The sequence below is a fragment of the Chlorocebus sabaeus genome, chromosome 24 (assembly GCF_047675955.1).
Source record: "Chlorocebus sabaeus isolate Y175 chromosome 24, mChlSab1.0.hap1, whole genome shotgun sequence".
Lineage (NCBI taxonomy): Eukaryota > Metazoa > Chordata > Mammalia > Primates > Cercopithecidae > Chlorocebus > Chlorocebus sabaeus.
This window is the reverse complement of record NC_132927.1, coordinates 66,528,321-66,650,216: the sequence shown is the minus strand read 5'-3', so window position 1 is coordinate 66,650,216 and position 121,896 is coordinate 66,528,321. Positions and strand designations below refer to the sequence as shown.

At 43.9% G+C, this 121,896-nt stretch overlaps 2 protein-coding genes across 3 annotated transcripts; one reads left to right on the top strand and one right to left on the bottom strand.

Annotated features, from left to right (window-relative positions):
- Positions 1-19,489: 19,489 nt before the first annotated feature.
- Positions 19,490-72,329, top strand: NRDE2 (NRDE-2, necessary for RNA interference, domain containing). The gene is made up of 14 exons (XM_037984382.2): positions 19,490-19,649; positions 33,051-33,159; positions 34,364-34,597; positions 38,619-38,768; positions 47,113-47,560; positions 48,379-48,784; positions 50,110-50,243; positions 53,244-53,364; positions 58,750-58,925; positions 60,980-61,366; positions 62,487-63,415; positions 65,132-65,270; positions 71,280-71,351; positions 71,951-72,329. Exons 1-14 carry the CDS (start codon positions 19,586-19,588, stop codon positions 72,074-72,076), a joined length of 3,495 nt encoding a protein of 1,164 aa, XP_037840310.2. The 5' UTR covers positions 19,490-19,585; the 3' UTR covers positions 72,077-72,329.
- A 3,616-nt stretch (positions 72,330-75,945) lies between these two features.
- Positions 75,946-91,836, bottom strand: PSMC1 (proteasome 26S subunit, ATPase 1). Of its 2 annotated transcripts, XM_073011259.1 has the most exons (12): positions 90,445-90,583; positions 90,201-90,343; positions 89,162-89,215; positions 88,178-88,274; positions 85,300-85,424; positions 84,885-85,070; positions 84,561-84,689; positions 83,572-83,668; positions 80,408-80,597; positions 79,271-79,422; positions 78,478-78,632; positions 75,946-76,555 (listed from the first exon to the last, which is right to left on the bottom strand). In XM_073011259.1, exons 5-12 carry the CDS (start codon positions 85,357-85,359, stop codon positions 76,421-76,423), a joined length of 1,104 nt encoding a protein of 367 aa, XP_072867360.1. In that variant the 5' UTR covers positions 85,360-85,424; positions 88,178-88,274; positions 89,162-89,215; positions 90,201-90,343; positions 90,445-90,583; the 3' UTR covers positions 75,946-76,420. The 2 variants fall into 2 exon arrangements, with proteins under 2 accessions (XP_072867360.1, XP_007985761.1); XM_007987570.3 differs by lacking the exons at positions 90,201-90,343; positions 90,445-90,583 and adding an exon at positions 91,777-91,836.
- Between the last annotated feature and the right edge of the window lie 30,060 nt (positions 91,837-121,896).

The following is a 121,896-nucleotide window of genomic DNA, read 5'->3' as shown; positions in this document are numbered from 1 at the left end:
TGACCGAGAATGGGATAAGGGCGGATATATAACAATCTACCTGGTTCATTAAACTCATGCAAGTAGGCCGGGCACAGTGGCTCACGCCTGTAATCCCAGCACTTTGGAAGGCCAAGGTGGGTGGATCACCTGAGGTCAGGAGTTCAAGACCAGCCTGGGCAACATGGCAAAACCCCGTCTCTACTAAAAATACAAAAATTAGCCGGGCTTGGTGGCAGGTGCCTGTAATCCTAGCTACTTGGGAGGGTGAGGCAGGAGAATCGCTTGAACCTGGGAGGCAGAGGTTGCAGTGAGCCGAGATCGTGCCATTGCACTCCAGCCTGGGCAACAAGAGCGTGACTCCCTCTCAAAAAAATAAAATAAAATAAAATAAAATAAACTCACACAAGTTGGAGATTTATCCTGGTTTCTAGGAATACTACTACTCTCATTGTGTCTACCCATTGGCTATCAGAACCTTAGGCTGGACCTCAGTAGATTGATTTCTTTTCTAACCACCCAATTCTGCACATAATCATAATTCTACCCTAAGTCATCTTTGATTTCTGGACCTAATAAAATGTTTCCCCTTCAAAAAAAAAAAAAAATTGCCAGGTGTGGTGGCTCACACCTGTAATCCCAGCACTTTGGGAGGCTGAGGTGGGTGGATCACCTGGCTGAGGTCAGGAGTTCAAGATCAGTTTGGCCAACATGGTGAAACCCCATCTCTACTAAAAATACAAAAATTAGCTGGGTGTGGTGGTGGGCACCTGTAATCCCAGCTACTCGGGAGGCTGAGGCAGGAGAATTGCTTGAACCTGAGAGGCAAAGGTTGCAGTGAGCTGAGATCACGCCACTGCACTCCAGCCTGGGCAACAAGAGTGAAGCTCCGTCTCAAAAAATAAAAAAGAAAAGAAAAAGAAAAAAGACAAGTGGGTTTCACTATGTTGCCCAGGCTGATCTTGAACCCCTGGGCTCAAGCTATTTTCCCACCTTTGCCTCCCTAAATGCTGGGATTATAGGCATGAGGCAACGCACCTGTCCTGAAACACTTCCCTTTCAAATGGCACATTTTTTTCCTTTTGTTTTTCATCGGCACATTTTAAATAACTGTAGATCTAGGACCACCAGGCAGAGTGGGCTGAACATACTGGAAGAAACCTTCACTCCAGGGACTACTTGGAATCCCTGTGGCTGTGTGTTTACCATAGTCAGGCCAGCCGGGCTTGCAGGTGCTGAATTTGGACTCCCACTGAGCCCATTTGCGGCTTCTGTCGCCTTGCCAACGGCTCCTCCTCGCTCCCCACTGCTCTAGAAGTGCTTCTGGAAGCAGCCCAGTGAGGCCTCCTCTAACCTGTCTTTGCCTCAGCCTCACCTCCCTGTGAGTTTTACAGCAGGGACCATGTTCCAGTGGCATGCCCCTCCTGGCAATGACACAGGGTTTCCAGGAGATTAAAACCTCCCCCGGGAGCATGTCATCTTACTGTTATATGCTCTCAATCCCTAGAGCACAGGACAGTGCTAGGAATCTTGTCAGGGCTTTATCAAATATTGGAAAAGAAATCAAATGCGTGGACACATTGAAGGCTTGGTGCATAGCATAGCAATCACTGATGGCACTTCTAAAGGTTTGTAGGATGATATGACACAATGTCAGTCCTTTCAACATCTCAGCTTCCTCTTGCTAATACGCTGGATGCTGGAGATTCCTGCTTTTGAGCTCTGTGGATAAGGATGGCTTGCTATGACTTGTACAGTGACTCAAAGGCAGAAGACCAGGATTTCCCATGCATTCTGGTTGGGAAAGGTTCACTTCTGGAAGGTGAGTCACAAGCTCACAAGCATGGAAACCAATGTCTCTGGCTGGCACATTAGATTCTAATGTAGTCTTTTGTCTTTATTACTTGATCCCATTTAAAAGAAAATCTCCCCAGCACTGTTTATCTGATTTCTCAGAGTATCATGCTGTGATGCATCAAGTTTTACAGTAATTGAAAAAGTAATGACTAACACCCAAGGCGGTAAATAAATCACCAAGTGCATTAATTCAAAACACTGAACGTCCACTACAGCACGATGTAAAATAACATGACCCGACAGCATAAAAACAGGAAAGTGGGAATTAATTTTAATGTTTAATACACTTTGGCTGATAAAAAAAGATATTAAATGTTAACGAAATTTAACATATACGCTGGCATTTATTAAACCACTGATCTGTGAGCAAAATAAGTGACATGTATTTTTTTATTTTTTTTTTTTGAGACAGGGTCTCTCTGTGTCGCCCAGGCTGGAGAGCAGTGGTGGACTTGGCTCACTGCAAGCTCCGCCTCCCGGGTTCACACCATCCTCCTGCCTCAGCCTCCTGAGTAGCTGGGACTATCAGTGCCCACCACCACACCCGGCTAATTTTTGTATTTTTAGTAGAGATGAGGGTTCACTACGTTGGTCAGGCTGGTCTCGAACTCCTGACCTCTTGATCCACCCGCCTTGGCCTCCCAAATTGCTGGGATTACAGGCGTGAACCACCACGCCCGGCCAAGTGACATGTACTTTTAAAGGATTAAAGATTCCCTGGTGATAATTAGCTTGAAGGTCAAGGAGGAAACCATTATCAGCATATTCTGCAGAATCCCCTGTAGATTATACAGCCCATATGCTGAAGGAATGTGAAAAGTTGCAGTCAGCTGCTTGATACTCTTGAGAGATGTTGAAAGACTTTATGCTCTTACTAGTTCTGATGAATCTGTTAGCGAAACATTTGAGGATAGTGAAAAGTAAGGGGGCGAATTTCCATCCTCGATGCCACCTTTCAGTCTAACACGGAAAGATCTGTCTTCTGCTTAAGCCAATCAAGCTGCATTGTGGAGGTTCTGTCCATGACATAAGCATCTCTAATGAGGCAGGATGGAGAACTGCACTAGGAATGTTGCTTCATCTAAATGACTGTCACCACCATGCAACATTTCATTGCTGAGGTCTTTGAATTTAAGGGCCCTGACTTGAATTTTGATGCTTTAAATACAAAAACGCCTTCAAAATAAGAAGCAAATAGGGATGATTTTTCACTAAGGGAAAGCGATGTCATGCCTGGGACGGAATTAGTCGGTAAACCAATCAGGTACAATACCAATATGTGCTGATGTGATTTTTTGTCCCTAGTTATAAAACTGGATTTATCTGCAGAATTCCATTTGGCTGGAATACACAAAACCCCTCTGTCCTTAGACCTAACTCATGATAGTGGTTGTTTTGGGGGAGACAGTGGATGCAAGTACATTCGGGTTTGGGGAGGGGTACCAAGGGACTTCGATTTTATCTGTAATATTTTATGTATTTTATTTAAATTGGAGTTTTTCAGTCTCAGCACTACTGACATTTGAGGCCAGGTAATTCATTGTGGTAGGGGCAGTCCTGGGCATTATAGGATGTTCAGCAGCATCCCTGGCCTCTCCCCTCTAGATGCCAATAGCACCCCAAATTGTGACAACCCAAAGTATCTCCAGCCTTTGCCAAAAGTCCCCTGGGAAATAAAATTGCTTCCCCCACACCGCCCCCACGCCCCATACCATCATGTTGAGAGCCATTGATTTAAATAAAAAGCAAATAAGCACAAATAGAACAAGTGAAGAAAATCTCAGCATATGCTAAATTGGGGGTGGGAGAGAGCACTCAATCATTTGTTTTATTATTATTATTATCATTATTTATTAATTCATTTTTCGAAAGAGAGTCTTACTCTGTCACCCAGTCTGGAGTGCAGTGGTGTGATCTTGGCTCACTGCAACCTCAAACCTCCCAGGCTCAATCCTCCCGAGTAGCTGAGACCACAGGGTTGCACCACCACGCGTGGGTAATTTTTGTATTTTTTATGGAGACAGAGTTTCACCACATTGCCCAAATTGGTCTCGAACTCCTGGGCTCAAGTGATCTGCCCACCTTGGCCTCCCAAAGTGCTGGGATTATAGGCATGATCCACTGCATCTGGCCTGTTTTTTTATTTTGTATTTTTAAATTCTTCCCAAAAACTCAAAAGGAAAATGTATCTTTAAAAGACCCAAATCTGGGCTTGGCACGGTGGCTCATGCCTGTAATCCCTGCATTTTGGGAGGCCCAAGGAGGGCAGATCACGGGGTCAGAAGATCAAGACCATCTTGGCCAATATGATGAAACCCTGTCTCTACTAAAATACAAAAAAAAAAAAAAAAAAATTATGCAGGCACGGTGGCACGTGCCTGTAGTCCCAGCTACTTGGGAGGCTGAGGCAGGGGAATTGCTTGAACCCGGGAGGCAGCGGTTGCAGTGAGCTGAGATGCGCCACTGCACTCCAGCCCAGTGACAGAACGAGACTCTGTCTCAAAAACAAAACAAAACACAAAAACAAACAAACACAAAACAAATCCTTTAGCCTACCAGTAATCTAAAGTGGTAAGTTGCCAACTGTTCCACGTCTGGCTGGTCACATGCAGAACTAAACCCTGGGGGTGCTGCTCTTTCATCTGCCTCTTCGCACACATATTTCACAGAGATGTTCATAATTCATTCTTTTAAACACACTGTTGTCCTAAAAGTTAACTCAAAAAGAACAGTCTCACTCCTGATCACTGTATGCTGGCCTGGTTTATTGATCATCCCGATTCCTAGCCATCTGCAACACACCCTCCTTCATATTCTACCCTGTCTAATCCATTCCTTATACTGTTGCAGACTGGTTTTTCTGACACAAGTATTTGATATTTCCTTACTTAAAACTTTTCAAAATAAGGTGTATGCATTATGAAATATTGCAACACAATTCCTTTTTTTTTTTTTTTTGAGACGGAGTCTCGATCTGTTGCCCAGGCTGATCTTGGCTCACTACCACCTCCACCTCCTGGGCTCAAGTGATTCTCCTGCTTCAGCCTCACTAGTAGCTGGGATTACAGATGTGCCACCATGCCTGGCTAATTTTTGTATTTTTAGTAGAGACAGGGTTTCACCATGTTGGCCAGGCTGGTCCAAACTCCTGATCTCAAGGGATCCACCCACCTCAGCTTCCCAAAGTGATGGGATTACAGGCATGAGCCACTGAGCCCAGTCGACAGTGCCATTCTTATGTGAGGCACCCAGAGTAAGCACAGACTTCACAGATTCAAGGGCATAGTTCCCAACTAGACCACCCTGACTTCAGATGCCAGCTACAAGTTCCACAGGTCCCCAGGCCACCCACTCTTTCTTTTTTTCTTCTGTCTTTCTTTCTTTTCTTTTTTATTTTTTGAGACAGAGTTTCACTCTTGTTACCCAGGCTGGAGTGTAATGGCACAATCTTGGCTCACTGCAACCTCTGCCTCCCGAGTTCAAGCGATTCTCCTGCCTCAGCCTCCCGAGTAGCTGGGATTACAGGCATGTGCCACCACACCTGACTAATTTTGTATTTTTAGTAGAGACCGGGTTTCTCCATGTTGGTCAGGCTGGTCTCGAACTCCTGACCTCAGGTGGTCCTTCCACCTTGGCCTCCCAAAGTGCTGGGATTGCAGGCATGAGCCACCGCGCCCAGTCTCTCCTTTCTTCCTTCCTTCCTTCTTTCTTTCTTTTTCTTTCTTTCTTTCTTTCTTTCTTTCTTTCTTTCTTTCTTTCTTTCTTTCTTTCCTTCTTTCTTTCTTTCTTTCTCTTTTCTTTCTCTTTCTTTTCCTTTCTTCCTTCTTTTTTTTCTTTCTTTCTTTCTCTCTCTCTCTCTCTTCTTTTTTTTTTTTTTTTTTTTTTTTTTTGAGACGGAGTCTCGATCTGTCACCCAGGCTGGAGTGCAGTGGCCAGATCTCAGCTCACTGCAAGCTCCGCCTCCCGGGTTTACGCCATTCTCCTGCCTCAGCCTCCTGAGTAGCTGGGACTACAGGCGCCCGCCACCTCACCCGGCTAGTTTTTTGTATCTTTTTAGTAGAGACAGGGTTTCACCGTGTTAGCCAGGATGGTCTCGATCTCCTGACCTCGTGATCCGCCCGTCTCGGCCTCCCAAAGTGCTGGGATTACAGGCTTGAGCCACCGCGCCCGGCCTCTCTCTCTCTTTTCTTTTCTTTCTTTCTTTTTTTTTTTTTTGGTGGGGTCTTGCTCTGTCACCGAGGCTGGTGTGCACTGGCACAATCTCAGCTCACTGCAGCCTTGACCTCCTGGGCTCTTCCTGATCCTCACCTCACCCTCCCAAGTAGCTGGGACTACAGGCATGTGCCATGACACGTGGCTAATTTTTGGTATTTTTTGTAGAGATGGGGTTTCACCATGTTTCTCAGGCTGGTCTTAAACTCTCCTGAGCTCAAGAGATCCTCCCGCCTCAGCCTCCCAAAGTGCTGAGATTACAAGTGTGAGCCAGTGGCACCCAGTGGCTCAAGTGGCAAAAAATTTGGAAGTTTCCATGGCACTCTCGGGTTCAATAATTCTCTAGAATGACTTGTAGAACTCAGGAGAGTGCTATATTTACTATTACAGTTTTATTATAAAGGATACAGGGCCAGGCACAGTGGCTCATGCCTGTAATCCTATCACTTTGGGAGGCCAAGGCCGGTGGATCACTTGGGGCCAGGAGTCGGAGACCAACACGGCGAAACCCCATCTCTACTAAAAATACAGACAATAGCTGGGCATAGTTGTGCATACTTGTAATCCCAGCTACCTGAGGCTGAGGCACAAGAATCCCTTGAGCCTGGGAGGCAGAGGTTGCAGTGAGCAGAGATTGTGCCACTGCACTCCATCCTGGGCAATAGAGCGAGACTGCCTAAAAAAAAAAAAAAAAAAAAAAAAGGATACCAATCAGGACCAGCCAAATGACAGTTCTGAGAGGGTCCTGAATATGGAATTTCTGTGCCCTCTGAGAATCAGGATGCATGCTGTTGTGTTTACCGACCAGGAAGCTTGCTCAGCCTGTGTCTAGAGTTTTATTGGGGTTTCATGACATAGGAATGACTGAATTACTGGCGCGCTATTCAATATGATCAAATTCAGTCTCTAGCTACCTTTACTCCCTAGAGGTCGGGCTGGCTAGAAACCCCTCCTCTCTAATCACAGAGTTGGTCTTTCTAGGCATCCTCCATCTGAGTTATCTTGTTAGCATAAACTCAGGTGTAGTCCGGGGCCACCATGAATAACAAAGACACTCCTATCCTATCACCGGGGAAACTCCAAAGATTTAGATTTTAACACCTGGGAAGAACCATTATTATTATTATTATTATTATTATTTTGAGACAGAATCTTGCTCTGTCACCTAGGCTGGAGTGCAGTGGCATGATCTCAGCTCACTGTAACCTCCGCCTCCCAGGTTCAAGCCATTCTCTTCCCTCAGCCTCCTGAGTGGCTGGGACTACAGGCGTGCACTACCACGCCCGGCTAATTTTTTGTATTTTTAGCAGAGGCGGGGTTTCACCATGTTAGCCAGGATGGTCTTGATCTCCTGACCTCGTGATTCCCCCGCCTCGGCCTCCCAAAGTGCTGGGATTACAGGCGTGAGCCACCGTGCCCAGCCGAACTAGGGACAAATTATTAAACCACCTATGACGTCAGAGTTCTTCATGTCCGGATCCCAGACAGTCTTCGCAGGCCCCCAGCCTCTCCCATCACGTTGTGGCCAGAGAACCCTTGAGGATCTTTGAACACACCTTGCTGTTTTATAACCTGGGACTTCTGCGCATGCTGCTTTCTCGGCCTATGTTTGTTTTCTCCTTCATCTGTCCCAGGGACTACTTCTCATTTGTAAGACCCAGGTAAGTAGCTCCACTTCCTTGGATTCATCCAAAGGGGCAGAGTTAATCTCCACCTCCGCGGTGCCGGTAGTAATCCTTTGTTCATTTATAGATCATCTTTGCACTTAACTCTTCAGGCAGACTTGTTTGTTGAGATATCCGTATGTACCTTTGGCACATAGCGTATGGCCTTTGCTGAATATGCTTTGAGTAGAACCTTGCCTTTATTATCTGAAGTTGTATTTGTCTGTTTGTTGTTTTTTTTTTTTAGATGGAGTTTCACTCTTCTTTCCCAGGGTGGAGTGCAATGGCGCAATCTCAGCTCGCTGCAACTTCTGCCTTCCAGGTTCAAGCAATTCTCCTGCCTCAGCCTCCTGAGTAGCTGGGATTACAAGCGCCCACCACCACACCTGGCTAATTTTTGTATTTTCAGTAGAGATGGGATTTCACCAGGTCGGTCAGGCTGGTCTCGAACTCCTGACCTCAGGTGATCCTCCCACCTCGGCCTCCCAAAGTGCTGGGATTATAGGCGTGAGCCACCGCACCCAGCCATATTTGTCTTTTTAGAAAGTGTCATTGTGCCCCTCTTGATTGCTTTTTTCACACCTCATTCCTCATGCTCCAGTGAAATGGCTGTCATCACCAATGTCTGTCTTGGCTGCTGGTGGACAAGCTACAACTTAAAATCCTATGGTTGGCAGGGCACAGTAGCTCACACCTGTAATGCCAGCACTTTGAGAGGCAGAGGTGGGTGGATTGCTTGAGGTCAGGAGTTTGAGACCAGCCTGGCCAACATGGTGAAACCTCCTCTCTACTAAAAATACAGAAATTAGCTGGGCATGGTGGTGGGTTTCTGTAATCCCAGCTATTTGGGAGACTGAGGGAGGAGTATCACTTAAACCCGGAAAGCGGAGGTGGCAGTGAGCTGAGATCATGCCACTGCACTCCAGCCTGGGTGACAGAGCAAGACTCCATCTCAAAAAATAAAATAAAATAAAATCCTATGGTTGACAATCCTGACCAGCCAGTTCACAGTTTGGAGAACTCATAGATAACATTGATGAGATGACATAAGAGGTGAGGTTTGCTAAATACCTAGCTACAGGGAGTCATTAAGTATATTGTAATTCCATCCATTGAATGAAATATTATGCATCCTTTCAATGTCATTCCTCATTGAAAGGAATGGCAAAAACCACACGAAGGAACGGCAAAAACCGCACTTACTTTTGCACCAATCTAATAATATATGTTTATGAGGTTTGTAATAAAACAGAAATGCTTTTGTATAACATTAAAAGAAAGAGCAATCACAACTATGATGAAAAAAAATATCCATAATCTAAGATACAGGAAAAACGTAAAAGAAAGAAAGACCTGTAATCCCAGCTACTCAGGAGGCTGAAGCAGGAGGATTGCTTGAACCCATGGATTTGAGGCTGCGATGCACTATGATCGTACCATGGCACTCCAGCTTGGGCAACAGAGCAAGACTCCATCTCTAAGAAAACAAAACAAAGCCTGGGCAAGAAAATGAGACCCCATCTCTACAAAAAATTTAAAAATTACCTGATATGATGATGTGCGCCTGTGGTCCCAGCTACACAGGAGGCTGAGGCAGGAAGATTCCTTGAGCCTAGGAGGCTGAGGCTGCAGTGAGCTGTGATCTCACCATTGCTTTCCAGCCTGGGAGACAGAGGGAGACCTGTCTGAATAATTAAAAAAGTAAAATGAAATAAAATATAAAACAAAACAAACTCCAAAATAATATTTGTCTTTGGGTAATGGAAACATGGGTGATCATTCCCATCTTTTTTATACTTTTCTGTATTGAAAACTTTTCTTGCATCATGCTTAAAATGGTAGGAGAGAATAGTTCCTCTCTGTATTCCTAAATAAATAGGCAAAAGGTGAAAACAAATTTAATATGGATACTTTCCCTTGTAACTGGAAATTTACAGGTGAAAAAATTCACACTTTCACTCTTTTTGGCAATGAGAGGAGGCAATGAAAAGAGGTGCAGATGTTAATACAAGGGGGAAGATAGGAACCAGCCAACACCTCTGACCACACTTTAAAAATGGGCACCCACAAGCCAGGAGAATTGCCAGAGAGACAAACATCACAAAGATTAAGGAAATTTTAAATGGAGACTGGGACCAAACCAGTTCTTAAAATGTCATTTTTCTAGTCAAAGAAAGGCAGTCTGAACAGTGGGGATTTAACTATTTGCCTATTTGTAAATTAGTTTTTAAAAAAGAGGTTTGTGTTGTTTCATTGATCTCTTTCACTATCAACATAACATAAAACCTATCACTTTCTGGAAGAGCTATAATCACAACGAAAGCTGAAAATTGTTTCAGAGCATCTTGGGAAGAAGTGCTAGTTTAAGAGTGAGCTACCCAAGAAGATTGATTTAATCTTTTAAAACTCTGGTTAGGGCCAGGCGCGGTGGCTCATGCCTATAATCCCAGCACTTTGGGAGGCCGAGGTGGGCAGATCACCTGAGGTCGGGAGTTTGAGACCAGCCTACCTACATGGAGAAACCCCATCTCTACTAAAAATACAAAATTAGCCAGGATTGGTGGTGCATGCCTGTAATCCCAGCTACTTGGGAAGGCTGAGGCAGGAGAATCGCTTGAACCTGGGAGGTGGAGGTTGCGGTGAGCTGAGGTTGTGCCATTGCACTCCAGCCTAGGCAAAAAGAGCAAAACTGTGTCTCAAAAAAATAAAATAAAATAAAATAAAAATAAATAAATAAAACTCTGGTTAAGGTCATTCTTATCCAAGGCTCTTAAAAATGTACCCCAGCCTCCATTTAGGACAGTAAACCCAAGCAGGGTTCTCTTAATGATTATTCTAGACTACAGTATAGTTATTAAGTGTTATTGGTGTCCCTCTTCTCTATTTTCTGCATAACTTTACATATTTTAGCAGGTTCTGGAGTGCGTGAATTGTGAGTTAGGCATAAATAGGCTGGTTAACTATGACTGAAGATCTGTTACTTGGGATTGTGTCCACATATTGAGACATTTCCAACCTGAGACCCCCATCACCCCAAAACAAAACAAAATAAAATAAAACAGAAAAAAGATCACACCAGTGAAGCGGCTCAGGCTGTTTGATTTCCTTGCTGATATTTCTGATTTCCAAAGGGCACATTTTCTTTCGTTTGACTTTATAGGAACTACCAGAAAATTCCTTAAGATTGATGGAGTTGATAGATCCGTTTCTCTGGTTTTCTTGATCGGTGAGTGAGCATTCTCTCCCTCTTCAGATGAATGGAGTTTGTTTATACATGTTCTGAGTAGACCATTTTAAAAGTGTCATTTGTCATTCAAACTATTAACAATTGGAGTATCCTCAGGTTCTGAGATTGTGACTTTGAGTGTGGAAATGGTATCATTTATTCATTCACTCGTTCATTCTGTATCATTTAGGACTCTTGGTAGCAAGTGACAGAATTTGTTTACTGAAATGTGAAATGTATTATAAGGATATTGGGCTGTTTCCTAGAACCCAAGCCTAGGAGGCTGAGCTCCAGGGAGAATTAGAATTTGAGTTCCAAAACCCCGGGCCCGTCCTGTCCAGCTCACTCCTGGTTTTATCTTCTCTCCACAGGCAGTTTACTCTGCGTCTCTACTCCTGGACTATTATATCTTGCAGTCTACACACAAAGAGAGATAACTTTTTCCTTTTCAGTTCTGGTTTCAAAATTCATGGAAAAGAACTTTGCTTGGCCTGGCTTGGGTCAGAGCTGGGTTGAGCACCTATCAACTAAGGACATGACTGAGCTAGGTCACGCACTTATCCTAACCCGTCAGATGGGGCTGGGACAGCCAGACCACATTGTACTGACAAGACTTCTTGTGGATTCAGAAAGGAGCCTGCCAACTAAACTAAACTAAACAAAACATGTTCACTACCTATTCCTTTTTCTTTTTTTAGTTTTATTTAAAAAATGATAGAGAGGGGTTTCACTATATTGCCCAGGCTGGTCTCGAACTTCTTGGCTCAAGCAATCCAACTGCCTCAGCCTCCCAAAGTGCTAGGATTATAGGCATGAGACACCATGGCTGGCCCCCTATTCCTTTTCTATAATATCCTTTTCCAAAAGTGAGTGGGAATTATATAAGCAGTATTTTGCCAACAAACAAGTACTGACTACCTACCTATTTTGTATCTAGCTGCCTCTTGCCAATCCTTTTGCTCATATCATGTCTTCTGGAATGACCTAAAGGCTGTGTTCTATAGTTTTTAGCTCTCACTCATACCCACCTCTTTTCCGTTCCTTTTTTTTTTTACCTTTTCTTTTTTTTTGAGACAGGGTCTCGCTTTGTTGTCCAGGCTGGAGTGCAGTGGTGCGATCATGGCTCACTGCAGCCTTGATCTCCTGGGCTCAAGCAATCCTCCTGCCTCAGCCTCCCGAGTAGCTGGGACCACAGGTATACACCACCATGCCTGGTTAATTTTTAAATTTTTCTGTAGAAACGGTATCTCACTTTGTTGCCCAGGCTGGTCTCAAACACCTTATCCTCCCACCTTGGCCTCCCAAAGTGTTGGCATTACAGGCATGAGCCACTGCACCCAGCCTCTTGTTTGTTTTTTTTTTCTGGACAGACTAGCTGCCTGCTTTACTTAGATCAAAACTCTTATCCAACTCCTCTGCAACTAAAACAAAGCCTCTTTTCACATTTCTCTCCTGCACAGTTTTTGTTTGTTTGTTTGTTTTTTCCTTTTCCTTTCTGCCAACTTCAGGGAAAAGATTCACTCACATCAAGGTCCAGAGGCGATCAAGATCCGTGACAAATACAAGTTAATGAGAATACTCCAGAGAATGAGACAGACGCAAAACAGCTACTTGACAGTCGAGAGTGGGTTATCTCTGCCACAAAGAAGAGAGATACTTAAAAGTGGTTGAGCAGTTCAGTCCCTTCCTTTAGTCAAGCTACGTACAAAGCAAAATCATTATCTGAAAACATCTTTGTTTATTCTGAGAAATCCCTGCCAAATGCACTGGAAATACCCAAAGCCTGTAGATTGAAATAGTAATGATAATAATAATAAAGTGTGTTGTTTTTATTCTTTCTGGGATTGTTTTTCAATGCAGAGAAGACTACTCAAAAGTTTACTTTTAGTTGACTCTAATAATAAAAAGTTTGCATAGGTCTAGAAAATTATGGCAGTGGATCAGCTCAGCCCACTGCCAATTGATATGACCTATGTGTTAAGAATGATTTTTACATATGTAGGTGTTGAAAAGATAGGCAAATAACATTTTACGACATGTAAAAATTGTATAAAATTCAAATTTCAGTGTGGTTGCGACCATATGTCTTTTTTTTTTTTTTTTTTTAGGTGGAGTCATGCTCTGTTGCCCAGGCTGGAGTGCAGTGGCACAATCTTGGCTCACTGCAACCTCTGCCTCCCAAGTTCAAGCAATTCTCCTGCCTCAGCCTCCTGAGTAGCTGGGACTACAGGCCTCCACCACCACTCCAGGCTAATTTTTGTATTTTTAGTAGCGATGGGGTTTCACCATGTTGGCCAGGCTGGTCTCAAACTCCTGACCTCAAGTGATCCCCCCGCCTCAGCCTCCTAAAGTGCTGGGATTACAGGTGTGAGCCACTGTGCCCAGCCAATACCATATGTTTTATGTGACTCTTTACAGAAAAAATTTGCAGACACAGTGTTTAAAAGATTGGCATCCAACGTATTAAAAAACAAATTCAAAACCCTTGTTTGTTCTTAAGCTTTTAAGAACTCAGGGCCGGGCGCGGTGGCTCAAGCCTGTAATCCCAGCACTTTGGGAGGCCGAGATGGGTGGATTACGAGGTCAGGAGATCGAGACCATCCTGGCTAATACGGCGAAACCCCGTCTCTACTAAAAATACAAAAAACTAGCCCGGTGAGTTGGCGGGTGCCTGTAATCCCAGCTACTCGGGAGGCTGAGGCAGGAGAATGGCGTAAACCCGGGAGGCGGAGCTTGCAGTGAGCTGAGATCCGGCCACTGCACTCCAGCCTGGGCGACAGATCGAGACTCTGTCTCAAAAAAAAAAAAAAAAAAAAAAAAGAACTCAGTCAGTTACACACTTGTGATACCCCCACCATAAACAAGATTCAGAATATTTCCATCAAGCCCGAAACATTCTCCACACCCCTCTGTGGAATATCCCTCTCTTCGTTCCCAGAGCGAGGCAAACACTGATCCACTCTCTCGTCACTATATATTAATTTGTATTTTCTAGGATTTTGTATAAATAGAATCATACAGTAAACACTCTTTGGGTCCGGCTTTTTATACCCAGCATACCAATTTTGAGATTCATTCATGTTATATGTATCAGCAGTTTGTTCCTATTATTATTTTTTTATAGGCAGGGTCTCACTTTGTAACCTAGGCTGGATTGCAGTGGTACCACTGTGGCTTACTGCAGCCTCGGTCTCCTGGCTTAAGCATGTCTTGAGCCTCTTCCACCTCAGCCACTCAAGTAGCTGGGTCTACAGGCGAGTAGCTGGGACTATAGACATGCACCATCATGTTCAGCTATTTTTTTTTCTTTTTTTTCTTTTTTTGGTAGAGAAGGAGTCTCCCAATGTTGCCCAGGCTGGTCTTGAACTCCTGGGCTCAAGGGATCCTCCTGCCTTGGCCTCCCAAAGTGCTGGGATTACAGGCGTGAGCCATGGCACCTGACCCTGTTATACTTTTTTTAAAAACAAACTTTTAAAATATTAGTTTAAAAAGTCTATATTAGGGAACATTTAAATATACTTAATAAAAAACAGACAAAATAGTGTATGAATTCTCATGTACACATTAATTCAGCTTCAATAATTATCAACCCACGCCAATCTTGTTTCCTACATACTGCCACCCATGAACTCCCTCCTAGTATTAATTTGAAGTTTACGTGTTATAACCATTTCACTTGTAAGTATGTCAGTATGTACTTCTAAAAGACAGACACCCTTTAAAAAATATATATGCACCACAATGCCATTATCATGCCTTTAGGATTTTAACAATAATTCCTTAATGTTATCAAATATCGAGACAGTGTCCAAATTTTCAACTATTTCATAAATGTCACCATTTTACTTATGTGGTTTGTTTGAATCAGAATCTAGATTAGATCTGTACAATACTATGCAGGGTCAGTGTGTCTCTCAAGTCTCTGAACGTATAAGGCCCCTTAGTCTGTTTGTTCTGGTATAACAAAATACCTGAGACCAGGAAATTTATAAATTACAGAGATTTATTTCTCACAGTTCTGGAAGCTGGGAAGTCCAAGATGAAGGTGCAGGCAGGTTTGGCGTCTGGTGATGGGTGCTCTGAGCTTTTAAGATGTCACCTTGTTGCCATGTCCTCACATAGAAGAAGGTGGAAGGGCAAAAAAGGAACAACACTAGCTACCTCCAGCTCTTTTATAAGGTTGCTAATCTCATTTATAAGAGTTCTGTCCTCATGACTTAATCACTTCCTAAGGGTTCCAGTTTTATTTATTTATTTATTTATTTAGAACCGAGTCTCACTCTGTTGCCCAGGATGGAGTGCAGTGGCAAGATCTTGGTTCACTGCAACCTCCACCTCCCTGGTTCAAAGGATTCTCCTGCCTCCGCCCCCTGGGTCCCACTTCTTAATACCATCACATTGGTGATTAGGTTTCACCATGAATTTTGGAGGGGACAAATCTTCAAACCATAGCATCCCCCTTTGGCTCCCTTGCATTATTTTTTTCCCTTGTATTTTATTTGTTGAAGAAACCTGGAAGATTGATCAACACAGTTTCCCACTATCAGTGTTTTGTTGATTGTATCCCCTGGTGGTGTTCAACCTGTTCCTCTGTCCTGTTCATCTCCTGAAAAGTTGTTCGATATAAATGAATAAATGTTTTAATTGAAGAGTAATATTCTTGAATATTCAAGTTTAGCTTACAAATGTCATTTCATTTATAAGTCTAATAAGTTTTAGCAATAATTTTTAAGGGATCTTGAGTAATGTATGTTTCAATTTATAAAGGTAGTTAATTAAACACTGTCCAATATATTATATGACTCTTTGGGGTTGGCCTGTGGACCCACTACCTTTTTCTATAGATAAAGTTAATTGGAACACAGCCATGCCCATTCACTTACATAGTTTTTGTCTATGACTGCTTTCCAATACAATGGCAGAATTGAGTAGTTGTGACAGGTAACTTCAGGTTCATAAACCCTAAAATATTTACCACTTGGCCCTTTAAGAGAAAGTTTGCTGACCTCTGCTCAGCATTTATACATTTCATATAAATTTACAAATTTAATACAACTTATTTCCTTTTCAGGTACTTCAGTTATCCAGCAATATGTTAATCTTCTTCAAGTATTAATTATTTTTTGACTATTATAAAAGTTTAACAAAAAGTTAAACATGAAAATGCATGACCGGCTGGGTGCAGTGGCTTATGACTGTAATCCCAGCACTTTGGGATGCCAAGGCAGGCAGATCCCTGAGGTCAGGAGTTCAAGTCCAGCCTGGCCAACATGGTGAAACCCAGTCTCTACAAAAATACAAAAATTAGCCGGGCGTGGTGGCGGGCGCCTGTAATCCCAGCTACTGGGAGGCTGAGGCACAAGAATCGCTTGAACCCGGGAGGCAGAGGTTGCAGTGAACCGAGGTTGCACCACTGCACTCCGGCCTGGACAACAGAGTGAAACTCTGTCTCAAAAAAAAAAAAAAAAAAAAGAAGAAGAAAAAAAAAGAAAGAAAGTACGTGACCTGATTCTTACATCACAGTAAAAACAGGCCCTCTAGAGAGGGGACATGGATTTCTCTGTTGAACAGTCAATATTTATACTCATTCTAAGGCTTCTAACTTCTTGTCCGTAAGCTTTTTTCAGCTAGGGAGGGTGAGCTTTGCTCATGGTGTCTATTCCATGAGCTCAGCGCTGCCTCGAAATGGAATCTGCAGCCTCCTTCATGCTCCTGCAATAGGTCCCCATCATTCTTATAAAGCTAATCAATTACATTTACAAATATGGCGAACTTTAGATTCTCTTGGATATCCTGAAACGGCTTAAACCTCATGAAGATTTCAATTTACCGCCGGCCATCGTGGCTCACACCTGTAATCCCAGCACTTTGGGATGCAGAGGCAGATGGTTGAGACTGGAGTGAGCCATGATCGCACCGCTGCATGTCAGCCTGGGTGAGAGAGGAGACCTTGTCTCAAAAGCAAAACGCACACAAAAAGATTTTAACTTAAAATCAGGAGTCTGTATCAGTTACTTGCTTACACTTTCAGTTGTTCTTTTTTTTTTTTTTTTTTTTTTGAGATGGAGTCTTGCTCTGTCACCCAAGCTGGAGTGCAGTGGCTGGATCTCAGCTCACTAAAAGCTCCATCTCCCGGGTTCACGCCATACTCCTGCCTCAGCCTCCCGAGTAGCTGGGACTACAGGCGCCCGCCACCTCGCCCAGCTAGTTTTTTGTATTTCTTAGTAGAGACGGGGTTTCACCGTGTTAGCCAGGATGGTCTCGATCTTCTGACCTAGTGATCCGCCCGTCTCGGCCTCCCAAAGTACTGGGATTACAGGCTTGAGCCACCGCGCCCGGCCTAAGTTGTTCTTGTGAGAAGGGGCCTCCTGAGCAACATTCTCTTATACATTTGTAAGTACACAATTTTTTTTTTTTTTTTGAGACAGAGTCTCACACTGTAGCCCAGGCTGGAGTGCAGTGGCTGGATCTCAGCTCACTGCAAGCTCCGCCTCCCGGGTTCACGCCATTCTCCTGCCTCAGCCTCCCGAGTAGCTGGGACTACAGGCGCCCGCCACCTCGCCCGGCTAGTTTTTTGTATTTCTTAGTAGAGATGGGGTTTCACCGTGTTAGCCAGGATGGTCTCGATCTCCTGACCTCGTGATCCACCCGTCTCGGCCTCCCAAAGTGCTGGGATTACAGGCTTGAGCCACCGCGCCCGGCCTGTAAGTACACAATATACCTAAATACCCAGATTCCTTCGTATTACAGAAACATTATTATGGTTTTAATTTCTTAGAACTTCCATATTAATTCTTACTTTTCTGGGGTGGAAAGATAGGAGGCATCGGGATAGACTATTTCCATCCCAGTTACCTGAAGTGATCTGCTGAGAAAGACAAAAGCTGCCCCAATTAATTGAGGTAACTTACAGTCAAAGATTTTGGCAGAACCTGAGATTTAAAGTTGAAGACATGCAGGAATTACTGCCCCTATTGTCATACTAAGCTCCTTTTTGTAAGTACTCTGCCAGGGACTTCAAAGCTTTAAGGGTGTCTATTTTGGACTCATAGAACCTAATTCTTATGCAGGTCTGCAGCCTTCGTTAGAGTCCATCCATTCCTTGATTAGATGATTACATTTGCATCTCCGGTTTCTAATGTATTTCCTATCTAATACAGATCTTTAACTCCCTGGGATCCTAATAAATATATCTTCATTTACCTACCTATTTTCTCTTGCAAATACTTCAGTATATATCTCTAATATATAAGAACTTTAAAAAGTCATCTCAGGCTGGGTGCGGTGGCTCAGGCACAGGCACCCAACACTTTGGGAGGCTGAGGGGGGCAGATCGCTTGAGCCCAGGAGTTCGAGACCAGCCTGGGCAACATGGTGAAACCCTGCCTCTACCTGAAAAAAAAAAAAAAAAAAAAAAAAAAATTTGCCAGACATGGTGGTGTAGCCTGTGGTCCCAGCCACTTGGGAGGCTGAGGTGAGGGGATTGCTTGAATCAAGGAGTTTGAGGCTGTAATGAACAGAGATCGCACCACTGCACTCCAGCCTGGGCGACAGAGGGAGACCTTGTCTCAAAATAAATACATAAAGGTCACCTCAGTGATATCAGTACCTTAGTAATTCTAACAGAATTCACAAGAATTACTTACGAATTGCTTGTACTCTGCGTACCTTCTTATTTCTCCATCTATCTTAAAAAGGTCTTTTTACAGTTTGTCCAATCAGAATCATAATGAGGTGAGGCCAAAAATACATTGCATTTGCTTGATGTGTCTGTAAGATCTTCGTATCTATTACAATCTCCTGCGCTCTTAAAGCCATTGATATGTGAAGGAAGCACGGTTGTTTTCTATAATTTCCCACATTCTAAATTTGGCTAATTGTTTCTTGGTGGTACAAAGTCTTCTAAGTTGTTCCTTTATTCTCTATATTTCTGGTAGCAGGTGTGATTAGATTTTCGGTGGGGGGAACCAGGGTCAAGAATGCTTCATAGACAAGTATTTTCTAATTATCAAAGACCCTTGAACTTGATGGGACTTTCCATTTTTCCTTGTTGTGGGGTATTTAATATGATAACCTGATTGAAGTTTGGATATCTCACATGACTTTGAGCCGAACTTGCAATCATAATTCACATAATAGCTAACACATATTAAGTGCTTTTCATGGGCCGGACTCAATGCTAGGCCCTTTATAAATATGTTCATTTAATCTTCTCAACATTTTGCAGATAAGGAAACTAATGCTTAGAGCGTTTAAGTTGACCCAGTTAGCAAGGATAGCGTGAATTTAGGGGTCGAATTGGAATCCCGATTTCCTTAGTCCCTTTCAGCCGTGAACAATTCCCTCCCCCGGTTTTCGCAGTTCCGGTTCTCACAGGGTCTCAACCACTAGGAACCCGCAACTTCTCGCCCCGCCCCCTTGGCCCCGCCCTGCCCTGATTTGCCCTGCCTCGCCCTGCCCCGCCGCGCCCCCGTCCCTTGGCCACCCTCCCCTCTGGGCCCCGCCCCTCCCGCTTCAGGGTCAAGCCCCAGCGAGCGCTGCGAAAACCACATTTCCCAGAGTGTACCGCGACGGCCGGGGTCCTCAGACCGACGCTCGCTCGCCGACGCCATCTCTATAGAGAGGAACTGCGGTACGGCCTGTGGTCATGGCGCTGTTCCCGGCCTTTGCGGGGATTAGTGAGGCTCCCGATAGCGGGAGCTCCAGGAAAGGTAAGCACACAAACGAGCCGAAGAAGGCACTTGGGGGGCGTAAGAGGCCGTTTTTCGGGCCCAGGTCTAGCCTTTTGGCTTGGATTTTTGTATCCCAGAGTTCTCCGCGGCGCTGCAAAGCCTTCTGGGAAAGGCTCAAGACCTCTTCCGAGGTCTGGGGCCCAAAGGCCTGTTCTGGGCCGAGGTTGTAGAGTTATGGAGGGGTGGAGAGAGACCAGCAGATGCCCTGGAGCTGGGACTTCTCTACGATGTTGTTAGGTCCTGTTCTTTTTTCGAGCCTCAGTTACTTCGTCTTTAAATTGGGAATAGTGATACTCGACATCTCAAGCAAACCCTTGATGCAAATGCAGAATGTTTTTATTACGTATTCCTTCCTTTCCTGTTATACTTATTTGTGAAGTGCTTATTAGGTTGGTTTTACTTAGCAGCCTAGAGCTAGGGGATTAGTATCCAAAATCTAATCATTTTCTCCCTGGACGGGCACAGCACCCAGTGAAAAGAACTAACTTTTATTCTTGAGGGCCTACTGTATATCAGGTTATGGCTTTACACATTTTACTTAAGTCCCAGACATTTCCAGCAGAGCTGCATTGTTCAAAATTGGGGTACATGGTTCATTTAAGAAGTAATTAATCCTGACCAGGAGCGGTGGCCCACACCTGTAGGTGGAAGGATAGTTTGAGCCCGGGAGTTCATAACCATCATGGTCAACATAGCGAGACTCCTGTCTCTTAAAAAAAAGCCGGGCATGGTGGTACACACCTGTAGTACCAGCTGCTCAAGAGGCCGAGGTGAGAGGATTGCTTGAGCCCAGAAGTTTGAGGCTGCAGTGAGCCATGATCTTGCCGCTGCATCCCGCCCTGGGGGGCGGACCTTGTCTCTTAGAAAAAAAGAAAAAAAAAGTAATTCTAAATTATGTGCCATTTGCGACAGAGCCCAATTGAGTCTTACACGTCTGTTACATCCTCTCATATGGTTCCTACACTTTTTGTAACGTTTCTCCTAATTTTTTTTTTTTCTTTTGAGACAGGGTCTCACTCTGTTGCCCAGGCTGGAGTGCAGTGGTGCTGTCATAACTCACTGCTGCCTCAGACACCTGGGCTCAACTTCCTGCCTCAGCCTCATGAATAGCTGGAACTACAGGTGTGCACCACCAGGCCTGGCTAATTTTTTTTAATATTTAGTAGAGACGAGGTCTCACTGTGTTGTCCAGGCTAGTCTCAAACTCCTGAGCTCAAGCTATCCTCTGCCTTGGTGCTCCCAAAGTGCTAGGATTACAGGCATGAGCCGCTGCGCTCGTCCTGTTTCTTATAATTGTGAGTAATTTCTTGTGTAAAGTTGTAGTCTTCCCTTACTAGACTGTAATCTCTATCAGGTTGTGCAGTGTTTGTCTGTTCATTGGAGCATAGTTAGCCCCAGCACAGGTCCAAAATATAATAGGTGTTAAATAAATATTTTCTAGATGTACAGATAGATAGTAGTTACTTAATAATTATGTGTTGCACGAATGCATGAGTGCACCTAAAAAGTGTATAGTACAAGATAGGATGTTATACATATCGTAGGTTAACTACAGGATTAATTACTTCTTCTTTTTATTTATTTATTTATTTATTTTTTGAGACCAAGTCTTGCTCTGTCGCCCAAGCTGGAGTGTAGTTGTACGATCTTGCCTCACTGCAGCCTCCTCCTCCCGGGTTCAAGTGTTTCTCCTGCCTCAACCTCCCAAGTAGCTGGGACTACAGGCACTCGCCACCATGCCCGGCTAATTTTTGTGTTTTTAGGAGAGACGGGGTTTCACCGTTTTGGCCAGGCTGGTCTCGAACTCCTAACTTTAAAGTGATTTGCCTGCCGCAGCCTCCCAAAGTGCTGGGATTACACTTGTGAGCCCCTGCACCCAGCCCAGGAATAATTACTTCTAATAGAAGGTTCAAAGAAGGCTTTATGTAGGAACTAATTTTTTTTTCTTTTACTTTTTTTTTTTTTTGACGCAGTCTCACTCTGTCACCCAGGGTGGAGTGCAGTGGTACAATCTCAGCTCACTGCAACCTCTGCCTCCCGGCTTCAAGTGATTCTTGTGCCTCAGTCTCCCGAGTAGCTTGGATTACAGGCGTGCGCCACCACACCCGGCTAATTTTTTGTATTTTTAGTAGAAATGGGGTTTCACCATGTTGTCTAGCCTGGTCTGGAACTCCTGAGCTTAGATGATCTGCCCACCTTGGCCTCCCAAAGTGCTGGGATTACAGGTATGAGCCAATGTGCCCGGCCTGCTTCTTTTTTTTTTTTCTTAAGTAGAGACAGGGTCTTGCTATGTTGCCAGGCTGATCTCAGACTGCTGGGCTCAAGTAATCCTCCTGCCTCAGCCTGCCAAAGTTCTGGGATTACAGGCATGAGCCACTGTGCCTAGCCAGGAGCTAAGTTTTGGATGGATCTTCAGGAGAGTAGGATTTGGACAAATAAAGATGGTGGAAGGGTATACCAGGGCCTTCAAGTCCTGCAGAAGAAAAACATGAGAACTGCAAATCATCTAGTTTGTCTGGAGATATAGTGGCATAAAGAGGAGCCTTGGGAAATATGGTTGGGCTGGTGGTGATGAAGTGTAGTGATCTTTAATAACAAAGCTTTATCCTTTTATTTTGAGAGGAGGAAATCGAAGTTTTGCAGAGGAGTCTTACTCTTAGATAATATTTATTTGACATCCTCTGGATATCTACGATCAGGAAAATGTGTGTAAAAGTATGTTTTATAAAGTATTGTCTTTTGAAAAAATGTAAACACAACATTATCTCCTGTAGTGAAAACAAACCATAATTCTTTTCTGGTCATTTTCACTTACCAGTGTTCACATTTCACAAGATGTTTCAAAAATGGGATTTTACAGTTGGATTGTTCAAGTCAATTTCCAAAATAAAGCCAACGTTGCATTTTGTGGATGTATGCCTTAGGTCTCTTTCAATATAGGTCAGTTTTTCCCTCTCCTTCATTCCATGTGGTCGATTTTTTGAGGAAACCGTGTTATTTGTCCTGTAAACGTTTCCCACCAAATCCTCATAGTGTCACTTAACATGCTTCTGTATCGCAGTATTTCATATAAACTGGTATTTAGCTCTAGTCAATTAGTTATTCAGATTTAATCTTTTTGTTGAAAGTACCTCATTGGGGGAGCAGTGCACTTGCTATGGAATCATATCAGGAGGATGCCCTGTCTGACGTTTTCTGTTTTAGTGATGTTAAGATTGACCAGTGGATTCATGTGTTTGCAACCTGTTTCATCCCCTGTGAAGCAGCCCGTGAACCTTACAGCCAATGATTTTTGCAGCCATTTATGATTATTGTTTAGATTCATTATTATTTCATTGAGGTTGCAAAATGGTTATTTTCTAATCGTATCATTCATCCTGTATTTATTAACTTCAGTTATTCTATGAAGAACTCTTGGGATACCCTGAATACAGTTTAGTTAGGAAGGAAATATAGGATAAATACTTTTTTCTTTTTTTCTTTTTCTGAGACAGAGTCTAGCTGTCGCCCAGGCTGGAGTGCAGTGGCGAGATCTGGCTCACTGCAGCCTCCACCTGTGGTTCAAGTGATTCTCCTGCTTCATCTTCCCAAGTGACTGGGACTACAGGCATGTGCCACCACTCCTGGCTAATTTTTGTATTTTTAGTAGAGACAGAGTTTCACCATGTTGGCCAGGCTGGTCTCAAACTCCTGACCTCAAACGATCCACCTGCCTTGGCCTCCCGAAGTGCGTGAGCCACCTCGCCTGGCCTAGGATAATTACTTGATTACTTGATTCATTCCTTTCGTTAGTTTCAGAATAATGAGTTGGGGTCCCAGTAACTTCTAGAGTTGACCAGTGAGGTATGAAGTCTTTTGTTTTCATTATGAAGTCATGAATTTTTAACGTTTATATTTCAATCCATTGCAGGTAGGCCTTTTTTTTTTTTTTTTTTTTTTTTTTTTTTTTTTTTTTTTAAAAAGAGATGAGGTTTCACCCTGTCGCCCAGGTTGGAGTATAGTGGCGCAATCATAGCTCACTGCAATCTCCAATTCCTGGGCTCAAGCAGTCCTCCTGTCTCAACCTCCTGAGTAGCTAGGACTACTAGTGTGCACCACCACACTCAGCTGATTTATTTATGTTTTTAGAGATAGGGTCTTGCTACATTGGTCAGGCTGATCTTGAACTCCTGGCGTCAAGCAGTGCTCCCGCCACAGCCTCCCAGAATGCTGGGATTACAGGCATGAGCCATCATGCCGGGCCTGACCCAATCATCTTTATTTAATAGCTTTCTTGCTTTCTGTCCAAAGAGATGTCCAGGAATCATCACTTCTATTTTCTGTTGTGGCCTGGAGTTGGCCATTTCTCCAGGGAATCCTGGTTTCTTTTAGTGGAAAATGGTATGGATATATGAAAACCACACACTGGGTTGTTAGGGGTATCATCACCACTGTGTTGTCATTACTTCTAGACTTTTTCAGTGGATGGAACCAGGAAGCGAAAAATACATCAGGAATTCATATTAGTATTTCCACTCCAAATGTAAGATTATGAAACTTTTACTTCTTTGATTTAATTTTAAAATTTCTGTATATGTTCAAAATAACAGTGTTAATGTGACTAATACTAAGAGTTTCAGATTTTTTTATGGTTCTATTTGTTTTAAGGACGTAGCCCACAGTGGATATGCGGTCAATTTACTGAGTTTGAAAATCACTTGAAACAATTCCCTGTGTGATTTTACCACCAGTTTGATATATGGTGATATAAATATAAATGTTTTCCATTTTTAGGCATTGTTTTTCTTTTTAATTTGATTTTACTTTATAATGTTATAAAACACTTAGTCTAATGTTAAAATTGTAAACCAAGTATATTCAGAGAAGAAAAGCCTTCCATCTCTGTTTATCCAACCTGTCACTTTCCTTCCCCTGCAGACTAACATTTTCATTATCCCATGGTATCTTCCCATTTTTTTTTCTTCCTTTCTATATCTATAAGCAACTACATTTCCCCTCTCTTTCTTAAATGTGTACCATTCTGCATTTTACCTTGGATCCTGGAGATCGCTCTACACTCTATAGAGATCTTCCTCATTTCTTTTTACTAGTGCACAGAACTCCATCGTGTGGCTGTCACATGCTTTATTCAACTAGTCCCCTATTAAGGACATTTGGACTCTTTCCAGTCTTTTACTGTTATAAATAGAAGCAGTGTACTTTTTGCCTTACACTATAAAAATGTTATAAAAATGTAAAATAGTGTTAGCAAGAAGTGGGTGCAGAGTTTCAATTAAAAAAAATACGTTAAACTCCTGGACAGGAAAGACAGCCAATACCAAAATGAGTGAGAGGGGCGCTGTTCTTCTCTTTCTGGCTGCCATTAAAAGTTAGGCCAAGGGCCGGGCACAGTGGCTTACACCTGAAATCCCAGCACTTTGGGAGGCCAAGGCGGGCAGATCACTTGAGCTTAGGAGTTTGAGACCAGCCTGGGCTCTAATAACAACAACAAAAACTAGCAGGGTGTGGTGGTGTGTTCCTGTGGTCCCAGCTACTCGGGAGGTTGAGGTGGGAGGATTGCTTGAGCCTGAGAGTTGGAGGTTACAGTGAGCTGAGAGCTCACCACTGCACTCCAGCCTGGGTGACATAGTGAGAGACTCCATCTTAGGAAAAAAACAAAGAGGCCAGGATTTAAGTAGGTATCACATTCAGTAATGTGGGGCTATGTTTAGTAAAATTCATTCTTTCAACCAACAGGAATAGGAGCATCCATTGTGTCAAGAGCAGCAGAGAGGGCCCAGTATCTGACCCCTTCCGTTCTGGAGCTTTTCTTCCTACCCTCAGATTGTTGACTAGGATTGTGTACCCTAAAACATTGTTGCTTGGGAATCAAATATTTGACAGATTTGGAATGGAAGATGGTGTATTAGTTTATTTAATCTTCATATTATATGAAGCATATTATCCGTATTTGGGGAAGAAACTAAACACATTATCTTTTTCCTCCAAACCTTTTTCTTCTTGTGTCCACACATCAGAAAATGGCAGTACCATTCACCCAAACCGAAACTTAGACACACACCCATTCGGTTCTTTAGTCCTTCCAAACAACTCTGAAAGTCCTTAGTTTCTCCGTAGTCTCACTACCACTACCTAACTTTTGTCCCCTGGATTACTACAACAGCCTCCTAAAATAGCGTCCCCACCGCTAGTCCTACCATTGCTCCCTGAGCCACTCGCCACACTGTAGCAAGAATTTAAAAATGTCTTTATTTAAAAACAACACTATGTGACACTGGCTGGTTTAAATGCCGTACAACTGCTAACCTACTGAATTCTCATAACAACTCTATGAAATTAATACTCTTCATTTACGCACAGAGGGAGCCGGTAAGTAACTTCTGAAGGTCCCATGGTTGGTAAGTCACAGAGTCAGGATTTGAACTCAGGCAATTTAGCTTCAAAGTGTTTGCTCTTTTTTTTTTTTTTTTTTTTTTTTTGAGATGGAGTCTCGCTCTGTCGCCCAGGCTGGAGTGCAGTGGCATCTCCGCCCACAGCAACCTCTGCCTCCAGGGCTCAAACGATTCTCCTCCCTCAGCCTCCTGAGTAACTGGGATTACAGGTGTGCGCCACCACACCTGGCTAATTTTTGTATTTCTAGTAGAGACAAGGTTTTACCATGTTGGCCAGGCTAGTCTCGAACTCCTGACCTCAAGTAATCCGCCCACCTCAGCCTCCCAAAATGCTGGGATTGCAGGCACGAGCCACCACGCCTGGCCTAAAATGTGTGCTCTTAAATGCTGTTCTTTGCTGCTGATCTTTCAAACAGTATATCTGATTTTGTCACTCTCATTCAAAACATGACCATCTACCCATTGCTCTTAGGGTAATGCTAAGCTCTCAAATATGTTTTTTAAGGCCCTACCTCTCCTGCTTCATTTTGCCCCCATTTCCCCTCAGTCCCAATGTCCAAGCCACAATCACTTCTCCTATTTCTCAGTGTCTATTTCCCAGACACTTTCTAGGAGCATATTTCCTTCACTCCTCCTCCTTTAGATCTTAGCTGAGATATTTTCTAAGGCAGTTTTCTCTGAATCAGACCTTGTTTGAATTAGGGAGTGTGCTCTCATTATTCCCTGTCTATTTTTTCTCTCTCTGCATTTGTCACATTGCAAAGAAGTGACTGCTAGTAGGGTAGCTCCATGAAGGCAGTGCTGGGTTTGTCTTACTCATCGTGCGTTCCTAGCACCTAGACCAATACCTGGCTGTTGGTAAAAAAATTGCCAAATGAAAAAAAAGAGACTCAGAGAAGTTACTTTGTTCAGAGTTGCACAACCAAGAAACAACCAGTTTGAACATAGGTCCTTCTAACTACAGAACTTGTGTTATAAACCATGCTATGATATTAGAACATTGGGGTTTTGGTCCTTTATATAATACCTTTGGAATTCCTGGGCCTCTTCAAATTGTAGGTTAACTGCTGTGGAAGGGCTGACTTTGCTCAGGTTCTCTGTAATAATCATCTTAAATTCAGTTCTCAGCCATGTTTGCTGGTGCTTTTTGTATAAATAAGTTTGTGCTCCCAGATCCTTTGTTAGGCTTATTTATTTTAAAGGAACAAATCTCTTCCGTAATATATACACTACTTTATTTATACAATTGGCCCTAGAAATGTTTTTTGAATTACCATCTCAGGAGGAGCACTTACCTCTGAGTTCATTCAAAGGAACTAGTAATCAGTGCTATTTCGTTATAATAGAAGGGGAATGGATGTAGAACTTGGATAGTTTATCCAATTATAGTTAAAAATCTATTTTAAAGTTCAGATCTTTTCATGGCAATTCCTTCCTCCCTCTATGTGTTATAGAATTAAAGCATTTTTACTAGTGATGGAGAAATAGGGTTACATAATAAATGTTCATAAAAGTATTTCAGCTGAAATTATTCAGTGGTGATTCATTATATTATTTTCTGTTAAATTACGCTGAAAATTTATACATGCTACATTTCTACCAGATACCTGCCTATTTTTGTTAGGCAGTAGTTCTAACGTGGTTTTTCTGCCTGATGTTTCCACATTGCTTGGTGTGTATGCATAATAAAATGTATGGCAGAGTGTTAATTTCCAGGCACATTCCAACTCGTAATTTACTAACCTGCAAGGACAAAAGCCTTGTCAGCCAGTGGGATTCTCTTTCTTAAACTGTAGGCATTTGATGTGCTGCTGGTCTTCTCTATAAATGTTACATCTTGCTTAGTATTGGCACAATTATCTATGTACACATTTTATATCCATCAAGTATGTAAATTACGTGAGGATGTAACTGTTGAAAAGAACTTTGCAATCCGATTAATAAAGCGTCTTTTCATCTCAGATCACTTTCTCCAGAATTCTGTTGAATTAAAATTGAATTTAACAATGCAAGTTTTTATTTGACAGTGAAGATTATAATTATAAGCCCCATGTGAGCAGAACCTTTCTTATTCCCCACTGTACCCCCAATACCTCGACCTGGGCATTGAGTTGGTGTTCAGTAACTTATGTCATGATTAAATATACATTTACAGTGAAGAAAGGAAGAATTATACTAGTTGTACTTTATACCTAGATAATGGATTTTTTTTGAAGATTTCAAATTTCTTCAGTTTGTTCATTTGATTAGGTGTTGGGGTATAAACATGCAAAGATGTGGTGCATATCCCCATTCATTTTATTTATTCAATAGATATTTATCGAGTCCAGTTGCTTTGTACCCAGGCACTGTGCTAGGAGTTGGGAATACAGTATAGTCATGGCCCTGCCCTCATGGGGCCTATAGTTTGGGAAGTGACAGGTGGGAGGAGGGGAGGGAGCTGGAAACTTGGGTATAAGAGTTGTAAGCCAGTGGTGTGTCTTTTTTCTTTTGCCACTTGTGTAGTATCACAGTAGTCATTACTAATCTGGTCCCTATAAGGATTTGAGTTGTTGACCCTTGGCTTAGAGTATAGTGGGAAGATAATGAGATTGCAATGTGAAGATTGCCATGAGAGCCCCGTGTACTAACTGCAGGGACACTTTAGGAGAACAAGCCCCCTCAGCTGAGGAAGTGAAGAGAAGCTCCCATGGTGTGGGATGGAGAGAACTGGATGAAGAGTCCCAGATTCAGGTTCAGATGCTTGCCCTTGGCCACAGCTGGGACTCCAGCTGTTGGTCTATAAGGGAGGGGGTGGTGTCCAGGCTGTGCCCTGAAGAGCCATCTCAGACCCAGCCCCTCCCTCTGAACTCCCAACTAGAGAGCATCCCTGCCTTTTCTGTTCTTCATGTTGGACTTCTCTGGAAGATTCTCTTTGAAAAGTGAGTTCCTTGGCTAAGAAAAGTTTGAAAATTCATGCACTAGAGGACTTCCAAAATCTTTCCAAGCCTGCCATACAGGGAGTATTACTTCTGATATTCCCTGCATGTCTACTGCTAATATGCTATCAAAAAATAAAATAAAATACAACTTCTTGTCAGGTGAAAATACCTTTTGCTCCACAGAAGGTCATTTGATTGTCATGAGGGTCACAGAGGATCCATCATGATTCAGGTTCAAAACTCAAGAGCTTTCTTTTTTAATTTTCTTTCTTTCTTTCTTTCTTTCTTTTTTTTTTTAAATAGAGTTGGAGTCTTCCTTATGTTGCCCAGGCTGGTCTTGAACTCCTGGGCTCAAGTGGTCCTCCCTCCTCAGCTTCCCAAAGTGCTAGTATAATAGATGCACTGGCCAAATTTTCTTTCTTTCTGAATTTTTTTCCCCCACAGTAGTGCCATACAGCAAAGCCTCAATTGCATCCTCAAAAGCCTGGCACAGTGGTGGCACGCCTGTAGTCCCATCTTCTTGGGAGGCTGAAGCAGGAGGATCGCTTGAGCGTAGGAGTTTGAGACCAACTTGGGCAACACAGCAAGACCCCGTCTCTCAAATTTAAAAAGCCTTTCTTGTGTCTTCTGAAGGACTTTCTTTGAAGAGTCTCGCACTGTACGTTGTGATGTCTGTATTTCTTTACATTTTCTTCCAGCTGTCATCACTCTCTAGAATATTTATGTAGAAATATACTGGAATTGTTTGAGAGCATCTTTTCCTGAATTCTGTTTGTTCCATCTTTTTCCACTTTTCCTTTTTCATGATAGAATCTGATTATTGTGGAAATAATTTTGATCTCAGTGAGCAACAGGAACTAGTTTCACATATCTTTTGCCAGGAATTAGGCCCAAGTGAAGGGAACCAACCTCAGAAGGAAAAAAACAGAAGAAGGTTGCATGAGCATTTGTTTAGCATTTACTAGGTATGACCTTACTAATTACTTAACCCCTTTGAGTCTTAGTTTTGTCTTCTATAAAATGGTGATCATAATACCTGCCATAGAGCCTTGTTGTGAGGATTAAAAGATGAAAAGGATTTAAGTGATTAGCCTGGTGTTTGGCCTGCTGTAGGCACTTAAGTTGGAATCTGTCACTTCTTTCCTTTTTTTCTGTGCTGTTTAATATTCCTTTCTTTCTTTGGGATTTTTCTTCCTTCCTCTTTTCCTTCTCTCTCACAAGTGTTTGTTGAACACCTACTATAAGCCAGTGATTAAAACAGTACCTGTTGTCAGGAAGTATACATTCTGGTGTCTCCTCCATACTAAGATGCAAATACTGATACGGTTTGGCTCTGTGTGCCCCTCCAGATCTCATCTTGAATTGTAATCCCTATAATCCCCAAGTGTCAAGGGAGGAACCGGTGGGAGGGGATTGGATCCTGGAGGCAGTTCGCCCTGTGCTGTTCTCGTGATAGTGAGTGAGTTCTCATGAGATCTGATGGTTTTATAAGGGGTTCTTTCCCCTTGGTTCTTTACTCTTTTCTCTGCTGCCACCACATCAAGAAGGTCCTTGCAGGCCGGGCGCAGTGGCTCACGCCTGTAATCCCAGCACTTTGGGAGGCCGAGGCGGGTGGATCACCTGAGGTCAGGAGTTCGAGACCAGCCTGACCAACATGGAGAAACCTCGTCTCTACTAAAAATACAGAATTAGCTGGGCGTGGTGGCGCATGCCTATAATTCCAGCTACTAGGGAGGCTGAGGCAGGAGAATTGCTTGAGCCTGGGAGGTGGAGGTTGTGGTGAGCCAAGATGGTGCCATTGCACTCCAGCCTGGGCAACAAGAGTGAAACTCCGCCTCAAAAAAAAAAAAAAAAAAAAAAAAAAAGAAGGTCCTTGCTTCCTCTTTGCTTTCCACCATGATTGTGAGTTTCCTGAGGCCTCCTCAGCTATGTGGAACTGCAAGTCAATTAGACTTCTTTCCTTTATGAATTACCCAGTCTTGGGTATTTCTTTATAGCAGTGTGAGAACAGACTAATACAGTTACTGTAAGGAGCTATTATCCAGAATAAAGAACTTCTTCAGAGAATATCTGTGATTGGCTAATAAAAACATGAAAAGATGTTCAGCATCATTAGTCATTAGGGAAATGGAAATCAAAACTACAGCAAGATAACACATCACACCCACTAGGATGACTGTAATAAAAAAGATAATATAACAAAAAAGGATATGGAGAAATTGGAATTCTTGTACATTGTTAATGAGAATCTAAAATGGTACAGCTACTCTGGAAAACAATCTGGCAGTTGCTCAAAATGTTAAACATGAGTTACCGTATCACCCAGCAGTTCTGCTCCTAGGTGTCCACTCAGGAGAAATGAAAATATGTCCATATGAAAACTTGTACAGAAATATTCCGAGTAATAGTATTCATAATAGCTAAAAAGAAGAAATAATCCAAGTGTTCATCAACTAACGGACAGGTAAAATGTGGTAAATCCATGAAATGGGATATTATCTGACAATAAAAAGGAATGCGGTTAGTGATAGACACTACAGCATGGATGAACCTTGAAAACTTTGTGGAAAGTTACGGAAGACCACATATATTATATGAGCTCATTTATATTAAATGTCCAAAATAGGCAAATCTAGAGCGATAGAAAGCAGATTAGTGTTTGGCTAGGGGTGAGGTGGGCGGGGCAGGGAAGCAGGAGGTGGGTGATAGGGATGGACTGCTAATAGGTCTGGGGCTTTGTTTTGGGATGATGAAAATGTTTTAAAGTTCTGGAGATGGCTGCGCAACTCTGTAAATATACTAGAAATCTGTCAAATTGTACATGAATAATGGCTGAAACTTATGGTATGTAAATTATATCTCAATAAAACTGTTCAAAAATGCAGTTTCCCTCTTCTTTTGTATCTTCAACCATTTAACAGGTTCTTCCTCTTCAGGATATGAATATTCTCTGGCCTCCCATCCTAAAACAAAACAGGACAAAATACAAACCCCACTGTGGGCTCCCTTGCTGCTGCCATCCCATGTTTTTTTCTTCCCTTCACAGCTAAGACTCCTAAAAGTTAGAAAATAAGTAATTTAGAAGTAGTTCACTGTAGAAAAGTAAGAAATTATGGATAAGCAGAAAGAAGAAAATCTTTAGACATTTAATATAATCACCTAGAGATAATCACGACAGTATTAACATTTATATAATTTTACATTAAAAGTTGACATCTTGGGTTTTTATTTCCAAAGAAGAGTACTATTATAAGGAAAGGTTTGTTAAGTTAGTGTACTAAGGTAGAACATGGAATATTTTTAAAAATATCTTAATCTTCTGTAATAGTATTAAGCATGGTGGGCTTTTATGCATGATTTGATTTTGTTTTGTTTTGTTTTGTTTGAGGTGGAGTCTGACTCTGTCATCCGTGCTGGAGTGCAGTAGCACGATACTGGCTCACTGCAACCTCTGCCTCCTGGGTTCAAGCGATCTCCTGCCTGAGCCTCCCCAGTCGCTGGGTTTACAAGCGTGTGCTACCACCCCTGGCTAATTTTTGTATTTTTACTAGAGATGGTTTTTCGCCATGTTGGCCAGGCTGGTGTCGAACTGCCAGCCTCAGGTGATCTGCCCTCCTCAGCTTCCCAAAGTGCTGGGATTACAGGTGTGAGCCACCACGCCCAGCCAGTTTGATTTTTTAACTTTTAGGAATTGTCTGAATCAAATTTGAGGTCATAAAAACCTAATGTGTTGGAAGCATTCACACTCATTAGACAGTGTGGGTGGATGGAATGCATAATGCCTTGTTGCCTTTTAGCCCGTACTTATTACATGGCTTTTGCTTAAGCTGCAGCTTGATATCATGGAAGGATTTTGGTCTTGAATATTTTCGAGTGTTTTAAAGCCACGCCCTGTGAAATAAAAATTTCATGGATTCTGTTCAGCTTCTGTGGACTTTGGACTGACTGTTCAAAATTGGCTGACATTGGCTGTGAATTAGGATGTCAGCTGATAAGATGGATAGATCTCCTGTTTTAGAATCATATTGAACTAATTTCATTGATCTTTTCTCCTTTTGCGTGTGCAGAGTTAGACTGGCTGAGCAACCCAAGCTTTTGTGTTGGATCCATAACGTCCCTGAGCCGACAGACTGAAGCAGCCCCAGCCCATGTTTCTGAAGGGTTACCGCTGACAAGGTAGTTTTTGTTTGACAGATGTGTTTTCGTTTTTGTCAGTTTACTATCTATAGCTTAGCTGAAATGATGCTCCTTAGAAAACTCTAATAAAAGAGCTATGTAAAACTCTTACTTAAAGTAATGAGGTGATCTTTGACTATTTTCCCTTACCTCTTGTATTAATTTTTTTTTTCTTTGCTTTGCAGTGGCAAGTACGTGACACAGTTAGTGCCTGTAATTAGGCCAAGAGGGAATATGGCATCATTGTGATTCTCAAGTAACTTTACTAGCCTCATTAGTAACCTTTAGAATATCATAATTCAGATTTTTTTTTAGTTGCATTTTCAACCCTTTTGTAAAAATAGAGGGAGCTTGTATAATATAAGATTTAAAATAGCATGAAAACATCAGGGAAAGCAAGATGGCACACATCTCTACTGTGAAAGAATTTTGTTTTAGATCATTGAACTGAGAAATAAGTTCTCTTACAAATATAGACTAGATGATTTCATTAATAGGGTTAATAGGCTATGGAACCCCATACTCTTAAATGTGTAAGAAGCCTCTAGAAATTGAGAATAGTTGATGTGTGAGAGGAAGCTGGTAGATATTAGATATTTCAGTAATGAGGAAGAAGAGCTCATTGTCATCTCCAAAAACACGGAGCACAATTAAATGTTTTGTTTTGTTTTTTTCTGTTAACGACATGCTGACATAATATGTGGCACTGGAATTAAACCTTTTATAATGATTTTTTTTTGAAATTTGTTTTTATTTTTTTTTAAATAAAGATGAGGTCTTGCTACGTTGCCCAGGCTTGTCTCAAACTCCCAAGCACCTTCAGCGGTCCTCTTGCCTTGGCATCCCAAAGTGCTAGGATTATAGGAGTGAGTCTCCACACCCAGCCAACCTTTAATAATGTCTTAAAAAATACTATATTTGATAAGTGGTAGGTTACTTTCATTTAAAGATGTGTAAGTATGAAAGTATAGGTTTAGAAACTATTAAAATTAGAATTTCTTCACCTGTTTTTATTTTAGGTCCAGTTCCTGAGTCTTGCAGGTAAGGTGTAATCCAGGAAGTTACTGTATAGTACATGGGCAAATAGTAAATCTGTGTGAACGTGTATAGAGTTCCCTCTTAAATATTTGTTGACTTATTTACATAGTATTATTTTTCCTACATCTTTTTAGAAAGTAATTCTAATGTTGATTTTCCCAAACAGGAGTCCTCTGAAATCAGAGCCTTCAGATGAAAGTGACACTAACAAAAAGCTCAAACAAATAAGCAGAAAAAAGAAGAAAGAGAAAAAGAAAAAAAGGAAGCATCAGCATCATAAGAAAACAAAGAGGAAGCATGGGCAGTCGAGTAGCAGCAGGTCTGAGACAGACACCGATTCTGAAAAGGACAAACCTTCCAGAGACGTCGTAGGCAGTAAAAGGGAATCTGAGAAACCGAAGTAGGTTGCTGTTCTCAAGCACCTGTGATATTTTAAGTCCTGAGTTTTTCTCCCTTAATTGTTGTTGCAAATTAGATACTCGAATAATCATTTAGTCACTCAATCAGAAGAGAGCTCTACCATTATATCAGCTTAAAAAAGAGAAGGAAAAACATTAAGGACACGATTTTATTTGAGAAATGTTATTTAGACATAGTGATGATTGTGTGAGTCTGGTTCAGACAACAAGTCTTTGGGATTTTCAGAAGATGGCAGATGTGCCGCGGCAGGTCTGTGAGCCAGTGCACCTCACAGATAAGGGATCCCCCTCTGAGGGCCGTGGGTCTCCACGCTCAGGGTAAGGGAAGCATCTTTCTCTGCCTTCATCTATCTTTCATTCAGTCACTGCTATCAACTCCTGTATATGTGTATACAGGATCATGTATACGTGTATACAGGATCACACACCCTTTTAAGATTAACATAGCACTTAAATAATTGTTACATTTGTCCTTTTCCTTTTCTCTTTCATATTTGTTTAAGACCACTATGTCGAAGGTGGTGGAAAACAGCTCATGACTACAGTATTTCCATTCCTTGGGGGCTTTATTTCTCCCATATTTTACTCTGCTTTCTTTCTTTCTTTCTTTCTTTCTTTTTTTTTGTTGGCAGGGGGACAGGGTTTCACTTCTGTTTCCCAGGCTGGAGTGCAGTGACGTGATCTCGGCTCACTGCAACCTCTACCTCCCGGGTTCAAGTGATTCTCTTGCCTCAGCCTCCTGAGTAGCTGGGATTACAGGCGTCCGCCACCACGCCTGGCTAATTTTTTGTATTTTTAGTAGAGACAGGATTTCACCATGTTGGCCAGGTGTGTCTTGAACTCCTCACCTCAGGTGATCCACCCACCTCGGCCTCCCAAAGTGCTGGGATTACAGACATGAGCCACTGCGGCCTACTCTGCTTTCTACCTTGAGCATATTGTTCAATTCATTCTACAGGATGGACACAGCATAGGTGCTCAATACACCTTTTTCTCTGTGCCTAGTTGAATGTCTTCCTAAGTAGAGGGGTATTTGCCTGTAGGTAGGACAGGTGGTATATGGTGAAACTACCGAATTATTGCTCATTTAACTTTCTCCTTTTTTTGTTCATATGGTCTAGAAGAGAGAAAACCTAGGTACCTGTCTAGAACATCTCTAAAAAAGAAATAGTGCTGTTGAGATTTTTGCAACTCTTCAGGATTTTTTTTTTCCTTTTTTTAGACAGAGTCTCATTCTGTCACCCAGGCTGGAATGCAGTGGTATGATCTTGCCTTACTGCAACCTCTGCCTCCCGGGTTCAAGCGATTCTCTTGCCTCACCCTCCCAAGTAGCTGGGACTATGGGCACGCACCACCCCACCCAGCTAATTTTTGTATTTTTAGTAGAGATGGGGTTTTGCCATGTTGGCCAGGCTGGTCTCGAATTCCTGGCCTCAAGCAGTCCACCTGCCTCAGCTTCCCAAAGTGCTGGGATTACAGGCATGAGCCACTGCACCTGGCCTTCAGGAGTTAGTTACTTCCATTGTGTGCTTAGAAGTCCTATTGATGTCAGCAAGGGCTCTGTGTTGGAGCAAGTCTGGAAACTGGCCCTTAATGTTTCCATTCCAGGAGGCAGTCACTGCAGGCTTATGGGATCCCTCTGATAACAGATCAGTGTTGAAGAGCTCTACCTGTAATCCAAGCTTGTTTTCTTTTTTTTTTGAGACAGAGTCTTGCTCTGTCGGCCAGGCTGGAGTGCAGTGGCACGATCTCAACTGACTGCAATCTCCGCCTCCCGGGCTCAAGCAAGTCTCCTGCCTCAGCCTCCCAAGTAGCTAGGATTACAGGCGTGTGCCACCATGCCTGGCTAGTTTTTGTATTTTTAGTAGAGATGGGGTTTCTCCATGTTGACCCAGCTGGTCCTGAACTCCTGACCTCAGGTAATCTGCCTGCCTCTGCCTCCCAAAGTGCTGGGATTACAGCCATGAGCCACCGCGCCCAGCCCCCAAGCTTGCTCTTTAGAGGAAAAAATAAAGCAGTTGAGCAAAAAGGTTCTGAATTTGACTGAATTTTTGAGGGCAGGAATCAGGCCTGTCTTGCTTACCACTATATTCCCACAGCACTTGGTGCACAGGGCCCAATAGAGAGTAAGCACTGAATTCGTTTTTGTTACATGAATGGATTAATATATTGTTGGTATCCTTACTTTTTACTGTGTCTTTAAAGCAAGCTACTTTGTTATGTCTTCCCAAAACTCACCTTTTAGCTACTTGTCCTTTTTTATAGCTGGGGACAATGAGTTTTAAAGGATTTCCCGAAACCACACAGGAACTGTCTTTAGAACTTGAAGGATAGTTAATTTCAGCCTATGCTTAATCATGTCAGGGAATCTTTATAGCCTCTTGATAGTTTTATGATCCAGATAGCATTTTTAAGTTTATTGATATTTTATAGACTGTTCTTACTAAGATTGTTCTTGTCCTTCTGTTTTACTGTCTTGTTATTAACTTATGTATTCTCTTCCTAAGAAGGTGACCTGGAAGAATTATTTATTTCCACATAGACAAGGACTGCAATATTAGTGAGTTGTGAGAGTCTTTCTGTGATGTCAGGAAAATGGGTTCATGAGGGTAGCAGACCCTATGAGACTTTGTTTCAGGGCAATGACAAATGACTTCCCCAGAGGCCACAGCTACTAACTGACCTCGAGTTTCTGGGATGAGCTTTCCCTCACCTTTAGGTGGAGGCAGCTCCTTCCTTGCACACAGCCCAGACTACCACATCCTGCTTCCTTAGCTCAGTACCACCAAGGGGAGAGGAAAGGACCTGTTGACTCCTCGGGGTGGTCTGCAGCTGGCCTCTCCTTTTTTTCTCCCAGTTGGCTTTCCATTTCTTTCTTGAATGCATCAATCAGTTTGCAGTAGGCTCTCCATCTTTTCATTGCCCCTTATGGCTTTTGTTGACAGAGAGCCCTCTGCAGTTGTTCTGAAGGGAAATGTATTGAAATCTCCATACATTAACCTGAAGCTCATCATTCAACAACTATTTATTGAGTAGCTAGTGTTCCTGAAATGCCATTCCCTTGTATTCCCTGCCAAGAATAACTAAGAAGCCTCCAGAATCTTTATTTGTACCTGGGCAGAGCTGAAAAGCAGAGATGGAGCAACAGTTAATGGCTGTTTTGACTACTTTGGCACCTTCTTGTGTCAGCAGCATTATGAACTGATTTTCTTTAGAGGAAGAAGATGTTAGATGCCAGAAAAACCTTCCCTCCCTCTCACTTAATGCCCCAGGAGTGGTTCCTTTTGTATCTGAGCTGGAAGTCTGCCAGCCTACACATTGGTTCAGAGAGATAGATTAGGGTCTTGTCTTCAGGGGAGCCTCGTGATTCTGCCCTTTATGTACAAGGTCCAGACCGTATAAGCAAAACGGCAAACACAGAGTCCAGACCATAAAAATGAGGCTGAGACCAAGCCTAAGTAATGTTGGAGGCTGAACAGTTCAGAGCAATGGCTTTTTTAAGAGGTTTTGAGTTGGAATAAACTATCTAGGCACTTTCAAGTAAGTTAGGTGAAGTTAGGGCAGTGCACTTGAATGTCGGTGGTTGTCACCTTGGGAGGTGTGGGAGTTCCCTCTGCCTAGCCCTCTAAGGTGCCTCAGAGCAGGAATACTTTAAAGACTTTGTTTATAAATATATTTGAAATTCAGGTTACAGTAATCTAAATGAAACATTTTAAAAGAACTCCTGTATACCTATATTCTTCAGGTTAATTTTTGAGATAGGAAGACTTTTGTTGGTAGAGTGTCATTTAGTGGTGACAGGTTTTGCTTTATTTTTTAAAACTCTTTGCCCAGAGTGAGAGTCCTCTTCCATCTCTGTGGCACATGTACATTTTATGTACTTAGGCGTGTTTGATGCTATGTGGAGTTTGAAGTGTTTAACTCTCATATTGCTGAAAATGCCAACTGTGTCACTGGAAGATTTTTAAAGTGCTTCTCCCTTCTTCTTCCTTTGTCTCACAGTCAAGGAAATAATGCTGCAGCTGATACTGGACATCGCTTTGTTTGGCTTGAGGACATTCAGGCTGTGACGGGAGAAACCTTCAGAACAGATAAGAAACCAGATCCTGCGAACTGGGAGTACAAGTCTCTCTACCGAGGGGATATAGCAAGGTAGCCAGCTTGTTTTGCCCCAATTTTCGCTGTAGGAAAGTAACTTTTTTCTCCTTGGAACTCTCTTGGCACTGTCTGTCTGCCTGTTTCTGTCTTTCATCAGTTCTGTTGGATTTTATTTATTGCATTGTTCAGGCACGTGTCTTATCTCATATTCTAAAATGAAAGCTTAATGCTTGAATTCAAGTCAGATTAATCTTATTTATCCCTGGTGCTTGCCATGGTGCCTGGCACAGTAGGCGTTCAATAAGTATTTGTTGAATAAGTGAATCCAAAAGTACCTTGTAATAATTAATTGTGACAGATATCTGGTAACCATTTGGTCTAACCTATATGCCATTTTTTAAGTGGCAAAGCCTTTATTTATCCACCTCCAACTTCTGTCATTTAAAAAATGACATTTAGTGGTAAGGACTTTCTCAAAATGTTTCTAGCATATACCATCAGATAATCATAAAAATCATAAGAAAAAATCATAAAAAATAGGTGATACTTGCTTCAGTAATAGAGTTTGAACTTTTCCCCTCTAATCTGGCAATCAAAAATATTTGAGTACTTACTAAACCCTTTAGACCAAACTTGTCCAACCCAGATTTGTAAACTTTCTTAAAACATTATGACCTTTTTTTTGTGATTTTTTTTTTTTTTTAAACTCATCAGCTATTATTAGTGTTAGTGTATTTTATGTGTGGCCCAAGACAATTCTTCATCCAGTGGGGCCCAGGGAAACCAAAAGATTGGATATGGTATTAGTCCATTTTCGTACTGTTGTGAAGAGATACCTGAGACTGGGTAAATTATAAAGAAAAAGAGTTTTAATGGACTCACAGTTCTACATGGCTGGGGAGACTTCACAATCATGGCAGAAGGTGAAAAAGGAGCAAAGGCACGTCTTACATGGTGGCTGCTCTTTATAAAACCAGGGGAATTGCCCTTTATAAAACCATCAGATCTTGTGACACTCACTATCACGAGAATGGTACAGGAAAGACCTGCCCCATGATTCAATTACCTCCCACCAGGCCCCTCCCACGATGTGGGGATTATGGGAGCTACAGTTCAAGATGAGATTTGGGTGGGGACACAGCCAAACCGTATCTGATACCCCTGCTTTAGACATTTAGTACTTCGTAAGAAATCGTGAGGAACATAAAGAACAGTAACACACAATCTGTTCCCAAACAGTTTACAGATAATGAGAATTGAAGACAGAGAATCATCAGTTTTAGAATACAAAGACAAGAGGAGATCTTGAAGATCATTATTCTTTATAGACTAATGACTTTGTGAAATAAATTGCCATTTCCATTATTCTGCTGTGTCTCCAACTTTTAATCCTGTTGTCACTTATCCTGACATTATAGCTCACCATATGAGCAATTCCAACTAAAATTTCCTTCCTGATGAGTTGTTTTATTCAGTACATATTTAATCTACCTACTGTCAGTGGAAACTTTATGGTTGAGCATAAATGACTATTATATTTTCAATGTATTCATGTATTTTTGAGTTATCTTAATGCTCCTTGAGGTATTACTTGGTTTTCTGTGCCACCAAAGGCACACCCAGATGTGGTAGATTCCCAAGAAAAGTTGGGCAGTTGGGCCAGGCATGGTAGCTCATGCCTGTCATCCCAGCACTTTGGGAGGCTGAGGTGGGTGGATCACTTGAGGTCAGGAGTTTGAGACCAGCCTGGCCAACATGGTGAAACCCCATCTTCACTAAAAATACAAAAATTAGCTGGGTATGTTGTCACATGCCTGTAATCCCAGCTACTGGGGGAGCTGAGGCAGGACAATGGCTTGAACCTGGGAGATGGAGGTTGCAGTGAGCCGAGATTGTGCTACTGCACTCCAGCCTGGGTGACAGAGTGAGATTCCATCTCAAAAAAAAAAAAAAGATGGGCAGTCAACAAACAGAGATTGGACATGAGGTAGTGGCCATGGTGCTGTGTGTGTTGTTTCACTTAAGTCAGCCTGTCTGATCCTCACAGCTGCATGTGAGGAGGAGGAGGAGAACCCTGTTCATTTTACAAATGAGGAAAAGGAATTGCGGAGAGGTTAAGTAACTTCACAAGGTCATGCAGCCAGGCAGCCACAGGGTTGGGATTTGAACCCTCATGTCTCTGACTTCACATTTCAAATGTTCTTTCACTGCCCATGCAGAAAGATGAGACAGGGTGTGTGGTTTTCTAGATTTGGAAACAGAGGACTCTGGTTCTCATTCTGACTTTGCCATTTACTAGCAATATAGTTCCAGGCAAGTCATCCGACCTGTCTGAGCCTCTGTTGCTTCATTTGTAAATTGGAAATTGCAACTTCTGCCATGGCTTGTGCTCAAATATCAGAATATTTGATGTGGAATTGGAAATTGGTGTGCAAACATAAAGGGTTAGTATTTATTAATAGATGAAAAGAGGAGAACGTACTAACAAAGAGTGGCTCTTGAGCTTCTGCTAATGAATAGCACAGACTTAGGAAGAAAGTAATTGGAAACAGCCTTATTAATCTAAACCTCAAGGATGCCACTGCTAAAGGGCTTAGGGCATTGTGATTTCCTAGCCATTTGGTAAAGTTTACACAAGACACATCTTGCCTGGATTAGTAGCTGGATTAGTAACTGTTAGTGTCCAGCTCTGAGAAGATATTGATACCATGGCCGTCTGAGCTGGTCAGAAGACAGTGGGAATACTGTCACTGAGCAGTGGGCTTAATGCCTCAAGTACATAGAAGTCAATAGTATGGCACCAGCTTTAGAGAGAAGCAGCAGCTTTATTGCAAGGTCAACAGGAGGCAGCACTTGAATCTGTCTCCCCCACATGGGGTCTGTGTTTTAGAGGAAGAGAGTAACTGTGAGGGAGATAGGAAACTGCATCGAGTCGTGATTTGATTGGGTTATGGAGACAGACAGTGTAGGGTTCTTGGCTCTTTTTTTTTTTTCTATTGAGACGGAGTCTCGCTCTGTCGTCCAGACTGGAGTGCAGTGACGCGATCTCGACTCACTGCAACCTCTGCCTCCTGGGTTCAAACGATTCTCTGCCTCAGTCTCCTAAGTAACTGGGACTACAGGCGTGTGCTACCATGCCCGACTAATTTTTTTTTTTTTTTCCGTATGCCACTAAAATTTGCCCGAGTTTATTCAACCTGCATTCATTTTGATTGCCTGGAGCTTTGGATTTAATTCTTCCATCCCACTTTGTATCTTTCATTTGCTTCACTCTCTCTAGCTTTTATTCTTTCTTTCTCTTTTCCATTGGGCCAGTGCACCTGACCCAACTCACATGCGTGGACTCTGGGAAGGTAAATGCCCGGCTAATTTTTTTGTATTTGTGTATTTTTAGTAGAGATGGGCTTTCACCATGTTAGCCAGGATGGTCTCAATCTCCTGACCTCGTGATCCACCCACCTCGGCCTCACAAAGTGCTGAGATTATAGGCGTGAGCCACTGTGCCCGGCCTGTGGGTTCTTGGCTCTTAAGTTCATGTGGCAGCAACTCCCCTCACTTCTTAATTTGGTCCGTGCTCCTTGGTTCAGGTACCTTGGTTCCCTATGTGGTTGACATTTTTGTTCCCTGGCTTTGGGGTCACCAATTGGGCACACTTGATTCACCTGCACGAGCTTGTGACTGGCGAGCTGTGGGTCCACTGCAACTGAAAAACAACTCATCGTTCTGTTATTGACAAAGTTGAAGTAGTTTGAACTGGTTCTGCAGTTAACAATTTTGTGTCGGGTACTGAATTTTCACACCTTAGGGGGAACACTGACACACTGAGAGCATTGAAATGAAGGTGAACACTTAAAATTTGACTAGCACTGTCATGTAAGGACTAGATGGGCATTTGGCCTAGGCAGGGATATGATCATTGTTTTTTTTTTTCTTTTTTTGCCCCATCCCACTGCTGATCATTGTCTTTTAATCTTGGTTGGACTGTCCTTTGGAGGCTGGATTGACAATGTTTTGTGTGGCTTGTGAAGTTAGAACCAGTACTAATGAGTGGAAGTTTCAGGAGGTCAGATTTCACTCCGTATAGAGTAGCACATCCTCTACTCCTATGAGCATCCCGCTGTGACACTGTGTACAGGAGTATTGTAGTGAGCAGGGGTTAGGTTCTAAAGTTAGTGTATAACTTGAAAATTAGAGTCAAACTATATTTGGAAAATTCCTTAAGACTAATATACTGTCTGATAGTGAAGTTCAGCTCAGTCAGTTTTTTCTCCGTTTTTGGAATAGACTGTTATTTCTTTGGCTATACACCAGATAAAATAGTTGGCTTATGTTTAGGAGCCAACTTTGATAAAATAATAGTTTAAACTTATCTAACCCTTACTGTATGGCAGACACTTTTCTAAGGACTTTACATATATAAAGATTTTTGGCCAAGTGCAGTGACCTACACTTGTAGTGCCAGCACTTTGGGAGGTCAAGACAGGAGGATTGCTTCAGGCCAGGGGTTCAAGACAAGGCTTAACAACATAGTGAGGCTGTGTCTCTACAAAAAATTAAAAAATTAGCTGAGTGTGGTGGCATGTGCCTGTAGTCCAGCTATTCAGGAGGCTGAAGCGGGAGGACTGCTGAAGGCGTTTGAGGCTGCAGTGAGCTGAGCTATATTGCATCATTGCACTCCAGCCTAGGCAACAGAGGGAAACCCTACAAATTTTTTTGTAGACCGGTGCAGTGGCTCACACCTGTAATCCCTGTATTTTTAGTAGAGATGGGATTTCACCATGTTAGCCAGGATGGTCTCAATCTCCTGACCTCGTGATCCACCTACCTTGGCCTCCCAAAGTGCTGAGGTGGGCAGATCGCTTGAGGTCAGGAGTTCAAGACAGCCCGGCTAAATTTTGTATTTTTAGTAGAGATGGGGTTTTACCATGTTGGCCTTCATTGATCCACCCACCTCGGCCTCCCAAAGTTCTGGGATTACAGGTGTGAGCTACCACGCCCGGCCATTAGTTGATTATTTGATAAGGATTTTATAGGAAAAGTGCCTTCATTTGGGGGAACTTTGTGTTAAATTACAGCCTAGGTCCTGTATAATTATTAAGATCTTGTGCTAAGTGATAAATTGGATACAACCTAAATGTCTAACATTTGGGAAATGGTTAAATAAATTATGGCACATTCATACAATGGAACAGTTTGAAGTCAATAAAAATTATATTTTCTAAGATTAATGGTATGGGGAGATGCTTAAAAGTAGGAAAGAAGGCCTGAAACTATGTGATATCAACTATTTTTAAAAAGGATGTATGTGCACACATATAAATACATACCAAAACACATATAGTGTCTGAAAGTAGATAGTAATATAGGCCAGTAACATTTTTCCCCTTCCCTTATCATTTCCATCTAATTTGTTATAAAAATGCAGCTGTTAGTTTAAAGTCAGGAAACAGTAAACATTTTTCAAGAATACTGTATATTTTTTGTGAGACTAATGAGGAATCAATACTATTAAAAGAGGATTAAGGAGAACAAAACTAGCTTTTTGACTTTGTTCCTTAGGGAATAGTAGCCTTGTTTAGAACTACATTAGTGCTATATATGAGGCCGGGCGCGGTGGCTCAAGCCTGTAATCCCAGCGCTTTGGGAGGCCGAGACGGGCGGATCACAAGGTCAGGAGATCGAGACCATCCTGGCTAACATGGTGGAACCCCGTCTCTACTAAAAAATACAAAAAACTAGCCGGGCGAGGTGGCAGGCGCCTATAGTCCCGGCTACTCGGGAGGCTGAGGCAGGAGAATGGCGTGAACCCGGGAGGCGGAGCTTGCAGTGAGCTGAGATCCGGCCACTGCACTCCAGCCCGGGCGACAGAGCGAGACTCCGTCTCAAAAAAAAAAAAAAAAAAAAAAAAGAACTACATTAGTGCTATATATATATATATATTTTTTTTTTTTTTGGGACTGAGTATCACTCTGTTGCCCAGGCTGCTGGAGTGCAGTGGCTTGATCCTGCCTCGCTGCAACTTCCACCTCCTGGGTTCAAGCGATTCTCCTGCCTCAGCCTCCCAAGTAGCTGGGATTATAGTCGTGTGCCACCACGCCCAGCTAATATTGTATGTTTAGTAGAGATGGGGTTTCATCATGTTAGCCAGACTGATCTCGAACTCCGACCTCTGGTGATCCGCCCACCTCGGCCTTCCAAAGTACCGGGATTAGACGTGAGCCACCATGCCCGGCCTATATTAGTGCTATTTTATCTCATCACACCTTTGTTAAGGTTGTTTTTGACTCATAAATGAATGGCAAGAGATTATCATGAGATAGTCTAGAAAGAATTGGGAGGGAGGCTAGATAAAAGGTTTGAGAGAGAATGTTTATGTCTGTGTGAGAAAATAGTCCCCTGCCATGAAATTTGCTGTGTTTGGTCAGTGAGGAGGGCAAAGGCGCTTAGAGAGGGGACCTGTTGACGGTGGAAAAGCCACAGAGGTGAGGGAGAGAGCCTGGCCCTGAACCAAGGTGAAGTGGAGCGGAGCTTCCTGGGAGCTGATAGAAGATAAAGGCAGTTCTCCCCTGCATTTTTCTCCCCACAGCATTTCCAATTTTATTAGGAAAAAATTTTAATATACAGCAAAAGTTGAAAGATTTTTACAGTGAATGTTCATATAACTGCCACCTACATCTACCATTAACTTTGTATTGTACTTGCTTTGCCATATCTGTCCATCCATCAGCCCATCCTATTTCTTTGATGCATTTCAAAGTAAACTGCAGATAATAAACAACCCCCTATATACTTGAGCTTGTGTATTATTAACTAGAGGTCAAGAGTCAATATTTATTTAGTTTTATTACTTTAATCAAAAATTTACATGCAATGTAATACACAAAGCTTCATTCTCTTGAGTTTCGGGAAATGTATACACGCCTGTATAACCCGAACCTTTATTAAAATGTGAAATATTACTATGACCCCCAAAAGTTTCCTCGTGTTCTTTTCTGGTCAGTTTGTACCCCATTCTCCCAGAGGCAATCACTGTTCTCATTTGTTTCCACCATCAATTCATTTTACCTGTTCTAGAATGTCATGTAGGTGGAATTATGCAGTGTGTACTCTTTTGTATCTGGCTGCTTTCACTCAGCGTAATGTTTTTGAGATCATCCGTCCATAAGGCACTTACCAGTAGCTCCTTTTTACTGCTTGTAGTATTCCATTGTATGGCTGTACCTTCGTTTACTTATCCATCTTCTATTGATGGACACGTGGACTCTTTTCAGTGTTTGGCTGTTAGGAATAAAGCTGTCGAGAACATTTGTGCTCACGTCTTTGTGTAGACATATGCTTTCCTTTTTCTTGGGTAAATATGTAGGAATAGAATTGCTGGGTCATAGGTTAGGTCTGTGTTGAGTTTTTTAAGAAATAGCCAGATCTTTTCCCAAAGTGATTATACCAGGTTACTTTCCCGCTGACAGCGGATGAGAGTCCTGGTTTCTCCACAGGTTACTCACCAACATTTGGTGTTGTCAGCCTTTTAAATATTAATTTAAAACTGTTCTAGATGGTGTGTGGGGTACCTTATTGTTTTAATTTGCGTGTCCTTGTTGACTAATGGTGTTGAGTATTTTTTTTTTATGTGCTTATTGGTTATTTATGTCTTCTTTTGTGGAATTTCAGTTCAGATCTTTTGCCCATTTTTAAAATTGAATTGTTTGCTAACATACATACAGAAGAATGTACAATTTTCCTTAGCTTTTGCCTGTGCAAATATTCAGTAGTCATGTGTTTGTTAACTCTGGGGACGCCTACACGTTCCATAAAAGCGTTTTAGAACCCAACCTCTTTTCCTCTAGAGTAGAAAATAACTAAATGTAATTTCATTTGACATACTTTGTTTCAGGATTAAAAAAAGAATCTTAGGCCTATATGTTACCTTCTTAAGTAGGGACACAGGAAAATATTGAGAAAACAGGACTGGTCTAGGAGACAGATGATCCAGGTTCCCAGGCCTCAGTGTCCTTATTTAGGAACAGTTAAGAGAGGGGATGATAATTTTTGCCTTGCCTGTCACATATGGCTGTGATGATCAAATGACATAATGTGTGTGACAGTTCTTTACAAGGCTCCAGGAAAATAGAAATTACTAAGATCTAGAAGACAGGCATGATCTGAAATTCATGAGATGTTAACAAAGAGTTGAAGTGTTATAGGAGGAAGTCAAGCCAGGCAGAAAAAAAGTTAATTGCTAGTCCTTGTGTATCTCCAGATAGAAACAATCTGAAGGTAAGGTGAATTTGGATATATGCAGTGAACCTGCGTAACAAGAGTTTAGGTCTAATGCGCCTTCAGTCATTCAGAGGTAGTACACATATTCCCTCGGTAACTTTTTTTCTTTTTCTAATATCAGATACAAGAGGAAAGGAGACTCCTGCCTTGGCATTAACCCTAAGAAGCAGTGCATATCTTGGGAAGGGACTTCCACAGAGAAGAAGCATTCACGCAAGCAGGTTGAACGCTATTTTACTAAGAAGAGTGTGGGATTAATGAACATTGATGGAGCTGCCATCAGCAGTAAAACTGAACCTCCCTTATCTGAGCCCATCTCCTTTATACCAGTGAAGGACTTGGAAGATGCGGCTCCTGTTACAACCTGGTTGAATCCTCTGGGGATTTATGATCAGTCAACCACACAGTGGCTACAAGGACAGGGTCCTCCAGAGCAGGAATCAAAGCAGCCAGACACACAGCCAGACAGCGAGAGTGCGGCTCTCAAGGCCAAGGTGGAGGAGTTTAACAGGAGGGTGCGGGAGAATCCTCGGGATACGCAGCTGTGGATGGCCTTCGTTGCTTTTCAGGTATGTATTGCCATCCCAGTTCTTTTACCTTAGAAGGACATTTCTGATTTTGGGCAAACTGATGGACTCTGCAGCAATTTTTGAGCCAATGAGGAAATTTGACACGGAGCATCCAAAGATTATTAGAGGCTTTGCCCTGAGCTCGCTCAGAGTCCAGTGAGGAGAATGGACATGTTAAGAACACGTGCAACCCTGGGGTAGTAAACGCTGTAATGTGTAACTTGGGAGTGGAGTGAGGGGATGATTTGCATTGAGGGAGGAGAAAGAGCTACCAACAAGGAGAAGGTAAAGTTCAACAACACAATCTGGAAAGAAGAAGGGATGTTCACCGGATAGGGAAAGGCATTCCTGAAGTACAAGCAGAAGAGGCGGAGCTCAGAGTTGTGAGAGAGGGAGGGAGGGCTGCTCAGTGTAGTACCCAGGTAGAGCCGTGCATTCCCTTTCGAAAACTTGTGGGTTTGTCTGAGTCCCTCGTTTTGAACCACTCATACAATTACCATATTTTGTGCCACATTTGGCCCTTTTATGGGTAAGGTCTGTTCTTCAGAAAAGACTTTCAAGGCATTGTATGCCAGTCATTGATACAGAAATCAAAGCCTAAAATGGCAGAGAATGGATAGTTAAGTGAGAAACACAAGATCAGACATACCAGGTGACACGAGCACCTTAGGATCCAAGTGTTCTTTAAAAGAAATTGTGGCGAACCGGTGGTTTAAGAAAGTCCCTAGGGGGTGGTAAGAAAATCACTAAGCTTTATTGAAACTCTGAGGATCCCCCAGGTCCATTTGCATTTGTCAATTGGTGTTTTTGTTGTTGAGGACGAGGTCATGAAAAGTCCTGGCCTGTATGCCATCGAGGAAGGAGAGCAGGAAAAGCGAAAGAGGTCCCTGAAGCTCATTCTGGAGAAGAAGCTGGCCATTCTGGAGCGGGCCATTGAGAGCAACCAGAGCAGTGTGGATCTGAAACTGGCCAAGCTGAAGCTCTGCACAGAGTTCTGGGAGCCCTCCACTCTGGTCAAAGAGTGGCAGAAACTGATATTTTTGCATCCCAATAATACAACCCTTTGGCAGAAATACCTTTTATTTTGCCAGAGCCAGTTTAGTACCTTTTCGATATCAAAAATTCACAGTCTTTATGGAAAATGCTTGAGCACTTTGTCTGCTGTTAAGGACGGCAGCATCTTATCTCACCCTGCGTTGCCTGGCACGGAAGAGGCCATGTTTGGTAAGGAGATAACCAGATCCAGTTACGTGGGAGGAGTTAGACTTTCTTTTGGCTTTACTTGAAAATGAAGATCTATTTTTGATTTATTCTAGAAAAAGTCTGAATTGTTTGATAGGACTGATTTTTAAAAAAAAGTGTTATGACTCTTTTTGATAACAAATTTGCCCCCAGCTCCCAGGGCAGGTGGGGGCAATAGAGCCAGTAGAGTTAAGATATCACTGGACAAGGTTCTGCTGATTAGCCAAAAACAGGCAAATCTCTTAACTGCTTTGGCAGTCGATGGCCTTATCTGTTGAGATGCGTGTACCTGTCTCACCCAATTATAGGGTCCCAGGCAGTGATGTCTGTGAGATGCTCTGGGAACCACTGCATAAATAGAAGTTTTGGGCATTATTATGCTGCTAACATTTTTGGTCTGTCCTGAAGGAGCCTGGGATATAAATTTTGACAGTATTGAGATGTTGGAGGCTGCATGTTTTGCTGAGCCAGAGAGTATCACTCCTGACCTTGAATCCTGAAGGCTTTGCCCTTCACTGGCTCTGGTGTGTCCTTGGGCAGGTCCTCTTTGAGCCCCAGTTTCTCCATCAGCAACAATACTAGAAACCTGCTTTACAGGACTGTGGTGCACAGTAAGCGAGATAATCTGTGGCAAGTCTAGCTCAGTGTCCGGCATTTATTTGATCACAACCCCTGTTATTGAGTATTGATTACTATTGGCATCTAAAGATAGAAATACATTGCTCTCAAAATAATAAGCATTTATCACACTGACACAGAGTCTTGAATTTGTTACTGTTTGTGATCTACTCAAATAGTTTAGTGTTATTTAGTAGCTGGAATTGTACCACAAGTAAGATGAACTGGAATATTCAGACATGGAACCTTGATTTTTTTATAGCCGACTCTGAACGTAGGATGAAAGTTGCTGGTGAATAATGCCATCTAGTGATCAATTCAATACAGCTCTTTGCTTCCTGATAAAAATCTGCTACGCCATCCTTTTTCTACAATTTTTCTTGTAATAATGAGCTCTGATTATTTGATAGCATTCAGACCAACCTCTTGACTTATTTTTATGTACTATATATAGTTTTTATTGTTAATATTTGTGTTCTGTGGTTTCATACAAAAATTAGAACAAACATACTTGGTTTATAATACTGTGTGAGACGCTTTAAATCAGGATACGTATCACAGCTTTGTAAATTAACGGTGATTGCAGGTAAAAGATGTTCTCAGTGTGTTAATTGCCTGTTTTGAGAAGTACATTCTTTCCCTTTAGTGGTATCAACCTGACTTCTTCCCCTTTGCCCTCCTGTTCGCAGCACTCTTCCTTCAGCAGTGCCACTTTCTGCGGCAGGCCGGCCACTCTGAGAAGGCCATCTCATTGTTCCAGGCCATGGTGGACTTCACCTTCTTCAAACCTGACAGCGTGAAAGATCTGCCTACCAAAGGACAGGTACCCAGCTCTGCTCGCCTCATCTCTTTCTTTCTGGCTCTTTGCAGGGAGGGAGAGGGGGAAGGTGTGGATAATGAGAGGTGGTGTGGATAATGAGAGGTGGTGTGGTAGTGTTTTTAAAATATCATATCCTCCTTTATATCAGTCTGCTGAGGAGGACTTCTCAGAAATAGTCCAGTGATCTGAGGAAAGTTTTGTAATGAAAGTGGTGAGATATGGATAGGTAAAGACGCTTCCCCTCCTTCACAACATAAAGGCTGTCTGAGGACCCACCCTCTCATCCTGCCTGCCTTCTTTCCTTTTCCTTTTCTTTTCCCTCCCTCCTTCCTCTCCTTCCTCCTCTTCTCCCTCCTTCCTCCTCCCCCTCCTCTCCCCCTTCCTCTCCCCTCCCCTCCCCCTCCTCTCCTCCCCTCCCCCCTCCGCTTCCCACTCCTCCCCTCCACTCCCTCCTCCTCCCCTCCCCTCCTTTCCTCCCCTCCTTTCCTCCCCTCTTCCCCTCCCCTCCTCCCCTCCCCTCCTCACCCCCCTCCCTTCTTTCCCCTCTCCACTCCATCGCCTTTTCACCTTTGTTTCAATACTGGTTAACTCCCCCAGTCAGGGAATAAGTTGTCATGCCATTTTAAACTTTGTATTACTGTCTTCCACCCGTATGCATTCTAGTTTGGGTCTTGTGTCACTTCCCCAATTAACCTTCTAATTACCCACAATCTTCGGTAGCGTTGCAAATGAAATTACACAAAGGCACCTTGTCAGCAGTGAATCTTACTGGGGAAGGGTTAATCCTTTAGATGACAAGTGAGCATTGCCAGTGTTTGAGATAAGTGAAGATAAGTGAAGAAATAAAGAATTTTTATAGAGCTACGCATATAAGAAAACATATCTTTTCCCTTTTTGCACTAAAGAAAACTCAGTTTTCTCCTCTGTAAAGATGTCTAGTGGAAGATAAATAGAATATATGAGTTTATGGTGAACATTCAAAAGTGTTTCTTGAGAGGCCAAGGTCTCCATCATGTGGGAGTTTCATGAATTGTCAGTAAAGACCATTTTTATCATGATGCTACCTCTAGAAAAGATGGAATTAAAGAATTATACCAGTTAAATTACTCTAATCGATCATTAGTAAGCCATATAACAGAGTGATTTTAAGACATGCTGTGAGATTTTAAGAATAGCCTGTACTACAGAATTCTCAGCTGACTCTAAGGAGGCTTGTAGGTCAGGATCAGAATTTCTCTCACCCCCTCCCCTGCCCCTTTCCTAAGACCCACTGTGATAAGAACAGAGTGATGGGTGGAGGGTTCTGCCTACGAATGTGACCCATCAAAGATCCACGTGCTTGAGGTTTTAAACACGAACAGCACTTGTAATTCCAAAGTATTTACATGACAGATTTGGAATACAGTTTCTTACTTAATATTCCATATTGCTTTTTTGACTGAGAGACATTGTTACCATAAACACAGTAGTGTGATTTAACACAGGCAGGTCTGATATTACTGGTCTGTGTTTCTGTGGAATAAACAAATAGATTATACTCATTTATCACACTATTTTTTAAAAAAAATCCTTTCTTGAGTAAACTAACTTTCTTCACTCTTACAAGAACCAGACCTCTAAAGAGGGAGTGTCATCTTCCTGGTTCCCCTTCCTGAGGATGACTGATGTGTCAGGACATTTGCCCTGCCCTGACATGACTCTCCTGGACGCCATACTCTTCCAGGCATGCATGGCACTGCCCAGGGCTCAGGCTGGAGAATCCTGTGGCTCCTGGTCCATGCTGTGTCCACTGGAAGCCTGCTTGTCCTCTTCAAAAGGTTTCTTAGGAAAGCTTTTATTGAGTAGGTTATTGGCTCACTTTTACAGTCCTGTTTCGAGTCAAGTAACATGATCACGTTTCTGTTCATTGCTGTGTTCACATTCTGTTCCCTGGGGAAAGATTTATTGCCAGGGAGCTGCTTACCACACACTGCAGACCTAATGCCCCAATAAATGAGGGAGGCGCTAATGGGGCCAGGCTTTAAAATGCAGATCTTTAGGCTGGGTGTGGTGGCTTATGCCTGTAATCCCAGCACTTTGGGAGGCTGAGGTGAGCAGATCACCTGAGGTTGGGAGTTGGAGACCAGCCTGACCAACATGGAGAAACCCTGTCTCTACTAAAAAAATACAAAATTAGCTGGGCATGGTGACTCATGCCTGTAATCCCAGCTACTCGGGAGGCTGAGGTAGGAGAATTGCTTGAGCCCGGGAGGCAGAGGTTGCAGTGAGCCGAGATCACGCCACTGCACTCCAGCCTGGGCAACAAGAGTGAAACTTGTCTCAAAAAAAAAAAAAAAAAATGCAGACCTTTTTACTCCCTGGTTGCCTACCTTGTTCAGATCTGTGCCAACAAGAGTTTACTGAGTCCCTGCTAGGCAGTGAGTATTGTGCCAGGTGATAGGAATATATAGTTACTTAAGATATGGTTGTGCTCAGGAGCTCATGATCTTTCTTGTTGGAGCCTTCCTCTCAAAATACCTTGAAAGCGGCATGACTTTAGGAATTAGCTTGGGGGTCCAGTGGCACTAGGTGAACTGGCAGTGCCACTGTCCCTGGTTAGACTGGCCTGGCAGGATGAGAACTAGGAAACCACTCCCTTCCTACCCAGCTGGAGACCCTTCTTGCTGAACCTCAGCTAGTCTTTTTGTAACCTAATCTCGGGAGTGACCTTCCGTCACTTTTGCCATATTGTGTGTGTGAGAATCACTAGGTCCAGCTCACATGCGAGTGTGAAAACCACGAGGCAGGGGTAGTGTCATGGGGGCGATCTTGGAAGCTGCCTGCCACACTAGATAGTTCTTTTTTCTATCTTGGGGTATGTAGCATGTATCTACTTCAAAGACTGATGGCAAACATGATTTCAAGGATCATAAGCTGCTCTTATGTCCACCAGCACCGATTTTGCCCACTGACTCAGCAGTTTTGTACAAGTGAGGTCTAACATTCATTCTAAAATCTGAACAGGTGGAATTCTTTGAGCCCTTTTGGGACAGTGGAGAGCCCCGGGCTGGGGAGAAAGGAGCCCGAGGCTGGAAGGCATGGATGCACCAGCAGGAACGAGGTGGCTGGGTGGTCATCAACCCAGGTAAGTCACCTCTCAGTGAAGACGTGTACATTTTTTTCTTCTGGAATTTGTTTTTATATCCTCTTGATTATTTGTTTATCTGCTTAAGCTATCAGTAGCTTCAGAACATTGCACAAACATCAAAATGTCAAAAATGTTAAGTAGATGTCATGGGTTCCCCTTAGAAGTTTTAAAGCAGTCGACTTACTCCTTCAGTACATAATGCTTTGAGGATTTGAAAGTTTCTGTAATTTTCCTTTTTCCTTTTATAGGTTGCAACTGAAGAAGGAATCTTGTTAATAACTGTCCCAATCCCCATTCTTTTTTTTTTTTGAGACAGAGTCTCGCTCTGTCACCCAGGCTGGAGTGCATTGGCACAATCTTGGCTCACTGCAGCCTCTGCCTCCTGGGTTCAAGCAGTTCTCATGCGTCAGACTCCTGAGTAGCCGGGATTACAGGCTCCTGCCACCACGCCTGGCTAATTTTTGTATTTTTGGTAGAGATAGGGTCTCCATGTTGGCCAGGCTGGTCTCTCTGGTCTCAAACACCTGATGTCCAGTGATCTGCCCACCTCGGCCTCCCAAAGTGCTGGGATTACAGATGTGAGCCACCACGCCCAACCCCATTCTTTTTAGTGTGTATTTCAGACAGTCTTTTTGTTATCCTGTCAATGTACAGACCAACAGATACTTTGAAAAATACCTTTTTAGGACTACTGTAAAGTAATTATTACCTAGCATTTACATAACTGTCATTCTAAATGACCCCAAAATACTTTCCAGATTTATACTCTAACACAGAGCTGCCCAGTATAAATATAATGTGAGCCTCTTGTGTAATTTCAAATTTTCTAGTGGCCACGTTAAAAAAAGTAAAAAGGAACAGATGATGTTAATTTTGATAGTGTATTTTACTTAACCTAGTATATCAAAACATTTCAGCATGTAATAAATATTTTAAAATTATTAACCAGAGATTCAGATGCCAATCACATGCTTTAAAAGGAAAAAAAATTATTAACTAGGTATTTTGCATTTTCTTTTTAGTACTCTTTGAAATCTGGTGTGTATTTTACACTTTTAGCAAATCTCAGTGCAGACTAGCTACTTTTTTTTTTTTTTTTGAGACATAGTCTTGGTCTGTCACCCAGGCTGGGATGTAGTGGGTCGATCTTGGCTCACTACAACCTCTGCCTCCAGGGTTCAAGGAATTCTTGTGCCTCAGCCTCCCAAGTAGCTGGGATTACAGGCATGCACCACCACGCCCACCTAATTTTGTATTTTTAGTAGAGACAGGGTTTCACTATGTTGGTTCAGGCTGGTCTCGAACCTCTGACCTCAAGTAATCCACCCATCTCTGCCTCCCAAAGTGCTGGAATTACCGATGTGAGTAACCACACCCAGCCCAGACTAGCTACTTTTCAAGTGCTTGATAGCCACATATTAATGGCGATGTATTGGACAGCACAACTCTTAGACATTCAGGAACTGCTTCACTCCCTGAAAGGCAGTTCCAGCATAGAGAGAGATCTGCCAGGCAGATGGTTTCATCAAAAGTTCCATAGGGAAAGAGGGATGGACAAGGACTCAGGAGACTGGCTCCCTGCCTAGGCTCAGTGAGCCTCTTTCCACAGGTGTGGCCTTTCTTTGTTTATTCATTTGCACCATGAAAACTTTGGATTAGGCATTGTCTTGCATGACAGTTCAGAGCTCTGGGCCAGGGAGCATCTCTGTTACCACCAAGAAGCGAGAGGGGCCCTTCAGGTGTTTTTGGATAACTCTCCTCTGGGCAGTGCTGTCAGGCAGTGATCATGCCTCACTTGGGGCTGTCAGAGTCTCAGCTGTTTAGATTTCCCTGGAGTGTTCTTTTCCAAAAAGAATGAGAACTATTCATCAGGATGACCAGTGGTTTTACGTATGAAGAAAAACAGCCTGCATGAAACGGAAGTAGGTATTGCACTCAGCCACTGAGTCTGCAAGACTGCATAAGCAAGGGCCAAAACACGGAAGTCTGATTAGTAACTCTCCTCTCTGAGTGACTGACTTAGCATAGGTCTGTGTTTTTAGGCTTAGTTTTTTGTTTTTTTTGGTTTTGTTTGGTTTTTGTTAGAGAGCGAGCCCACTACAATGCATAGTATCTGTTACACAGTTTGCTGTATTCTGCATTTCTGTGACAATAAAGTTTTCATAGCAGTGTCACAGACTAATTTTACTTCTGTGATAAGTTTCCAGATGTCTAATGGTCACTTAAAATCAGGTGTAAAGTTAGTTTTCTCCAAAAGGGAATGCAAATTAATACCAAAACCTTGACTTTTAGCATCAGGTTAGAGACTTGTGTTGGTATTTACATTCTCTGCAAGCTTCTCACACATTTCCATTATGGAGAAACTTCTGCTGAATTTATGAATTTCTTTCTAATGAATTTAGTGGAAGTCCTCCAAAAAACTAGGAGGGTCAAAAGAAAGGCTGAAAATTTTCTTGATTCCAGCAAACCTAATTAATAACAGTTTTTGTTTTTATTTTATTTTTAACTTCTCTTATTCATCCTGAAAGGTTAGCGTTTAAAGGGTAGTTGATTACATCAGGCAGTCAAGCATTTTTCATAGCGTGTTTCTTCTCTCTTGCTGTCACTCTCTGTTACTATGTAATTGTTATACATGAATGTCTGTCCAAAGCCATGTAATCTTTTGAGTCTTTTCATGTAGTAAATTCAGGTATCTAAGTCTGATGTATGACTCACAAAGGTAATATCTCTTATAAGAGTTTTTCAGAGTGATTAAAGGATACTTTAAACATAGATCTTTAGAAGAAAGTGATAAATAAATTTAGTTTTCTTCTCTGAAAAACTCAGAAGAGCATTTAGGCAGAATATTGGTGGAATAATAGAATGCTAATATATACATTATGCTAATATATACTATATATAATGCTAATATATACAATATATATTATACTATAGATACACATTATGCATTTACATTTTTTAAAATATTTTATTTTGAAATAGTATAGAGTCACAAGAAGTAGAAAAAATGTACCAAGAGGTTTTGTGCACCCTTCACCCAGCTTCTTCCAGTGGTGGTACCACCGTACAGTGTCAGAACCAGGGAACGACATTGGTACAGTCTGCAGAGTTTATTCACATTTCACCATTTTACATGCACTCATTTGTGTGTGTGTGTTTCTATAGTACTAGGCAGTTTCTGTCACGTGTGTAGCTTTGTGTAATCACTACTGCAGTCAAGATACAGAACTGTTTGATCACTGCAAGGCTCCCTCGCGCTATCCTTTCTTAGCCACATCTGCCCCTTCCCCTCCCTAACTCCTGGGAACCACTAATCTGTTCTCTGTCTGTTTTCTGTTATCTCATGAAGGTTATATAAATGGAATCATAAGGTATATAACTTATTAACAAAATTGTTTTAGTTGTAAAATATATGTGATAAAATTGATCATTTTTAAGTACACAGTTGAGTGACATTAAGTACATTCACACGGCCATGCAGCCATCACCTCTATCGACCTCCACAACTTTTTCATCCTCCCCAATTCTGTACCCACTAAAGACAAATTCCTCATTCCTCGCTCCCCTCAGGCCCCAGCAGTCATCGTTCTACTTTCTGTCTCTATGAATGTGACTACTTTAGGAACCCGGTAGATGTGGAATCATACAGTAGTTGACCTTCTGTGACTGGCTGATTCCACTTAGCACGGTGTTGTCAGGGTTCATCCATGTCGCACGAGGATTTCCTTCCTTTTTAAAGCTGAACACTTCTCCACTGTGTGTATATACCACAGTGGTTTAGCCATTCATTTGTCAGTGAACACTTTGGTTGCTTCCACCTCTGGGCCGTTGTGAATAATGCTGCTGTGAACATGGGTGTACAATATCTGTTTGAGTCTCTGCTTTCAGTTCTCCTGGGTAGATACTCAGCAGTGGAATTGCTTCATACGATAATCCTGTGTCTAGTATGCCATGCTGTTTTCCATGCAGCAGACGGCAGCTGCACCATTTTACATTGCCACCAGCAGGGCACCAGGGTTCCGATTTGTCCGCATCCCTGGGAACAGTTGTTTTTTTGTGTAACTTTTTGAGATTGGCTTTTTTAGCTTAGCATAATTTTCCTGAGATACATACAAATTGTTGCATATATCAGTAGTTTGTTCATGTTTATTGCTGAGTAGTATTCCACTGTGTAAATAGACCACAGCTTAACTGTTCAACCTACTGAAGGATGTTTGGATTGTTTCCAGGTGTGGGTGATTATGCATAAAGCTGTTTCTGAGCATTAGCATATAGATTTTTGTGTAAACATGGGTTTTCATTTATCTGGGATCAGTGCCCAAGAGTGCAGTTATGCTAAGTGTATGTTTAGTTTTGTAAGAAACAGCCAAAATCATTTCCTGTGTGGCCATACCATTTATACACCTTCTTTATTTTTTAACCTTGAACTTTACAGATGACACTGGCTTTCCTCCTCTTCCATTCTGCACGTTCAGAGTTAGGAAACAAAGTGAAATTTGTTGGAGATCCTGATTTGGCTTTTTTAAAGGCAAGCTCTAGTGAGCATAGGTCATAATTAATTACAAGGTCCCTGGCTAAAAATTCTGATGGCTTAAGAACATCTAAACTAGTACCATCATTAAATGTCATTTAGCACTGTAAAACTATGTTGTCCAATATAGTAACCTCTAGCCACATGTGACTATTTAAAAATAAATAAAATTAAGAAATCAGGCCAGGTGTGGTGACTCACACCTGTAATCCCAACACTTTGGGAGGCCAAGGCAGGTGGATCACCTGAGGTCAGGAGTTTGAAACCAGCCTGACCAACATGGTGAAACCCCGTCTCTACTAAATACAAAAAAATTAGCCAGGCGTGGTGGCACATACCTGTAATCTCAGCTACTCAGGAGGCTAAGGCAGAATTGCTTGAACTCGGGAGGCGGAGGTTGCAGTGATCCGAGATTGCGCCACTGCACTCCAGCCTGGGCAACAAGAGCGAGACTCCGTCTCAAAAAAAAGGAATTCAGTTCCTTTACTAGCTACATCTCACGTGCCCAGTGAGTCACATGTGGCTACCCCATTAATGCAGATATATACGGCATTTTCATCATCACAGAGCATTCTGCTAAACAGTACTGTTCTAGAGTCTGTGTCATTTCCATTCTAGTCACTATACTATTAAAAATAATTTGATTTGATCACTTTGTCTTCCGTTGTTTCCTGAGGACTTGACTGATTACAAGGGAGGTCCTAAATGCCACTGAGTATCCTGGGAGGCTGGCATGGCTCTTACACATCTTGGCATTGCGGGTGCCCAGCCATCCCTGACATAGCAGGCTGGTTGAGTGGTGATGGTGGTTTTCTTTGCTGATGAGGTGAAGAAGTCTCATTCTTGTCTAGATGAGGATGACGATGAACCAGAAGAGGATGACCAGGAAATAAAAGATAAGACTCTGCCCCGGTGGCAGATCTGGCTTGCTGCTGAGCGTTCCCGAGACCAGAGGCACTGGCGGCCCTGGCGCCCTGATAAGACCAAGAAGCAAACTGAGGAAGACTGTGAGGATCCCGAGAGACAGGCATGTATCCTCCGCCCCAGGCAGGAAGCTGACTGGGGGCCTCTGCCTGCTTTTCATTCCCGTGCACTTTGGTTATCTGAAAGGAGGCCGCTGGAGCTCTCTTAGCAGTTGGCTAGCTTAGGAGATGGTAACCTGTTCCTGTTCTCATCTGTGAAACTTCCTTCCTGCTGGATATCAGTGTAGAATTTCCTTGGCTGCTGGTGATGAGGAAGCATATAGGCGCTTGACCAGAGAGCTCCTGTCCCCTAGTAGGTGGATGGGCCCTTGTGGTCACCCCTCTGGAGATTGACTTCCAGGTCATTCAGTGAATTTTTCATGTGGAACCCTGTGGGATACATACAGATTATTCAAAAAACTCGTAATCACCGTCCTAGATTCTTTCCTTGTGTCCACTTTCCCCACCCCACTCTTGGGTCCGTGAAGCTGTAGCAGATACAGACTGAACTCTAGAAGACAAGAGGGACTGGCTGTAGGGTCCTTGTTGGACAGTTGGCATCAGCGTGTCTTGCAGAAGAAGAAACTAGCATTTATTGAATACCTGTGGCATGCCAGGCACTTCACCTGTGTTATCTCATTTACTGTTACCATGTGACTTGCTACATGCTGCCCCGTGTTTAGTGGCTAGCAGCTCTGGAGGTTTTAAATTAAAATGAAGAAATGCTATCTTGATACCTGGAATTGATCCAGTTTCACAAGATACTAGCTCTGTGTCTTGGAGCTCTGTAACCTTTTCTACAAATGAGGTACCCTGAAGGCAAGGAGTTTATCCCTTTTGTTTCCTGCTGTGACGTCAGTGCCTAGAACAGCATTCGTCCTGTGGTGAGTGCTCAGTGAATCCTCTTGGATGCGGAAGGAATATTTGTTTGATGACAGAGTGTCTGCTCTGGGCAGAGGGATCAGCACAGGTGAAGGCCCCAGAGTGCCAGGAGCGTTTGAGGAGTGGGGAATGGGGTGGCCAGACTGGAGTGAGGACACAGAGAAGTGGGGATAGAGACAGAGGTGATCTCTGGAGGAAGGAGGGGCCAGCTTCTAGGGAAGCCTCAACTCACTGGAAGTCTTGGAGAGGGGACTGCCCGTGAGGCCTCTTGCCTCGCTGAAGCTGAATGTCTGCAGAACAGTGGAATCTTTCTTTGGTAGAGTTCACACCACCCTTCTGGAAGTCGTTTCTCAAGGGCTGGAGTCCCAGCAGTCTCCTGGAAGCAGATTTCTGGAGCAGACTGCTGCTGCGAGCAGTTTCTTGCTATTTAGCTTTTTCTGTAATCAAAGCCTGGGGGAGAAAAGCTTTCTAATTTATTTTTAACATAAAGAAGCAGCTTTCTGATTAATTGATGGTTTTGATTGAGTCCCACATACTCTAGTTTATTGTGCTTATGTTATGATTTCCTCTTTGCTGAGAGCCACAAAGACCAGTCAGATAAGCAGCACCAGGACACAAAGGGTGGCCTCCTTGGCCTTATGTTTTTAAATTATTACGTGAACTCAGCTACAGACATTTACAGTTTGTATTAAGCTCTTATAATTGCTTTTAACATGTTCCATTGCTCCTGTAGTTTCCTTCTTACCTTGAGTCTGTTTATATAGTTTTGAGCATATTTTTCATTTCTTGGAGCAATTTTATACAAGGAAACCACAAATAGTAAAGTTCTTATCTTCCATCTTACAATAAAAATTTTTCACCATCATGCATTATCAAAGTACAGAAGCAATTATATATGCTTTCAGAAGTGAGCATGTTTCTAGATTTTCTACAAATCCATCAGGATACTTTGAAAGCTTCTGGCTTAAACCTGTTCATGCCTTCTCTCCTTCCCAGGCTTTCCCATGTGTGGAAATGTTAATGGCACCACAGGGCTGCCTAACGGTTATTCTCCAGCTGTCCAGGTTGCCTTGAGAGGCCTCTGGCTTTTGCTAACAGAGAGCTTAGCTCCTGTCTATTTAAAACGGATTTAATTTGAATAACGTTGAACCATTAGTACATGCACATAAAGAGAACTGTGAAAAATGTGCAGGTTTGGTTTTGTGACATGGGTCGCTTTATTTTGCCTTTGTTGCAGGTGTTGTTTGATGATATTGGGCAGTCTTTGATCAGACTTTCCAGCCACAATCTTCAGTTCCAGCTGGTGGAGGCCTTCCTGCAGTTCTTGGGTGTGCCTTCTGGCCTTACTCCTCCAGCCTCCTGTCTTTATCTGGCTATGGATGAGAACAGCATCTTTGATAATGGACTTTACGATGAAAAGCCCTTGACTTTTTTCAACCCCTCGTTTTCCGGGGCTAGCTGTGTTGGCCGCATGGATCGGTTGGGCTGTCCTCGCTGGACCAGGGGTCAGAACCGAGAGGGCGAGGAGTTCATCCGCAATGTCTTCCACCTTGTCATGCCTTTGTTTTCAGGCAAAGAGAAGTCCCAGCTCTGCTTCTCCTGGTTACAGTATGAGATTGCAAAGGTAATTCCAGACTCGTCCTCCTGTGTCTGGGGACTTTTCATTTCATGTCAGTGTTTATAAACGGGATTGTAAGCCTCTGAGCGCTCTCCCTGGAACTATGCCCCAGCGCCGCCTCCTCCAGTGACCCTGAAGGCACCTTGTGTGTTTGCCCTTCTGAGGGGCTGCAGCGAAGAGGAGTAAGACAGGAATGAGTCAGGCTACCTCAGTGACTCTCGAGCTGTTTATCGTATTATCTTGCACTACCAGGTCCTCGTCCATATATGAGCAGTGAGTGCTGAGAACAGTTTTAAAGCAGCGTCAGAGTACTCAGGGGTTTATTAAAATAGATAAGCTTTGGGCGCGATGGCTCACACCTATAATCCCAGCACTCTGGGAGGCCGAGGCGGGGTGGCTTACACCTATAATCCCAGCACTCTGGGAGGCCGAGGCGGGCGGATCACCTGAGGTCAGGAGTTCGAGACCAGCCTGGCCAACATGGCAAAACCTCGTCTCTACTAAAAGTGCAAAAATTCGCTGGGTGTGGTGGTACATGCCTGTAATCCCAGCTGCTCGGGAGGCTGAGGTAGGAGAATCATTGGAACCTGGGAGGTGGGGGTTGCTGTGAGCTGAGATCGCACCATTGCACTCCAGCCTGGGTGACAGAGTGAGACTCTATCTCAATAAATAAATAAATAAAAGATAAGCTACTTATAATACTTACCCTCCTCTTTCTGCTAGAAATGAGTCTGAGTCAGCTGTTCTGTCCTCTGCTGGCCACGGTTAGTATTGGCTCTCTTAGCACCCAAGTTCTGAAGCTTTAACTACAGATTACACACACCAGGTTGTATTGAAATAGTATGTTAAAATGTTGTGGCCACATCTCTTTGGAGAAGAACATTTGTAGGTATCAGCCTTGTTTATAGAGATTTCAGCTGGAACCCTGGATTGTAAATTTGGGCAGTTATGGCCCTGGTAAAAATCCTCATTTCTTTTCCAGCTTAGAGAGCCTCAGTGTTTACCAGACCCGTGATAAAGGGGGAAGTATAGACGCCTTTTTCCCTGTCAGTGCTTTCTACCGTTGGCAGCAGAGGACGTCTTAATTACAGAGCGCCTGGGGTCATTCTTCTCTTTTTCCCTGTAGGTAATTTGGTGTCTGCACACTAAAAACAAGAAGAGATTAAAGTCACAAGGGAAGAACTGCAAAAAACTAGCCAAGAATCTCCTTAAGGAGCCAGAAAACCGCAACAACTTTTGCCTCTGGAAGCAGTATGCACATCTAGAGTGGTTGCTTGGCAACACGGAGGATGCCAGAAAAGTTTTTGACACAGCACTCGGCATGGCAGGAAGCAGAGAACTGAAAGACTCCGACCTCTGTGAGCTCAGTCTGCTCTATGCTGAGCTGGAGGTGGAGCTGTCGCCGGCAGTGAGAGGGGCCGCCACGGCCCGAGCTGTTCACATATTAACCAAGCTGACTGAGAGCAGCCCCTGCGGGCCCTACACTGGACAGGTGTTGGCTGTTCACATTTTGAAAGCGCGAAAGGCTTACGAGCACGCGCTGCAGGACTGTTTGGCTGACAGCTGTGTCTCCGATCCAGCTCCCACCGATTCCTGTAGCCGCCTAATTAGCTTGGCTAAATGCTTCATGCTCTTCCAGTATTTGACTACAGGGATTGATGCTGCTGTGCGGATATACGAACAGGTATTTGCAAAACTGAACAGTTATGTTTTCCCAGAAGGCTCTGGCGAGGGGGACAGTGCCAGCTCCCAGAGTTGGACCAGTGTTCTCGAAGCCATCACACTGATGCACACGAGCCTGCTGAGGTTCCACATGAAAGTGAGTGTTTACCCGCTGGCCCCTCTGCGAGAGGCGCTCTCACAGGCTTTAAAGTTGTATCCGGGCAACCAGGTTCTTTGGAGGTCCTATGTACAGATTCAGAATAAGTCCCACAGTGCCAGCAAGACCAGGAGATTTTTTGACACAATCACCAGGTCTGCCAAAGCCTTGGAGCCTTGGTTGTTTGCCATTGAAGCTGAGAAACTGAGGAAGAGACTGGTGGAAACTGTCCAGAGGTAATTCCAGACCGTCCTGTTCGTGTGCCCCGCCCATGTTTATGGAATGCTTGCTGTGTGCCCCCCACCTTGCCGGGTCTCAGGAATACAGGGATGAACACGGCACGGTGCCCGGAACACCTGCTGTGGGGCTGTAGGTATCGTAGAAAAATGGTTTGAAAGGCGGTCGAGTCACAAAGTAGCGGCGCCTCTCAGGAGAGGGGTTGGTGGCGGTTGCCTGGGTGTGCTTCTCGGGAGTGTGAATGTTGCTTCTGTGTGCATGGGTGGTGGCCGTCAGCCCACGGGAATGCTGAGAAGCCGTCACAGAAGCCTGATGGCTAACGGCACAGGGGCTGGGCGGCAGCTCTGGATTCCAGTGCCAGCTCTTCTCGGCTGGGTGACTCGAGCAGGCCGCTTCCCCTCTCATAGCTCCCTCTCTGTCAAATGGGCATGAAGAAGCTACGTCATGGGGTCTCTCTGAGGGGTCAGTGAGGTAAGTGCTTGGCACAAAGTGTGTAACGACTGGGAGCTTTTGTCAGCATTCTTAGTGACAGCACTGTCATGTTTAAATACCATCTTCGATACGATATTTTCTTTTTTTTCTTTTCTTTTGAGACAGGGTCTCACTCTGTCGCTCAGGCTGGAGTGCAGTGGTGCAGTCTCAGCTCACGGCAGCCTTGACCTGCTGGGCTCAAGTGATCCTCCCACCTCAGCCTCCCCGGTAGCTGGGACTACAGGCACCACCACGCCTGGCTAATTTTTTTATTTTTTATTTTTTGTAGAGATGGGGTTTTGCCATGTTGCACAGGCTGGTCTCCATCTCCTGAGCCTAAGTGGTCCTCCCATCTCAGCCTTCCAAAGTGCTGGGATTACAGGAGGGAGGCATGGCATCTGGCCCGATCCAGTATTTTCTCTCTAAAGGTTAAATGTTAATCTGGGGGACACATTAGCTTAGGCATCATTGTTTTCCCAGAATCTTTGCTGTTGCTTCACTCTGACCTTATAAATTAGCCAAAACTGTCTTTGAATAATATTTCACTTGTTTTTTATTCCTTCATTGGGATTTTGTTCACTCCATGTGAGCCTTGCTTTCTCTACTATAAATCAAAAGGTCTTTTCTTCCTGTAAAGTAGAATTTGCATTCTGCTGATTAAAGGGTAGCTTTCTTTCTTTCTTTTCTTTCTTTTTTTTTTTTTTCAGATGGAGTCTCACTCTGTTGCCCAGGCTGGAATGCAGTGGCGCGATTTCAGCTCACTGCAACCTCCACCTCCCGGGTTCAAGCGATTCTCCAGCCTCAGCCTCCTGAGTAGCTGGGACTATAGGCACCTGCTAAATTTTGTATTTTTAGTAGAGACGAGGTTTCACCATATTGGCCAGGCTGGCCTTGAACTACTGACCTCATGATCTACCCACCTCAGCCTCCCGAAGTGCTGGGATTACAGGCATGAGCCACTGTGCCTGGCAAAGGGTAGCTTTCTTTAGAAAACAGGGGTGGGGGGGTTTTGGTGTGACTTCAAGACAGACTTGGTGTGGTGTAGAAACCACAGAACTCTTGCCTGTGCCTTCTCCTGGCCTTGGAGAAGCCCCGTGCACAGCGCCCTGTGCCTGAGGGACATCTCTTCCCTGACTCTCTCTGATCTGGCTGTTGCTGACACTTGTCATCACTAAGGCATCTCTCCCTCCTGTGATGTAGGATGAGAGAACTGTGTCAGAGTCACATGAGCCTTTGCCTTGCAGGTTAGACGGTAGAGAGATCCACGCCACAATTCCTGAGACCGGCTTAACGCATCGGATCCAAGCCCTGTTTGAAAACGCCATGCGCAGCGACAGTGGCAGCCAGTGCCCCTTGCTGTGGAGGATGTATTTGAACTTTCTGGTAAGAAAATATTGAGATGTTTTGTGTTCATGCAGAGCTCTACCTTTTCCTTCATTAATGAGAAAGTACGGCTGTCCAGAAGTCCCTGCCCGAGAGAGCTGGGAGGCCATGTTTCACTCTCATCTTCTTGGCTTTGGTGAATCCCTAAGAAATCCTGATGGGATAATGTCAGATCTCTCAGGACTTGGGAAGAGGTTGCAAGTGGTCCATCTCCTCAAAATATTTGGTAGAACGAAGTTGAAGAGTAGTTACTAGGCTATTGAGTGTAATAGGATTTAATGTGGGTTTCTCTAAGTTGACTTAAGTCGGCAACTTGCAAAATGGTCTAAGAGCTTTCCTTTGAAAGAGACCTATATTCTTTTCCATTCTGCTCATAAGAATTTCTAGGTCCTGATTGTTTTGTTATTAAAAGAAAAGGTTCAGGCTGGGTGCAATGGTTCAGGCTGTAGTCCCAGCACTTTCGGAGGCCAAGGCGGGAAAATTGCTTGAGTCCAAGAGTTCGAGACCAGCCTAAGCAAGATGGCGATACCGCATCTCTACAAAAAAATTTAAAAATTAGCTGGGCATTGTGGTGTGAGCCTTTGGTCCCAGCTACACCAGAGGTTGAGGCAGGAGGATTCCTTGAGCCCAGGAGTTTGAAGTAGCAGTGAGTTATGATCACACTACTGCACTCCGGCCTGGGTGACAAAGTGAGACCTTGTCTTTTTTTTTTTTTTTTAAAATGCAATCTAGAATGTAATTTTTAAAACCAACATTTCCGGCTGGGCATGGTGTCTCACGCCTGTAATCTCAGCACTTTGGGAGGCCGAGGTGGGCGGATCACGAGGTCAGGAGATTGAGACCATCCTGCCTCACACGGTGAAACCCCATCTCTACTAAAAGTACAAAAAATTAGCCGGATGAGGTGGCAGGCGCCTGTAGTCCCAGCTACTTGGGAGGCTGAGGCAAGAGAATCGCTTGAACCCGGGAGGCGGAGGCTGCAGTGAGCCAAGATTGCACCACTGCACTCCAACCTGGGCCACAGAGCAAGACTCCATCTCAAAAAAAAAAAAAAAAACTGCGCCGGGCGCGGTGGCTTAAGCCTGTAATCCCAGCACTTTGGGAGGCCGAGACGGGTGGATCACGAGGTCAGGAGATCGAGACCATCCTGGCTAACACGGTGAAACCCCGTCTCTACTAAGAAATACAAAAAACTAGCCGGGCGAGGTGGCGGGCGCCTGTAGTCCCAGCTACTCGGGAGGCTGAGGCCGGAGAATGGCATGAACCCGGGAGGCGGAGCTTGCAGTGAGCTGAGATCCGGCCACTGCACTCCAGCCTGGGCTACAGAGCGAGACTCCGTCTTAAAAAAAAAAAAAAAAAAAAAAAAAAACTGCAAAATTTTGTGCATTTCTCTTAACATTTATTCTTCAGACCCAGAAGCTCTGATCTTATGGTTTGACTCGTGTGTGAGCTGGAAACTTGCAGGCAGGACGCTGCTGTTGGTAGAGACGGCAGTTTGAGGCAGCAGAGTCAGGAGCCCGGGGTTTTAGTGAAACCTCCACTCCTGTCATCAGGCTGCTCAGCTGAGGGAGCAGGGCAGATGCTCCCTGATATTCCCAGCATAAAGATTCCACCCATCTTTATGTTTAAAATGGTGGAGCTCGCACATTTGCCAGTTTAACTTGCCCAGTCTTTTACAGGTAGAGGCAGGGTAAGGTGCAAATGTACCATATTTTTACTAAGAATCTGCCATTAGCCTAGTTTGCTTGGGTTGTAGACAAAAAGTGCTTGTTGGCTTTGAAAAAAATATCTGACCCCTTAGGGAATTTCTCTCTTTTTGGAAAGGTAGTATTGGAACTAAGGACCAATTAGAGCAGAGAGTGCCCATAGCAGTTCCTGAGGCATCTGGGCAGGCTCCTAGCACTTTGTTAACACAGGGAAAAATCACATTAGGGCCAGCATGCAAGGTGAAGGTAGCAAGTGTCTGAAGAGGCAGGAGAAGAGAGCCTTGCAGGCTGGGGGGAAGGCTAAGGCTCCCTGGAGGAGGGCTGTGAGGCTGGTTGTGCGATTGTGCCTTTTTGTGTACATGTGCACATACGTGCATGCTTATACATATGCACATACATACATTCTTGCAACATGCATGCAAGTGTATTTGCTTGTTTGCACTTTTTGTCCCTGTAAAAATGTTTGAAGGAGTTTGAGACCAGCCTGACCAAGATGGAGAAACCCCATCTCTACTAAAAATACAAAATTAGCTGGGTATGGTGGCACATGCCTGTGATCCCAGCTACTTGGGAGGCTGAGGCAGGAGAATCACTTGAACCCGGGAGGCGGAGGTTGTGGTGAGTCGAGATCGCACCACTGCACTCCAGCCTGTGCAACAAAAGCAAAACTCCATCTCAAAAAAAAAAAAAAAAAAAAAGAGTTTGAAGGAATTAAAGCTTATTCTTGGCCATGGAGAATACAGGAGGGAAAGGAATTGGACAAACAGCGGTTAAAATTTTCCACTAATGTTGGAACTTAGCAGGTTAAAACCTCAGTTGTAGGAGAGACTTTCAAATGCGCTGTTTTGCATATACATTAACACTCTCCATCAAACTTTTTTTCTTTTTTTTTTTTTTGAGATAGGGTCTTACTCTATTGCCCAGGCTGCTGGACTGCAATGGCACTGTCACGACTCACTGCAGCCTCAACCTCCTGGGCTCATGCAATCCTCCCATGTCAGCCTCCTGAGTAGCTGGGACTACAGGCATGCACCACCATGCCTGGCTGTTTTTTTTAATGTTTTTGTAAAGATGGGGTCTCACATGTTGCCCAGGCTAGCCTCGAACTCCTGGGCTCAAGCAGTCCACTCACCTCAGCCTCCCAAAGTGTTCAGATTATGGGCGTGAGCCACTGCGCCTGGCTTGTTTATTGTTTTGTTGTTTTAGCTAAAATTGCAGTCATTTTCAAGATACTTAAAATCCTTTAATTTGGTCATCTACCTACACAGTAAAGAAGGAACTATGAGTATATAAGCCAGTTAGCTGATTTCATGGGATTGATGAAAGACGTCTTAAATAAAAAGGGCACAGTGGCATTTCTGAATTGTGAATCGTTAGATTTTCTTTTACCCTCTAGTATAGCTTCTTCCATCCTGTTGACAGCTGGCAGGAATTGGTATATATTGAAAGGCCATCATTTACAAGATCTGGTGGGAGGGAAGAGCAGCCCCCTGAGTTCTGTCAGAGATAAACCAATAAACCTCTCAGCAGAGTGTCAGTCTTCTCTCAGGAGCACAAGGAGGGAGCGTTATAGAAATGGATCTTTTTGTGTTTGGGCAAGGTTGGTCATGTTTTGATAAATTAGTTAAAAAGCTGTATAAGGTAACAGTTGCTCAGATTTGTTTATAAGGAGATAAAAAAAGAGAATCAAAATTTGCAAGAGCCTGAAGACCTTCAGCTTCCTCGTTTTCTTAGAGATGTTGCTTCCCCCATGGGGAGGCAGCACACATCTGCTAAGAAGGTAGACAAATGCCAAAACAAGTGATTACAAGAAACCAGATAGCTTCTCTACACGGAGGGCTCAGACACTTGGGACGTTAGTGATGCAGCCGATGGGCAGCTGCCCGCCACTGTCACTCGTCTCCCCCGTGGTCCTGCGGGGGAGAATTATTAATGGCCCAGCTCAGGTCTGAGTCATGAGCATTTTTTGTTTTTTTGAGACAGGGTCTTGCTCTGTCACGCAGGCTAGAATGCAGTGGCGCAATCTCAGCTCACTGCAGCCTCAACCTCCTGAGCTCAAGCAATCCCCACACCTTAGCTGGGACCACAGGTGCGCGCCACCGTGCTGGGCTAATTTTTGTATTTTTGTAGAGACAGCATTTTGCCATGTTGCCCAGGCTGGTCTTGAACTACTGAGCTCGAGCAGCCTGCCTGCCTTAGCCTCCCAAAGTGCTGGGATTATAGGCGTGAGCCCCCGTGCCTGGCCAGCATCTTGTTGGCTGAGTTCTTCAGACGGTTTGTATGAGATTCAGTTCTTGGGGCTTCGTGTGAGGGAAAAGGCCTCCGTATGAAGTCTCCATTCCCGCTTCCCTCTGGGAGACTGCCCTTGGCCGAATCACACACTCACTCGGGGACCCATCAGGGCAGTTCTCCTCCATTAGCTGTTTTCTTAGGTTCCCAGCAAAGACCCTGTTGGTTCCCTGAGATGCTCCCAGTCCACCTGAGGAGACATTTACCTGGCCACAATCCCATGGGGTGGCAGACACAGTACCGTGGGAACTCCAGCAAAGAAGAGTTGCCCCCTCTGTTATGTTTCAGTCCTAACTTAGGAATTTCATGAGGAGTCTCAGTTGTCAATTCAGAAGGTGAGGAAGGAGGACCAGGAGAGCCAGATAGGGCCCATGAACTCTTCCCTCCCTTGAGACGCTGCACCAGTCAGAAGGCAAAGGTACACACAGGCCATGTCTCAGAATATGAAATCATGGACGGAAGCCACATGTAGTCACAGCAAGCTTTCACTTGGCGTCAAGCCCTTCCATACCGCCATACAGTAGGGGCGTCTCCAGCGCTGATGGAGGCTAGCCAGCTGTGTACCTGGATTTGTTGGGTTCCTGGATTAGCTGTGCATGGTTGAGAAAGTACAATCATAAAGTTTTTCTTCTTTCTTTCAAAAACGACAAAAAAAGTCTTAAATTTTGTCAGTATCTTAGGAAAGGACGCTGAAGTATGTTGGCATGGGAAGGAAAGACAGCGCTCAGTGGCTCTTTGGTTATAAATTCAGAGGCTCAGCTTCAGAACTGGAGGCTCCCACCAGGGAGGACACTCAGGAGTCCTCCGAGCCTCACAGCTGGCCCTGTGCGTGGCACTTGCAGAGGCTGGGGAAAGACTGGGCCTTGCCTGAAGCAAGGTTATCACAGTTCCGGTCCCTGTGACTGTGGGAGTTAACAGTTGAGAAGGACTGGCCATGGAGTCCTGGCTACTTGGGAGACTGAGGTGGAAGGATTGCTCAAGCCCAGGAGTTCAAGGCCAGCCTGGGCAACATAGACCGTGGGGAAAAAAAAAAAATTGAAAAGGGAATGAGGCCATCCTTGGTAGATGGAGTTCCTGAGATGTAAATTGGAGATTGGAGTCCCTGGATGCCACTGTTCAGGTTTCTGGGAGGCCGGTCAGCAGCCCTTACTGGTCCCGGGCTGGGTGCTGTGCCCCAGCTGCTTGGCTGGGCAAGGTTGGTGTCCCCTAGAAAACTCTTCTGAGGGAGGGGAGCCTGAAGGACAGGGTGAATGGAAACACAGAAACTTCAGTTCCACAAGCCCTGCCTGTGCCTACTCCTGGCTGCACAGCCAGCGACCTGTGGAGCTGCCCGTGTGAGCTGTGATTCCTTGGAGGGGCTGGAGAGGGGCTGTTGTCAGCGGAGGTCCCAGGCTGGGTCTCCTTCCACACTGGGCTGGGAAGGAGGCTGTGTGGCCGAGTCGAGATGGAGGGTTTTATATCTAGAGAACACGTGCTGAATATCCACACAGTGATGCTGAGATTGCTGATGGAACTTGCACCTTTAGTAAGGTAGTGATCACCATCCTGGCCGCCTCGTTTCTCTAAAAGATAGTTTTCAGAAAATGGCAAGTATTAAAGCAAGTATCTTCTCTATGTTTTCTAAGATAAGTATCGTAGAAGATTTTCTCTATTTGTATAAGGTCTTCAGCCTCATCGCACCGACACTGCTTGGTTTCAAGCACGGTTACTAACACCCAGACGTGACAGCCCGCAGCAAAGGAGGAGATACGAGACTTTAAAAAGTCAGACGTGTTCAAGGTTGACACTCTTGGGCCATTTGTATGGGAGGAAACAACTCCAATACAGCAGTGGCTTCTGAGAGTACTCCCTGGCACCTGCCCCCGTCCCACGGCCCCCGTGACGGTGACAGGCTCTCCGCACAGGCAGGCTCACTGAAGCTGAGGGGCTTGTGCCCGTCATCCAGGGGCGTTTGTGTAGCCTTAGCCTCTCTGTGTCAACGAATCATGTTTGTATTTTCTCCCCCTCACCTCAGGTTTCCTTAGGAAATAAAGAAAGAAGCAAAGGTGTATTCTACAAAGCACTTCAGAACTGTCCTTGGGCAAAGGTAAGTGTTAAAGGCCATGGTGTCTTCAGCTTCCCGAAGACTTCCCGCCAGGGCTCCGTCCAGCTAGTGTCTTCCTGGCCTGCTCCGCAGCACCGGGGATGCTCAGCTCATGGATGCCATACCCTGTCCCAAGGTACATCCAGAGCCTTTTCCTGGTGGAGCTGTCCCCTGTGGAGTCAGAGCCTGGCCCTGCCTGGGGCTGGAGCTTCATGGAAGTGTTGCTGTGGGTAGCTGGTTTCCCAGCATTTGCTCAGAGTTCAGCCCAGATGCCAAAAGAGTTGGGATATATCCCAGCCCGGCTGTGAGGGCCCAGGTCAGGTGACACTCAGAAGTCAAACTGAGGGTGGCGGCCAGCAATTCGTGGCCCCGCTTTTGAAAGAGAAGGCCTCGCTTGGCGTTTGCTCGCTTTTGCGAATGTGGTGTCCTTCCTGAACGTGCCCAGTGCTGCCCGAGTTAAGAAAGTCTGAGCCAAGGGGAGCAGGGGCCGTGGGGGGCGACAGGATGGCAGGGTCACCAGGAACCTGGCTCTTGCTTCCTGAGTTCCTCCAGGCTGACAGGAAGTGGAGGCTGAGTGGGGTGGCCTTCCTGCCTGCCCCTAGGTGTTATACCTGGACGCCGTGGAGTACTTCCCCGACGAGATGCAGGAGATCCTGGACCTGATGACTGAGAAGGAGCTCCGGGTGCGCCTGCCGCTGGAGGAGCTGGAGCTGCTGCTGGAGGATTAGAGAGCAGCAAGGCCGAGTCGCCTACCCTGCAGAGCTAGGAGGCGTGAGCGGAGAACGTGTGTGTTAGGAGACCTCGGCTTTTGAGATGTTCTTTCTCGATAGTAATGTGGGCTGCCAGCCTCTTCACATCTTGCACACTTTTTGGGTGTGTAAATGACACAAAAGCTATTTACATATTATATATGTGAATATGTGTATATTTGTATATAGCCAGAGAGTCATGCCAAGGGGTCATTAAACCCATGATGATTGAGGTGTGGCAGCGTCCTTGCTCATTCTCTCCCTGTGCACAGCCAGCACCAGCCCCTGCGTGGTGAGTGAGTCCCCTCTGCTGGCGGCGTGGTGGCCCTGCCAGGCCCTCTCTGAGATAAAGGGCTGGTTTTTCAGCACTAGGATGTTTTCCCCAGGCCGGTGAGCAGATTTTACCCTTGTGTTCAGACCCGCGGTTAAGGCTTGATGTTCTGGCCTGCACGCAGTGTGTGGAAAGTTCCCTGAGTTTACCCCCCGCGATGCCTCCGCCTGGAGCTGGAGGGGCAGCGTGCCCTGGGGCTGCTGAAAAACTCAGGCCTGACCAACAAGATGTCGAGAGCATCACTGTTGTTTTTTAAAAGCCCGTTTGAGATTGCTGACATGAAGTTCTGAAAGACGACTCCGTGCCTCCCAAGACTAACCATCAGCTCCGAGGGCTGAGAAGGGGGTTCTGAGCTCGAGTCAAACAGTGGCTCATGCGCTTCATCAGGAGCGCTCGTTTCCTCAGAGGAGCCACTGATCATATCAGACCACAGTGGTCGGCCCGCCGCGGGTTTGGGACAGTGTTCTTTCCTGGAATGAAGCAGGGGCAATGCCTCTGGCACAGGATTGCTCGGTCTGTGGAGGCCAGCAGGCACCTCTGTGCGGTGTCCCCAGTAGGAGGAGGCAGCTACTACTTGTAAGGCACACATACTATTCTGCGTTGGAAAAGTGAAGTTGGGCTTGCTGCAGAGGGAGTGATGGGAGAGTTCACCTTAAATGGTTCTACTGAGGAAGGGCTCCAAAGAGCCGGTGGGTTTTCCGCAGGCAGACAGGGCTCTCCCTGTCCGGCTCACCAGTGTAGGAAGCCAGGGAAGAAATTGCTATGGGAATTCTATTACTTCACAAGCACTTCACCCCTGCATCCCTGCACTTGGCACCGCAGGCCTCAGTGGCCAGCTGCTGAAACGGTAATTTCAGCATTTTGGTCAACAAGCAAACTGGAGAAGCAGCTGGGGTGGGGTACGGTTCAGCCCGCTACCCTGACACTCTAGGCCCTGGCGTTTGCTTTAGCTGCTTTTGTAGGATTGACATGAGGGAGACTGTCCCTCTAGAGGAAAAGGCTCAGCTATTACCAGTAAGGAAAAGGCAATACTGATGTGCTGGGTTTTGTTTTGTTTTTTAATTTCAAACTTCGGGAAAAGGTGCAAGTCCGTTACAAAGAATTTTCTTTCCTGAACCACGTGAGAGGCAGTTGCCGAGAGTCTGCTTCCTGCTCACGATACAGACGCTGAGCAGGAAGTTGGCATGGACATGGTACTCCCAGCAGGTCCTCAGGCTGGTCACGTCCTCTAGGAAAAGGTCCAGTTCAGGAGCAGGAGCTGCATTTGGTTGTCATCTCTTTGGTCTTCTGACTGGAAGCTTTTTGACTTCCAAGACGTGGATACTTTTGAAATGTTCTGAATTTGTAGAATGTTCCTCAGTTTGTGTTTGCTTGGTGTTTCCTCATCACTGGATTCAGGCTAAGCATCTTTGGCAGGAGTGTGACAGCAGTGGCACTCTTGGGTGGCACGTACTGTCAAAGTGCCCATTACCGATGTGCATTTTGACCACTTGGTGAAGACGATTTCTGCTGCGCTTCTCCAGTGGGACTTTCCTTTCTAACTGAACGGTGTTTTGTGGGATACTCTCAAACTCTGTAAATACCTCTTCCTCAGCAGACTTTCAGATCAATTCATATGTATTGGTATGTGTGTAGTTCCCTATTTAAAGGGCTGTACTGAATTCCATTAATAGTTAGCTGTTAGGATGCTCAGATTGTCCCAGGTTTGGCCAGTGGAAGCCTCGTCACATAGGCTTCGGTGTCCTTTGGACATGTCCCTATCATTCCTTGAGCACTCCCTTGCTTTCTGGCAAAACAGACTTTGGGTTCATCTTGTCCTTTCCCTGCCTAGCCCTGGAATCAGCCCTCACTCCTTTTAATGGAGAATAATACATAGAAGCAAAGGTCTGGGTCTAGGGGTGCTTGCTGCAATTGGGGTGTCACTGTTCCTAGGCGCTCCCAGTGGACAGAGGTCCTTCTTGTTTTCTCCTTTGTCTAACTCCTCAGAGAAACCTGGTTTCCACCGTCCTGTTTACCTACCTGACTGCCTCCATACATAAGCAGCCTCCCTCCCCTGCCACCATCTCGTCCCTGCAGATGCCTTCCTCACCCACTTGGGCTCTCGTACTGCACATCAGGCTGCGCACATTGACTCCCTGTATCGGACCACCCCAGCCCTGCACGTACACCACACACGGATGCCAGCCTCCCCCTGCCCATGCTGAGTCCCCGTGCTGTGGTGCTTCTCCACACAGACAGCTCCACACCCTGCTTGGGCTGACACCCGCCTTCCCCACGAGCACCCTGTCCTCACCCTGCACTGGGCCACCCCCATGTGTGAACATCCTCTGTGGTAGGCAGAGTGGCACCCCTAAGGATGGCCACACCCTAAGCCCTGGAACCTGTGGATGTTACATGGCAAAAGGAACTTTGCAGATAAAAATTAAGATTGTAAACTTTAAAACAGGGAAATTATCCTGGATTATCTGCATGGGTCCAATGTAATCACAAGGGTCCATAACAGTAGAAAAGGCAGACAGAAAGAAGGGTCAGCTGGAGAGAGGGACTGGGCCTGCTGCTGCAGGCGGAAGATGAAGGGCTGCGAGTCAGGAGGGAGGGTGGCCTTCACAGACCGGCAAAGGCCTCAGCTGGCAGCCAGCAGGGAAATGCTGACCTCGGCCCCACAACTCCAAGAAACAGAATTCTGCCAACAATGCTCAGCAAGGAAACGGATTCTCCCTTAGAGACGCCAGAGAGAACGGTCCTGCCAACAGCATGACTTTAGCCTAGAGACACCCGTGTTGGACTTCTGACCAACAGAACTGAGATTAAATTGTGGTTTTTCACTTTTATTTTTTTAAACTTAATTTTGAGACGGAGTCTCGCTCTGTCACCCAGGCTGGAGTGCAGCGACGCGATCTTGGCTCACTGCAACCTCCGCCTCCTGGGTTCAAGTGATTCTCCTGCCTCAGCTTCCTGAGTAGCTGGGACTACAGGCGCCCGTCACCACACATGGCTAATTTTTGTATTTTTAGTAAAGATGGGGTTTCACCATGTTGGCCAGGCTGGTCTTGAACTACTGACCTTGTGATATGCCTGCCTCAGCTTCCCAAAGTGCTGGGATTACAGGCATGAGCCACTGTGCCTGGCCAAATTTTGCTGTTTTTAAAGCCTGCGGTAACTTGTTATGGTATTAACAAAAAACGAATACACCCTCCTCATTCAACATGGGCCCCTACAACCCACGCCAGGCCACCTGTCGAGGGAATGCTTACCTTCATCTGCCCCACTTAATAGCTTTAGGCCTGATTTGTTCAGAAAGAGAAATGAAGGAAATAGATGGAGAAAGGGAAGGGGAAGTTCTGACATGTTTCTGAACACCTTGAAAGGGATGAGGTTTCTAAGCCCAAGAACAAGGGCTTTCAAGATATCTCTAGGAATCCTCAGTCTCTTTGGAACACTAGTAGTTATTTTCTGCCCTCAGAGTGCTGAAACACGCATGGTCCACAAAACTTCCAAAAAAGAATGCTGTACTTCCTTTAGAAGCAACAGCCACATTAACTCAGCCTTTATTAAACAACAAATATCCCTGGCTCTGTGGTAGTGACCATTTCCTGCTGTAATTACTGTTGAACGCCAGCTCTGGGGGTGTGACGCGAGGAATGCATAGTGAGGTCCACACTCCTTGAGACTGCAGCCTGAGTTCCTATCCAGAGGCTTCCCTGCAGCTGGGTCCACCCACAGGCTGCTGCTGAGCGGTAGGTGTGTGTGGAGACCGCAGAAACAGGAAGTGCTTGTGAAAGAGCACGCTTTATTGGGAAGCAGACTGCTGCACAGTGACCAACAGACAGACCACCCAATGGGCACTTACACATCGTACTCCAAAAGACACAGGATACTTTGCTAATAAAAATCAGTGGGAACAGGGATTCCTCTGGGCAACTCCCCCAACCTCATCCCTTTCAGGGATTGAGAAATTTCCCAACCATTTTCCTGATGGCAGCCGTGGTTCACTAGAGATACAGCCCCTCAGGGGTGCCTTCCTGTTTCTTATAAAGAACATTTTCTTTAGATTTTTTGAAGTCTTCATTTGTTACTTTCATTCTACGTTCTCTTAAGGCCATCAGACCAGCTTCTGTACAGATTGCCTGTAAGAAAGAACAGTGTGTTCAGAAAGTGAAATACTTTTTATTCTAACAAGGAATTCCGAAAAAGCTATTCTAAAGCCGGGTGCAGTGGCTCACACCTTTAATCCCAGCACCAAGGCAGGCGGATCGCCTGAGGTCAGGAGTTCAAGACCAGCCTGGCCAACATGGTGAAACCCCGTTTCTATTAAAAATACAAAACATTAGCCAGGGACAGTGGCAGGCACCTGTAATCCCAGCTACTCGGGAGGCTGAGGCAGGAGAACTGCTTGAACCCGGGAGGTGGAGGTTGCAGTGAGCCAAGATCATGCCACTGTACTCTAGCCTGGGCAATGAGCGAAACTCCATCTCAAAAAAAAAAAAAAAATCTATTCTGAAATAAAGCATGAGACACCTAGACTAAACACAAATTGCTTATTTGGGAAAGATTTTGATTTTTAAAAATGTTTTAAGCATCCTATTTTCTGAAAGGATGTGAAGTGGCTTAAACTGGGAGTTACTGTAACTAAGAAGACTGGCCCAAGGGTCGGGGCTGTGGGTTCTAGTTTTGGCTTAGGTTCTAACAAGCTATGTGGCTTGGCAGGTCAGTAAATTCTTACAACATCACTTTCCTTAAAGAGAATAATATTCCTAGGAAACAAACGAAATTATGCCCTGAAACTTAGAGGCAATTGACAGTGTATGTCTATTTCATTTACTTATAGTCATAAGAGAACATGTATTCTGGTTAGATACTCTAAGTGGCAGTATCTATACTATGGAATAATACTATGGAGTATAGCATTTATTCCAATCTATTTAATTTCTCAGTAATTACTTGCCCAAAGTAAAAGAAAACAATAACCCATGTTACATGGGTTACTGTTATTGTTTTAGGACTGATCTGTTTAGAAAGGAAAGAGAAATGAAGGAAATAGATAGAGAGGGACAGCAAATGAACATGTTACATGGGTTATTGTTACTGTTTTCTTTTTCTTTTGGCCAGTAATTACTGTGGCAAAAACATGATGCGGCAAAAAACAATCCTGGCATAGAAGTTTGTTTGGTGATGGCCATCAGGTCATTTACTTCAAATGGTTCAGGTGAAAGCTTTGTGTATAGAAAGAGAAAAGGCAAATGGGTAAAATGTTAACTCTTGGCAAATCACTGTGCTATTGTTGCAACTTTTTTGAAGGCTTGAAAATTGTCAAAGTAAGTTTTTATCTTAAAAATAAAATGTTAAGATCTTTCAATTTTTAAAAAAGAAGATAGATTTTACTCACCAACAGAGACACCTAGTTCTCTACGACTAACTGCCAATGATCCGTGGGCTCAGGGCAGGTGCTGACCTGGAAAGGCACTGCTTGTGCTGTCCCTACCTAACCATGGCACTTATGACCGACGAAAACCCAGCTCTTCCCAGGGAAAGCAGGTTGAACCCATATTCAACACTGCCAGGCCTTGCTGTAAATTCCGGTCAGCTGGGAGGAAATGTCCTAACTCATGTACATTTGTCATAAAACCAAGAGGTGTAATCTGGTAGAACCTTCCAGAACACAGATTGGGACATGAATGCGGTGGGTGCTTGGTCCCCACTCTGCAGCTCTGGGGAGAGTTCTCCCAGGACATACCCTTCCTTTGACCTGGGACTGAGCAGCTACACTGGACACATCTTGAGAAAGTCACCTGGGCCTAAGGCAGCTTAGTACCAGCAACTCAGCCTTGTGGCTACAGCCTTAGGGTCATTCACTGCATAAAATGATGCATTAAAAATGACTTCAAATAACAAGCACATATACTATTTGGATGTAATCATAAACCAATATGATGATTAAAATACAGACACCCATCTGTCCAGGCCAACCACCATCCCAAGAGCACGTATAGACTTTTTTCTGATTGACGGCCCCATTCCCAGAAATGAGCTGACACGGGTAGGCTCCCACCTTGATGTCAGCACCAGAGAGGTCATCTTTAGCCATGATCAAGTCATCCAGGGTTACATCATCAGCCAGCGTCATCCTGCTTGTGTGAATCTGAAAGATGCGCTTCTTCGTCTTTTCATCAGGCAGGGGGAACTCAATCTTCCTGTCAATGCGGCCTGCAGGTATGAAAAGTTTTTAAGTCACACCACCATCAAAACCCAGGCTCGGCCATGGCTCAGAGGCCTCAGCCCATCTCCTTACATATGAAGTTTCAGTCAGACAGTATTCTGTGGGAAGGATGTCCAAATCTTAAAAAGTAACCATACATTTTTGTAGTTTGTAAATTTCTACATTTGAATTCTCTTCATTTAAAAGAAACTCTGTCTACTTTGCTACCTTCAGAAATAAATGAAAGGAGCAATTCCTGAGTGAAATTGGACAGACCTACCGTGTTAAAAACATTACAAAAGACAGCAAACAAATCACTGTTTCTTCTGATGCTACCTGAATGTAAAAACAACAAATCCTACCATCACATGAATTATTTCTTCCAGAAAAAGCAGCCAGTTCTTGAGGCTAAAAAGGGAATATTATGGAAAAGATCAAGACATAAGACTGGAATTCAAAGGGCCAAGGTGCACAGACTGTATCATGTTCTCTTTTAACTTTCATCTCAAGGGGACCTATTTTTAGTAAATTATCCTAAGTTTCATTGCAGTTTTTGGTTTTTTATGTATCATTTTATAGGCCTCCCAAAGCACATTTAAATATATAAACACATTAATCTCCATGATGAAACAAAAGCAAATTTAACCTGGCCTGATAAGTGCTGGATCCAAAGTTTCTATTCGGTTTGTGGCCATGATAACTTTCACATCTCCCCTAGAATCAAATCCATCCAACTGGTTCAGCAGTTCCAACATTGTTCGCTGAATTTCTCTCTCCCCACCGGAATTGGAGTCATATCTTTGGGGAAAAAAAAAAGGGAAGGAATGAAGACCCAACTGATCGCCTGCTCAAGAGGAATTACAGCAAAGACCTCATTGTGACAAAACACCTTAACAAACAATCCTGTTTCACTCACATGGCACTCCCTCAATTACGCTCAGAAAAAAATAAATTCAGCACCTCTTGCCATGGTCTGAATGTATTTCCCCAAATTTATGTGTTGAAACTTAATCCCTACTAGGTGGTTAAGAGATGAGGCCTTTTGGAAAGGGCTAAAGGCATGAAGCAGAGCCTTATACTGCATGAGTTCCTTATAAAAAAAGGCTTTGTACAGCATGTATTCCTTATAAAAATGCTGCAGGGAACTAGCATAGGCCCTTTTTGCTCTTCCGTTTGTCTCCTGAACATATGTGTCCCCTTTGCAGAACAAGTGCCATCTCAGAAGCAGAGAGCAGCCCTCACTAGACATCAATGCCCTTGCCTTGATCCTGGGCTTCTCAGCCTCCAGACCTGTGGGAAATACATTTTCTATTCTTTATACAAAATACCAGTCCCAAGGCATTTTGTTACAGCAGCACAAATGGACTAAGACACTCCCCATCAGCCAAGTTACAGATCATATTTTTTCATAGCAGTTTCTGTGCCTGAAACACTCATTTATTTTGTTTCCATGTTTGGTGTCTGATCCCTACAACCTGACTGTGAGCTCCTCCAGGGCAGAGGCTGTTGTGCTCACAGCTGTGTCCCCAGAGTCCAGATGGTCCTGGCTCAGGGTGTGTGCTCAAGACATGGTTATTCACAACTGACCAATCTCCAGACGTTCACAGCTCCTGGGCAGTTGTTACCTGGCTCCTGGGAGAGCAGAGCCTAAAGCATCCATGGAAGGCCACGCACAGCAAGAACTGTGGCCAGAGAGAGAGCCCCCCCGAGATCGTTCATTCTCAAGAGAAGAACTATGCGGTGTTCCCTCTAAACAAGGCAAAATAAGCATGAGAAAGTCTACCTTTTTGTCCCAATGGCGTCAATTTCATCAATAAACACGATGGACGGTGCATGTTCTTCAGCAACTCGAAACAATTCCCGTACGAGTTTGGGCCCATCACCTAGGTACTTCTGAATAAGTTCAGAGCCAACCACTCTCAAGAAAGTGGCTGAGGTTTGGTTTGCTACAGCTTTGGCTAACAAGGTTTTACCTATTTTAGATGAAAAAAGATTTAAAAAGACACCTCAAGTGCTGTTTTAACTTAAAAACTCGTATCATTACCACCTTAAATGGACACCAAAAACAGGTGGGCCCCCATGCTAAGGCATGCCACCAATTCAGGTGTTGCCACATTCCATTGTCCTGAGTAGACAAGAGGACATTTAGAAAAATCTACTAACATGTTTGGATTATCCTTAGCTATTTTCCTAAACTTATCATAATGTCAGAAAATACTTTTTACTTGGTTATTTTCCAACCTTGACCCAGTTTTCCCTGAAGAACTGCGAACTATAATTACCCGTATGAAGAACTGCTTCGTACTATTAATGAAATAAATCACATTTTTTTCTCTGGTTGAGCCTTTCTTGGGCCCCTTCAAAGTTGCATACGTTAACCTGACCCACCCAACCCAGGGCTGGAGAGCCAAACTAAACTCCTAGGAAACGATCAGTGCTGGAAAAAAAGGTCTGGGAATCCTAGCTTTGGCCCTAAGGAGACACACACAGTATTCCTGAGCTCCAGGCATGCAGTGCACGCTGCTCCAGAAGAGTAGCTACTGGGTGGGCTTGCTGCCAGCTCAGACAGCTGAGACAGGACCAGCTCTCGATGAAGCCCACAATGAGAGCTGCTGTGACATGCCCTTCCAAGGCAGAGGCAGTTCCTCCCACTGATCTCAGGGAAGAGCTCAAACATCATTTCTAATACTGCTCTACTTGCTGATATTTCACTTTCAGGTTAAAAACAAGAGTCAGCCGGCCAGGCGCGGTGGCTCACACCTGTAATCCCAGCACTTTGGGAGGCCGAGGCGGGAGGATCACCTGAGGCCGGGAGTTCAAGACCAGCCTGACCAACATGGAGAAACCCTGTCTCTACTAAAAAAATTACAATATTAGCCGGCACATGCTTGTAATCCTAGCTACTCGGGAGGCTGAGGCAGGAGAATCGCTTGAACCCGGGAGGCGGAGGTTGTGGTGAGCCAAGATCATGCCATTGCACTCCAGCCTGGGCAACAAGAGTGAAACTCCGCCTCAAAAAAAAAAAAAAAAAAAAGAAAGAAAGAAAAGAAAAACAAGAGTCAGCAAAAAGTACCCAACTTGGCCGGGCATGGTGGCTCAAGCCTGTAATCCCAGCACTTTGGGAGGCCGAGGCGGGTGGATCACGAGCCATCCTGGCTAACATGGTGAAACTGCCATCTCTACTAAAAATACAAAAAACTAGCCGGGCGGCGGGCGCCTGTAGTCCCAGCTACTCGGAGGCTGAGGCGGGAGAATGGCGTAAACCCGGGAGGCGGAGCTTGCAGTGAGCTGAGATCGCGCCACTGCACTCCAGCCTGGGCGACAGAGCGAGACTCTGTCTCAAAAAAAAAAAAAGAGTGCCCAACTTGAGAATTTTTGAATTGGAAGACCTAGGACCCTTTGGTGGTCTGTGAGGACCCTGGCAAGAGCTGGGTGGGTGCCTCAGGATACAGAGGCAGTTAGGGGCAGAACTGGCAGCCTCAGGCCAGCACAGGAGAAATGTAGAGGCGGCTAGCTGGTATGTGACAGGGAAGACGTCCCAGAAATGGGATGACTGACACAAAGCTCAGCTTTGCAACATGTGGCAATGATGTTCCTTTTAGACAGGCAGAGTAGCAGATGCAAAGGCTGAACTGCTCCCTGAAAGTGTCAGTGAGGGAAGGTGAACAGAAAATAAACAGGACCTTTCCAGTGGATAGGATCTTATAGTGCAGAAGCAGCCAAGTCTAGCCACTGGGCTGCTGCTGTGGTCAGAGGGCTCACTGAACAAGCTGCCTGCTCCTCTGACAGACTTGCCTGTCCAGTCCTGCCTCCCAGCCCTGCACTGCAGCCCTTTTAGTACTAGAGCCCCACAGGGGGCCTACAGCTGTGGGTCAGGAGGCCTGTGTTCCAGCTCCAGCCCTGTTACTAGCTCAACTCCCAGAGGGGCCTTGGGCTAGTCACCGGCCGCTCTGAAACATAATTTCCTAAGCTGTAAGTTGAGGGGCTGTAGGAGAGCGATCTCTTCTAGCTCTCGGCCTCTGGGTACAGGCGTCTCCCAGTCTCTCCATTGTGGGCACCCCTCAGCATGGATCCTCTTAGGAACACTGTCAATTCTCTCAAATGTCTGTGCTTAAATGAATCTGATACTGCAGAATGGAGCTTTATTTTTAGGAGACAGTCTCGCTCTGTCACCCAGGCTGGAGTGCAGTGGCATGATCTCAGCTCACTGCAACCTCTGTATCCCAGGTTCAAGTGGTTTTCCTGTCTCAGCCTCCCGCGTAGCTGGACTACAGATGTGCACCACCACACCTAGCCAGTTTTTGTATTTTTAGTAGAGATGGGGTTTCACCACATTGGCCAGGCTGGTCTTGAACTCCTGGCCTCAAGTCATCCACCCACCTTGACCTCCCAAAGTGCTGGGATTACTGGCATGAGCCACCGCGCTCAGAATAGAGCTTTTAAAGTAGCACTTCTCCACTATGGCTCCCAGACTTGGCCATACTCCAGATGAATAGATCAAAATCTTTGGGGATGGGGCCAGGCATCATTTTTTTTTTTCATATTTTTTTTTTTCTTTTTTTGAGACAGGTTCTCACTCTGTTGCCCAGGCTGGAATGCAGTGGTGTGATCATAGCTTACTGTAGCCTCGACCTCCAGGGCTCAAGTGATCCCCCTACCTCAGCCTCTTGGGTAGCTGGGACTACAGGCATGCACCACCACACCCGGCTAATTTTTTATAGAGATGGGGTTTTGCCAAGTTGCTCAGGCTTTTTTTCTCTTTTTTTTTTTGCATCAGTATTTTTAAAGCTCCCAAGGTGATTCCAATATGTAGACAAGGTTGAGCAGCCCTGTTTTAAACTAAGGAATTGTGGTGTCCTCACTTACTAGTTCAGTAATTATAACTAGCCAATACTGCTGCTCAAGAGACCAGCTGGGTGCCTGGAAAGTGTCAAAAACAGAGCATACCTGTGCCAGGTGGACCATAGAGAATGACCCCTTTAGGAGGCTTTATACCCATCTCTTCATAATATTCAGGATGGGTGAGAGGAAGTTCCACAGATTCCTAAGAAAAGTAGTAAAAATGAAAGGCTTTACTGAAATTATTAGCATATTTACTAATTGGCAACATAAGAATATCTTGCTTTCAACAAAAATAAGTAAACATCTCAATTCCTCTTCTTAGAGACAATGTGCTTGATTTCTATTAGCGGCAAAGATACACTGAAGACGACACCTGTCCTACTTGAGTTCCCTGCATCCGTTCCATCTCCCTGTCACACCCATTTCCCCTTTTACTTTCTAGTAGAAGTCAGCCTGGAGCTCTTCTTGAGCAAGAGAGACTTAAGAAAGCTAAAGTTCACCCTTTTCAATTAAACTACAGATAGGACCGGGAAAGACTTCCTGATGGCTATTCCCATCTAGGGACATTATGGCTATTTCTCAGCTGCCTCAGAGGTCCTTGGCAGAGATCTGTGATGGCTCGGAATGACTTCCCTATGAAAGAACATGCAGACAGCCCACAGTCATCCTCAATGACCATATCCCCTGCAGCCCCCAGGGCTGCTGAAGGCACTGGGGTTATGCTCCAACCCCACCACTGTCTAAATGTGTGCGAGTACACATGCTAGCTCCACAAAGCACTGGAGGCTTCCAGATAAACATGACTCAAGTCAACACAGTCAGAAACACTACATATTCACACAGACAATGCAGTCAACATTACATATAAAAAGAATGAAGCTGCAGCTGCTGCAGGAACCATCACACAACTGATTGTTATTTCTATCACCTAACTCAGTATTAACAAATACAAAAATACCACAACTGGCAAGCTCTGTCTCAGCTACTGGTTTGATTAATAAACAAGCAAACATACCAAACAATTCCAAAGTATCCTAAATGGGACAGCAGAAACCAAAACTCAAAAAAAACCCAGAGATGGTTACCAATCATACCTTAATTTCCTGAATTTGGTTGTCCAACCCCCCAATATCCGCATAGGTCTCCTGGGGGGCCTTTTCCACCTTCATCACTGTGACCAGGGGATCCGTGTCATCCATCAGCACCCCTATCACGGCATGCACCTAACAGGAAACATCAAGGTTTAACACAGGAACATGAGGTTCGCTGGATCTGTTTACAGCAAAGCAATGCCAATCACAACATCCGTCTCCTGCCTCAGGAGTGCTTTGGTGATCTACTTCCATGGGACAGGAAGATGGATCTAAGTGAAAAGAGACAGCACTTCCATGGGCTTTTGAAAAAGACTATCACCTCACCTTGTGATTGAGCAGGACCGAGCAGCCAGGTTCCAGCAGATCCTTGTCTACAAATGAAAGAATGCTGACGTAGTGTTCTGAGCCCACAGATGTAGACACGATGGCATGATTGTCATCAATGATCTCTTCCAAGGTTCCTACTGACATCGGGGTCCCCCTCAGATCATCCACTTTTGATCTTTCCTCCTATGTATGAAAATGCCAAGGAAAAAAAGCAGACTAGACCTAAAAGTAGATGATCCTGATAGTTCGGTAGATTTGCAAAGCAGCTGATGCTTAGTAAAAGGCAACTAATAATACTTTATGAAAGCCTGGACAGGTTCAACTACTTGAATTTCATTTATTTGTTGACAATTTTAGGTTCTAAATAGAATTCAATTTGTAAAAAAGAAAATGAAGTAACTTTTCAACTCACCTCTTGCTTTTCTTCTAATGGTTTCATTTGTTCCTGATTTCTAATGAATTCTTCCTCCATGAGAAGATAGTCTTTAATTCTCTCTAACTTCAGTAATTTTAACCGGCACTGAGTGTGAGGTGTCACTGAAATTAAAATATCAAGTTTCATTATACGTGGACCCTGAAGTTTGCAAGAAAGGAATTAAGATTTTAAAATAAGCTCATTTTTGTTGAAGATAGCTTCAGAAAAATTCAGTTTAGTAACTCTAAGTAAGCAGGTGCCAAAATGGAAAGGGGAGTTTGGCCGTTATATGATCAAGACTTTCAAAATGGGGATGGGGTTTATGACCAAATAGCTAGCTCCAAATGACATACCCTGGCTGAATAGTCTGTATAAAGAAGAAAGAAGCTACTGACCCATCAGATACCTGGGTCTGGTTCATTTCTTCCCATAGGTACTAATAAAAAGTTACATATGTTTCTCAGTCCAGTATATACACTGTTGCATGCTGGCTGTATACACACTCATCTATTTGTAGAATTTTGAAATATCAGGGATATTAACCCTGTTTATCACATATATGGCAAATATGTTTTCCATGTATTATTGTTTCTTTTGGCTTTGAAGTCTCAAGTCACATAGGAATTGTGTCTTTTTTTTTTTTTTTTGAGACAGAGTCTTGCTCTGTCACCCAGGCTGGAGTGCAGTGGCGCCATCTTGGCTCATTGCAACCTCTGCCTCCTGGGTTCAAGTGATTCTCCTGCCTCAGCCTCCTGAGTAGTTGGAATTACAGGTGCGTGCCACCACACCCGGCTAACTTTTTGGATTTTTAGTAGAGATGGGGTTTCAACGTGTTAGCCAGGATGGTTCCAATCTCCTGACCTCATGATCCACCCGCCTTGGCCTCTCAAAGTGCTGGGAATTGTATTTTTATAGACAAATATGTCAACCTTTTCTTTTATGGTTTCTGGGTTTTCCCATTTACTTCAAAAACTTTCTTCTTCCCTAAGGTTAATTTTCATTTATTTATTTTCACACATACACCTGTATTCCATTTGGCAAGAGTCAAGAATCTAATTTCATTTTCTTTGGACAAAAATTTTTGAAATGCCTTTTATATATACTTTAAAAATTTTTTTTTATTATACTTTAAGTTCTAGGGTACATGTGCACAACATGCAGGTTTGTTACATATGTATCCATGTGCCATGTTGGTGTGCTGCACCCATTAACTCGTCATTTATATTAGGTATAGCTCCTAATGCTATCCCTCCCCACTCCCCCCATCTCACAAGAGGCCCCGGTGTGTGATTCTCCCCACCCTGTGTCCAAGTGTTCTCATTGTTCAATTCCCATCTATGAGTGAGAACATGCGGTGTTTGGTTTTCTGTCCTTGCGATAGTTTGCTGAGAATGATGGTTTCCAGCTTCATCTATGTCCCTGTAAAGGATGTGAACTCATCCTTTTTTATGGCTGCATAGTATTCCATGGTATATATGTGCCACATTTTCTTAATCCAGTCTATCATTACTGGACATTTGGGTTGGTTCCAAGTCTTTGCTATTGCGAATAGTGCCACAATAAACATACGTGTGCATGTGTCTTTATAGAAGCATGATTTATAATCCTTTGGGTATATACCCAGTAATGGGATGGCTGGGTCAAATGGTATTTTTAGTTCTAGATCCTTGAGGAATTGCCACACTGTCTTCCACAATTGTTGAACTAGTTTACAGTCCCACCAACGTGTAAAAGTGTTCCCATTTCTTTCTCCACATCGCCATTCTAACTGGTGTGAGATGGTATCTGATTTGCGTTTCTGTGATGGAAATGCCTTGCATGTTAAGTAACCCATCCTATTCCCCACAGACCTGAAGTGGCACCTTCAGTGTATATTAAATATCCATGTAACATGACTGTTTTTGGACTTCCTACTCTGTTCTGGTAGCCTGTCTTTTTCTGTACCAACACCACACCAATTCGTTACGGTAGACTAATGGCTGGTTTTACTGATTTCCTTCAATTAACTAACAATGTTTTTTAAAGTAGTTTAAGTATTTGTTCTTAGTTTTTTCTTCTAAGCAGGGAGGAGCATATTTAGATGAGGGTTTGGGGAGGTATTTGAGCTGAAGCCTGAGAGATGATGAGAAGCAAGTAGCCATGGGAAGAACTGGGGGAAGAAGAAGATTTTAGGCAGAGGAATGAGTGAGGCAAAGGCCCTGATATGTACAAAAGTCAAAAAAACATAAGGCAGGCAGTGTGTCCAATGAGCAAGGGGGAGTGGTAGGGCTGAGATCGGAGAGGCGGGCTGGGTCAGGTTGCCTGGTATGAATTTTATTCTATATTCAGCAGGAAGCCATTGAAAAATTTTATTGTAACTTCAGGCATTGCATGATCTGAATTTCAACACACTGGCATTTCATTTCAAATACACATGATTCTGAGTTACTAATGTTCAACCTGTGTTTTGTAATTTAAAACTATACTTTTATTTATTTATTTATTTTGAGATGGAGTCTTGGTCTGTTATCTAGGCTAGAGTACAGTGACGTAATCTTGGCTCACTGCAATCCACCTCCTAGGTTCAAGCGATTCTCCTGCCTTAGCCTCCCAAGTTAACACTATACTTTTAATCCACTAAAGGAGCCTTTAAAGAAAAATGGTGACATTTCTTAAAGTGAGACACAATCATATAATACTGTATTTTAAAACAAAAGATAACTTGTATGCCAACCTAGAGGAATGTCACACTCAAGAGTTAGGTGAAATTGAATCACAAAGCTAGAGCTTCAGTTGCCCTCTACTTCCTGTTTCCCCTTTCAGACTCTAAGCTGCATGCACAGAGATGGTTTCTCCTAAGAACTGGAAAGATGGCAAGGAGAAGCCATGTCATTACCCAGTGGTAGTTTGCTGGCAGCATCTGGTCCCTTCGTTTTCTTCTTCTTTTTCCCCACTCTAGTTGGTACAGGAGGTTCATATTTCTTTTTCTTGTCCTTGAGTTGTTAGAAAAGCAGGAAAAAAAAAAGTCACATGAAAATCATATTAAAACACAAATTTATTTCTGTACCACCATCATCTATTTTCAGGTGGTACAATTTTCCTTATCTTTTAGGATGTTATTAAAAACCTGACTTGTTTCACATTCCTGCAATTTTAATAAGTAAATATGATAAGTAAATGTAAGCTGGGCGCGGTGGCTCACGTCTGTAATCCCAGCAATTTAGGAGGCTGAGGCAGGCAGATCACTTGAGGTCAGGAGTTTGAGACCAGCTTGGCCAACATGGCGAAACCCTGTCTCTACTAAAAATACAAAAATTAGCCGGGTGTGGTGGTGGGCACCTGTAATCCCAGCTACTCGGGAGGCTGAGACAGGAGAATTGCTCGAATCTGGGAGGCAGAGGTTGCAGTGAGCCAAGATCGCACCACTGCACTCTAGCCTGGGCGACAGAGCAAGATTCCATCTCAAATAATAATAATAAATGAAAATAAATGTAATCTTTTTACCATACACATAAGTGACAATGAGTCATATTATTCCAATAAGGTATACAGGGGTAAGAATCAAGTTATACGCCAAAAGTTTAGGTAACCTGAGGCAATCTTCATACCTCAGGATATTAGACACCAAAATTATAGGCAATTTACTTTAATACTTCTATAAGGTCATTGCTTTTACACACTTAAATACCTATTTGATGGTTAGGTCAATAACCTTTTCTGAAGCATGAAAAGCATACTTATTCTATCTGTAGGACAGGCTAGTTTAAAAACTACTGGATCACTCTACTTTTTAAAACTCATGAATCCCCATAGAACTTCTCAGCCGAGACCACATTTTCTACAATTTGCTCATATCACAGGACAAATCTGGCATATTTACCTTGTCATCCTTCTTGCCACCTCCAGGACCATGACCACCACTCTGACTTTGACCCTGTGGGAGAAAAATCAGACACAGATGTCAATTCAGAATGTGATCACTTGAAAAGAACGCCTTCATACTGTCCTGTGAGTTTGTAACATTTCTCCCTCGTTTCAACATTTCTGAACACAAGATTTAATACTTGCAGTCAATGTGTGCATTTAGTGTGGCAGAATTTCTTTTTCCCTGAAAAGATGTTTGATAGATTACTGGTACACCTGGCAATTGATTGCATCTTAGAATCAAGAACAACTCTATTGAGAAGTAGATACAACCAAAGAGGCTGAGAGTCTTAAGATCACCCCCTCTTGAAGGGAAAATATGGAGCTTCCCAGCTTTTGATAGGAAACTACCAGACTGAAGCTACCAAGAATATATTCCATAAAATCAGGCTATGAAAGCTAAGTCATTTTACACGCTTGAAAAATGTTTACCAATCATTTACCCCTTACTTAGATCACACCAAGATCCAGAAGACTTTCCTTCCAATAGCACCTTATCTAATTCCTACCCCTAAAGTCTGGGGGCTTCCGGGCAGGTTTTTCTTCTCAATCTGAAAAACTCTATCACTTTAAGGTGTTAAGAACTTAGTGTATTAATAAACTCAGTGGGATTCCGGATTTTAAAAGGCCCTTCAGTTATAGGACAAAGCTTAACACTGAACAATGTCTCAGAAATGGTGGCATTTTAAATATGAAGATGAGTGAACTTCCTGATTAGAAGGGCCCACTCAGCTCCCTCAGATCAGCCCCACGCAGGCACTTCTAAATGAATACACCAACACTTCTTCACCTCTTGGGCATTTTATATGTTTCCCAGTCTTAAATAACAAGTACAGCAATTACTGAACCCCTACTATATGCCAAGCAGTGTCTTAAACATTCTCCAAGTATTATCCCACTTAATTCTTACAAACACTATGATATTGGTACTATCATTACCCTCCCCACCATTTGCAGATAAGAAAACTAAGTCCCAGAGAGCTTAAATGACTTGCCTGTTGTCACAAAGCCTGTCAGAGATGGAGCCAGAAATCACACTCGGGTTTGCTGAATGCCAAAACCTAGGTGTTTCTCTACTGTTCTAGAAAAAACCGATGGGGTTTGTGTTCCAGCACAGCCACTTACTGTGTTTCCATTTCTTCCTTATCAAAATAAGGACAGTAGTAATTACCTCGAGGGAACTGTTGTAATAAATGAGAAAATGCTGGAAAAGTACTTGGCACATGCTTAGAATATTACCCAGAAATCCGTGTAAGACCTCTATGAGGCCGGGTGCGGTGGCTCACGCCTGTAATCCCACTTTGGGAGGCCTAGGCGCGCGGATCACAAGGTCAGGAGTTCAGGACCAGCCTGGCCAACACAGTAAAACGCCCTCTCTACAAAAATACAAAAATTGTAGTGGCGGGCGCCTGTAGTCGCAGCTACTTGGGGGGCTGAGGCAGGAGAATCGCTTGAACCCGGGAGGCGGAGATCGCGCCACTGCACTTGCGCCACTGCACTCTAGCCTGGACAGACCAAGACTCCGTCTCAAAAAAAACAAAACAAAACAAAACAAAACAAAACGACCTCTATGAGATCTGACTTTCTTGGCGTTTATGATACAGGTTAAACATTCCCATCTCAGGTTCTTTGCATTTGCTGTATCTTCTGCCTGGACCACATTTCCCTCAGACATCTGCAGGGGTTACTCCCTCAATTTCGGTCCGCGCAAATTTCACCTCCTCAGAGCGACATTCGCTGACTCTATAAAAAGCAGCCACCCCTCCATGTTATCCCTTTCTATACAATAACCATACAACAATGACCACCCCACCCCTGACATCATATTTCTGATTATTGTCTGCCTTCTGCTCTAGAATGTACGCACTATGAAGGCAGGGACTTCATCAACCCCGCTCACCCCCTGTATCCTCAGTGTCTGGAACAGAAGCTAGCCAAAAGTTTAACAACAACAACAACAACAACAAAACACCAAGTGCTCAGTAAATACTTGTTTAGTGAATCGATGAATAAATGCTAGCTGTTTTTATTATTACTACTGCACCACGGGCCCTTTCCGTTTGAGCTCCGCCTGTCATAATAGCGTCTTTAAGGCCTCCTTCAAACGCCGCCAGCTCCGAAAGGCCTTCCACGGCTCCGCTCTCCCCTCCTCAGGTGGAACGAATCCCACCCTCTTCTCCAGCACCCTTCGGCTGCCCGACTCAAAACGCATTTTTCCCGGTGACTCGAGGAGGCGCCCCCGAAACTCCCAGTGCGAAATCAGCAAAGCCCTGGTCGGCGGAGCAGCAAAGCCAGGGACCTGATCCATTCTGCCGCCCCACAAACCCACGCAGGAGACCTCTCTGCGCTGAGTCCCGGCCCCAGGACCCCCAGATAAGGCCCGCTAGTCGGCCCCGGCCCGCGGTGGACCTGAGCGCGGTCTCTGGGAGCCTCCACCCGCCGAGAAGATCAGGCCGGCAGGAGAAGAGAGCAGTCCCAGTTCCTCGGGCAGCCGCCTCTGTCTCTCGCCTCAGGCCGCGGCGACCCCATCGCACCGCGACGACCAGCGGAAAGAAACCCTTAGTCACTCACCATCTTGCCTTGGCCACTTGAGCTGCCGCTGCCGGAAGTTCCTCCACCACTGCGGCCCGCCAGAGGCGGAAGTCGTTAGGGACGCTACGGAAGCCGATAGGAACCAAATTCTGCGCAGACTAAGTTGTGCTCTAAGAGCTTGTGCGGGCGAACTAGGGCAACGCAGTAATTTATAAGCATAACGTGAACTTTATAAACATTTTACTTGAAATAAATTTTGAATACCCGTTATAAAGCGCTAGTCAACAACTTAAGACAATGACCCCAACTGTCAAAGAACTAGGACAATCGTGAAAATATAAAATATTTAAATTATGCAAAATTTATAACTGGTAAGAACTTTATTGTTCTAAAAACTGGAATGGCATTTGGAACTGATAAGTTGACATATACATATGCACAAATATTTCAGTTATTATTCAACTTCTGGAATTAACCTGCACATCTGGGAGTATGGGTGTGTGTAATGAGTCATCTAAACCTGTCTTTTTCTGATGACCTGTGACTTGTGATGATGCCAGGTGTCTTAAATTCCTCTTCTTGAAGCTGATTGGTAAAGTTCATCATTTGTTATACCCTCCAGGACATCAGAAAAATGGCAAGAGTCCCTTCTATTTCTGGAAATTCCATTAACAAGTGCTCAAAATGCTGCATCTTTCTGGAGAGATGGATTTTTTTTTTCTGCTCCAGATTAATTTAGGGATTTTAGTTGTGAAATACTGAAAATATTTCTCTTATGAACACACAACAGGTACACTTCTTCCTTTTTATCATTACTGGAACACAGTAATGGAAAGTCTTAGCACTATCGACCTCTGTTAACAAATTTGGCATCTAGTGTACATGACACATGAAATCACACGATAGGATGGGGCAAGATGATTATCCCTTCACACATGCTGAAAGCAATGCCAGTGTGGTATGGAAGGTCTAGGCAATCTGTGTATAACCTGGAAAAGTATGGGATTCCTGAGATGGTGAAGCATGCAAAGAAATATAGGCTGACGACTAAAACTGAAGACCTTAATTCCGGAGGACATGCTGATGGAGGAAGTGCCCTCTTAATGCACAGCAACCCTACTTCTCTCTCTCTCTCTCTCTCTCTCTCTCTCTCTCTCTCTCTGTGTGTGTGTGTGTGTCTCTTTTAAGAGAGTCTCATTGCCCAGGCTGGAGTGCAGTGGTGTGATCTCAGCTCACTGCAACCTCCGCCTCCTAGGTTCAAGCGATTCTCCTGCCTCAGCCTTCCAAGTAGCTGAGAATACAGGCACCAGCCACCACACCCGGCTAATTTTTTGCATTTTTAGTAGAGATGAGGTTTCACCATGTTGGCCAGGCTGGTTTTGAACTCCTGACCTCAAGTGATTTGCGTACCTCGGCCTCCCAAAGTGCTGGGATTACAGGTGTGAGCCACCGCGCCCGTCCCTGTTCATCGATTTTGCCTTATGGCAGACTCTCAATCCTCCCCACCTGGTTAACAGCCATCTCCGCAACTCTCCCTCTTTTCCACTTGCAATTTCCAACCTCCCATCCTGGTGGGGCCAGGGTGGACAGAGGGGGCGGGGCCGAGGTGGACAGAGGGCAGGTGCCAGAGGCAAGTGTGCATCCTGTTCAATAGCCCTCCCGCAACCTCAAGCACATCAGAACCAGCCCAGATGCTGACAAAATGCAGACTCTGGTGCCATCCCCCAGAGACTGTGATTCTGTAGGCCCATGGCAGGGCCCAGACACCTACATTTTAACGGATACCCCAAGGGATTCTGAGGCTGAGTGGCTCATACACCACATTTTTAGAGCCGGAACTCCAGAACAGTGGTCTACAAAGCAGGGCAGCCACACCCTGGTGGCCCAGGGGTCCATTCGTGTGTTGGAAGAAGCCATCAGAATGACTTTTTATTTAAAAAATAAGAATAATTACTAGGCAAACAGCCAAGGGGTTAACAATGTGGGCCCCACCGCCAGGTCTCCTTTCCAGCCTTGTCACCAGTGAGCTGTGTTGTTGTGTCTCAGTTCTGTCGTCTGTGAAATGGGGACCTTTATAGTTCCTCCCTCATGGTGCCATTGTTTAAGGACTAAAGTAAAATGCTGAGAATTGCACCTGGCATAGGACAATTGCTCTAGGTATCAGCTACTCTGATTATTATTATTATTTTGAGACAAGGTCTCATGCTGTTACCCATGCTGGAGTGCAGTGACACAATCTTGGCTCAACTCCACCTCCCGGGTTCAAGTAATTCTCCTGCCTCAGCCTCCCAAGTAGCTGGGATTACAGGCACCCATTCCCATGCCTAGCTAATTTTTGTATTTTTAGTAGAGATGGGGTTTCACCATGCTGGCCAGGCTGGTCTCCAATTCCTGACCTCAAGTGACAAACCCACCTCGGCCTCCCAAAGTGTGACAGGTGTGAGCCTCCGCACCTGGCCTTATTAGTATTTTTTTTTAAAGATACAAATTGCCATTGGCGCCCTCATTCAGTGCATATATTAGATGGTCCCATATCCCACTCAAAATTTATAATCTCTTGGTAGAGTGGTACAGTGATCTTCAAACACATTTCTTCATGCATTCTCAAAAGTAATTTGCAAAATGTATTTCTTGACACATTTCTAGGTTAGCATCTAAATTTCATATAAGTTTAAATAGCTGCAAATGATCCACTTGCCAGAAAGTTTTAAGTATTGACACTTTAATGTATATACACAAAGGAATCTGTCATGATAGTTTGATATTTCATCCATTTCAAACTTATGTACGCAGGCTTTTTTCTAGCATTGAAAATATTTGCTTTCATCTCTTCCCTTTGAAGTGAACATTTCCATTCCATTTATCATGCATACTTTTATCCTAATATCATGTATGTTGATGCTGAAAAACATTTTATTGATTGAACTCTCGCACATTTTTGCAAAAGTTTTATAAGTCAGAATTTTTTCATGTATTTTATTTTCTGTGTCTTTTGGGTCCTGCATGCTAAAAATGTTTTCTGGATTTTGAGTTATTATCAGTTACCACTAGTACACACTTGATCAAGATGATATACAGTCTGTGGTAAGTTAGTGTTCATTTCACCTATCCATGTATGGATATGACAATATCAGAATGAGGCAGGGTTCAGCACCAATTCTAGTCTCATTAGTTATTGTTTATAGATGTTTGGGCTGAGAATTCTCATTCACATGAATGGGAAAGAAAATAATTTTGTCATGAAAATGTCATGCAATTCTTTCCAATCCTATATCCTAAACAAAAAAAAATCACACAGTGATTGATCCACAAAATCTATTATTAATGATAACTTGAAATAAGTCTTTCTTCAATGTGGTTGCCAGGAACTAGAAAACACTGTAGGTGCAAAACAATTCGTTCACCAGTGATTAGGGTCATTCAGTTTCTCAGTTTCTGGGAAATGCACCCAAGAGGCTTTCCCATGACTTACCAAATACTATCCATGAAGACATGTTACTCTTTCACTCAGAGCTTAAACTGATAGCCTGAAAAAGAACTGGAAATTTTTTAATATCATTAATCTTATTATACCCCTGGAAATACAGTTTTGTTTTTTTTTTTGAGACAAGGTCTTGCTCTGTTGCCCAAGCTGGAGTGCAGTGGCACGATCTGGGTTCATTGCAACCTCCACCTCCCAGGTTCAAGCCTTTCTCCTGCCTCAGCCTCCTGAGTAGCTGGGACTACAGGCACTTGCCACCATGCCTGGCTAATTTTTGTAATTTTTGTAGAGAGGGGGTTTCACCATCTTGGTCAGGCTGGTCTCAAACTCCTGACCTCAAGTGATCCACCCACCTCGGCCTCCCAAAGTGCTGGGTTTACAGGCGTGAGCCACCGCACCTGGCCTGGAAATACAATATTTTTCATAATATTTTAAGATCATAGGAATTTAAGTTAACTTTCTTTAAATATATTTTTGTCAAAGCCATGGAGCAGCAGAGTTTTAGAGCATTCTATTTCTGAAAAATGTCCAATGGACAATTAGTGCTCCACTTCAACCCATTTAGCCAAATCAGATTTATTACTTGGGAGGAAAAAAAAAAAACCCTCAACTTTTATTTTTCAATTACACAAACCTCTTCATATGTAAATCAAGAAATATTATTTTTAGAATGACAGAGATAAATTATAGAATGTAACTCATAAGACAGATAATCAGAAACAGTTAAGATAAAATTAAAATAATATATTCACTTTATAAAGTTATATAGTAAAAAAATTAATATTTGTTTCTCTTAATTTTTAATAATGCAATTATGTAGCTAAAAATATGAGTTATCTGTGAAGCAAGGATTATAATAAAATGTATGGTATTCTTGGGTAAATATGTGTGTGTGTGAATTTTTAAATTAACACTTGGAGAAACCCCGTCTCTACTAAAGATACAAAATTAGCCGGGCGTGGTGGCACATGCTTGTAATCCCAGCTACTTGCAAGGCTGAGGCAGGAGAATCGCCTGAACCCGGGAGGCAGAGGTTGCAGTGAGCTGAGATCACGCCATTGCACTCCAGCTTGGGCAACAAGAGCAAAACTCCATCTCAAAAAAAAAAAAAAAAAAAAAATCAAGCATAAAAATCAGAATAATTACATTAATTTTATAAGGTATTATCAGGATTAAACATTTTCATTTCAGGGAAGAGAAAATAAATATATAGGATTGTTAAAATTTAATTTTTCTGGCAAATACATTTCAAAAATAGGAAGTAGAAAACAAAAACATTTTTAAAGATGAAATAAGATGAGAATTTATTCTGACAATCAGAATAAATATTTCGTATGACTGGATAAAAATAACTTTTAGCAACCTCATTGAATAATACATGCTAAATCTGAAAGAAATTAAGTTAGGGTTTAATCAATGGGTTTTTGTTTTATCTAAAGCATCCTGAAATATTGAGTAGCCCCAGCAAACCCTGTAGTTACCCTGAAAAGACTATTACAAACCAATATTGCTTCTGCTGTTCTAATTTACATTTTGTCCTAAGGGCAGGTATTGAGATCAGCTGAAGAAAGTGCTCCTGTTTAAATGCATTTTAAAAAGTCATTTTCAGCCTCAATGTCTGTTACCAATGCTTGTTTGCTTTACTCTCCAAGGAGGCTCTGTCAAGACTGATGCATTTCATGTCAATGCATTTTATGCAAAAGATAGGTCATCAAGGTTGGTTGTGGTGGCTCACACCTGTAATCCCAGCACTTTGAAAGGCCAAGACAGGCAGATCACTTGAGGTCAGGGGTTCAAGACCAGCCTGGCTAACATGGTGAAACTCTGTCTCTACTAAAAATACAAAAAAAGAAAAAATTAGCCGGGCGTGGTGGCAGTTACCTGTAGTTCCTGCTGCAGGAGTCAGGCCTAGGGTTGGTCTAAAAAAATGTTCCAAATTATATCTATTTTGTGAGCTATCATGATCTGGGTCTTTAATTGTGCCTTCTTCCTTTTGCTGTATTTGGCATAACATTTACAAGAGATCTATAATGCTAATACAGTGACAAATACCATAAAGATAGCAAAGAGTAGGCATCCGAGAAGGTTATAGGTAGAGTCAGGGGGCAGTACACAACCTAACCAGCCAAAAAACCACTGCATGCATCATCATATTCTTTGGTCAGACTCACAATATGTTTACCCTCCTTATCAAGGGTCATTTGAACCTTATGATAAATCTTATTTGAGGATTGTACGACCAACACTAAATTAGAGTCCAATAAATTTAATCTCTCTTCTGGCCATTTGATCACTACAGGTATAGCATCCTGAGGAGGGTATAAATCAAATGCAAGAAACGCCTGGTCCTCAATGTCTAAATTGTTGTAGGACTTGTTAACAATGGACAAATCGATTTTTCCCACCACTTTTGTATTGCCCCAAATACTGGTATTTGGGTGGGGGGGCGGGGGCGAGGAAAGAGGTTTTGTCACAAGAGAAGTCGTATAATTCTACAGTGTCGTTTTGTCATCCCTCCCAATAGACATGGCCCATACACTAGATGCTATGTGCCATGGGGGTGGATATTAGAGGCCAAGTCTGGGAAAAATCAGGCTTCCAAGTGGTTTGAGGGCATAGCCATTCTCGTTTTCTGTTTTCACAACCTGAAAGGGAGATGGATGCCATGTGTTATTATCAGCTAAAATAGCCCAGGGGTAGTATTTCCCAGAGGGAGTATTCTTGTATTGTTTACAATAGTCCCAATGTCTTCCAGTTGGATAACAGAGTACCTTTGAGCCTCATTTAACTTTGGTGCCTGTGCTCTGAGAATACAAGGGTTTTTTGTTGTTGTTGTTGTTTGTTTGCTTGCTTTTCTTTCTTTTTTTTTGAGATGGAGTTTCGCTCAGTTGTCCAGGCTGGAGTGCAATGGTGCGACGTGATCTCAGCTTACCGTAACCTCCGCCTCCCGGGTTCAAGCGATTCTCCTGCCTCAGCCTCCTGAATAGCAGGGATTACAGGCATGAGCCACCACACCTGGCTAATTTTGTATTTTTAGTAGAGACAGGGTTTCTCCATGTGGGTCAGGCTGGTCTCAAACTCCTGACTTCAGGTGATCCGCCCGCCTCAGCCTCCCAAAGTGCTGGGATTACAGGCATGAGCCACTGTGCCCAGCTGAGAATACAATGTTTAAGGTCATGTTTACTGTGCAAAAATCCCCATAAGTTTGGGGGACCAAATATTTTCCATAGGTGACTGGATTGTGCGTCAGTACTGAGGATTGTAGGCCATTGCTTCCTAGCCACCCCAGATTCCATATGTAATAGAATAGATATGAGCCCCTGTTGGGTAAGAGTACATGCTTGTTCCCATCTTTGGTTTTGGGAGTGTGTTTTCATGGTTTTTCTGGTTTCTTTTATCCATTTGATGAGTGTTGTGTTATCTTTTAAAGCAGCTTCCCATCCTTTCTTCCTGGAATAGCATTCCTTCTATGTGGTCTATCTTCAGTGGGGAATTTTTTTCTAAAGAATGTCTTCATTTTTTCTAAAGAGTGTCTCTTCATTAGCCATGAGCTCAGCTTGCCCCTATATGCCTAGCCCAGCTCCAACTCCTCCACTGAGGTCATGCTTTAGTTTTTTGGGTGGCCAATTTTGGTGTATCCACCAGGAATGCTGTTGCTGTTGTATCCTGATGGAATTTGTACAATTTGGATAAATGGAGTCAATCCAGAACCGCTGGGTATCCCATACAATTGTTAAGTGAGTGGAGGTTACACCTCAGTACACACTTGCCTGAGTATTCCATAAGGCTTTCCAGAAGCGCCCTGGTCTTAGGGTGGAATTTGTCCCCTTGGGGACCTCTGTCCACTAATTAACTCCCATAAATAGTTCCTCAAAGGCAGTGTCAGCACCTTTGGTCCTGGATAGGGGCATCCAGCCATAAGCACAGGACTGGTGGTTATTTGGACAGGCCATGCTACGGCAGTTTACACAGGAGGCAGCTAGATTTTTCCCATTATAACCAGGCAATTGCCTCAACTGATTATCCCCAATATCTACTGTTACGCCATGTTCTACCTGGTTAGACCCCCTCAGTGATGTCCTGAGGCATTGTTAGGTGAGGATTCCTGCAGGGCGTCATGTTTGGTTGCAGCCCTATAATGGAGATACCCTAAGAAGGGGGAACCTCAGGGAATGTTTAGAATGGTGCTGTTCCACATAACAGTCTTCATTTTGTCCCGGTCTATATCATACCAAATGATGTGGACTCTGCCTGCAGGAAGATTGCTGAGGTTTGCAGGGGACCAGGAGAAAATTTCAGGTTTGAAAAGAGAAGAAGTGTGGTATAGGCAGACAGAGGAGATTGTGGGAATGAGAATGAACAAGTAAAACATTTTTCTGGCTTTAGCAAGGGAATGTACGGCCACACCCATTTAGAAAGTTATACCAAGGAAGATTGCATAGATCTTAGGACTAAGCTCTGATTTTTTTATCTTGCCCAAATTCCTATCTAAGGGGTCTGAGGAGTCATGCCCCACAAACCATAAATTCTCAGATGGGTTTTATTTGACCCTGTATATTATGACTTACTTTCCAATCTGACTCTGGCATAACAAGGAGGAAAATCAAAATGTTTTACCCCAAAATTATATTTCCTTGCCATACCTTGAAATTGCCCTGCAAAGTCTCTTGTGGGAGAAATTAACAACATTCTATAGGAATCCCCTTTCACCTTTGTTTTCCTTCCTTCCTTTCCAGATCCAGGAGATAATCAACCAAGAACCAGGCACCACCCCTCCTCCTTTTTTTTTTTTTTTTTGAGACTGAGTCTCGCTCTGTTGCCTAGGCTGGAGTGCAGTGGCACAATCTCGGCTCACTGCAACCTCCACCTCCGGGGTTCAAGCAATTCTCTGCCTCAGCCTCCCAAGTAGCTGAGATTACAGATGCCCGTCACCACGCCCAGCTAATTTTTTTTAATTTTTAGTAGAAACGAGGTTCCACCATCTTGGACAGGCTGTTCTTGAATTCTTGACCTTGAGATCCACCCGCCTGGGCCTCCCAAAGTGCCGGGATTACATGCGTGAGCCACCACACCTGGCCTGAGCCAAACACCCTTTTAAGTCTGATAAGAAACATTTCACAACCTGCTGTCTCTGAAGTCTGCTCTCTGAAAGCTTCCTCTGCACAATAAAACTTGATCTCCACAACCTTAACCTGAACCCTCCTTTCCATTAATCCCAGGTCTTTAGATAAACTCAACCAATTGTCAACCAGAAAACGTTAAAATTTACTTATAACCTGGAAGCCCCCGCTTCGAGTTGTCCTGCCTTTCTGAACCAAACCAATGTATTTCTTAAATGAATTTGATTGATGTCTCATGCCTCCCTAAAATATATAAAACCAAGCTGCACCCCGACCACCTTGGACACATGTTCTCAGGACTTCCTGAGGGCTGTGTTATGGGCCATGCCCATGGGAGTGCAATGGCGCAATCTTAGCTCACTGCAACCTCTGTCTTCCCAGGTTCAAGCGATTCTCCTGCCTCAGGGTCCTGAGTAGCTTGGATTACAGGCATACGCCACCATGCCCAGCTAGTTTTGTATTTTTAGTAGAGACAGGGTTTCTCCATGTTGGTCAGGCTGGTCTCGAACTCCCGACCTCAGGTTATCCGCCCGCCTCGGCCTCCCAAAGTGCTGGGATTACAGGCGTGAGCCACTGTGCCTGGCTGCCAGGTTTGTTTCTCTTGAGGGGTAGATGCTTGTTGACATTGTAAAAGAATGTTAGTGAGGGTGTTTGTAGGATGAAAGGTACATTTCCGTACAGGACAGGCCTTCTTTCCTAGGTCAGCATTCTTTGCTGCAGCATTAGCTAGATTGTTTCCTTTTGTTTCTTCAGTGTTATCCTGTGAGTGCCCAGGAATTTGTATGATTGCAAGTTTCTTTGGCATCTGAATTGCTTCTAGTAACTCTGAGACTTGGTGTCCATTTCATATGGGCTGTCCTGATGAAGTCAGAAATCCTGTTTCCACAGCATGCCAAAATCATGGGCTACTCCGAAAGCGTATCAGCTCTCAGTACGTATATTTGCCACTTTTCCTTTAGTTAATTTACAAGCTCTAGTTAATGCTATTAATTCAGCCATCTGGGCTGAGTTGACTCCTTGGAGCTGGGCACTTTCTATTATGTCTGCTATGGAAGTGATGGCATATCCTGCCCTGTAATGCCCCTGGTTTTCCCTTAAATAAGAACCCGCCATGAACCACATTAATTCAGCATATTATCAATGGGAGTTTCCTGTAAAGCTTCTCTAGGGGAGAGTAAGATGTTAGTAGATTGCAGTCACATTCCTCTTCCTCCTCTTGTTCTCCTGGAAGGAGGAGCAGGGTAGCAGGGTTAAGAGTGTTACAGCACTTCGACTGCGTGTGGTGGCTCACACCTGTAATCCCAGAACTTTGGGAGGCTGAGGCAGGTGGATCACTTGAGGTTAGGAGTTCGAGACCAGCCTGACCAATATGGTGAAGCCCCATCTCTACTAAAAATACAAAAATTAGTCAGGCATGGTGGCAGGTGCCTGTAATCGCAGCTGCTCAGGAGGCTGAGGCAGGAGAATTGCTTGAACTCAGGAGGCGGAGGTTGCAGTGACCCCAGATTGTGCCACTGCACTCCAGCCTGGGCAACAGAGCGAGACTCTGTCTAAAAAAAAAAAAAGGTGTTACAATGCTTCAAAGAGATGTTGGGGGCAGAAAGCAGGAGTACCTCATAAGAGACAAGGTGGCTAACAGAATAGCGTTGAGTGTGGTGAGAGCTTGGAAGAGATTTCACCCAGGCACAGTGACTCACGCCTGAAATCCCAGCACTTTTGGGAGGTTGAGGCAAGCGGATAACCTGAGGTCAGGAGTTTGAGACCAGCCTGGCCAACATTGTGAAAAATCGTCTCTACTAAAAATACAAAAATTAGCCAGGTGTGGTGGTGCATGCCTGTAATCCCAGCTACTCCGAAGGCTGAAGCAGGAGAATTGCTTGAACCTGGGAGGTGGAGGTTGCAGGGAACCAAGATCATGCCATTGCAGTACAACCCCGGGTGACAGAGTGAAACTCTGTCTCAAAATAAAAGAAGAAGACATTTCACAGAGTGAGGGGCATAGATGGTCAGAGGGTACCCTAGGACAAATTCTTCCCTGTTTTGCATAGGGTGGCTGCAGCTGATACAGTCCTCAAACAATGAGGGTGCCCCCTTGCAACTGGATCTAAGTGTTGACTGAAATAACGAATGGGTCTGTAATTGTCACCATGTTTTTGAGTTAATACTCGTAGAACATTCCCATTTATTTCATGTACAAAGAGGGAAAAAGGAAGGCTGTAAATGGGGTGGCCTAGAGCAAGGGCTTGGGTGAGAGCCTGTTTTAGATATTCTCGTGTTGGGTTTCCCCCTCTTCCCAGTGGATTGGTTCCGCCTGGGTCTGTTTTAGTTTCTTCTGTAGGGGTTGGGTCATGACGGAGTAGTTTGGAATCCAACTCCTGCAATAGCCTGTTAACCCTAAGCATCCTCTTAATTGCTTTTCAGTTTGGGGCATGGGAAAGATCATAACAGCAGAGATTCTCTCAGGGTTTATTAATAGCCACCTTGAGGAAATCATATGTCTCAAATATTTAACTTGGAGAAGGCAAAATTGTAATTTATCTTTTGACACTTTGTGTCCCTTAAAAGCAAGCTGTTGTAATAGGCGGACAGTACCTTCCCTGCATTTTGGTAGTGGGGATGAACACAACGATAAATCATTCACATACTGAATTAGAGTAGATTCATTTGAAAATTCAGTGTCATCTAAATCTGCCTTTACTATTCGAGAAAAATAAGTAGGACTTTAAGGAGAGCATTAGAAAAAAACACCAAATGCATGCAGGGCTTAAAACCTAGACGACGGGTTGATGGGTGCAGCAAACCACCATGGCGCATGTATACCTACATAACAAACCTGCACATTCTGCACATCTATCCCAGAACTTAAAGTAAAAAAAAAATAAGTAAAAAATAAAAGAGGCTGGATGTGGTGGCTCACGCCTTTAATCCCAGCACTTTAGGAGGCCAAGGCATGTGGATCACCTGAGCTCAGGAGTTTGAGACCAGCTTGGCCAACACAGCTAAACCCCGTCTCTACTAAAAATACAAAAATTAGCCAGGCGTGGTGGCAGGCACCTGTAATCCCAGCTACTTGGGAGGATGAGGCAGGAGAACCACTTGAACCCGGGAGGCAGAGGTTGCAGTGAGCAGAGATCACGCCACTGTATTCCAGCCTGGGTGATAGAGCAAGACAAAAAAAAAAAAAAAAAAAAAAAAAAAAAAAAATATATATATATATATATATATATATATATATATATATATATATGTAGGACTTTCAGAGTAGCCCTGGGGTAAGACTATCCATGTGTACTGGCAATTTTCCAAAGTGAAAGCAATATACTGGCTATTTTGCTCTACAGGCATGCTGAAAAATGCACCACCTTATTACAGAGAAGTGGCTGGGAGTGATAGGAATATTGGACAGTAAGCTGTGGGAGTCGGGAACAACAGGGTGTCTGGGAATTACTATTTTATTTATAACTCTTAGGTCTTGAACAAATCTCCAGCATTTCCCATTTGGCTTTTTTTTTTTTTTTTTTTGAGACCGAGTCTTGCTCTGTTGGCCAGGCTGCAGTGCAGTGGCATGATCTCAGCTCGTTGCAATCTCTGCCTCCCGGGGTCAAGTGATTCTCCTGCCTCAGCCTCCCAAGTAGCTGGGATTACAGGTGCCTGCCAACATGTCCAGCTAATTTTTGTGTTTTCAGTAGAGACAGGGTTTCGTCATATTGGCTAGGCTGATCTGGAACTCCTGACCTCAGGTGATCCACCCACCTCAGCCTCCCAAAGTGCTGGGATTACAGGCGTGAGCCACCATGCCTGGCGACCATTTGGCTTGTTAACTGGGAGGATTGGTGTATTGCAAGGGCTGGTGCAGGGTATTATGAGTCCTTTGTATAAATAGTCCTGAATGATTGGTTTGATTCCTAGTAAGGCTTCTGGTCTAAGGAGATATTGCCTTACATTTGGCAGGGGTTTGGATAGATTTATGGTTATCTCTATACGGACTGCTGAGTTAATTCACCCAGTATCTGTGGAAGAGTTTGCCCATAAGGAGTCTGGGACCTTCGATAAGAAAGGTTCTAATTTTTCCTGTCCAGAATCTTGATTAATTTTACCAAGCATAATATTACTTGTGGGCTTTTCTAAGTTTTCTATGTCTCCCAAGTTGAGTATCTTTTCTCCCTCTGTGAAAAGGAGATGTGAGCATTATGGGTCTCTAGGAAATCCCATCCCAGCAGGTGTATGGGGGCACTATCTACTAGAAGAAAAACGTGATGCCCCATTAGTTTTCCTGATTGAAATTGAAGGGGATTTGATTTAAAGGCTCCAATAGGAGAGTTTGAAAACCCTACCACTTGGACTTTTTCTTTACTCCAGGGGAAAGGGTTTTTAATCAAGGTAGGGTTAAAAACTGACAGCCTAGCGCCGGTGTTGACAAGGACTTTGGTATCTTCCCCATTTATGGGTAGTTCTACTTCTCCTAAAGTATTAGTTAGAAGTAGGGGAAAGCCGTCTCTATTCCCTCGGAGCATCCCTATTCTGATTTTTGAATTGTTCGGGTGCCTTCCTCTGGGGCCCTTTGCACCCTTTGTGCAAGCGCCCATTTAAGTTTTTTGCATTCTTTTTAAAATTGTCCTTTCTTGGCTGGGCATGGTGGCTCGTGCCTATAATCCTAGCACTTTGGGAGGCCGAGGAGTGTGGATTGCCTGAGCTCAGGAGTTTGAGATCAGCCTGGGCAACACAGCGAAACCCCGTCTCTATCGAAATACAAAAATTAGCCAGGTGTGTTGGCGTGCATCTGTAATCCCAGCTACTTGGGAGGCTGAGGCAGGAGTATCGCTTGAACTCAGGAAGCGGAGGTTGCAGTGAACCCAGACCATGCCATTGCACTCCAGCCTGGGCAACAGAGTGAGACTCCGTCTCAACAACAACAAACAAAAGTCCTTTCTTTTTGCAAAAGTGGCAAATTGCTTCCTCTTGGGGTGGCTTAGATCTCTGGGGACCATGGGACCCTTGCAAGCTCCCAACTTGGTTACTAAGTTGTTTTAGTTGTAAACTCATAATTTTAGAGACTGTTTCATTTTCTTTCTTAATGATTGTTTGCGACAATTAGTCAGCTAAGGTGACTAGGTGGCTAGTGGTCAAGGAAGCCCAAGCCACATTGTTCTGCTTTATTAGGGTTGCTAACTCCTTATCCAAACCTTGAATAAACCCAGAATTTAGTAAGATGTCACTTCTACCATGTTTGAAGTTTTAGGAGGTATTCCTGAAAACTATTTGAGTGTCTCTTCAAACCTGATATAAAAGTCAGGCATGGTTTCATTTGGGCATATGTTACATTGTTGCAACTTTGCCCAATCTATAACCTTGGGGAATATCCATGATACAGTTTCACGGAGGTGATTGCAAAGCTTCGCTGCATCTCTCTCTTCCAGGTGCATCTATTTTATCAAAATCTTCTAAAGGCTGTTTCTAATCTGCTACTCTAAACCATTCTGCAGCTTTGTTTTTGGGGACCAGTAACTCCATCAGCTGATACAGGTCAGAGAACCCTGGATCATAAGTCTAAAGCGTTAATTGGAATTCCTTAGCAAATCCAAAGGGATCTACTTCAGATTGGGGAATCCAGATACCAGGGCCTTTAAGTCTGACTTGGTCCAGGGTTTATATATTATGTTAGGATCCCCTCTGCCAGTGGGTTTTACTCTAAAAGGAACAATTACAGTATTATTTTCTCCAGCTATTTCTGGTACCCCTGTGGCTTGAGGCAAGAGAGTAGGGGAAGGAGGAGGAAAAATGAAATTGCCCAGACAAGGAAGTTCAGAGAGAAGAGGGTCAGGAGGAGCAGAAGGGGAGAGAGTTTCTGGGGTCTTCCTGATTTCAGAAGGGACTTCTACTAATTTCTTTAGTTCTGAGACAGTTTCAAAAAACTTTTAATTAACTTCCTGGAGGGAGGAAAGCTTATTATTCTCTCTTTTTGATGATTCTAGGTGCCAGCTAAAGTACAATTCCAATTCATTTTCTTTGATTTTTTAGCCTAATTTTTCTAATCTAGAGTACAAGAAAATCAATTTAGGGATATCAAAAGTTCCCCATTTTGGAAACTTAGACCTAGGTCATTTTTAGTAAGATCTTCCCATTTACATAAATACTCAGAAGTAAAGAGGCTATAGTTATTGAAACTAAACCCAGCTGGGTGCCCATAGAGGGCCACTCTCCTTGCCTTTCCTCTTTTTTTTGGAGGGTTTTATTTCCTTTTTTTGGGGGGGGAACTTGGCCAGGCCCGGTGGCTCATGCTTTTAATCCCAGCACTTTGGGAGGCTGAGACGGGCAGATTACTTGAGGTCAGGAGTTTCAGGCCAGCCTTGTCAACATGGCAAAACCCCATCTCTACTGAAAATATAAAAATTAGCAGGGAATGGTGGCATGTACCTCCAATCTCAGGTACTTGGGAGGCTGAGGAGAATCACTTGAACCCAGAAGGCAGAGGTTGCAGTGAGCTGAGGTCATACCACTGCACTCCAGGCTGGGTGACAGAGTGAGATACTGCCTCAAAAATAAATAAATAAATAAATAAATAAATAAATAAATAAATAAAAGAGAACTGACCTGTGGCCTAAGGTTTTGTGTGGTGGACTGATACGTGCTGCTTGTGGGCAGGACTCCACAGTGTGTCACCACTGAGTCATTTCCACCCTCTTACATGTCTCAGTTTCTCTCTTCAGAGGTCTGCCACTTCTGAGTGGCAGCCTTAAAAGGCTGAGCAATCAGCCCTTACGTGTATTTCCTGGACGAGCCTTTTTAAATTAATATTTGTTGGGAGTTTCCTATAGGGCCACTGCAAGTCTTGGGTGGGTCAACCCCCTAGACACTCCCACAAGGCCCCTGGTCACCCTGAGGTGACTTTCAGCTGGGAGGAGCAAAGTGTCCTTTCTCTTTGGAGCTGAAGAACTCAGTCTCTCATTTACTTATGAAAAATAACAGTTCAGTTCCATGAGCACAGTGCCTACAAGTCAATTGAGATTAATTTTGAGAGAAAAGGCAATAGATAAAGGCCGGCCCTTTTGAATGCACCACTGAACCTAAAATTAAGGTTTTAGCCAACATTCTAGAAGAAAAGATAGAAAGAGAAAGGAAAAAAACAAAAAAACAAAAAAACAGCTCAGGATAAATAAAGGACCATCAACCAAAATGGGAGGTCCAGGGCTCAGAAGGACTTACCAGTCCCACCAGAGGAGAAGCTCAAACTTAGTAAGGCTTCAGTGAGCTCCTGCTGGTTCCTTAGCTCCAGTTTCAGGCAACTCCTTCAGGGTCCTGAGTCTTCTCAGAGGCCCCATGTTGGGCGCCATATTATTGTCGATGAAAAGAGTCAAACTCTGTAAAATATTTGAGGAGGTTTATTCTGAGCCAAATATGAGTGACCATGGCTCATGACACAGTCCTCAGGAGATCCTGAGAACATGTGCCCAAGGCAGTCAGAGTAATGCTTGGTTTTACATATTTTAGGAAGGCATGGGTCATCAATCAAATACATTTAAGAAATACATTGGTTTGGTTCAGAAAGGCGGGACAACTCAAAGCAGGGGCTTCCAGGCTATAGGTAAATTTAAACATTTTCTGGTTGACAATTGGTTGAGTTTATCTGAAGACCTGGGATCAATAGAAAGGAATGTTCAGGTTAACATAAAGGATGTGGAGACCAAATTTGTTGTGCAGAGGAATCTCAGATAGCAGCCTTCAGAGAGAAAGTAGGTTATAAAATGTTTCTTATTAGCCCTAAAAGGGTGCCTGGATCTTAGCTGATTATCTCCTAGATCTGGAAAGAAAGGAAGGTAAACAAAGGGGAAAGGGGATTCTCTATAGAATGTGGATTTTTCTCACAAGAGACTTTTGGGATTAAATATTTTTTTCCTTATCTCATAATGTTATTCCAAAGTCAGACTGGAAAGTAAGTCATGATATATAGGGCCAAATAAAACAGATCTGATAAGAATTTATGGGGTGTAGGACATGACTCCCTAAGCCCCTTAGATGAGAATTTGGGCAAGATAAAAATCAGAGCTTAGTCCACAGATCAAATTTTAGGAAAGAGAACACAGGGACAACTGAGGAACATGAAATAGATCCCAAGACCCTAGTGGAGTGCATGTCCAAGTGGAAAGACCTCTATGGTGGCATCTGTATATAAATACACATATGGGGATTTGTTTACACAAACAGATAATAAGTACATGCATACGCAAATGAGACTTGGTGCTCAACTTTAAAAAAGACACTGATGGGTAAGTTATCCAAGCATCTTGGAGACCACAGGCAGCCTCCAGGAGCAGCGGCTAAGCCAGTCACCCTTGGCCTCCATACTTTTTTATTTTGTCACCTCTCCTCTCCTCTCTTGGCTCCTTGGACTTCCCCTATATCTTCTCCTGCTCCATTCCTGCCTTTGTTCTTTTTTTTTTCCTTCTGAGATAGAGTCTCACTCTGGCCCAGGCTGGAGTGCAGTGTCTTGATCTCTGCTCACTGCAACCTCTGCCTCCTGGGTTCAAGCAATTCTCCTGCCTCAGTCTCCTAAGTAGCTGGGATTACAGGCACCTGCCACCATGCCCAGCCAATTTTTGTATTTTTAGTAGAGACGGGATACCACCATGTTGCCCAGGCTGGTCTTGAACTCCTGACCTCAAGCGATTGGCCTGCCTTGGCCTCCCAAATTGCTGGGATTACAGGTGTGAGCCACTGCACCCAGCCTGCCTTTGCTCTTTATTCATGTTGTTCCCCCATTAGGTGGCGTGGTGGGATAATCACCTCTAAATACTCACCAACACCTGTTTCTCCAACATCTTCTTTTGCTCTTTGCCATCTCCTCCATTCAGCTGGGCTGTCCTGGACTCATTGCTGCAGGAAGGGATGGGGAGGTTGGCACCAAGCAGAGGACAGAGAGTCTCTGCTCTTGACTTTCTTCTTCTTCTTCTTCTTTTTTCTTTCTTTTTTTTTGAGACAGAGTCTTGCTCTGTTGCCCAGGCTGGAGTGCAACCTCTGCCTCCTGAGTTCAAGTGATTCTCCTGCCTCAGCCTCCCAAGTAGCTGGGACTACAGGCACGTGTCACCACGCCTGGCTAACTTTTTGCATTTTTAGTAGATATGGGTTTCACCATGTTAGCTAGGATGGTCTCAATCTCCTGACCCCATGATCCACCCGCTTCGGCCTCCCAAAGTGCTGGAATTACACGCATGAGCTACCATGCCTGACCTGCTCTTGACTTTCATAAGTTTCAGGGAGATCTCAGGACATAGAAAGCAGATTTGACAGAAACCACCCATAGTAAGCAGGAAGGTTCTCCCTCCCCAGACTGCTGGGGGTTGGAGGTGGGTGGGGAAAGTAGGAAGAGAATCTGGGGGCCTTACTCAGTGTTCTTACCTTTAAAAAGGATAATGAGGGGAACAGTCTAGGAGTTTCTCAAAAGGTTAAACATAATTACCATATGAGCCAGAAATTCCACTCCTATGTACATACCTGAGAAAATTGAAAACATATGTTCCCCCAAAACTTGTATATGAAATTTTATAGCAGTATTATTCATAATTGCAAAAGAGTGCAAACAACCCAACTGTTCATCAGTTGAGGAATGTGAAACACAATGTGGTATATCCATACATGGGAATATTATTCAGACATGAAAGGAGTGAGGTATGATGCATATATTACATGAATGAGCCCTGAAAATATTGCGTTACATAAAAGAAGTCAGTCACCAAACAGCACATACTATTTGCTCCCATTCATATGAAACATTCAGATTAAGTGAAGTCATAGAGAACAGAAAGTAGGTTGGTGGGCTAGGCATGGTAACTTATGCCTGTGATTCAAGCACTTTGCGAGGCCAAGGCAGGCAAATCCCTTGAGCCCAAAATTTTGAGACCAGCCTAGGAAACACGGTGAAATCTTATCTCTACAAAATACAAAACTTAGCTGTGTGTTCTGGCGTGTGCCTTTGGACACAGCTACTTGGGAGGCTAAGGCGAGAGCAGCACTTGAGCCTGGGAGGTCAAGACTGCAGTGAGCTGTGATTGCACCACTGCACTCCAGCCTGGGCAACAGAGAGAGACTTTGAGGAAGAAAGAAAGAAAAAAGAGATGAAAGAAAGAAAGAGAGAGAGAAAGAAGGAAGGGAGGGAGGAAGGAAGGAAGAAAGAAAAGAAAGAAAGAAAGAAGAAGGGAGGGAGGGAAAGAAGGAAGAAAGAAAAAGAAAAGAGTAAAGAAAGGAAGAAGAAAGAAAGAAGAGGAAAGAAAGAAAGAAGAAAGAAAGAAAGAAAAAGAAAAAAGAAAAAAGAAAGAAAGAAAGAAAAGGAAAGAAAGAAAGAAGAAAGATTAGTGGTTTTCTGGGGGTAGGAAGGAGGGGACGGGGAGTGAGTGCAAATGGGTAAGGGGCTTTTTTGGGGAGTATTAAAATGCTCTAAAATGTACTCTGGTGATGGCTGCAGACACCTGTGACCACACTAAAAACCGCTGAGTTGTGGGTTTTAAGTGGGTGAATTGTATGGTATGTGAATTGTAACTCAATTAAGCTGTTTTATATATATATATATATAAAGAGGGGCAGGTACTGGAATGGTGAAGTGCGGGCGCCCTGAGGCCGGGTTTCCTGGGTGCCCCCCGGTTGCCGCTGGCATGTCATGTCAGCGTGTGAGCCCCAGCGCCAGTGTCCTCATCTGTAATATGGGTATACTAATAGACCCTACTCACATAACTTCAGGTGGCATTTGTAATGTAATTAAAACAGTGCCCGGCAGGCAAGTTTGTTAAAAGTTTTTTTTCAACTGAAGTGTTTGGGTAAAATGACCTGAGGCTTGGTAATCTGCCACCAAAACTAAACTCAGCTTTAGAGCCCAGGCTGCCTGTGACTGTCTTGAGTGCGTCCTGTGAAGAAGGAACGAATTTTTTCGGGTTCTGACAGGTGCGTGCAGTTCAGACATTCACCAGCAGAGGGCGCCACAAACCAAATACCTTGCAGGGGCCGGTTCCTCCCCGGGTAAGAAGCGCACTGTGGAGCACGTGTCTGCCCCTGGAGCCTCCAACCGCCCTGGGCGCTCTCCGACCGGACGCTCCTTGCCCACCCACTCCCGGGGCTGGCCTACTCTTTCTCACCGTGGCCCTTGAGCTCTTTGGCCGAGAAGCCTGGTATTTGGCCTCTATTCTCCTCACAGCCTGGTCTTCAGGGCTGCTTCTGCAGTCTGCAGGCTCACTCTCCCTCCCTCTGTCCAGGTTCCACCTGGCCACCGGTGCTGGAGAGAGACTGGCACTGCCAGACTGGAGCCAGACCACTCCATGTCTTCAGACCCCAGGCCCCCCACCCCCAACCCGCCTTGGGCGCTTGATACCAAGAGATGAGTTAAAGCCAGACTTCAGATTCCACTTAAACTTGCTGAATGCCCGCTGTCTGCTCTCTTAGACCGGCTCATCCGACCTCACAACGGTGCTTTGAGGTTGGTGTGTCACTCCCATTTTGCAGATGAGAAATTGGGGCTCAGAGACATTAACTGACCTGTCTGGGACACAGCTGATGGGCAGTCAGGTCTAACTCAGACATTCTGGCTCCAAGCCTAATGTTGAGCCCCAATTTTAATTCTCATCTCCTTTCTGTCTCAAGGAAATCCAGAGTTTTAGGACTGGAATGTATCTTTTTTTTTTTTTTGAGACAGTTTTGCTCTTGTTATCCAGGCTGGAGTGCAATGGTGCGATCTTGGCTCACTGCAACTTCCACCTCCCAGGTTCAAGTGATTCTCCTGCCTCAGCCTCCCGAGTAGCTGGGATTACAGGCATGCACCGCCATGCCTGGCTAATTTTGTATTTTTAGTACAGACGAGATTTCTCCATGTTGGTCAGGCTGGTCTTGAACTCTTGACCTTGGGTGAGCTGCCCACCTCGGCCTCCCAAAGTGCTGGGATTACAGGTGTGAGCCACTGCGCCCAGCCGATTGGGATGTATCTTCAACTCCACTTCCCATCCAGGTACTCAATGCCTCAGCCAGCCCTGGGTGGGGAGGTACAACTTTGCTTGGAGACATTTCTGCCTGGCTTCCTCCTGCTTAACTGTCAGATCTCAGCTTAAACACGGTGGGGACTACTCAGAACCCCAGAATTGATATGAAGATTATTTTAATTTATTACTAAGATTATATGAAGACATTTGAGAGTCAACAGATGCAGAAAGAAGCCCTTTTGGAACTTCCCTTATCTGACTAAAAGCAGCAACTTCTGGGAAACGAAGCTGCCAGAAATTCCTTTCTCATGGGTGGGCCTACTCCCAGGATAGAGACCAAGAGTAAACCTACCAAAAATCCCCACTCTGGGGGAGTTTCATGGGTGTGAAGAAAATGGAAAGACCACTCACTCCTGCATAAACAATCACAGACTTTTCTGTTTCCCATTTGTTCTCCTATAAACCGTTGTGTCTTTTCTAAAGAAACCCATTTGTTCTTCCCATAGAAGCTTTTTCTCCCCGCTCCCTTTTCCATACTATGTTAGGTATACAGATGCCCCTTGACTTACGACGGGGTTATGTCCCAGTAAGCCCATCTGTATTAGTCAGGATTCTCTAGAGGGACAGAACTAATAGAATGTGTGTATACACACACACACACACACACACATAAAGGGGAGTTTATTAAGGAGTATTAAACTCCTTAATAAGGAAAATTTTGCTAGTTGATCACTAGGGGTGATGGTGAGTGGTGCCACTTCCACTTCCACCTCTTGATTCCTGGATGTGTGAATCCTGGCTATGGGAGAAATAATACCATATATTGGACACTGACTCAGAGCATACATGGCCTTCTGGAGAACTTTGCCCCAGCCCTGCAAAGTATTGTCACCCAGTTGGCATTGTAATTGTGACTTCAAATGGCCATTCCACTGTTCTATCAATCCAGCTGGTTCAGGATGATGGGGAACAGGGTAAGACCAGTGAATTCCATGAGCATGAGCCCACTGCTGCACTTCTTTAGCCATAAAGTGAGTGCTTTGGTCAGAGGCAATTCCGTTGGAATATCGTGATGGTTGTGAAGGCATTCCGTGAGTCCACAGATGGTAGCCTTGGAAGAAGCAGTGTGTGCAGGATAGGCAAACCCGTATGTGGCCATATCTGGAGTAAGCATCTATTCCAGTGAGGATAAACCTCTGCCCTTTCCATGATAGAAGAGGTCCGATATAATCAACCTGCCACCAGGTAGCTGACTGATCATCCCACGGAATGGTGCCATATCGAGGGCTCAGTGTTGCTCTCTGCTGCTGGCAAATTGGGCACTTGGTAGTGGTTGTAGCCAGGTTAGCCTTAGTGAGTGGGAGTTCATGTTGCTGAGCCCATGCATAACCTCCATCCCTGCCACAATAGTCACTTTGTTCACGGGCCCATTGGGTGATGACGGGGTGGCTGGGGAAAGAGGCTGAGTGGTGTCCACAGAACGGGTCATCCCGTCCACTTGATTATTAAAATCCGCCTCTCCTGAGGTCACCCATTGGTGAGCACTCACATGGGATACAAATAGCTTCACAGGTTTTGACCACTCAGAGAGGTCCATCACATACCTCTTCCCCAAATTTCCTTGTTATGCTTCTTCCAAGTCCCTGACCATCCAGCCAAACCATTGGCTACAGCCCATGAGTCAGTGTATAATCGCACATCTGGCCATGTCTCCTTCCATGCAGAGTGCACAACCGGCGCACTGCTCGAAGTTCCGCCCACTGGGAAGATTTCCCTTCATTTCACTGCTGTCCTTCAGGGATGTCCTAAGAAAGCAGCTGTAGCGCTGCAGCTTTCCGGTGGTGCCTGCATATTAGGCAGAACCATCTGTGAACCAGGCCCTAGTCTTCTCTTCCTCTGTCAGTTGATCATAGGGAACTCCCCATGAGGCCATCAGTGCAGGCTGGGGGAGAGAAGGCAGGTGGCAGGAATGGAGACAACGGGCATGTGAGCCACTTCCTCATGTAACTTAATTGTGCCTTCAGCCAGGGCTTGTGCTCAAGCCCAATTACGTATATACCACTTCCATTTGATGGTGTTATGCTGCTGTACCTGACCCACTTTATGGCTAGATAGGTCAGAAAGCACCCAGTTCATGATAGGCAGTTCAGGTCACATGGTGACTTGATGACCCAGAGTCAAACGTTCAGTTTCCAGCAAAGCCCAGTGACAGGCCAAGAGCTTTCTCTGAAAAGGAGAATAATTATCTGCAGAAGATGACAGGGCTTTGCTTCAACATCCTAGAGGCCTCCACTGTGATTCACCTAGGGGAGCCTGCCAAAAGCGCCAGACAGCATCTCTATCTGCCATTGACAGCTCAAGCACCGTTGCATCTGCTGGGTCCTATGGCCCGAGTGGCAGAGCAGCTTTCACAGCATCCTAGGCCTGTTGCAAAGCCTTCTCCTGTTCTGGACCCCACTCAAAACTGGCAGCCTTTCAGGTCACTCGATAAACGGGCCAGAGTCACACACCCAAATGAGGAATGTGTTGCCTCCAAAATCCAAATAGGCGCACTAGGCATTGTGCCTCTTTCTTGGTTGTAAGAGGGGCCAAAGGCAGCAACTTATCCTTCTCCTTAGAAGGAATATCTCAACAGGCCCCACACCACTTGGCCCCTAGAAATTTTATGGAGGTAGAAAGTCCCTGAATTTTCGCCGGATTTATTTCCCATCCTCTGACATACAAATGTCTCACCAATAAGTCCAGTGTGTTTGCTACTTCTTGCTCATTGCCTCCAATAAGTGTAATGTTATCAGTGACCACTGTGATATCTTGTGGAAAGGAAAATGATCAAGTTCTCTCTGAATAAGATTATGACACAAAGCCAGAGAGTTGATATACCCCTGAGATAGGACAGTAGAGGTATATTGCTGGCCTTGCCAGCTGAAGGTAAATTGTTTTTGGTGGGCCTTATGGACAAGAATGGAGAAAAAAGCATTTGCCAAGTCAATGGCTGCATACAAGGTACCAGGAGATGTGTTAATTTGCTCAAGCAATAAAACCACATCTGGTACAGCAGTATACAGCAGCTGCAATTGGAGTCACCACTTGGTTAAGCTTACAATAAATCACTGTCATTCTCCAAGATCCATCTGTCTTCTGCACAGGTCAAATGGGGGCGTTGAAGGGGGATGTGGTAAAAATCACCACCCCTGCATCTTTCAAGTCCTTGATGGTGGCACTAATCTCTGCAGTCCCTCCAGGTGTGCAATTTTGTTTTTGATTTACTACTTTTTTGTTTTTTTTAGACAGAGTCTCGCACTGTCACCCAGGCTGGAGTGCAGTGGCACTATCTCCACTCACTGGAACCTCCACTTCCTGGGTTAAAGCAATTCAACTGCCTCAGCCTCCCAAGTAGCTGGGATTAAAGGCTCCCACCACCACACCTGGCTAATTTTTTGTATTTTTAGTAGAGACAAGGTTTCACTCTGTTGGCCAGGCTGGTCTTGAACACCTGACCTCGTGAGCTGCCTGCCTCGGCCTCCCAAAGTGCTGGGATTACAGGCATGAGCCACCGCGCCCAGCCAATTTACTATTTTTTTTAGGTGGAGGCAGCTCTGATGGCTTCCATTTGGCCTTTCCCACCATAATAGCCCTCACCCTCCTAGTCAGGGAGACAATGTGGGGGTTCTGTCAGCCGCTAAGTGTATCAATGCCAGTTATGTATTCTGGCACTGGGGAACTGACCATTAGATGAGTCCAGGGACCCACTGGACCCACTGGACCCACTGGACCCACTGTAAGTCTGACCTGAGCTAAAACTCTATTAATTACCTGACCTCCATAAGCCCCTACTTTAACTGGAGGACCACAATGACATTTTGGGTCCCCTGTAATCAACGTCAGTCCAAGCCAGTGTCCAGTAGTCCCCGAAGTGTCTGATCATTCCCCTTTCCCCAGTGCACAGTTACCCCGGTAAAAGGCTGGAGGTCTTCTTGGGGAAGGATGGAGAAAGATTAACAGCATAAATTGTCGATAATGTGGTGGGGTCCTTCCTCAAGGGGACCCAGCCTCCCCATTCGTTCAAGGGGTTCTGGGTCTGTAAAGTGGCTCAAGTCTGGAAATTGTTGAGGGGCCATGATTCTCTGTTTTTATAATTCAAATTAGTCTTTTGTTCATTCGACCTGGAAGTTTTCTGCTTATATAAATTAAGTAGGAATGCAGTAGGCTTTCTATCAAGTTCACTTCTAGGAACACCATAATTAATTAGCCAGTGCCACATGAGTGAGACTATTCTGGATTGCTGCTTTGCTTCTGCTGTCCGTTATGGTAGCTACATCCACTTTGCTTTTAACAGTTGAGTGCTGCCACTTGGCCCCAGCCACCTCGGGATCCAATTATTCCTATTGCATTTAAATTTTGTAGTTGAGGCCGGGCGCGGTGGCTCAAGCCTGTAATCCCAGCACTTTGGGAGGCCGAGATGGGCGGATCACGAGGTCAGGAGATCGAGACCATCCTAGCGAACACGGTGAAACCCCGTCTCTACTAAAAAATACAAAAAAAAAAAAAAAAAAAAAACTAGCCGGGCGAGGTGGCGGGCGCCTGTAGTCCCAGCTACTCGGGAGGCTGAGGCAGGAGAATGGCGTCAACCCGGGAGGCGGAGCTTGCAGTGAGCTGAGATCCGGCCACTGCACTCCAGCCTGGGCGACAGAGCCAGACTCCATCTCAAAAAAAAAAAAAAAAAATTTTTGTAGTTGACTGCCTGTGATTCCCACTTACATCTGACATACAGAGAAGAGCCATTACAGGGATCTTCAAAGATGCAGGTGCTGCCCTCACAAATCTATTTTGCAAAGCATTGGTCAAGGTTATATCTTCTGGACCCTCCCAGTTGAGATGAGTAGGTGTAAAGTGACTAATCCTCTCCACCATCCCAATCTCCCTCAGCCTTTGGATCCCTTCCTCTACATCAGACCAAGGGAGACCAGGCATTTCCAGCTCACTCGCAGTGGGCCATCTTTTAATTCATATTTCAGCTAACCAAGCAAATAAACCATTAGAACCTTTTTTTTTTTTTTAACTCCCCAAGCTGCATCATTAAATGCAGACACCCTACTCAGTGGGCCCAAATCAATACATTCAGCCTGATCCAACTCTACGTTCCTTCCACCATTTTCCTACTCCCTTAATATCCATTCCCATGCCTGTCCTCTAGATTTCTGCTTATATAAATCAAAAAACTCGAGCAGTTCTTTTTGAGTGTTGCACACCTCCTCTTGGGCCACACTCTCAACCTCACCTCTAGGGGCCCGACAGGACTTTAGCCTAGTTGTAGGTCTAGAAGCAGACAGGGGTGTTGGGGGTGGCTCCTGAGGAGAATCAATATTATCGTAATCAACCTGGTAACTGCCTCAGGGGAGGCCATCACTGTTGCCTCAGGCAGCACAGGGTTTATCTCCTCAGACAAAGGTGGAAAGGCTGATGGCAGCATGGATTGTGGAGGGGATGTTGCCACTACTGGGGATGTGGAAGCTGTTTCTTCTGGTAAGAAAGTTTCATCAGAGTTTATAAACTCAGTGTCCCCAGCTTCATCAGGGTCCTCCCACACATCCCCATTCCAAGTTGCCAGGTCCCATTCTTTTCCAATCAATACCCTCACTTTAACAATAGGCACCTGGCAAGGCTGTACATGCACCTTTCATTGAAGGTCAACCACTCGCATGATAAGAGTGTCTGTGTGTCTGTTTTTCCACAGTTTCAGCTCTTTCTCAAAGAAAAAAAAAACCCACAATATTTTATTATGTAGGCTAACAAATATTTTTTGAAAGTCTACTGTGTGCCAAGCACTGTTTTAAGCATTGAGGAAAAAGCCAGAAAAAGTCCCTATCCTCACAAATCTGACCTTCCAGTGGGAAAGAATATATGATAAAGCAATACTTTGGCTGTTGGATATACCGTAATTTATATTAAGCTTATACTTTTTGACATTTATACTGCTTTCACATTTGAGAGCAGAGACTCTGTGTCAGAAAGATCAGAGCTAAAATCCAAACTTTCCTACATACAGTGTGTCTTTAATGAGTTACTCAACCCTTTATGCCTCAGTTTCCTCATTTTAAACATAGGTATAAAATCAGCATTGATCTAACTGAGATTTCTGATGATAAAATGAGATAATACCTGCAAAACACTCAGCACAAATTATCTGTTATTATTATTGCAGTCCATGTACAGAAAGCTTTGTGCCCACACTTAGTAATTTCTGTAGGAAAAATTCCTAGAAGTAGAATGGGTGATTCAAAGTTAGCATTTTTTTTTTCTTTTTTTTGAGACAGAGTCTGGCTCTTGTTGCCCAGGCTGGAGTACAGTGGCACAATCTTGGCTCACTGCAACCTCTGCCTCCCAGGTTCAAGCGATTCTCCTGCCTCAGTCTCCTGAATAGCTGGGATTGCAGGCACCCACCACCACTCTTGGCTAATTTTTTGTATTTTTAGTAGAAGCGGGGTTTTGCCACATTGGTCAGGCTAGTCTCGAACATGTGACCTCAAGTGATCCACTTGCCTTGGCCCCGCAAAGTGCTGGGATTACAGGCATGAGCCACTGCGCCTAGCCTTTTTTTTTTTTTTTTAAGCATTGATATATTCCAAATTGCCCTTGAGGAAGGCAGGACCAGGCTACCTCCCACCAGGGGAATATGAAGGTGTTGGTGGAAGACACCTCAGAGATTCTCATAGGACAATATCTGAGATATTGATGTTTGCCCTTATCCTTCTAGACCACTGCGTTGCATTCAACACCACTAACCTGCTTGAAAAGTCTCCCTGTCTATTGCTTCCCTGGCATACACTCTATCTGGACTTTCCTCTCATCCAACTGGCTGCCCCTCCTCATGCCTGGTTCCCTTCTCTCCAATAACAGCCATTTTGGAGAGTCAGTTGTGGACCTCACTGGCTACTTTCTCCATCTCCCTTGGAGAGGCTTGTGACTTGAGGCAGCATCTCAGTGAAGACAGCTCCCACTACTTCTTCCACCTTCTCTCCTAGCTTTAGCAATTTCTAAAAATTGGACTTTTAAAATTGAGGTGCTCAATGAAGTACAAAAATAAATAAGCAAAAATAAATTGCACAGCATGACAAATTGTATATGTATACATTCATATGTCTGTATCTACATACTGCCACTACCATGCAGACCAAGATATAAAACGCTTCCAGTACCCCAGAAGTTTTCTTCATGCTTTTTATTTTTTTTTTATTTATTTTTTTGTATTTTTTGGAGATAGGATCCCACTATGTTGCCCAAGCTGATCTTGAACTCCTGGGCTCAAGTGATCCTCCTGGGCTCAAGCAATCTCCCTGCGTTGGCCCCCGAAAATGCTGGAATTCATGCATCGTTTTAGTCTATACATATACTATCCAGAAACAAACACTGATCTGATATTTAACACCATCACTTAGTCTTGCTTGTTCTAGAACTTCATATAAATGACCCAAATGGCACATACATTTTGGTATTTGGCTTCTTTCATTCAATATACTTTTTGAGATTTATCTATGTTGTTGCATGTATGAACAATTCATTCCCTTTTTATTGTTGTCTAGTATTCCTTTGAATAGTTACGCCCCAACACGTTCATCTGTCTATCTGTTGATGGACCCATGGGCTATTTCTGACCATTGGGTATTACCAATAAGATCTCTATGCACATTCTATACATACATTTTGGTAGATACATGCACTCATGTCTCTTGGGTGGAAGTGCTGGGTCACAGCTTTAAGAGATACTATTTTCCATAGTTGTTGTACAATTTTACATTCTCATTAGCAGTGTACAAATGTTCTGGTTTCTCCTCATCTTCTCCATCACTTATATTACCTGTCCTTTTGCTTTTAGCCAATCTGGTGGGAATGTAGTTATAATTTGTGGTTATAATTTGTATTTCCCTGATGACGAATGATGTTGATCATTTTTTCATGGGTTCACTGTCTATTTATATGGGCTCTTCTATGAAGTGCCATGTCTGTTTAAGTATTTTGTCTTAAAAAAAGCACCTTTTCAGTGCTATAATACATATACCATAAAATTTACCCATATTAAGTATATAGTTGAATGAGTTTTGGTAAAGTATATACTCATGAAACTACCACTATGATAAAGTTCTAGAACACTTTATAGAGTCTAAAGTTCCCCCATGCCCTTTGCAGTCAATCTCTGACTCCATTTTCCTTTCTTTTCTCTCTGAGAATCAGTTTATCGATAAATTAAACAACATAGCAAGACCTTGTCTCTGTAAAAAAAATAGCTGGGTGTGATGGCACATGCTTGTAGTCCCAGTTACTTGAGAGGCTGAGGCAGGAGGATTATTTGAGCCCAGGAGTTTATGACTGTGGCGAGCCATGATATGTCACTGCACTGAAGCCTGGGCAACAGAGTGAGACCCTGCCTCAAAAAAAATTTCTCCTTATTCCTCCTGTCTTGCTGAAACTTTGTACCACTTGACCAACATCTCCCCATTCCCTCCATCCCTAGCCTCTGGTAACAACCATTCTATTCTCTGCTTCTGTGAGTTTGATTGTTTTAGTTTCCTCATATAAGTGAAATCATGTGGAGTTTGTCTTTCTGTACCTGGCTTATTTCACTTAGGATAATGTCCTCCAAGTTCATCCATGTTGCAAATGAAAGAGTTTGCTTCTTCCAGAAGGCTGAATAGTATTCCATTGTGTATATATGCCACATTTTCTTTATCTAATCATCTGTTGGACAATTAGGTGGGTTCCGTCTCCTGGCTATTGTGAAAAATGCTGCAATGAACATGGGAGTGAAGCTCTCTCTTTGACATACTGATTTCAAATCCTTTGGATATATACCCAGAAGTGGAATTGTTAGATCATATTGTAGTTCTATTTTTAGTTCTTGAGGAACCACCATACAGTTTTCCATAATGGCTGTACTAACTTACACTCCCACAACAAGTGTACAAGAGTTCCCTTTTCTCTGCATCTTCACCAGCATTTATCTTTCTTCTTTTTGATATTCGCCATTATCGCAGGTGTGAGGTGATATCTCATTGTGATTTTAATTTACATTTCCCTGATGATTAATAATGTTGAGTATTTTTTCATGTATTTGTTGGCCATATGTATGTCTTCTTTCGAGAAATGTATGTTCAGGTCCTTTGATCATTTTTTAATCTGAGTATCTTTTTCTTTGCTATTGAACTGTTTGATCTCCTTATATATTTTGGATATTAACCCTTTATCAGATACATGGCTTGCAAATATTTTCTCCCAATCTGTAGTTTGTCTCTTCACTCTGTTCATCATTTTCTTTGCTTTGAAGAAGCTTTTAAGTTTGATGCAATCGCATGCTATTTTTGCTTTTGTTGCCCATGCTTTTGGGGTCAAATCCAAAAAGTCACTTCTCAGACCAATGTCACATAGCTTTTATCCTTTTTATTCTAGCGGTTGTACAGTTTCATGTCTTACATTTAAGTCTTTAACGCTTTTTGACTTGATTTTTGTATATGGTATGAGATAAGAGTCAAATTTTACTCTTTTGCAGTCGATATTCAATTTTCTCAACACTCTTTATTGAAGAAACTATTCATTTCTCATCATGTGTTTT

Coding starts and splice junctions, on each gene's coding strand:
- NRDE2 (XM_037984382.2), top strand. CDS start 19,586: ATGGCGCTGTTCCCGGCCTTTGCGGGGATTAGTGAGGCTCCCGATAGC. Junction 53,365..58,749: donor CTGGGTGGTCATCAACCCAG/GTAAGTCACCTC, acceptor ATTCTTGTCTAG/ATGAGGATGACGATGAACCA. Junction 65,271..71,279: donor GGATGTATTTGAACTTTCTG/GTAAGAAAATAT, acceptor CCCTCACCTCAG/GTTTCCTTAGGAAATAAAGA.
- PSMC1 (XM_007987570.3), bottom strand. Junction 85,425..88,177: donor TGCCAGCAAACTACCACTGG/GTAATGACATGG, acceptor TTTTAATTTCAG/TGACACCTCACACTCAGTGC. Junction 79,423..80,407: donor GACGCCATTGGGACAAAAAG/GTAGACTTTCTC, acceptor TTTTCCCCAAAG/ATATGACTCCAATTCCGGTG.